Source organism: Ursus arctos, unplaced genomic scaffold, assembly GCF_023065955.2.
Source record: "Ursus arctos isolate Adak ecotype North America unplaced genomic scaffold, UrsArc2.0 scaffold_19, whole genome shotgun sequence".
Classification (NCBI taxonomy): Eukaryota; Metazoa; Chordata; class Mammalia; order Carnivora; family Ursidae; genus Ursus; species Ursus arctos.
This window is the reverse complement of record NW_026622863.1, coordinates 54,695,869-54,835,832: the sequence shown is the minus strand read 5'-3', so window position 1 is coordinate 54,835,832 and position 139,964 is coordinate 54,695,869. Positions and strand designations below refer to the sequence as shown.

The 139,964-nt window shown below is 51.9% G+C and overlaps 4 protein-coding genes and 1 long non-coding RNA gene across 9 annotated transcripts; 3 read left to right on the top strand and 2 right to left on the bottom strand.

Annotated features, from left to right (window-relative positions):
• Nucleotides 1-16,494: 16,494 nt before the first annotated feature.
• Nucleotides 16,495-43,593, bottom strand: NLRP12 (NLR family pyrin domain containing 12). Its single transcript, XM_026488385.4, has 10 exons — nt 43,125-43,593; nt 38,963-39,043; nt 34,952-36,653; nt 29,554-29,724; nt 27,572-27,742; nt 25,991-26,161; nt 23,192-23,362; nt 19,086-19,256; nt 17,158-17,328; nt 16,495-16,637 (listed from the first exon to the last, which is right to left on the bottom strand). The coding sequence occupies exons 1-10, from the start codon at nt 43,591-43,593 to the stop codon at nt 16,550-16,552; spliced, it is 3,366 nt and encodes a 1,121-aa protein (XP_026344170.2). The 3' UTR covers nt 16,495-16,549.
• A 21,422-nt stretch (nt 43,594-65,015) lies between these two features.
• Nucleotides 65,016-87,284, bottom strand: LOC113247447 (uncharacterized). The gene is made up of 6 exons (XR_008960076.1): nt 87,085-87,284; nt 86,384-86,500; nt 76,810-76,864; nt 68,879-68,974; nt 67,108-67,243; nt 65,016-66,545 (listed from the first exon to the last, which is right to left on the bottom strand). It is a non-coding gene; the product is annotated as an uncharacterized LOC113247447 (long non-coding RNA).
• MYADM (myeloid associated differentiation marker) lies at nt 83,587-91,345 on the top strand. Of its 5 annotated transcripts, none has more exons than XM_044380091.3 (3): nt 83,587-84,223; nt 87,393-87,458; nt 88,927-91,345. In XM_044380091.3, the coding sequence occupies exon 3, from the start codon at nt 88,929-88,931 to the stop codon at nt 89,895-89,897; it is 969 nt and encodes a 322-aa protein (XP_044236026.1). In that variant the 5' UTR covers nt 83,587-84,223; nt 87,393-87,458; nt 88,927-88,928; the 3' UTR covers nt 89,898-91,345. The 5 variants fall into 5 exon arrangements, with proteins under 5 accessions (XP_044236026.1, XP_044236025.1, XP_026344277.1 ...); XM_044380090.3 differs by having other exon boundaries at nt 83,980-84,223; nt 87,383-87,458; XM_026488492.4 differs by lacking the exon at nt 83,587-84,223 and adding an exon at nt 84,309-85,520.
• Nucleotides 91,346-94,083: 2,738 nt separating this feature from the next.
• PRKCG (protein kinase C gamma) lies at nt 94,084-111,887 on the top strand. The gene is made up of 18 exons (XM_026488414.4): nt 94,084-94,563; nt 95,091-95,122; nt 96,095-96,177; nt 99,653-99,764; nt 99,910-100,041; nt 101,203-101,359; nt 102,061-102,195; nt 102,509-102,596; nt 102,880-102,909; nt 104,587-104,739; nt 105,078-105,266; nt 106,031-106,122; nt 106,201-106,263; nt 106,479-106,617; nt 107,639-107,719; nt 109,114-109,221; nt 110,541-110,681; nt 110,920-111,887. Exons 1-18 carry the CDS (start codon nt 94,394-94,396, stop codon nt 111,106-111,108), a joined length of 2,094 nt encoding a protein of 697 aa, XP_026344199.3. The 5' UTR covers nt 94,084-94,393; the 3' UTR covers nt 111,109-111,887.
• Nucleotides 111,888-116,318: 4,431 nt separating this feature from the next.
• Nucleotides 116,319-132,276, top strand: CACNG7 (calcium voltage-gated channel auxiliary subunit gamma 7). Its single transcript, XM_026488488.4, has 5 exons — nt 116,319-116,537; nt 117,371-117,457; nt 117,819-117,959; nt 131,477-131,622; nt 131,920-132,276. Exons 1-5 carry the CDS (start codon nt 116,342-116,344, stop codon nt 132,175-132,177), a joined length of 828 nt encoding a protein of 275 aa, XP_026344273.1. The 5' UTR covers nt 116,319-116,341; the 3' UTR covers nt 132,178-132,276.
• Nucleotides 132,277-139,964: the final 7,688 nt, after the last annotated feature.

Below are 139,964 nucleotides of genomic sequence, written 5' to 3'. Positions count from 1 at the left end.
TTAATTGCCAGTTGGCCACCACAGGGTCCTGCCATTTTGCGCTAGGACCTCAGTGTCTGAGCAATTGTTTCTCCACTCCTCTTCCAACAGAAGGAGTTTAGTTCCAGACTATTTGTTCATATCCTTTGCCCACCGGGGACACAGAATTCCAAATGTCTGACCATCTGTTTTGGGGGGCAGTCCTGTCTGTTCCCGGACACTGATCTGAAAGCCCGACACCTGCTTATCTCATTTGACACTTGCTTATCTCACTTCACACCTACTGGCCCTGGAAGTGACACCATGAAATCACCATCTCTAGGCTCCCCATTCGGGAGATGTACAAAAGGAGGCTGTGCATGGGGGAAAGCGTCTCTGCGTAGCCTGCTTGGCATCTTGTCTTATTTGTAATAAGTTCTCGTTGACCGAGAGATGATACAGTATTACTAGACTGTCAGCGTTACTATTATTATAGCCGTAAGTATTACCATTATCACTGTTACAGTTAGCACTTACATGCCTAGTATTCATTAGAAGTGTTGCTATTTTTCTAGTAACACAGATTACTATTATCACCATTGCTTTTATTATTATGTAGAATAATGAGTATCACTATTATTTTCTGAATTGCAAGCTCACGGGCCTTGGAGAAAGAATCTGCCAGCCACTCTGCCCTGCTCGCCTTCTCCCGCCGAAGGCAAGTCCCCAGGGAGCCACTCCCGAGCCATCAGCTCTGAGCTGGGCGAGGACAAAGGTTTTCCTACACTTCTTGGACTACACCCTGAGGTACCAGGCATGCCATTGACCAAGAACTGTAGGAAGCCTCCATCCGCCATGACCTTGAGTAAATGGCTTGAGTTCTCTGGGTTCTCAAATACCTGGTCCCTTCCTCATGGTGGGGTGGGGGGACAAATACAGGAAAGAATGTGCCTCGGGCACTGGGCAGGCCGATGAGCAAACACTCCCTGCTCAGTAAATGGACCCCTCGTTAACTGAGCCGCCTAGCAGTCGTGGCCGATGGCTCCTCCCTGGGATCTGCCGAATCCGGGCTGCTAGACTCACTCATCAGTCTGTCCGTCCATCTGGCCCTATTCAGTCAGCTTTCTGCAGGCCAGTGCTGAAGCTAAATGACACCAGGGATGTGTCTGAGACACTCCCCAACTGAGGGGAAGGCAGCCACAGCCCAGGGTGGCCCGGGCAGTGGATTCCGTGGCGAGTCACAAATGACACTTCTAAACAGAAGTCTCACCCCAAAAGGAACTGTATTTGCAGATGTGCACCTTCCTGGGGGCTTATTCTAGTCTCCACCGGCCTCTTCTCCGTGTGCACCCAGATGGGCTCCCTCGTCCATTAGCCGAGATGGCAGCTGGGACCTCACGCCCTCCCGGCCGGGATCTCTGTGAGCCCATCTGCAAAATGGGGACAGCGACAGTCTAAATAGGAACATCGTTTATTGAACTCCAATTAACACATGATTAAAAAAAAAAAACTTAGGATCACATTCATCAGTGACTCATCAAATACTGATCAGAGATGCAGATGCACTGGAAAGACACGGATAATTCATTCGGGCCCGACCTCTGCTCTCACGGAGCTTGTTTCAGGGACCAGGTTCCTCTTCATGAAGCTCCAACCCTCCACTCGGGCCCCACTGCTCCATCCCCAGCCTCAGGAAGGCTCCAGAATCCGCGTCCAGCACCACACATCGTTGTCATGTTGTTTCCCTTGTGATGAAAACTTCCAGATACACAATCGAGTATTATTAACTAGTCCCTGTGCCGTGCATGACATCCCCATGACGTACGTCCTTTATAGCTGTGAGTTGGTACTTTTTACCCCCTTCTCTCGCACCCCCACCCTCCCACACACACCCCATAGCCTCAAATCTGTTCTCTGTATTGATGAGCTGGGTTGTTTCTATTTTTAAAAAAATTTTTTTTAGATTCCACATATAAGTGAGACCATATGGTATTTGTCTTTCTCTGTTGTACTTATTTTCCATTGCATAATGCCCGGAGAAAACACTCCGATCTTTCAGAACCAGCCCTTTATCCCGCGAATGCAAATGCTAGCAGCGTCTCCTGCAAACCACCCCCACGCCGTCTCACCAGGCTCGGGAGCGGGGACCCACGCAGACCCCAGAGCTGCCATGAGTTATCGTATCTTTGTCCCACAGAGAAAACCTCTGAGCTACCAAAGATGCCCAAGGAAATCTTAGACGAACTTCCCTCCCGGGGGCACAAAAAAACAGTTGCCCTCAACCCCCCCCCCCCGCCACCGCCCGAGGGAGTTCCGGCAAAGTCAGCTACCGGGACAGACTAGTCTGCGCATTTCCCTTCGCATCAAAAAGCCCCAAAGAATCCTCGATCCTCTCCCATTGAAGCCGTAACATCCCTCCTTTTGTTAAGTTGATACATATAAACTTTTCTTCACACCCTTCCTCCAGTTTACTGGGAGGTCCCTCGTACACGTGTAAATAAGCCTGTCTTTTCTCCTGTTAATCTGACCATTGTCAGTTAATTTCCAAGCCCCCAAGCCCTGGACTCGGGCTGGAAGAGGAAGGTTTTCCCTCCCCACATTTTCTCTGGAACACCTTCCGTAACTTCCCAACCTGCGGGGAGCCACCCCCCCACCTTTTCAGATTCTGAGCTCTGGACGATGGGCCCCAGGTGTGAAGGAATTCCACGTCCCCTCCTTACTGTTGCACCTGGAAAGTGGTACGTGTCAAGGGATACTTGTTGAAAACCAAGTGTGTCGCAGGAATCTTAAGAGTGGGCTCTGGAACCTTAAACACAGTCCCGCCTAGCAAACCCGCGAGACCGATTTCTGCCCTACCTCACTCCTCGCGAGGCTTCTGCACTAATCGGAAAGGAATCCCCCATGGTGAACAGAGCGAGCGCTGATCTGTGTCACTTCAAAAAACAAAAAAACAAACACCTTTTTGCATCAAACTCATCAGAACCTATTCTTTGAGAGAACCAGCACCTGAACTCTTTTGGCAGAAGCTGCAAATCGTGTGTGATTCACGCCTTGCAGTCTCGTCCCGTTTCCTAGACCCCCCCCCCCGCCCTCCCTCTAGGCTCTGTGCCCCCTGCCCTGTCCGTCCACATCTGCACGTCGGACGGTGCCCACACCAGCATTTTTGCACCTCCCTGCCCAGCCAGACCTCCGGCGAGGGTACAGATCAGCATCTGTGCTGTCCCGTCCGGGGCGCGAGCCTCCCTGGGGCTGCTGTGCCTGAGGAGGGCTGCCAGCTTTGGGGCGCACGAACGCAGGGCACCCAGTTAAATGTGCACATCAGACAGGTTGCTGTCCTTGGAACATCTGTGTACTAGAAATTCACACCCGGGGTGCCCAGTTGGCTCAGTCCGTGGAGCAGGCGACGCAATCTTGGGGTCGTGGGTTTGAGCCCCATGTTGGGCGTAGAGATTACTTTTTTTAAAAATGGGAAGAAAGAGTGTATTCAAGACAAATGACTAGGAATTGTCAGGAAGGGAAAAAAAATTCTCTAGGACCCTTTGAGGTTCTGGGCTGAGACATCCCCCAGCTGGACATAATAAAAGGATGAACGGGAACAACAGATTTGATTGTGTTTGTCCATAGGTACGTGTGGGAGGCCCACCGAGATGTAGACTCAGAGGTGACCAGAGCAGGGAGCTTTTAGACCTTTTAGAAAAAGAAACAAAGCTGTGAAGAATTGACAAGAGGAAGGGGTTTGGTCTCCGGGTAGTTAACAGGGTTGATTTACACAGCCCCCTTGGGCCTCGGGTCCCCCTCTCCGGTGAGGGAGGTGGCTGTCTACCTTCCTGCTGCTGGAAGGTGTCTTTCATCTGGGACATTTACGTCCTGCTTTCAGGGCGACAGAGGAAGCTCAAAAGGGCCTTCTTGCACCTGTGGTCTCTCTTGTACCTTTAATTCATTTTTTTTTTAAGATTTTATTTATTTATTCGACAGAGATAGAGACAGCCAGCGAGAGAGGGAACACAAGCAGGGGGAATGGGAGAGGAAGAAGCAGGCTCATAGTGGAGGAGCCTGATGTGGGGCTCGATCCCGGAACGCTGGGATCACGCCCTGAGCCGAAGGCAGACGCTTAACCGCTGTGCCACCCAGGCGCCCCTGTACCTTTAATTCAAAACAAGCAGTATGCCGAAGTGGCCAGTTTTAGGGTGATACATTCTGAACCCCTGCAGGGTCATGACGATTGCAGGAGGGGGGAGCTATGGGGCTCAACTCCATAAGGAAGGCAGGGAGGGAGTTATAGCCAAGGAGAAGAGTGAGGTGGTCCTTGGGTGGGAAATTACTGAGGGGGGACACGGGGAGGGCGATTCCTACTGGACTGGCCTCAGGCTTCTGGACAAGGACGTGGACGCCAAAGATGGAAGATGAGAAACGTGATCAGATATCGGGGTGGGAGGGGTGACAGCAGGATTCTTTGCTAAGACAGGTTGGGGCCAAAGTCAAGGTCTAGTTAGGAGGGCTGGGGAGCCTGACCACTGTTTGGTCATGGAGAGCATCTCAGTCAGGATGTCCCCTTGAAGCGTGATGAGAAAGGCATGCATGTTGATGGTCTTTCTCCCCAAAACCCACGTTGCCAGGCTAATCAGGACCAGAAAACATCAGACAAATCCCAATGAAAGTACTTTCTGAAAGTCTGACCATGAGGCCTCAACCCAGTCATTGTCATCAAAGAGAAGTGAAGTCTGAGGGGAGCCTGAAGAGACAAAATGTAATGTGGTCCCCTGGGTGGGAGCCAGGACCTTAGGGGAAGCAACAAAAAACAAAAGCCCTAAGGAATGGAAAAAACTACGGCCTGTGGCCAAGATTAATAATAATACTGGTTCTTGAATGGTAACAAATAGGAATGTATTTATAATAGCAGAAACTGGGCGTCCAGGGTGTAATGGGAACTCTGTGCTGTCTTTCCAGGTTTTCTATAAATCTAAACTTGTTCTAAAATTAAAAATTTTGTTTAAAAAAAAAAAAAGTCCGAGGACCGGCCTGGCTGGCTCGGTTGGTGGAGCGTGAGACTAGTGATTGCTGTAAGTTCGAGCCCCACGTTGGGTGTATGGATTACTGAAAGATAAAATCTCTAAATTAAAAAAAAAAAAAAAAGGTCTCTGGCTTGGCAAATTCTTAGAAATCCAGTGACTGGGAGTGTGTTCCATTCCCCACCCCCAACACCCCCACCCCCCCAGCCCCCAGGGTTTAGTAAACAGAACTGAATTTGCCATTGTTAACAGATGCATGTCTACCCTTTGTGTTCCCTGCTATTCAAAATATTCTCTAAACAGCCCATCAACTCTGATTCTTTGCACGGAATGAGGGTCCGACTGTCTTTCCTGAATCCTGGGGCAGGAGGAATTCCCGCCTCTGGTTCCCAGTCCCGTTTAGATCACCCCGCCCCCCATCACCCTGGGAGGTCCGTGGATTCCAGCGGCCCCACAGATGGGACTTTGTGGGTGAGGAGATGGCCGGTCACAGACGGTCCTCGAGGCTCGGCACCCACTCTGCTCCCAGTCCAAGCTCTCACATCTTTTCCTCCTTTGTGATTCACGTATTTTGAGCAGAAGGACTGGGTCCCTTCCCAAACTACAGCCTGTAGCCGGGCTCCCCTGACCTCGACCTTGGCGTGAGACCGTTTAGGCCTGCCCAGCCCAGCCCTGATAAAGAATCCTGCTGTCTCCCCCACCCTTGGTATCTGATGACTCTTGATATCTGATGGAGTTCCCATCCCCGCTCTTGGATGTTCCCGTCCTCTGCAAAAGCCTGTGAGGCCGGATCTGTCAGAATCCCCCTACCCGAGGTGGCCCTCTTACTAATTTCCATCCGCTGACTGCCTCCCCCTGTTCCTCGGCTGCAAATCCCCTTTCTCCCTGTTACGTTGGGCATTGAACTCAATCTGTCTCCCCTGCTGAGAGTCTGGACCCTGGAGTCCAGAACGTGCCACCCCAAACTATGCCGCTCTCCTCTGACATAGTGGCTATTCTGAGTGAAAAATGCCTGAAACACAGCAAATCCACCAAAAAAAAAAAAAACCACTCTTTTTTTTTTTTTTTTTTTTTTTTTTCTGAAAAGAGGGAGATGGAATTTCCGGATGAAAGACGTAGTCCCTCTCCGAAGGAAAGCCATAGGGTTGTCCAGGGTGAGAAGCTGGGACTGCCCCTATTTCATGGATGGGGAAGTGCAGGATGAAGGTCCCACAGGTGGTCAGTGCCAGAGCCCGGATTTAAAGCCCTCAGTCTCCCCCCAAGCCCCTGCCTACAGCCTCTCAAACCTTCAGGTTTCCCCAGCGCTGCCCTTCTAACAAGCTGCAGCCCCCAGGCCACGAGGCCACACCTGTGCTTGTGGAAACTTGACAAGACACAGCCCGGGGCTATCCCGTGGAAATAAATCATGCGGGCTGCATATAAAAAGCGAACATGTTCTAAAGATTTTTAATTTTTTTTGAAGTCATGTCTACACCCAACGTGGGGCTCGAACTCACAACCCCAAGATCAAGAGTCACGTGCTCTACCCACTGAGCCAGCCAGGCGCCCCAAAAGGTGAAAAATTTTAATAGGCATATGAAAAGAAAAGGTCGCAGGTGAAGTTAATTCTGTTAATCTACTTTCTCTCACCCAGTAAGTCCAAAATAGGATCATTTCTGATTGAGATCAGTATGACAACATGATTGAGACCATGTGACTGGTTTCTGTTTGCTTTTACTAAATCTTTGAAATCCTGGGTGAATTTGACCATTTGACCATTGGAGCACTTTCCAGTTTAAACCAGCTGTTATCAGATCAGCAGACATGGGGAGGTTCAAGGGAATCCTTTGGGAAAGTGAGTTTTCCTATTCTTTTAACAAAGCTGGAGAAGCTAACTGTCATCTCATTAAAAAATAATTTTTGATGATATATCATGTCATTTTTGGTACATAACTTCAAAGGGATTTGAAAACAACTCAAGTTGACAATCTGAGTGAATAAGGATTATGGGTTTTTTTTATTTTTAAAATGTTGTGTATTAGCTCACATCATTTAAAAAGAATTAAAAATTTTGAGGAGCATTTCACTATGCCAGAACTCTCCTGTTCTCATCTATTTACCTGAACAAACGTTCTGAGAACTGACATCACGACAATGAAAAATAAGAACGAAATATGGAACTCTCTTTTATTCTAGCTACACAATCTATTTGGGAGAGAAACTGTTCATCTCATTATCATGTCTTTCTGAAATTGGATTGTACTCTTCCCCCAAAGTGGAACATATGTGGCTTTGTCTGGTCAACTCTGAACCAACAGATTTCCAACGACGACCCAGGCCAGAAGTCTCCGATTTCACACTTAGAACAAGGATCACAGAAAAATAAAAAATTGTTACATAAATTGTGATGGATGAGCACTTCTCTTGCAGATGGTAATCATAGAGTGGGGTTTTTGTTGTTTTGTGTGTGTGTGTTTTCTTCAAGTAATCTCTATGCCCAACATGGACCTTGAACTCATGACCCCGAGAGTCACACGCTCCAACAGAGCCAGCCAGCTGCCCTTTCATACTGAAAAAAAGATAATTTTTTTAAAGACTTTATTTATTTATTTGACAGAAAGAGAGAGAGCAGGGGGGAGGGGCAGAGGGAGAGGGAGAAACAAACTCCCTGAGGAGCAGGGGGCCCGATGAGGGGTTCGATCCCAGGACCCTGGGATCATGACCTGAGCTGAAGGCAGGCGCTCAACCGACCGAGCCACCCAGGCGCCCCCATAATAGCCATTTTCTGAGGACTTTTTGGTTGTCGTTGGGGGAGAAAGTCAACAAAGTAATGATCGAGGGCAAGGGCCAAACACAGAAGGAAACGGTTGTATTTACGCTTTTGCAGCTGGGAGAACATTGCAGATGCGACCAATGATCAGAGCATCTGGGCAGAGCGGCTTTGCCGGGGAAGATTTTAGGAAGGCATGGGCCGGACAGTGTGATCACTGGTCTGAGGGGCCGCCCCGCCATTCCAGGGAGCATTTCCCTCTCTAGTTCCAGGATTTTCACTTCAGCTAAAGCATCTGGGGGACACAGAATTGGGAGCCCGGGGTCTGGGTCTGGCCTTGTCTGCAGGTGCAGACATAAAGGGCAGAGGTCAGTGTTTGGCCTCGTCTCGGGACAGGGGAGTCCCCTGGGCACATGGAGAAGGGCGGTGGTTTGCACAAAGTCTTTTCCCGGAGCACAGAAGTGTCCAGAAGGGACTTCTTCACCATCCCTGCTTACAGGACATTGGGACAGCCCAACACTGGCCAACTAAACCAAAAATGTAGAGTTCGTCCGACGATCACGAGGGTATTAAGGAGAAGTAAAGCAGTGTGAGGAGACGGGGTGGGGGCAGCAGGCTAGGATCCTGAGGTCATGGTTCTAATGACGGGTATTTCGGGCGAGGTTTGGAGGACTGGAGAGGCTGCAGCCCCATGAGTGGACAGACCCCAGGGGGGTCTCTGCAACAGGATTGCCTAGAAGACCCCCAGGCCACCTGCAGAGTATCATCGCCGGCTTCCTCAGATGACCGCAGAGGTCCAGGGACCTTGAGTGACCCTGGAGGCCAGGTCCTTGCTGGACCCAAACTGAGGACTTGGGCTGATGAACAAAGGGACTTGCTTTACCCAATTTCCTCAATCCAGAGGGCAGGACCACCACGAACCGCCCCCCCTTCTAGCACCAGAAACCCCGATTTCCTACCAAATCAACTATTTGGGGGATACCTCCACCGGCCTGGGAACGTTAACAGACTTAAAAGTTGTGGGTCATGTCTGCTTTTTTTTTTTTAAGATTTTATTTATTTGACAGACACACAGAGAGAGAAGGAACACAAGCAGGGGGAGTGGGAGAGGGAGAAGCAGGCTCCCCACTGAGCAGGGAGCCGGATGTGGGGCTCGATCTGATCCCAGGACCATGGGATCATGACCTGAGCCGAAGGCAGACGCTGAACGACTGAGCCGCCCAGGCGCCCTGGTCATGTCTGCTTTTTAACTTCAGTGTCTTTCAGTCTTTGAGGGCGAGCCTGGGGTCTGGAGGCCTGACATTACCGATGCTGAGTTTCCTTCCCTTAGCCCCTCTGCACATCTGGGAGAGGCAGAAACTCACCGTGCTCCCTGCATTTCCTAACCACACGAGGTACGCATGCTCCCTGAAGGAAATACAATATATCGAGGCGAAAACTAGCACAAAACTCATAAACATGCCTCAGGGTGGCTCCTGGATGGCTCGGTCGGTAGAGGATGCAACTCAGAGTCGTGAGTTCGAGCCCCCCGGCCCCACACGGGGCATGGGGCCTACCAAAAAAAAAAAAACTCAGAAAATGTTCCAAACTGGGGCTGTTTGACTCAACGCCCACCACACCTTACGCCCCGTGCTTGTGATGAGTGAACGTCTGGTGTCTCCCGAAGTCTTCTGCCAGGGGCTCAGCTGGTGTTCCTAAAAGTAGAGGTTTGCTTACGGTTTCACATACAAAATTTTCACAACACAGCACATTCACCTGGATTCCTCCGGTTTCTAAAGTGTTCCCCCCAGACTTGATCTTTTTTTTTTCTTTTCAATTGACAGATTCGTTTATCTGGTAAATATTTCTGAGCCTCTATGATGTCCCAGGCACAGGGGAATACAGCCCTGAACAACCATGAGAACGTTCTACCCTCAACAAGCTCGCGTTCTAGCTGTGGAGACAGACAATAAAGAAACAAGTGGGTTTATGACGCCAGTAACGTCCAGACACGTGGACCCTTCCGTGTTTGCTTGTGCAGTTCCAGGCCTCCCGGTCTCCATTCCATGGGGTGTGACGTCCTAATGTAACCTCATGCCTTGTGGGTTGATGACGCTCCTTGCCCACTCTCTTCCTGCTCGAATGCAAACTCCAGGCACGTCAGGACTTTGCTTTACTGTTTCTTAGGTACCATTGTATTGCCAGCACTCAGGCCTGAGGGCAGCACCCCTAGGTCTCAGGATATATTAAGGGACGTGTACCGAGTCTTGGCGGTGCCGGGCACACAGGCAAACAGGACAGAAATCAGTGACGTCCTATGTGCCCTTGAGAAGCGTCTCAGCTACTCAGGAAAGAAACTTCCCCCACATTTTCTCCCGAACCTTGTCCCAAAGCAGTGCATTTAGATAAAATGGCAGGATTCTCCTAATGTCGTAAATGGGATTATCGACCCTCCCCATCCCCCCACCCCTGGGGCTGCAGGTAACTGTTGACCGATTGAATATAGGGTTAGCAGGAACAATACCTACAAAAAAGGATTTCAAAAACTGTTGGGATCTTCACAAAAGAATCTCTTCTCATTGGTATGGAAACCAGCCAGATAATGCTGAGGACTGGGTGGGGAGGGTGTGTGTGTGGAGGGGGGGCCAGGCGGATTGTAATGACAACGAGGTCTAGTGACTTGCAAATGAAGATCTTGCAAATCTGCAGGAAGAATTCCTGATTAGGCAAAACTCTTTCTGTGTATTCCCAACCTCCCCTAACCACCTCCATAGCCTCAGGCTATCGAATCAAGTCTGGAGAATTTCTGATTCTATCCATCCGGAATCCAAAAAAAAAAAAAAAAAAAAAAACCAAACCCAAAAATCTTTAGAATATTAATTTGAGACTTTAAGTCAATAAAGCTGGAAAAAAAAAAGAAAGCAAACCACTTGGAGGGGGCAAATAGCTAACAATGATATTAACTTGAGACGTTCAACAGACATGTTAAATTGTCAAAATAGCAACGGTTAGACCGAGCTTGGAATTGGCGAATCAGAGGAAGGTGTGAGGGGCTCATTCTCTCGCACTGTCTCACCACAAACATCACAAATCACTGGGAAAATATCAAATTGGGTCTTTTACTATCAATTTACTTAAAATCATCTTTGAATATAGTCTTCGTTTAATGTTCCCTAAATTCAATTGCATTCACCACATTGATCACCCTGGGGCGGGGAAATGCTTGCTGCATTTTTACTGTGCGTCAGACCAAGGACTGATTTGGGGGGATAGAGGTTGGGGGGGCAGGTGAATAAGACAAGCAAGGGATTTGTTCCCCAGGAGCTAAGCACAAGAGGCAAGTTAAAAAACGGTGGCAAATAACCGGAACTGGTGAGCACTTCATATTAGAGAAACAGAACTGGTAAGCAGGTAAAACTAAGTCAAAAAGGGATACAGGAGGCTGTCTATGCAGCACTGAGGGGAGACCCCTAGACAAGGCAACTTTCAGCACGAGAAGAAAGGCATATGGGGGTCAAGGGCCGGAGGAGAAAGCTGCCACTGGCCCAGAAAGCTGCAAGGACAAGGTGAGGTGCTGGCAAAGAGCTTGCTGAGTTTGGAGAAACACCTGAAGGTCCAGGCAGATGTGTGTGTGGAGGGGTGTGTGGAGGGGTGCAGGTGTGTGTGGAGGGGTGCAGACCCGTTCAGATCTGAACCTGGAGCACGTACCAGATCGTACGCACAGCTCTCCAGCAACTTGACAAGGACCAAAAAGCAAGAATTCGGAGCCCGGACTTTCAAACCTTACTTCTTTCTGGCCCTTGTTTTCCCCGGGCAAATCACTGCATTCCGTGGTCACACCTGTCAACCGCCCACAGCCTTTGGAGGGGTCAACTCGGAATCCCAGACGACATCAGAGATGCCTGCACTCTTAGAGCTGCTCTCACAGACGTTTAGGATAACTTGTTAAATTATCCCAAAATTCTGAGATGCCTGGCTGGTCAGCAGGGCATCTGACTCTTGATCTCGGGGTCGGAGTTCAAGCCCCACGTGGGGCGAGGAGCCTACTTAAAAGAAAAAATTATCCTAAATTTTAAAAAATTGAACATGTGTAAGAATAGGGGATTCATGAAATTAAGATAAAGCGTTCTCTGTATTGCCCTTCAGCCTTTAAAACACATTTTATCTATTTTTCTGTTGTTTTACTCATATATTTTAATCCCCCTAACCTCCCCCAGCAGGTGCCGTGGGCTTCAGGTATATAAATCTCCAAAGTCTGCCACGGGGAGAATTCCAGTAAGGCCGCAGACCTCAGCAAGATGCACGTTTTAAGTAAAACCGTGCACATTTTGGAAAGGTACCAAGTTTATGGTTGTTAAAACACGTTTTAAGATTTAAAAAATTTCTGGGGGCGCCTGGGTGGCACAGCGGTTAAGCGTCTGCCTTCGGCTCGGGGCGTGATCCCGGCGTTATGGGATCGAGCCCCACATCAGGCTCCTCTGCTATGAGCCTGCTTCTTCCTCTCCCACTCCCCCTGCTTGTGTTCCCTCTCTTGCTGGCTGTCTCTATCTCTGTCGAATAAATAAATAAAATCTTTTTTTTTTTTTAATTTTCTGTTTGTAAGTCATCTCTCCATCCAACACAGGGCCCAGACTCACAACCCCGAGATCGGGAGTTTCCTGTTCCACCGATTGAGCCACCTAGGCGCCCCTAAAACAGGTCTTAAATACTTTGTAACAGACAGTTGAATTTACAAAACACAGAGGTGTGCTCCCAACACCAACATTTCTATAAATATGCTGCAACGTTGAGATGAAATCATTTGAATGGCAATTGTACGCATGTGTGCCTGTTGGGGGGGGCGCTATTTTCCCCCTGTTCATCAGCCTCGTACTGAATCAATTCCTCATCTTTGATGCTGCTCACAGTTGGGGCTGGGGACCCTTCTTCATCAAGAGGGGCTGCCTGGCCCCCCGGCACTAAATGCTGGAAGCACTCTACCCCCCACAACCCAGCTGTGACAACCAAAAATTCTGTAGACATTGCCCTTTGTCCCCAGGGGAGAAAGAGACCCACCCCTGGTTGGAAACCACTGTTCTGGATGATACAGCCCATGGTCTAAGTCATCCCTCCCCCCGATGGAGCTAGCAAAATGCCTGGTGAATCTCATAAATTCACTGATATAATTCAGATTATACTTAAATGTTTGCTGAATGAATAACTGACCCCACCCCAGGAGAAGGAATTACTTTCCTCGAATAAACTGTTTAACAGGTAAGGGAGTGTCTGACCCAGACCAGCTCCAATCAGAGGCACTCAGGTGGGTCTGGGCGGAGAAGGGGAGGAGGGAAGAGTCCACCCCAGAGTCTGGGAAGAGTGGGCCTGCAGCTTATATAAGAGCCCAGCAGCTCCTACGTTGCAACCGGCCCCAGAAGGCAGTCTGCCGGCGTCCTTTTTCTTTGTGAGTATGATCTGCCTCTTCCTCCCGTTTTCTCTTCCTGCCGCCCTGCATGTCTGAGGTTGCACTGGGTGGTGACTTAGTCCCACTCCCCACTCCTCGTTTCCTCTTGTCTCCCCCACCCCAGCCCCTCAAGCTTTCTCATGTTGTGGGGGCTCTCCCTGCAGACTCTTACTCAGAAGAGTGTTTCTGGGTGACTTACTAGTCAACGGTATCCTGAGTGGGAAGCCTTGATTCTTCGTGGCCTTTGGGTATCTCCCATGCTCAAGTGTTGAATCAAAAACTGTTAAAGTTTGAGACTGTTCACGCCATTCTGAGTCCTAACCTCACGTCACCAAACGTTCTTTTTAGGCCTTGAGCGATTCCGTGACTGTTTTCTCAATGGATGTTTAACGTTCTAAGTTGGGGGCTGGTGGGTGACCTTGTGTCTCCAGTTGGCGTCCCCTTCATCTCCCAGACCTTGGGGGCAAGGGGGGTTTCATCTCCGGTCCTGCAGGACTTCCCACCCAGTAAGTGGCTCCGTTGGTGGCTGGTGGCCAGCCATGGATACTCGACCTGTGCCACTCAAACTGTGGGGGCACTTTCTGTTCTAAGTAGGGAAGTGCCGCCATTTTTTGAGTGTCACCGGTTGAGGCGGTCTGCTGGGAGCCACGGAACCGGTCCTTGCCTGCTGAGCCACATGTCTTTCGGGGTCAAGTGGAGCCCGGTCCACGCCATGTCCCTGCAGAGGTCCCCCGTGGTACTCAAATGTGGAAGCACTCTTCGGACAACTGGGGGAAAAGTGCTACAATATTTGGGTGTTGCTGGTGGGCACTGTCGGAGGAACCCAGTCCTGCTCTGGTCCCAGCTGTCCTTGGGGCTCTTCCGTGTCAACGACTGAGACCTGTATCCGTGGGGAAACGATGTTGGGATTCAGGAAATGCCTGCAAATCTTCCAGTCGGCGGTGCTACTTGTGGCCTTTTCCGTGCATGTTACGTGTTAACCTTGTTTCTTTAAGGTTCTATTCACGGGACAGCCAGCGAGAGGGAACACAAGCAGGGGGAGTGGGAGAGGAAGAAGCAGGCTTCCAGCGGAGGAGCCCGATGTGGGGCTCGATCCCACAATGCCGGGATCACGCCCTGAGCTGAAGGCAGACGCTCAACGACTGAGTCACCCAGGCACCCCAACCTTTCTGTGTTAGGCCTCGCGGGGCTGCGTGTGGCCCAGCGCCCTTACCGCTGACTTCCGGAGCCGATCCCAACTGCTCACACTGGGGGACACAAAATGAGGGCACTTGCCGTTGTCTGTCTGGAAAGTGCTTCCATTTTTGTGTGTCCTTGTCTGAGGAAAGCAGCCGCATGCTCAAGGCCACCTGGGAAGGTCCGGGCTTTGGGTGAATGAATGCACTAACCTCTGCGTCTACACTTCCAGCCTCCTACCTCCAGGTCTGGAGCCAGACCCACGGCCTCCAGCCCAGCCGCCCCTCCTGCAGACCAGCTGTCCCCACAGCCCACGTCCTTCTGTCCTGCACATTTTCTCCTGCCTCGCGGGATTTAGGGCAGTTCTAAGTTTTTTCCATAAACCGACCCTTGTATTAGAAGAGCCTTAGGAGATGGGAGAGTTTTGTTAGAAACCTAGGACTTCAGCTTAGACAAGCTTTTCCCTATAGTTCCAAAAATTTCTAGTTCACTGAAACTTGGAGTTGGGGTTCCTCTTTGGTATTCCTGCATATTCTCAGCCCTGTGTTTCAGAAATGGTATTTCTCAATGCAATAAAATACGAAATAAGCAGTTTCCGTGTCATTCTGACTTCACCCGACTTAGAATCAGCCTCTGCTTCGCAGAGTAGTGCGGAGGGATGGGTGGGGCTGTGTCTTGGGCCTAAAGTATCCGCCCTGTGTCAGAGTTGCCCCCATAAGAGGACACGTGCCACATTTTCCCTACTCACCCATCAAGGAGTCACCCTGATGAATTTCCTGCACTTTATTCCCCACAATGAGGGGAATTCAGCTGTTGAATTGAGCTAATAATCCACAATCCCTAGTGTTCAGCTTGGCTACAGACCAAGCTCCCATGGCCTCATACGGAAAATGAGGGGTGTCAGGAATAACAAGGTTAACCCTCTATAGGGTATGCAGGGCCTCGGTTTCCGGTGGGAAAGCATCAGGCTGCTTGTGCTGGGGGGAAGCATCCTGCAGGGGGTTAAATTTTAGGCGCTGGCATGTAGGTAAAGGTGAAATCTTAGACCACGAACTTGGCTGCTGGCTTCCAAGGTTTTATTAGCAATGGCTGCTATTCACCATTTCGTAGAGCAGATCGGTCCTGGAGGGCTGGGACCCACGGGTCTCCCCGAACCACTGCAGTGTGGTCCCTGAAATGAGCAGTCGGGCCCAGGGAGCTGCCTTGGCCCTCGCAACTGGCTGCCATCTAACCAGAAGCCCGCTAACTCCACCTTAACCGTGTTGAGCCTTCGTCCTCCCAAGAGCTGCCCTCCAACTCCAGCAAAGGGCCTGAGTCGTGACCCGTCGGGCCGTGAGGGGCTCTTCCAGAAGCTGCTGATAGTCTCTTCCAGAGACTGCAGGGGCTCAGTAAGGGAGGGGATCTGTTTCCCTTCCCAGACTTCCATGGGTTACAAGTAGAGTTTTCTCTACAAATTCCCTCTGCTTCCTGGGAAGTTTTTCCCGACCCCTTCACCAACGGCCTCAGTGTGTCATGCTCAGGTCCTTGGGGGTTCCTGCCCATCATGGGCTGGGGCTGAGGTTCCCCACTTCCGGTGTTCAACTGGAAAATCCGGGTTGTCATCCAAGGCATGGTCCAGGTTATTGGCCAGCCTACAGTCCGGCCAACCCTGGCAGGGGGGCCAACCACAGGGCACCTGCCTCCAGCTAGGGGCCCGAACCATGTGCAGAACAAGGTTGCAAGGGCAGGGGTGGGGTGTTGGCATGAGCAGCGTCCTACGGCACACCGGCCTCCAAGATGGCCGGCACCCTCATTGCACCACTGGTCCCTGAATGAGGCTTCTCAACCTCGCCACAAATGTCCTTTCAGCTAAACACTTGGCCGTGAGGGGCTGTCTTGCCCTTTGTGGGGTGTTGGGGAGTATGCCTGGCCTCCCTCCACTACGTCCTCCAGGAGTTCCCAGCACCACCCCAACGCTTCCTGACATTGCCAGGTGTCCTCGGGAGGGAGAGGGTGCAAAACCTCCCTCTGCTGGGAATTACGGGGCCCCGTCCGAGGTTCCCTGCGTGACACCCGCACCCCCAGAACCAAGGCTCCACGCTGCACTGCACGTCCATGACATCGTCCCCAAGCTGAAGGGCTTCATGTCGCGTGGCAGTTTGCAGGAGATAAAAGCCTGATCACGATGACTGATGCGCTGGTCCTGGGATCACCGTCCTCCGTCCTGACTCCAAGAGAAGAGCCGGTGGCTAGAACCGTTCAGCAACCGATGTCCAGGTGAGGTTTCGTGAGCCGAAGGGCTGCCAGTCTTCTGTGGGCCGTTTTATTCAGGGGCATGCCAAATAGCCTTAGGACACAGAGCGGGACACGTTATTCCAGGCCACTGCCGTGGCATTCCGATCTACCTGGCCTCCTGCCTTATTCCCGTAATTTCATTATCTAGTACTTCGTCGGGAACCAGGCCGCACTCGGTCCCTGACCTGCGCCGACCCCTTCAATCTGGGGGATCCTGAGGCACCAAGAGGTCGCGCAAGTTGCATAAGCCCATCACAGAACTGGCAAGTGACCGAGTTAGAAGTGGAGGCCTGGCAGAGTCATTCCAGATTCTCTCTAAGCTACGACGGCCTCACTGGACAGAGGAGGAAGCCGGTCCTCAGTGCATTACCCAAAGTCACCCAGCTAGCGAGGACAGAAGGTACGACCTCCTCGGCGTTGCACGCTGATTGCACACATGGGGCACGAAGGAAATGTTTCCACGTTTTCTAGCTTATTTGTCCAGCCGCACCGTGGACCTCGATCACTGACCCTCACTCCCACCTCCGAGCCCCATGCCCTGCATCCTTCAGAACCAGAAACCCGTCTCTCACCAGAGGACTTGAAGTTTGCAGCCGGGATGACTCAGCCCCTTGCAGAGCAGCCTGACCCCGGAGTTCCCCAGGGCGTTGTTGGTCAGATAAAGCTCCCTCAGGGTCTGGCTGACCCCGAGGGCGGAAGAAAGATCCTCACAAGCTTTGGCTGTGAGGCCGCAGCTATCCAGCCTGCAGGAGACAAGGGGTGGTTGAAGAAACCTAAGGAGCTGTTTTGGAAAGTCTCTTGCAAGGGATTCGGGGTGATGTTTTGGGGGGACCAACTGAAGAGAAAGCAGAGTAGAACCCAACCGGTCCTGGTTAAGGCCAATGTGGTGACAGAAAACATTTAAGAGACGATTTAAGGATGCTTGTCAGTTCACAGCTCCACCTCTTCAGGATACCCACTGATTCTGCAGTCAAGTATCCACTTCCCGTCCTGGTAATTCTACCCCAGTTTCTCATTGAAACCCCAGTCTCAGCCCATCTGGGGTTCACACCATCCCTAAGCTCAGGACCCAGGCCTGAGTTGGTTAGTTTCCGTGTCTCCAGTTACCATGAATGGTTTCAGCTGAACAAAGGACCCACCCAAAACCGGTGAAGGAGAACCATACTCGATTCCTGGAGGTTTTCTTCCAGAACTTAGACCTGGTAAGTCCTCCGTAGAGCTGCAGGTGTTTTGCCACCAAGCAGGGTCAAGGCTAAACTTAGTCAATAGAGGAACCAATACAGCAGCAAGTATGGAAGAGAATAGAGATCAAGACTCCAAACACCTAGATCAAGCCATGCCTGAAGACAGTATCCGTTCACTAGTCAATAAGCCCTCCTTTTTTTTTTTTTTTTTTCCCCGCCCAGGAGCCAGTATGAATTGGGCTGCCACCTGCCCCAACAATATGCCATCTGATTCTCTCTGATTTCCAATCTGCCTCCCAGTGTGTTTCCTTCCTGCATTCTCTGCTGTTACAAGAAGACCAGGCAGCATTCACTGAGGGCCAACTGTGTGCTGAACACCTTGCTAAGGGCTTTGTGCTCCCTCATTTATTCCTCACAGCAATCCTTTGAAAAAAGTACTATCACAGCTGGGATGCGAAGCAGAAATATTTTAATCTTTGTTTGGCTGAAGCTGTGAGGCAAGAGATACCAGCTTCTAAAATGGGGTAGAAGACAGCAGCTCTGGACTTGCAGAGGAAGAAAAAAAACCCAGCTTGGTGATGCAGAACTGCCCACATCACAGGTGCAGAAGGGTCAGGAGAGGAAGGTTAGGGTGAGACCCGAAGGGGCGGGGGGAACTGTGCAAAAGGAGGTCGACCCAGATTCCACGTCAGGAGACTGGGCAGTCGGGGTACTTCCGGGGGGCTCCCGTAAGAACGCGCATGCGATCCCCATGACCGAGGTGGCGTTGGATGCCTGCCAGATGGGGGAGATACTGACATTCCGGGACCCTAGCAGCACCGATAAGGGTTAAGTGCTGTCCCTGAGCCCCTGTCTCCGATGCCCACCCACCCAGGGCCCCAGATAATCGAGAGACTCAGAAACCACCACGACAGAAACAGTCCCTCAGGGTGGGGGCCAGGCGGGTTCCGGGGAGAAAAAGGGAGGAGGAAGGGACAATTCACATTTGACTGGAATTCACACTGGAGCAGATTGAGTTTTTATTCTAAAAGATCACTGAGGAGCCACGCATCTGCGCAAGTAAATGTCAACAGAAAAGGGGGAATTTTACAGAAAATGTTTACAGGCCATGAGCGAAGGGAAAGCGAAGCATTTTATGTTTGCATCCTATAGAGAACGAATTCCACCACTGCGAGCTGTTCGCAGCTTTTCCTTCCACCTCTCCGGGCTCCTGGTGTCTTCCAGAGCCGTGGAGGGATGGCCCTTCCGTGAAGAGAGCACAAGGACAAGGACGCCCCACCACCACCACCCCACCCGTCCCGACGCCCGGGGCTCACCACAGTTTCTGCAGCCTGCAGGTGGGGTGTCGCAGCCCCTCGCACAGCGGCCACATGCCCGCGTCCCCCAGGTCATTGAAGCTCAGGTCCAGTGCCTGAAGGTGGGGGTTGACCCGGAGCACCGTGCAGATACCCTCGCAGGCGGCCGAGCTGAGCCTGCAAATGCCCAACCTGGAAGACAGGACGCCCCCAGCCCAGCTGCCTCAGTCCACAGACGTCCCCGGGGACGGCTCCCCGGCCAGGCGCCCCCAGACAGAAGAAGGGAGAAGCAAGGGGCAGGCGGGTGGACAGGCAGAAGGAAGAGAGAAATAAGGAAGAGGGGGGCAGGACGGAAGGAACACAGGACTGTTTGGGTTGGGTATCGGACGGGGGCCAGTGTAGGAGCGTCCCGGGGCTGCTGGAAGGAGAACCCACGCTGGCAGCTCACACGACAGAAACTGTCTCACGGTGCTGGAGGCTGGGAGCCTGGGTCCCTCCACGGCCCTGGAACCTGCTCCGGCCTCTGCCCCGGGGATCTCTGGAGTTCCCTGCCCTGTAGACGTGTCGCCCCGATCTCTGCCCCCATGCTCACACTGCATCCTCCTGCGTGTGCACTGTGTCCCAATGTCCCTTCTTCATCAGGACATCCCGCTCCAGCAGGGCCCTCGCCTGAGCTAATTTGTTTTTTTAAGATTCTATTTCTTTATTTGACAGGAGAAAGAGCACAAGCAGGGGGAGCGGCAGAGGGAGCAGGGAGCCTGATGTAGGACTCGATCCCAGGACCCTGAGATCACGACCTGAGCCGAAGGCAGATGCTTCACCGACTGAGCCCCCCAGGAGCCCCACCTGAACGAATGTTACCTGCAATGATCCTGTAACGGGCTGAGTCGTGCCCCTCCCCAGTTCCGACATTGGAGCCCTAGGCCCCAGTATTTCAGAACACGGCTGCATTGGGAGATGAGGCCTTACAAGAGGTGGTTAAGTGAAAACACTGTCCACCCGGACCCAACACGAGCTGTTGTCCGTACAAGAGTAACTCTGGACACACAGACAGACGGGTGTGCACACGGGAAAGATCGTAAGGACAGTGACGAGGGGACCGTTTGCAAGGCAAGCAGAGAAGTCTGACGACAAATGGAGCCTGCCGACATTGATCTCCCAGCTTCCAGCCTCCGGAATCCTATTTCCACAGGAGGTCACCTTCTGAGGGCCTGGAGGCAGGGCCTTCCACACATTTTCCAAACACATGGACCCGTAACAGCAAGTGATTTGCATGGGCCTCCCTTTTTATTTTATTTTATTTTATTTTATTTTATTTTATTTTATTTTATTTTATTATTTTTATTTTATTTTATTTTATTTTATTTTATTTTATTTATTTTAAGTATTCCCTACACCCAATGTGGGGCTCAAACTCGAGACCCCGAGCCTGGGGTCGGATGCTCTTCTGACTGAGCCGGCCAGGCGCCCTAGCAGCGAGTGATTGCAAGCATCACTTCCTTTGCTCCTGGCCATAGCCGCTGGGAGGAAAATGCTGTCATACCCGTTGTACGACACCTGTGAGCTCCTAGGCCTGACAGACAGACAGACACCAGGCACTGCTCAAGGTCACACACGTGGGGCCCCTTGGCCACTGTCCATGCCCTTGCAGTCCGAAGACTATGTGGGGTTTAAGAGAGTCCGAAGTGCTATATCTCATGGTATAGTATTTTTTTCCCTAATTTTCAGAGATTTCTGGCTGTGATAGAGCCCCCGTACGGTGAAACCCTGAGCTCTCCTTTCCTCGGAGGATCAGTGTGCATGCAAGCGTCTGGCGGGCCTGCCGAGTCCGAACAAGAGAAGGAGCCCAGCCTCAGTCAGTAAGAGCCACGCGGGGGTAACTGGACCGATGTGTTCTAAAAATAATTTTTTTTAATGCATCCTAAAATTTAACGGCAGAATAAATGTCTACAGATAACAGAAAATCTGCAAAAACAAAAAGCCAAAGACAGAATCTTCCTAACAGTGGGGCACGTGACAAACTATAGCAATTACAACGGCAGGAAATTAGATGAGGTGCACAGAGAGGGGGAGAGGATAGAATCAAATACAATATGGGGGAGGGGGCTCCTGACTGGCTCAGGCAGCTCTTGAGCTCAGGGTCTCAAGTTCAAGCCCCATGTTGGGTGGTAGAGATTCCTTAAATAAACTCACAAAACAAAAAACAAAACACCCCCCACAACTAGTATGGGAAAATAGCTTACAATAGGACGGGCATTTCAAATCAGCAAGGAGAGCATGGGTCCTTTATTAAATGGCATCGCCAAAATTAGAGAAAAAAAACTGAACCCTGCCTCACCACACATGTAAACACAAAGGAGAAACTGAATACACCTGTCATGTTGTACTAGCAAAGGATTTCCTTTTATCTTTTTTAAGTTTATTTTTTTTAGTAAACTCAACACTGAACGTGGAGCTTGAACTCAAAGGACCCCGAGACCAAGAGTCGCCAGCTCAACCCACTGAGCCAGCCAGGCGTCTGGCAAAGGATTTCTTAGACTTGTCAAAAGAATATAAATCATAGACATACATATGGATTTGACCTCAAAACATAAAAATTTCTGTTTGATGAAAGCATCCACAGACCATTTGACGGATCGGGGACCTGCTGAGGAGACATTTCCAAGGTAGGCAGTCCACGAAAGATTAATATCGGAAACAGGGAACATCTGCACATCGAGACAAATATAGGACACACACCAAATAAATAAATAAATTACACGAATAGGCAACTCACAGAATGGGGAAACCAAAAGAGCTGATAAGCACATGAAGAGATACTCAACACTGAAATGCCATCTAAGAACATTTCACACCCACCAGGGTTTTAAAGATAGAAAGTTGAATAACCCTAAAGATACCGGCAAAGCAGCTTTCCTACATTGTGGGTGGAAGCGTAAACTGCCGATCTTTCTGGAGAGCTATTCAGAAGGGTTGAGATACCGAGGATGCAAATTCAGGCTGAGTGTGCGACTCTGCCCCGGGATGGGATCTCACTGGGGTTCAGAAAGGGACCCAGCCGAGAAGGAACAGCGGGGGGCGGGGAGCATGGATCCAGAGCCTCTGGTGTGTGCAAATGGTGGCAGCCAGGTCCCCGCGAAGGAATGCCTGGATCGTCTACACCAGGCAAGCGCATCCTGAATGTTTAATGGTAAGTGGGGCGGAGGGGGTGGGGAGGGAGACACTGGTGAGATGTACCGGTTACATCAAATAGAGTCAGGAGTGCCTGCAGATGAGCTTTGGGGGCCAACGATGGAGAGAAAATTAAAGCAGAGGCGTGAATGGGTCCATAGTGATGTTGTGTACCAGACGCAGTGGAGAGAAGAATGTGAAGAAACAGGGCACTTCCCCAAACGTAACAAAAGCAATAGAAGGCACGCTATTCACAATGTCTGGAAAGGAAAAAAAAAACCTTCCAGCATGAACAACATCAGATAGTAGTTGAGGCTCTTGTAGGACAGACAGACAGACTCTCCTCTGGGACTACAGAGAAAAATTATTTTCTGAAAATTGACAGCCTTCTGCATTTTCTTTTTTATCTTTGGTGTGTTCTTGCATTCACTCACTTAAAAATATGTTAACTAACCTGGAATTAAAACAAAACATTAATAAAAAATAAAAATAAAATATATACATTTCCAAACACCCCTGAGCCAAGTCTTACACTGGCCACCAGAGTACAGAGCTGACACGGCTTCTAAACTTTTGGAAGATCACACACATGCACACAAATGACAACTTTTAACGAGTGATGCTGAGAAGCATAAGACTGAATTAAATCCCCAAACTAGGAATCAAGACCCTATTCAGGGGTTAGGGGAGGCACGCATGGGGAAGAAGCATTTGTTTTGTTTTGATCCTAACAGATAAAACAGATGTCATCAGGGCAAAAGGGGGATTAGCAAAGCAGAAGGGCATCCCAGGAAGAAAGACCTGCTTGTGCAAAGGCCCTGTGGCAGAAAAATCTTCGAGGCAGATGTAGCTAGAGGTTGGGAGCAGAGGGGAGTGAGCGTGACCCAGGGAGCCCAGACCCAAGAGCAAAGATTGTGGATTTGGACTCGGATGATGGTGAGCAAAGCAGGACTCACCGGACGGTCTGGAGGCTGCACTGCGGATGCCTGAGGCCCTCACACAGCAGCAGCGCCCCGGGGTCCCCCAGGTCATTCAGGCTTAGATCCAGCTCCATCAGGCTCCGGTTCACAGCGAGGGTGGAGGCGAGCTCCTCACAGGCAGCCGCGGTGAGGCGGCAAATCTTCAACCTGCAGGAAATCCAATTCAGCACGCGTCACAGAGTGTTTTCCACACCGTGCTGATGCTGCCCTCCCTACCCCCACCCGTACAAGCAATAGCTTCCAAACAAAACTCAGTTTTTTAAAAATGGGCAAAAGCTTTGAATAGACATTGCTCCACAGAAAAGAAACGAATGATCCAAAATCACGTGAAAAGATGCTCGGCACCCCTAATCGTGGGGAAAATGCAAATCAAGACCAGCACGAGATACCACGTCACAGCCATCCGGATAGCTATTATAAAAAATAATAATAAAAATTTTTCATAATTGAAAAAAAAGAAAGAACCCCCAAATCACAAGCGTTGGCAAGGACGTGAAGAAACCGGAAACTTTATGCACTGCTGGTAAGAATGAATAACGGTGCCGTGGCCGTGGGAAATGAGATGGTGGCTCCGTGAAAACTTAAAAGGAACCACATGGTCCATCCATTGCACTTCTGCTTACAGAGCCCAAAGAGTTGAGAGTAAGGGCTCAAAGAAATATGTGTACCCCAATGTTTCCAGCATTATTCAAAATAGCCAAAAGCTGGAAGCAACCCAGGTGTCCATCAGCGGATGATTGCACAGATAAACGAACGATGGCATATCCACGCAATGGAATGTTGCTGAGCCTAAGAGGGAAGGGACCTCTAACACACGCTGCCGTGGGGATGAACCTGGAAAAGAGACTGAGTAAAACAAGCCAGTCACACACACACACACACACACACACTTCGGGATTCTACTTATATGAAGTAAATGAAGTCTAATATGAAGTCAATTCATGAAGACAGATAGTAGAATGGAGGTTGTCAGGGGCCGGGGGAGGGAGACGGGGAGTCCGTGTTGAACGGACCGTCTCAGTCTTGCAAGATGAAAAGGTCAGGAGATGGATGGCGGTGACGGTTGCACAACAGTGTGAATGTGCTTGGTACCACGGAACTGTGTGCTTCAAAATGGGGAGATGGTAGGGGCGCCGGGCGGGCTCAGCTGGTAGAGCGTGTGACTCTTGATCTCTGGTTTGTGAGTTTGAGCCTTATGTTGGGTGCAGAGATTTTTTTTTTTTTAATTGTAAGACGGTAAATTTTATGATATGTGTATTTTATTTTATTTTATTTTTAGCACGATGCATTTTCTTGGCGAAAATAATCAAGAAAATAGAGAACAACATTTCTGTGCCCAGCATGTGTGATTCCTCAGCCTCTCTTTGAGGCTACCCCAGCAATCCGTAGTAGTGTGTCTGGGGTGCAGTTAGCACCTCAACTGATGGAAATATAGAGCAGAACACTACTGGCCCTCAAAGATGTCCTCTGTTGACATTTCACATAGTGTCTTCCTATATATAGAAAGGGAAGACAGAGACAGAGTCCTGATTTTACCACGTGAGTCCCTGGATTCAGCTCTGCTTGAAACCAGTATTTCCCTCCGGACTTCCTGGGCACGGAAGCCAACAAATTGACTTTTATCTTCAACCACACTGAGATGGGGAGTCTGTCTCCAGCGACCACAGGAGTTTTTGTGGAAGCCTTTCTTTTAGGGGGCTCTATGGCACTTGTCCCTGACGCTACGACCCCCTTGATATTTATTTATTTATGTTTTATTGTAGTAAAATATATACAACGTGGGGCACCTGGCTGGCTCAGTCGGTAGACCTGCAACTCTTTTTTTTTTTTTTTTTTAAGTTGCAGTCTTTTTTTTTTTTTTTAAAGATTTTATTTATTTATTCGATAGAGATAGAGACAGCCATCGAGAGAAGGAACACAAGCAGGGGGAATGGGAGAGGAAGAAGCAGGCTCATAGTGGAGGAGCCTGATGTGGGGCTCGATCCCATAACGCGGGATCACGCCCTTAGCCGAAGGCAGACGCTTAACCGCTGTGCCACCCAGGCGCCCCTAGACCTGCAACTCTTGATTGGGGTCTTGAGTTTGAGCCCCACGTTGAGTGTAAAGCTTACTTCAGAAAAGCGTATATAGATATAGATAAATATAGATATAAAGCATAAAATTTACCATTCTAACGTTTTCTTTTTATTTAGTAATCTCTGCACCCAACCCCACATGGGGCTCGAACTCACGCCCCCGAGATCAAGATTCACACGCTCTTCCAACTGAACCAGCCCCCGTTTTAACCATTTTTATGCGTGCGACTCAGTGGTGTTAAGTACCTTCACACGGCCGTGCAACCATCACCACCACCCACGTCCAGAACTTTACATGGTCCCAAACACAGACTCCGCACAGTTCCCCATTCCCTCCTGCCCTGGTCCCATGGCAACCACTGTTCTTTCGGTCTGCATTTGACTCTTCTAGGGACCTCATAAGTGGAATCATACCATCTTTGTCCTTTTGTGATTGACATTTCACTTCACATCATGTCTTCCAGGTTCATCCATGCTGGAGCACGTGTCAGAATTTCACGCTTTATTTAAAGATAGAATAATATCCGGTCTCACGTACATGCCATATTTTGTTTACCCATGCACCTGCAGATGAATATTTGGGCTGTCTCTGCCTCCGGGCTCTTGTGAATAAGGCTGCTACAAATCTGGGCATACAGATAGTGGCTGTGTTTTTATCCATCCCTCGATGCGTTTTAAGTTGGCGCCATGAAGAACTCACCACAGGATCTGCAGCCTACACCCTGGGTGCCTCAAGCCTTGACACAGGAGCCTCAGACCCAAATCCTCCAGCGCGTTTCCCGTCAGGTCCAACTCCACCAGATGTCGATTGGTGCTGAGCACGGAGGCGATCTCCCGGCAAGCCCCAGCCTCCAGCTGACACTTCCTCAACCTCGGGAGGAAAGGGACGTTGAAGAGGGCGCCATCTTGCTGTCCCCTACCCTGGCCCCTTGACTCACCCAACACAAACCTGCACACGTGTCACTACAGCTCAGAAATGAGCAAGACTTCATCATTTCCAGCAAGGAGCATCCCATCTCACGAGACAGAGGGGTAAGCAAGCATGCTCCAGCGAAGGTGGTGCCATTGAGGCACGAGTGCACCATAGCTCAGGTGGGGTCTCCAGAGCTCAAGACCTGCGTGTATCCATCTCTGCCCCCCACTCGCCCTGCGCCCTCCAGCAAGCTGTCAGCAAGTCTGTCCCATGTTTCAGGAGCTGCCTCTGTGTCTTAGGTTCACTGCCTCTAAAATAAGGAGATAATTGCACCTGCTTCAAAAGGATTGTATGTACTTTACTGAAGGCACACAGTAGGTGCTCAGACAGTGAGCTACGGTTTATTAAAACCATCACGGTGGAGGGGACGCCTCACTCAGGTTTGGCAAACTGTGCACAGTCAGGGAGGACTCTCTGGGGAGTTTGAGATGGTTCTGGAAGGCTGAGCTGGAGTTCACAGGCAGGAACAGGATGAGACAGGGTGGGAGATAGTAGAAAACCCGTGTGCTGGTCTCTGCGATCCCCCTCCCCACCCCCGCCCTGCCCCATTCCTGACACCCCTGAAACCCGCTCCTGAAACCCCTGCAGTTCCTATGTGACAAGGGCGCTAGGAGCGTCTCTGGTTCTAAGGGCCGAGCTTCCTCGTGGGGCTGGGCCCCAGAGAGACCACACCAGGATAAGGGGCTGGCAACGTTCAGGCCTGCCCCTACTCTCCTCCAGAGAGGGGAAGGGGCTGGAAATGGAGTTCACGATCTACGGGCCACAAGACGAAGGCTCCATAAAACCCCGAGAGCGTATGGCTCCGAGGTTCCAGGCTGGCGAACAGGTCCACGCCGGGAGGGTGACGCACCCCAGCTCCGTGGGCAGAAGCTCCTGATCAGGGACCCTCCCAGACCTCTCCCCACGGGGCTCTTCCTCTGCCATAGATCTCACCCTTTACCATATCCTTTAACAAACACCGAAGTGCTTCCCGGAGTTCTCTGAGCCTCCCTAGGACACTCATCAAACCGAGGCAGCTTCAGAAGCCAGGTGACAACCGGGGTGTGTAAGGGACTCTGCAGCAGGGGGGCCGAGAGGGGGCAGTCTCAAGGGACCAAGCCCTCACCTGTGGGGCGTGACCACCTCCAGAGAGATGGTGGCGGAACGGAACTGCAGGGGACTGTAGGACGCCCCACAGGTGGGGGGGTGGGGCAGAGTTGCCGCACGTGTCTGACCAGAAGTGTCAGAAGGGAGTGACGAGGCCCCGGGGGGACGCTGGAGGGGCTCCTCTACAGCCACGGCCTTGCAGCCAGAGGGGCGGAGACTCACTGGATCGCCTGCAGCCGGCAGCCGGGATGCTGGAGCCCCTCGCAGAGCAGCCTGACGCCGGGCAGGCCCAGCCCGTTGCAGCTGAGGTCCACCCTGGTCAGACTCCGGTTGGCCACCAGGGCGGCCGCCAGGTCCTGGCACGCGGAGCTGGGCACGCAGCACCTCTTCAGGCTGGGTGGGAGGGAGGGAGAAGGGCCAGGTCACTAAGGTGGTCGCTTGGTGGATTCTGCCCCTCGTCCTTTGTCTCCCTCCTTCCCAAAGTAAAAGAAAGGAGATCAGGGGGTGCCAGGGGCTGGGGGAGGGGGAAAGCCAAGTGCCTGCTGAGGGCTAGGGGTGTTTCTGCTGCGGGGAACATATTCTGGAGTTTGTGGTGACGTTTACACAAGCTTGCGCCTACACGGAAGAAAAACCGCCACTGAGTTTTCCAGTATGTCAATGATACGTTAAAACATAAAAGCAACAAGAATGACATAAGACGTCTTGTGCTTTGCAGGGAGGGCAATGCCGTCACAGAGGTGCCCTTAGAGGGGAAGTCAAGACCCCTCCTCCTGGCTCTGCTCAAGGCTTTCTTGGAGAAGGAGGTGCCCTGGGCCCTGTGGAAGCTTGCCCATCTCTGCATCTCTCCCTGAGCCACAGGAAAGCAAGGCTGATATCAGGCCTTGACCTGAGTGAGTTGGTGACATGTGTAATGTAAGTTCTTGGCATGGTTCCTCGTACACGGCACGGGTTCAAGGAAGTATGTATTATTTATCATTCTGTCTTTGGGATCAGGCGGTGTCCTGCTCACAAAATGCTGGGCGGGATCCCCGTGTCTGCCCTTCAGGGCGCGCACTCCGGGAGCAGGGCTGTGTTCTGGTCAGGATCCAGACACCCCCGGTTCCCTCAGCTGGCTGTCATCTCATTTCTCTAAGCCGCACCTTAATATCGCCACGTTTGGAAACAGCACAGTTGAATACGCAAAACGTAAATTTATCATCTTCACTGTTCTTTCTTTCTTTCCTTTTTTAAGTAATCTCTACCCCCAGCGTGGGGCTCGAACTCACGACCCTGAGATCAAGAGTCCCCTGCTCCTCCAACTGGGTCAGCCCAGCGCCCCTGGCACCGGACTGTTTTAATTACTATGGCTTCGTGCACCCCACTTGGAAATCAGGGAGTGTGATTTCAGGTAGCAAGCCTGGAAAGGAGGAGATGAAATAAGAGAAGCGGGAGATAGTGATGCTGGAATTTCTACTGACTGCTTCTAGTAGTTATGGGCGGAGTCGTGTCCCCCCCAATTCATACACTGAAATCCTAATCCCCCCAACCTCCAAGTGTGCCTGCATTTGGAAATAGGGTCTTTAAAGAGGTAATTAAAATGAGGTCACCGCTGTGACTGGTGTCCTTACAGAAAAAGGAAATGGACACACACACACACACACACACACACACACACGTGTGAACACACTGGGAGGAGTCGGCCCAGGGGAAAGCCGCCCCGCCCACACCTGGATCCTGAACCAGGCAGCCCCGCCCACACCTGGACCCGGAACCAAGCAGCCCCGCCCACACCTGGATCCTGGAACCAAGCAGCCCCGCCCGCACCTGGACCCGGAACCAAGCAGCCCCGCCCGCACCTGGACCCAGAACCAACAGCCTCGCCCACACCTGGATCCTGGAACCAAGCAGCCCCGCCTGCACCTGGACCCAGAACCAAGCAGCCCCGCCCGCACCTGGATCCTGGAACCAAGCAGCCCCGCCCGCACCTGGACCCTGGAACCAACAGCCCCGCCCACACCTGGATCCTGGAACCAAGCAGCCCCGCCCACACCTGGATCCTGGAACCAAGCAGCCCCGCCCGCACCTGGACCCCGAACGGTGAGAAAATGAGTTTCTGTTGTTTAAGCCCCCAAGTCTGGTGCTTCGTGAGGGCAGTGAGAGCGAGCACCACTACGTAGTCTCCGCGGAGCCCCCGGAAGGTGGGGTGCAGGTCCGCCTGCACTCACCTCAGGTTCTGAAGCTTGCAGCCAGGGTGTCTGAGCCCCTGACACAGCAGCTTCACCCCCCGGCTGCCCAGCGCGTTGCGGTACAAAACCAGCTCCGTCAGGTTCGGGTTGGTGCTCAGAGCAGCGGCAAGCTGTTTGCTGTAGGCCTCCGGCAAAACGTGCTTCTCGGGTCTGCAAGGAGGGGACACAGGACAAAGCCTCGCTGTGCCCGACGCCGCACAACCACTGTGTGGGGACTGTGTGTCACCTCGCAGTTTATGAAGCACTGTCATCTTTACTGGTTACTTTTTTCACGTGGGCTCCATGCCTCACTCAGGGCTTGAACTCCCAACCCTGAGATCAAGAGTCCCACACTCTACGGACAGAGTCCACCAGGCACCCCTCATGTATTTTAAATATTCCACTGTAATTATTATTACTTTTTTTTTTTTTTTTCAAAAGCATTAGCAGCCCACGCAGACAGGGCAGGAAATGTTCAGGCTTTGCTCCTTGTTGATTTAACACCAGGGAGCCCATGTCCACGCCCTCCCCTGCACTGGTCGGCTGAGTGCGGCCCCAGGCCCACGGCAGCAGTGCCTGGGAGCGTGGCAGAAACAGAAGCCCCACTTCACCAGAGATTCCGGGGACGTGGCCCGAAATCTGTTTCACAGACAGCCCCCTGGGGGTTCTGCTCAGGTTCCAGAAACACAGGTGAGCCTAGTGGTTTTCTGCAAGTTCTTCCCTTTCTTCCCAGCTAATGAAAGTGCAATGTTCTCTACCGGAGATCCAGAGCCAGAAATCACGAGTCTGTGGCCTGGGAGCTGAATTCCTCCAGTAATTTATAAATCAGGAGACCTCACACGAAAATAGGGGTTTCTACACTTTTTTGAAAAACCAAGTCCGGCTGCAAGGGGACCTTATGAGTAGGAGGCAGCCGCAGGGCGCCCTAACCATGTGCGTGACAACCCTGTTCCTGAAACCTGAATGCTCGGGGTGGCCGGCCTGCCGAGAGCTGACTCATTAACCCGAGCGTCGCAGCTTGAAACAGCACAGCTGGTTATCTTCTAGTTCTGGAGGTCAGAAGTCTGGAAGGAGTCTCGCGGGGCTAGCGTCAAGGTGGACTGTCTTCCTTCCAGAGGCCCCGCATCCCTTGGAGGGTGTCTCACCTGGATAATCCAGGTCAGTCTCCCCCATCTCAAGATCCTGAATTTAATCACACCTGCCAAGTCCCTTTTAACCTGGAGGTGACATATTCACCCATTCCAGGATTAGGGCACAGGGGTCTTTGGGGGACGGCGGCATTATTGTGCTCCCCACTCTGGCCTTGGCAAGCGTTTGCATTTATAATTCCTGCTTACGAGAGAATAGAAAGTGTCTCTATTGGTGTCTGTCCCTGGTTCCTGGCACAGAGCCCCTAAAACCGATGTGATTTCCTAAGTGGTAAGAGCACTAGGCCCATCTCTTGTTCCAATATGTGGTCTTTGACCCCGTCCCTGACCCAGGGCTCCTAAATCCTTTGGACTCTCTGGGTGAGAGGAGAGGCTTTTGTTCTCATGAGGTGACTCGGAGTGACTTCTGCTGACCAAGGCCAAGCTATAATTAGAAGCTTTGCACTTCCTATGGAATTTTGGGAGATATTGTAATTTTGGAACCTCTAAAATCTTTATGACAGTCTCTTCCTCTGAATCGGTCTGGGATTGAGAACAGGCAGACTCACATGGCACAGGGTATGACATGAGGCCGGTAAGGCTCCTGATTTACTTCTAGTTATACAGTCTGTCCTAAAACCTAGGTTTAGAGGCGCCCGGGTGGCTCAGTCGGTTAAGCGTGTCACTCTTGGTTTTGGCTCAGGTCATGATCTCAGGGTCGTGAGATCGAGCCCCATATTGGGGTTCACCCCCAGCATGGAGTCTGCTTGAGTTTCTCTCTCTCCCTCTGCCCCCCCAAATAAATAAATAAAATATTTAAAAAATACTTTAAAAAAATTTTACATAAAAACCCTACGTTTATAGTACATATATAATTATACATATAACTATATATAATAATTATATATAATAGATAATAATATATATAATTATGTGAGAGAGAGAGAGAGAGAGAGATAAATAAATAAATATGGGACCCCAAAGCCCCAGAGGCTTTAACCACAATGGAGCTGGTGGGTCTAACAAATCATTGTACTCAGAGTGTCTACACTGTTACGAAAATGTCATGATGAAAAGGTGACATCTAACATCTGTTGGCTTCTGACCCTGTATGCAACCCAGCGTTGAGCCTTTACAACAAACCTGAAAAGGTCGGAGTTTTAGTTTCATTTTCTGTCCAGAAACACCGAGGCTCGACCAGCAGAAGTAACAGCTCGTGAGCGGTGGAGTCGGGATGCTAACTGGTGTGCGTGTGATTCCAAACCCCGGGCCCCTGACCTCCACCCCCTCCTGCATCCTGGAGCGTGCTAACAGAAGTTCCGAGGCACGTGGCCCCACATTTAGGGCACATTTAGGGCATCTGGGTCAGGGAAGATCCTGCTTAGCAGAATTTTGCCTCCACGTGGGATGAAGAGTCGTGCAGAGCAGGGCAGAGTGCCAAGTGGAAGTAAGCCTCCAGTCAGAGTGGGATGTCCACACATTGATCCCTACCGCCTGTACCCCTGGCCCTAGGACACCTCTCCTTCCTAAATGTTCCCATGGCTGCCTCATCTCCTCACTGAGGTCAGTGGCGGACATTTGGTGAGCAGACTGGGAGATCCTGGGGGCTGACACCCCAACTTGACTGGGTACAGCTCAAGACCCCTGCTCCCCTGCCCGAGGAGGGGCTGAGGCATACCTCCAGGTCCGATTAGTGACCCGCCCAATCATGTTCCCTCTGTTGGCTGCCTCCCTTCCTTCTCTTCTCTACTGCCTGGGGTCACCTCCGAAAGAAAGTGCTCTGGGGGAACAGGATATGCCACCCCCAAATATGCCACTGTGGCATAAGGATTATTTTGAGTTTAAGGCAAACGAGATTCAGAAAGAAGCCTTCCCAGAACTTCCTTTACATGACACTTTTTTTTTTTAATTTTAATTTTTATTTTTTTTTACATGACACTTCTGAAAGTGAGGACTGCCATAAATCCCTTTCCTGGGGAGGTTTTATGGCCGAGAAGATGGACATGTGGTGCCACTGGGGTTCAGAACACACTACCCCAAGAGGGGGCACCTCAGATGTCTTGAGCTGAAGGAGTGTGAGAAAGAGGCAGAGGCAGGAGGGTCCCTGACCCCCTACCCCACCACCATCTGGCCCTTCTTCCCTGAGAGCAGATCAGTCTCGCACGTGAAGAGTGTCCTCCCTGTACCAGAAGGAAGGGAGGCAACCTGACCACTAGAGAGTGAATTCTGGGCCACAAAGCCTAGGTAAACAACCTTGTTACTTCACCATGTACTGCTCCCCAGCCCAAAGCCCTTTGTCTTGTCAATTCTTTTCTTTTCTTTTCTTTTTTTTAAAGTAAACTCTATGGGGACGCCTGGGTGGCACAGCGGTTAAGCGTCTGCCTTCGGCTCAGGGCGTGATCCCGGCGTTATGGGATCGAGCCCCACATCAGGCTCTTCCGCTATGAGCCTGCTTCTTCCTCTCCTACTCCCCCTGCTTGTGTTCCCTCTCTCGCTGGCTGTCTCTATCCTGTTGAATAAATAAATAAAATCTTAAAAAATAAATAAATAAATAAATAAATAAATAAATTAAACTCTATGCCCCATGTGGGGCTCAAACTCATGACCCCGAGGTCAAGAGTCACATGCTCCACTGACCGAGCCAGGTGCACCCCCAATTTCAGAGATCTTTCATTTTATTTATCCATTTATTTTTAAAGATGTTATTTATTTTAGAGAAAGCATGCGTGAGCAAATGCACATGAGGTGGAGGAGGGGCAGAGGAAGAGGGAGACAAGCAGATGCCCCACAGAGCGGGGAGCCCCACGCAGGACTCGATCCCAGGACCCTGAGATCAAGACCTGAGCCGACATTAAGAGTCGGACGCTTAACTGACTGATCAGCCGGGCGCCTAATTTCAGAGACCCTTTAACGTAGCTCTCTATGTAACGGCATGGTAAAGCTGATTTGGAATTGAGCCTGACGTGTCCTCAGATGGCCTGTCAGTTCTTTACAAGTTGATGGTCTTATAAGGCTCCCAGGCTCCCAGGCCCATGTGAAAATTCAATAAACTGTTTCCTTTTCTCCTGTGAATCTGTCACGTGTCAGTTTAATTCCTAGGCCCGCCAGAGACCCAAAGAGGGAAGAAAAGAATTTTCCTCCTCTAGAGATCCAAGTCAGACCTGCACAAACATGTCAGCCCATTAGCTTCCCGCATATTTCTGCCTTCCCACAGTTAACCTCCGGAGAAACTCAGTGTCCTTTTCCTTTGTCTTGCTACTTCTCTAAAAATGCATTGTTCTTGTGTTACAGATTCTAACCAGCCCCTTGAGTTACTCATCTCTGGGGATTCCCAGGTGTAAGTGAGGACGAACTAATAAACTTTTTTTTATGCCTAATGCGGGGCTTGAACTCATGACCCTAAGATCAAAAGTCACATGCTCTACTGACTGAGCCACCCAGGCGCCCCAGAACTCATAAACATCTAATAACGTCTTTGTTTTTCTCTGTTGATCTGTCTTTTGTCTGTTTAATTTGCAGGCCTCCGTACAAGACCTAAGAGGGTAGAAGGAAAAAGGACGATTTCCCTCCTCTATTTTACTTACATTCAGCTCTTCGTGCCTAAGATCACCTTTCGGGGAACCCAAACCAACACAAAGCCTTAGCCAAAAAGCCAAAAGAATCACTTCCTCCGAGCTTCCTTCCTCCATCCCCCCCTTCATACCACCCAGCCCTCCAAATCACTGTCTCTTATACAACCCTGTTTTATTTTCCTTATAATGCTTTTCTCTACTGAAACTACCCGAATGATCATTTTTTGTTTGTTTGCCTGTTTGTGTATTTACTGTTCTTTGTCTCTCTCCCTTCCCATTAGGATGTCTGGGCTGGCAGGGCACTGCTGGTCTGCTCACATTGTCTGCACCCTGTAGAAAAGCACCCTTGATAATATTTGTGGGCTGGATACGGTCTCCTTGACCGGGGCCCCGACTTAGTCCAGATGAGTTCTGTTTAAGAGCAGGACACTCATCCGGACACTGTGGACCTTTGGGGCCAGACCATCCTCTGTGGTGGGGGGCCATCCTGGGCACTCTGGGGTGTCTTTGCTGCATCCCTGGCCTCCACCCTCCAAATACCATAGCACCCCCCTCCCCACCTCCTCTAGTTGTGACGACCCAGCATTTGTCCAGATATTGCCACGTATGTCCTGGGGTGGCGGCAACACCAGCCCCAGCTGAGAACACCAACCTGGCCGAGAGCAGGAGCCCGGAGAGCGCGCCCCACCGAGTACTTACGACGGTGCCGGTAGCGTCTGGGGCCCCGGAGCCCGTGGCCCCCCATCGTCCTCGTCCGTGCTGTAGGCAGCCCCGTGCAAGTGCAGCCCCAGGGCGCGCCGGCAGCTCTGCACGCAGAAGGAGGCGATCACGTGCTCCATCTTGGTGGCCATGTTGCCGACCACGACCACCTGGAAGTGGCTCAGCGCCTGCCGGATGAAGCGCTCCTCCTGGATCTCGTACAGGCAGCTGAAGAGCTCCAGGGCGCCCTGCTGCAGAGTCGAGCCCTCGCTCTGGGCTTTGCCTTGGATGCAGCGCAGCAGCTCCGCCTTGACGTGAGGCGAGACCTTCCAGCCCAGACTCTTCTCCAGGTAGCTCCTCGTGTCCTCGTTCAGGAGTCCGAACAGGAAGCGGACGGTGAGCGCCGCGAAGCTCCGTTCCGAAAAGCCGTACTCGGCCAGCAGCCTCGTCACGTTCTGCTCCGGGCCGGACCCCCTCTCCCCGGGGTCCAGGAGGTAGTACATGGCCGCGAAGAACTCCTGGAAGCTCAGGTGGATGAAGCTGTAGAACTTGGCACGGTTGATGTCCTTCTGGAAGATGTTCATGTTGAGGAAGGAAGACACGTCCGCCCCGGCGAGGCCGTGCTTCCGGAGGTCCCGCTCCTCGAACAGCACCTTCCGATTCCAGAGGCCCTCGGCCGCCAGCGAGCACAGCCCTCTCTGGTTGGGCGGGGGCTGGGGGGCCGGGCTCCCCGGCTTGGGCTGCATCAGACTCAGGAGATAGAGCACATACACCGCGGTCGTGGTCCGGGATGTCTGTCTCAGAAGCCCCCCGTCCTCCAGCTGCTGCTTGAGGCAGGTGCAGACGACCCAGCACACCATGGGGACGAAGCACAGAGTGAAGAGGGGCTCGTTGTCCCTCACGAAGTGGAAGGCCTGCCCGGCCTGCTCCGCGTCGTGGAAGTACTTGTAGAAGTACTCCTTCCTTTCTGCCTCAGAGAAGCCCAGGATCTCCACGTGCCTGGGGTGCTCCAGCCAGCGGTGGAGCCTCTCCAAAGCCGTGGGCCTGGTGGTGATGAGCACCGACAGCTCGGGCAGCAGCTTCTTCCGAATCAGGCTGCAAAGGAGAAGCTCTGTGGGCCGTTTCTCCTCCCAGCAGAGGCACCAGGGGCCCTGAGGGTCGTGGAAAGAGGGTTTGAGCTCATCAAAGCCATCAATGATGAACAGGAGGCGCTCAGGGACTCGGACAAGCTCCTGGAGGGGCACGCCGGGCTCAGGCCAGCAGCTGGAGATGAGGTCTTGGGCGCTCTGCTCGGCGGTGGTCCGGTTCATCTCCCTGCAGTTGATGTAGAAGACGTAATCAAACCTGTCCTGGAAGAGCCTGCCGTCGGCCCAGTCCAGCATCACCTTGTGGGCCAGCATGGACTTGCCCATCCCCGCTGCTCCCTGCAGGACCACCGTGCGTGGCGGCTCAGGGCGCTCCTCGTCGGGCTCAAAGAGGGTCTCCATCTGGATGAAGCTGGCCTGGTGTCCCAGGGTTCTCTCCTGTCCCCAGCTTGTGTCCAAGAGCTTCTGCTGGGCCCACATGGGATTCGAGTGCTCCTTCACCAGGAGAAGGCGGGTGTACCTGCGGCTGAGGTTGACGCATTCCCCCAGGCGTGCATTGCGGTCTTCCATCAGCCGGAACTTCCTGCGGACATAGTCCCTGTAGGTTTCCTGGGGATCTAACGGAGAGGAAGGAGGGGTCCGAGGGAGACTCATCAGCCACCGTTCATGGATTCATAAGTTAAAGCCAACCACGGTCTGCTGCCTACTTGTTCCACGATATCCATGGGACGGTTTTCTGGATGGAGCCCAGGACCCTTGGTACTTCTCTATAAAGATCTCCCCTTTTCTTGGGAAGCAGAGGCACTAACGTGGAACTGTCTTTAGGCACAGTATTCTATCCTTGCTACTCAGACAGTGGTCCCCGCCCAGGAGCTGATGGAAGACCACAAGGGCACCTAAGGAACGTGTCAGTCTCAGCCACTGGTTCCCTCGGGCCTCCCGGTGAAGAGACACTGAAATCCCGCCCCTTGTGGGCTCACAAGGAGCTGGTGGGAAATGCAAACGTGAGTCCCACTCCCCACCTACTGAATCAGAAACTGCAATTCTAACAAGACCGCTGCATGATTTGCATGCATGTTTAACTTTGAGAAGGCAGTGCTGCCACGTGTCCCCTTTGAGAAAAGGCAGATAGGCACCTGCACCAGAGAACTTATCCGTTCCATAAGTCCTGTGCTTAAAGTCTCTTTGGGAAATCTACTTGGTGTAGAAGTGACTGCATAATCTAGAACAGCGGTGCTCAGCAGGGTGATGGTGTCCCCCCTGAGGGGCTTTCTGGAAAGGTCTGGAGATATTTTTGGCTGCCGCACCTGGGGGGTGGGGGCAGGCTACCACCGTCTAGTGGGTGGAGGCCAGGGATGCTGTTCAACATCTTACAGTGTCCAGGACGCCCCACAACGGAGAATGGTCCAGCCCAAACTGCCAGTGCTGCCCAGGTAGGGGGACCCTGGTCCAGACAAAAATATATCCTTTTATATTTGGATGTCACCAGAGCCCTCTAATGCTGCCCAAAGGAAGGTAAACAAGAGATCTAAATTTGATCCCAGGACTCTCTCAAAAGGAACGCATGTACTCTTTTATTTGTAATCGTAGTAAAATACACGTAACATAATATTTAGCATTTTAACCACTTTGAAGTGTCTGATGGACTCGGTGACATTACATGCATTCGCAAAGTTGTGCAATCATCACCACTAACCATTTCCAGAACTTTTCCATCCTGCTTAACGGAAACCCGTGCCTACGAAACGCTAACTCCTCATTCCTCCCCCTCCCCCAGCCCCTGGCGGCCACCGTCCCTTCCTGTCTCATGAGTGTGATTACTTTAGGGACCTCATGTACGGGAAATCACACAGGGTCTGACTTTTTGTGTCGGCTCTTTTGACTTAGCATAATGTTTTCAAAGTATATCCCGGCTGTAGCAAGTATCAATTTCATTCCTTTTTAAGTCTGAATAATATCCCATTATATGTATATATACCATATTTTGTTTATCCATTCATCTGTTGATAAAGCAGTTTTATTAGCTCCCTTAATGCATATTAATAAATATTAATACTTCTAGGTTCATAAATACACCAACCGTCCTTCTCTTTTGTCAACAGAGATTGTATTTCATGTAGAAAACATTTTTCAATTGAACAAAGATAATTGTGACAGTAATGTCTGGATTCTGTAAAAGTCTTAGTCTTTAGAGAAAGTGTTCTTATTTTGAGACACAGAGAACATTAGGAAAATAGAAAAGCTTAAAATAAGGACAAGAACAAAGACAGTGTTACAATATATTGGCCATGTGCTATGCCCGGTGCATTAAGGTGCCTTGAAAGGGTGTCCAAATCATGGGGGTTATTGCTGACGGTGGTGCTGTCTGTCCAGCAGCCTATACTCATTTCTTCCTTGCCAACAATCCTGATTCTATTAAGGTAATGGGTGCTGGTCCCTCAATCCCAGTGAATGCTGTCCCTTCACAAGCCCCAGGGGATGAATGTTGGCTAAACCAGTCATGAGCAATCTCATTCCCTGTTGCCAGTGGCTGGTCTGGGAATGTGCACCAGTCCCGACCAATGAGTGGGGGGATGACCACTGGGAAGGGGGAAGCTTATTGATTTTATTCCTGAATGAATCAGTACTCTCGAGGAAGAAATCCTTCTGTCTCTCTTTTCTCCCCTGCTTGGAATTCACTTGCATGGTTTGGCTGCCATCTTGCAACTGTGAGGTGACAAGTCTCAGGATAAATGAACCAGCAAGAAGTTGGGGCTTTGACGGTGTTGTTGACCTACATCAACTCTGCAACCACCCAGCCCAGGGGTTCCTGTTATAAGCAAACATGAAATAAACATCTTTTTTTTTTTTTGCTTGATCTACTCTGTTGGAGAGTCTGATGCGTGTAGCCTTGTGCGTTCTACAAGCTACAAGGCTCATAGCTCACCTCTTCTTGGAGCTCCAGGAAAGACTTCCAGAGAACATGCTGACAGGCTCCCCAGGGAGGACGGGCCACCAGGTGGAGTATCTGGAAGAGACATTGTAGGAGATCAGCGAGCATTTTTCTGGCTAGCTCACAATGATATTAGCTACTGTGCACACCTGAAACGGATATAACTTGTATGTCAATTTAAAAAATATTAGTTACTGTTATGTCAAACTGTCTACACGATGACTCTCTGCCCACCCATGGTCACCTCACACGCACTGCTGTTGAAAACACTGTCCTTCATAACCCGCTCTCCTTCCTGGGCACACATCATGGTAATTGGCACCTCCCTCCATCCAACAAATCCCCTCAGGCAGGAAGTTGTGTCAGCTTGGATTCCCTCCCTCTTCTTCAGTCCTCGGCTGTGTCTCATCCATCCATGCACCCACCCATCTACCCATCCACCCATCCATCCATCTACCCATCCATCCATCCATCCATCCATCCACCCATCCATCCATCCATCCACCCATCCATCCATCCACCCATCCACCCATCCATCCATCCATCCATCCATCCATCCATCCATCCATCCAACAAATATACTCGGCACCGGTGTTATCCAGGCAAATTTTGCTAGCATTGGATACACAGCAGTAAACAAGGGCTCTGTTCCACAGACCTTACATTCCAGTGGTGTGGGGAGTTGAGCACATAAGAAATAAACACTTCAGAGGCGCCTGGGTGGCTCAGGTGGTTAAGCGTCTGACTTTGGCTCAGGTCATGATCTAGGGCTCCTGGGATCCAGCCCCACGTCCGCTGCTCTGGGGTCAATGCAGAGTCTGCTTCTAGCTCTCCCTCTGCCCTCCACCCGCTCATGTAATGTCTTTCTTGCAAATGAATGGATAAAAATCTTTTAAAAATAAATAAATAAACACTTCATATAACTTCAGGTAATGATGAAAGTTGTATCTACAATTAAACAGGGGTACACAACAGAGTGCTTGAAAGTAGTATTTTAGTTTGGGTGGCCAGGAAAGGCTTTTCTGTGGATGTAAGAGCAAAAATTCCAAGTGCTTCCTGGGCCTCTTTGAGCCTCACAGGACCCCAAAGTGTGAGCCTACGTGTGAGTTCGGGTGTTCTGGCCAGGTATGACCCCACCTAGTGGGAGCCTGTCCCACTAGGTGCTAGTTTTCCTAGCAGAAGTAGACCAGCTGCCCCCCACCTCATCCCCATCTCCTAGACCTATTGCACCTCACCTGGTCCTCATTCTCATAAGTTCCAGTTCCCTGCTAGCCCATGAAATCATTCAAACAGTCAATCTCATCCTTTTTCAGGAGTCACAAAGCACTCCATGCTCCTGTGTCTACAAAGCCTGCCTCCCACAGCTCCTGCTGGTTCACTGTATTCCTGAGTGCAGCCCTGCGAGACCTGCGTGGTGCATGGGGTCTCCTCCCCTGGGCTGTGAGTACGTGAAACCGTTGTCAGTCTCATATGTCCTGTGTTTGGTGTCATGTGTTCAGCCATCTAAAATCATTTAGAGTGGGATAACCCTCCTTCCTCAATGGGTTGAATAGGGGGGGTAATCAGAACAGAGTATAAGACACTTAGTCTAAGATTTGAACAGCAAGGGGCCAGATACGTGAGCAAAGGCGTTCTAAGCCAGAAAAAAACACAGCAAGTGTAAAGGTCCTGGGGAAGAACACAATGACACAGAGAGGATTGAAGTCGGGAGTGGAATGAGCTTCAGGGTGAGTGCTGGGTGAGTTTGGAGAGACACGCTCAGCCAGATCTTGTGCGAGCAGGTTGGGGAGTTTGGATTACATTCTATTCTCAACAGGAGGCCCTTGGAGGATTCAAAACAACGGAGGGGAATGATTTAATCAACGGTTGTAAAGATTATTGTGCCTGCTGAGTGGGGAAAGCCTGTAAGGGGGGGTGATGGGAAGCAAAGCAGAGCTGGGGGCAGTTAGCCAAGTGCAAAGTGGGTGCCAGCAGTGGGAGACAATGCTTAGAGGGGGAAGTACTGGGATTTGCCAAAGACCGGATGTGTGAGGTTTTGGGAAACAAGGACTGAGGGGATGCCCGGGTAAAACTAATGACAAATGACAGCAATCAGACTTCACACTCATTAGGATGGCTGCTTTCAACAAATATAACAGAGGGGGCGCCCGGCTGGCTCAGTCGGTGGAGCGTGGGACTCCTGACCTCAGGGTGATGAGTTCGAGCCCCACGTTGGGCATAGAGATGACTTTTTTTAAAACTGAAAAAAAAAAAAAAAAGAAAGAAAAAAGGACACGAAAACCTAGAGATAGCAGGTGTTGGCGGGGATGTGGGAAAATTGGAACCTTTGTGCACCGTGGTGAGAATGTAAAACTGTGCAGGTACGATAGAAAACAATGTGTTCCTTATATATTAAAATAGAATTACTATTTGATCCAGCAATTTCATTTCTGAGTACATACTCAGAAGAATTGAAGGCAGAGCCTTGAAGAGAGAGTTGTGCACCCATTTTAACAACAGCATTACTTACAATAACCAAAAGGTGACAGCAACCCCAGGGCTCATCAAGAGATGAATGAATTAAAATGTAATGTGCACGTGTGTTTTCCACACGATGGAATATTATTCAGCCTTAAAAAGGAAGGAAACCCTGACACCTGCTACAACATGGATGAGTCCTGAAAACACTGTGCTCGGGAAATAAGCCAGTCACAGAAAGACACTCTGTGACTCCCCTTCTAGGCACTCAAGAATACGGTGAACCAGGCTCTTCATATCTAGAAGAGTCTGGTTCATTTATAATAATTTCGTTCTGTGAATTTTACCACGATTTTTTTTAAAAGGTGATCAGTGAATAGTACAACTGACAAAGACGTCAGAGATGTCCTACCTTGTGTTTTCTGAAGCGTGCCCTGAACACCACCCACATCCAAAGGCAGATTCCCGGTGCCCCAAATCTGCTGGTCTTGGATTCTACCTTCCCAGCAAGGTGTCTGGATGATTCCCACGCATTCAACATGCGAGAACCACTGAGCTAGTCCAAGCCCTTCTGTCTTGCTGATGAGGCAACAGAGGCCCAGAGACGTCCACTGATCGCCTAGCACCACACAGCTGAGGAAAAGTTGAGTTTCAGACCACGGGGCTGCCCTTTGATGAATTGGAAGGACGCAGTCTGGAGAAGGATGCTTGCCAAAGTCATCAGTTGTGACGCTGGGGAGAGGTTTAGGTGCAATGGGAGAAGTGGGGGGCACTTCATACTTGTGTATTATTTGAATTTCCTATAAGCAGTACGTAGAACTTCTATGAGTAAGACAATTATATGAGATCATAGATGGATACATTTATCCTTTTTTCTCTATTGCTGATAGCGCTTTGATTTCCATAGGTGTCCTTGAGTAAAGATGGGACGCAATCTCACACTGGCGCAGGCCGAGGCCCCCGCAGAGTTCTCCAAGGATGGAGACAAGGAGAGAAGGAGCCACCTGGGCCCGGATCTGCGGAGACCTCTTGTCATCGCGCCTCACCAGTTCAAGAGTCTGCCGCTGAATTTCTACGAATTACAAGCCAGTGGGCATCACGCTGGGAACTTCAGATCAGCCCTTGGGCGTGTTTACGCCCTGAAGGGTAGCAAATGCTACAAACCAGGGTCTCTGTTTTCTCCCCCACCCCGCGTCCAACAGCAGCTGGTACCGCTGCGCGGGGCCTGAACCACTCTGTGTGTGTTATCCGGGGAGCTCTGGTCTGGGGGCAAATCGTGTTTTTCTGAGCCTCCATGTCCTTTACCTCTGTAACAGGGGTGATCCGAATAATATCTCGCACACAGCACTAAAAGCACAGAGCGTGTCCTTGTGCCCCGTGGATACCGTGTTGCCAGCGTCGCGACTATCTCACAGGACAGCAGGTACAGTAAGAGAAATCGGGGCGCTGCAGAAGCCAGCCAGGGTGGCTGAGGGCGAGGGGCAGGCCGGGGGGGTGGGGGAGGAAAGAACTCGCACACAGGGTAGTGCTTCCAGGGTTCTGATGGTGAAGCAGGGATTTTCCAGACAAAGACGGCAGAGCGGGGGCACCGCGGGCAGAACGCAGCGCGAGCAAGGCCAAGGGCAGAAGCGAGACCCGGGTCTCGTGCGTGCGGCCACTGTCGCCAGCGGAAGGGCCCCCGCGGCTGCGGCCTCCTTACCCCTCAGCGGCTCCTCTCTCTGTCCTCTCTCCCACAGGTCCCGCCGGTTGATGCGCTGGAAGAGGCCCAGCGCCAGCCGCCACGCGGCGTCTGGCCCACAGTGCGCCACCAGCAGCCGCGCGGTGTCCAGGGGCCCGGCCGGCTCCAGCCGCCCCCAGGGGATCCTGCTCGCCTCCGCCTCCGTGCCCAGGTACAGCTTGAACTTCTTCAGCTCCACGGCCTCCAGCTCTTCCAGGTAGGCCGAGAGGCGACAGAGGCCGTCGCTGGCCGGGGCTCGGGTCATGGGGGCGTCGTGAACCGCGCAGGGCAGCAGCCGGAGCCCCGGGTGTGTCGGCCCGAGGGGAGCGATGCCAGCATGCCCACCGTCCACTCCTCCGCAGGCCGGGCTGCAGGAGCGAGAGAGGCAAGGCCTAGTGTTGAAATAGAGCTTCCTCCCGCGGCAGGTGACGCCTGCCCTGCCCCACGACATGCACTCGTGGGTGTTCCCCTCGAGTAAGAGGAAGTTGGTCAGGTTAGGAAATCCCAGGAGCCATTCCACCATGAGAAAGACTTTCACTTCTGCTCCCTCTTCCCGGCTCCCTCGGCCAAGAGCCGCACTCCTTCCTTAATCCTTCCTGCTGTTTCTCTTGGCGCTGGGGTGCCTGTGGTCCTTTGGATGATTATGGAACTAGGTACTGCCCCTTCTCATGGGATCGTCTCTGTTGGTATTGGACTTGGACCGGCAACCTGCAAAGGGAGGTGGACCCTGAGCCAGCGGGATGTGAAATGTGGGCAAATGTGGGCAAATGTGGGCAAATCTCCCTTCTGGTAGAAGTATTAAGAACCTTACTTGCAGGGGCCTGCTCTTTTCTCTTTTCTTGGCCACAAGACTGTTATACCTACCACTTTGTGGTGGACAGGATAACGGTCCCCCAAAGATGCGTGTCCCCATCCCCGAACCTCCGAAAGGCTACCTTCCATAGCAAAAGAGACTTTGCAGATGTGATTAAATGTAAGGCTCTTGAGATGGGGACATCGGCGTGGCCTGTCCAGGTGGGCTTGGTGTCCTCACAAGGAGGACCAGAGTCGGAGGCAAGAGAGATGAGAGCCGAGGAAGGAGTGATGGGATTGATGACTGGCTGGAAACGGCAAGGAAATGGATTCTCACCTGGAGCCTTCCAAGGAACAGCCTGCTGACACCCCGATGTTAGCCCCCTTTCGAGCTTCCGACCTCCAAAACTGTCAGGTAGTCAATATGTGCGGTGGGGATTTGTTACAGCAGCATAAGAAACTGGTACAGACTCCCAGGAATGAAAAGACTACAGACGTAGCCAGGGCTGGCAGGCCCACAGTGAACTGCTAGGGAAACAGTGTTGCTGTAAGTCACGAAGGTGAAGGACCCAGGCCTCACTGCAGCACACCTCAGCCGAGACTGACTGGCATGGGGGGTTAAGGATTTCGGGAGGGCAGTCAGAGCAGCATTGCTTCACTTAGGATGCCTTGGGCTGAACCTAGGAACCCTAATTTCAATGCTTTAAACAATAAGGAGAAACACACCATAACTACAAGAAATAATATGGATTAATCCCGTGGGCATAATGTTAAGCAAGAGAAGCCAGATATTAAAAAGTGTGTTCTATATCATTACGGTTGTATGGAATTCCAAAACAGGTAAAACCAATGAACAGTGTTAGGAGTTAAGATATCGGTTGCCCTGGGAAGGGGGTCCAGTTCAGCCCCAGCAGTTCTGATTGCCATTTTCTTCCCAGCAACTAGACTGGTACCCATTATATTTGCTGAGCTATATGATGAATGACTCACGTACACATATAACATTTTGTGTGACCCAAGATGGAGACATTACGTAAGGGAGGGCACAGTATTTTTTTTGGAGAAAAAAAATATTTGTATTTTGTTAAACTACTTGGAATGAAAATGAGACCGTAAACCTATGTCCAGCCTATGAACAGGGCAGGCTAGATCATCCTGGGTGAGAAAAGGGGGGGGAGAGGGAGAGAGAAAGTGGGGAGGGGCTTCTGTGAGATGATAATACCGTCCTCACTTGCATATGCAAATTGTGGAATGCTTGATGGGGGCGGGGAACTCTGGTGGAAAGTTGTGAAGGAATTTTTGTATTATTATTATTGGTCTGAATTGATTAGGAAGATAAAATGATTGACCCGAAACAGGAGACAGGGAATTAGAATGTTTTCCCACCAGGACTCGTAAAAGTGAGGGGCTCCCATAGGTAGCAGGGAGTCCGTGAGTGTTTCTGTGCGAGCCAACGTGAAGAAGGCGTTTGGGGGAGTTCCTGCTGACTTTCTGGGCACAGCAGTGCAACGTGGAGATCCCCCAGGTGTCTCTCTCCCCCACCCTGTACCCCACCACCTCACTAGCGGTGTGCCCCTGGAAGAGTCACTTTACCTTCACTCCACACCTGTGAAGGCTCAGCAAAGGAATGAAGAAATAGGACGCAGGACAAGTCCTTACATAACGTATGTAAAATGGGAATCTCAGAGGTGAGGTGTTGGGCTCTGACCCTCAAATGTGACCTACTTCTGTTTTCCTATTTTCACTAACTACTGTGGCCTCCACGAGTCTGCGTCCAACTGCATTGCTACTCGAGGCCGGGACGGGACGGGTACGCTCAAAGGGGAGGGGAGGGGTTGTGAGAGCCAGTAATGATTTCTGGACTCAGAATACAGCGGCACTCAGAATACACAAAGAATATAACTCTGAAGGATATTTAAGGGGTGGGATTGGGATTAGTGATCATTCCTGGGTACCATCTCAAAATCAGGAGCCCAGTGCTTCTCAAACTTTAATTGTACATGAATCCCCTGGGGACCTTATTAAAATAAGGATTCTGATTGAGTGGGTCTGAGACTCTGCGTTTCTTTCTTTTCTTTTCTTTTCTTTCTTCTTTTTCTTTTTTAAGATTTTATTTATTTGAGAGAGAGAGGGAGAGCAGGAGAAGGGAGGAGAGGCAGAGGCAGAGGGAGAAGCAGGCTCCCTGCTGAGCAGAGAGCCCAATTCAGGACTCGATCCCAGGACCCTGGAATCATGATCTGAGCTGAAGGCAGATGCTTAACTGACTGAGCCGCCCAGGTGCCCATCTATTTTTTTTTTTCTTTGTAGAGCTAGAGAGAGAGCATGAGTGTGCATGGTGGAGGGTGGGAGGGGCAGAAGGAGAAGGAGGGAGGGAATCTCAGGCAGACTCCAAGCTACTCGGCACAGAGCCAGATGTGGGGCTCAATCTCACCACCCTGAGATCATGACCTGAGCCAAAATCAAGCTCAGATGCTTAACTGACTGAGCACCCAGGCACCCCTAGATTCTGCGCTTCTAACAAGATCTTAGTTGATGTCAGCACTCCTGGACCCAGTCCACACTGGCAAGGAGCCAGACTTCTGTCAAGATTAAACCTCTGTCAAAATGTCTGCAGAAGGACTTGGTATAGAACAAATGTGAGGAAATAAATAAAAAGAATTTATATAAATGAGAAAAAAGATATGGGTTCACTTTGGATTCTGCAAAACCGTGGAGTTGAGAGTTTTAGATGCCAAAGGTGCCCCCAGATACTTTGTGGGTGACGTTGGTTAAAAAATCATTAAGCACCCAACTGTGTGGGGCTGTTCAAGGTGCCAGAGACAAGCCATGAAAGATGAGCAAATTCTCTGCCTTTATGGGACTTTCTCACGAATAGAGACAACAGACACAAATAAATAGATAAGCATTTGTATTTCAGATCGTGAAAAATGCTGCGAAGGGAAAAGATACAGGGAGGAGAGTTCAGGAAGCCTTGCTCAGGACCCGGTGTATGAGGTGAGTCTCGAAGGATGGGCACGTTCAGCCATGGAGGGGAAGCACACCTTTTCAGGCCTAGGGACTGGACTGTCGCAGGAGGAAGGTGGGAACGGGCTGAGCCATCAGATGGGTCTGGTATGTGGAGGGAGGGCAGGCACATATCAGACGAGGTAAGTGAGATAATACAAAGACAGGTCAGAAATACCTTGAATGAAGCTTGGACTTTATTCTGGGGGCAATGGGGAGCTATGGAGTATTCTTTTTTTTAATTGAGGTAAAATACACACTACATAACATTGGCCATTTGCACTGTTTTAAAATGTACAATTCAGACATTAAATACGTTGGCAGTCTTGTGCAGCCATCACCGCTAGAACGTTTTTCATCCCAAAAGGAAACCACAGACCCATTAAGCAAGTCGCTTCTCCTGTCCCCCTCCCCCAGACCCCGGTAACCACCCATCTACTTTCCCTGTCTATGAATTCTTCTCTTCTGGATATTTCATATAAATGAAATCATGTAATATGTGACCTTCGTCCACATCGAGCTCTTTGCACTTAGTATAATGTTTCAAAGTTCATCGATGTGGTAACACAAATCGGTACTCGTTCCTTTCTCTGGCTGAATAATGTTCCATTGTGGGGCATGGGGTGGTTTTGAGCAGGGGAGGGATGGAGTGGGATCCACGTTAAGGAAAATCCTCAGGGCCATTGTGGAGGAGGAACGAAGGAGGCAGTTTGGAGTCTGAGGCTCCTGTCTGGCTCCGTCCATAGAGCACGTTACTCTTGATCTCAGGGTCATGAGTTCGAGCCCCACATTGGTGTAGAGCCTACTTAAAAAAAAAAAAAAAAAAGGAGGAGGCTGGAGCCCTGGTTCAGGGGCCTGAGTGGGGGCAGTGGATACGTTTGAGGGATGTGGGGGGAAGCAGCAACATTCTAAGGCGGGGGGAGAGGGAAAAGATGCTGCTAATTTGGATCCTTTATGGGCTAGAGCAGAGCTTCTCTGAATGACTCACCAGCTGACACCTTCCTCCCCACCGCTGTCGCAGGAGGAAAAAGATTTCTAAGAATGCAGAGGGGAAGGCCGAGGAAAGCCGAATCTGTGACTGTTCCGTACATCCCCTTTCAAAAAGGCCCTGCTTTCTCAAGGGAAGGAAGAGGATGGGCAATTTCTGGGCACTTGGGTAGCTCAGCACTATTTCTACACAGGGATGAATTCATCCCAGGCCCCGACTTCAAGGGCCTCAGAGTTTAGAGACAAGGCAAGACAACCGTTTTATGACAGGCAATTCAGGAAACACTGAAAATGCTTCCTGAGACTTCTTTCTCACCGAGAAAATGTGGTTTTTCTGATTACAAAAATGCTAGGTCTTTACTGTAAAACATTCTAGTGTGTTAGTAAGTGGAAAGAAACATGAAGATGTTGAGAAATTTTTACTATTGTAATGACTGCACGGGATTTATGTTAAGGAGAATCTTTTTTTTTTTTTTAAGATTTCATTTATTTTTAGAGAAAGAGCACAAGCAGGGGAGCATCAGGCAGAGGGAGAAGCAGGCTCCCCGCTGAGCAGGGAGCCCCACTTAGGGCTCAATCCCAGGACACTGGGATCATGACCTGAGCTGAAGGCAGGTGCCCAACTGACTAAGCCACCCAGGTGCCCAAAGGAGAAGCTTGATGAGCAGCTTGGAAGAGAAAGATAAGCACTAAGAGTTAAAAGGAGTGGGGTGCCTGGCTGGCTCAGCTGGAAGAACATGTGACTCTTGATCTCGGGGTCATGAGTTTGAGCCCCATGTTGGGTGTGGAGCTTACTTAAAAAAAACCACACATGTCCACACAAAAACTTACACGTGAATGTTTATAGCAACATTATTCGTAGCAGCCAAAACATGGAAACAATTCAAATGTCCCTCAATGGATGAACAGATGAAGAAACTGCGGGATATCCCCGCAATGGAATATTATTCAACCCTAAGAATGAACAAAGTTGTGATGCATGCTACAACACGGACGAACCTTGAAACACATGCTGAGTGGAAGACAGGCACAAAAGGCCATGTGTGGTGTGATTCGACCTACAGGAACGTCCAGAACAGACAGATCTTTGGAGACAGAAAATAGATTCCTGTTTGTGGGGGGAGGGGAGGAAGGAGGAGTGAGCGCTAATGGATTTGGGGTCTCTCTCTGGGAATGGAAATGTTCTGGAATTAGACACTGGTGACGGTGCCACAACTTTGCAAATATACCACCCCCACCCCAAAAATCCACACTGAATTGTACACCTTAAGAGCGTAAATGTATGGCATGTGACTTGTAACTCAGAGGACTGTGTGAGAAAAAGTCAAGTCCAGGGACGGTCCTTGCTAGGGGCACAGCTGACCTAGGTAAACAACCTAGCCGCGGGGAACCTCTTTGCTCTGCCTTCTTCTGCATTCGTGTCCTCGCCTGCTGATCCCACATCCCAGGTCAGCGCACTGAGGAGCACCCCCCAGGTAAGGTGCCCCCGCTGAGTCCCGGAAGGGGAGCGCTCCTTCCCCACAGCTCTCATTGGCCAGATTCAGTCACATGGCCACCTCTGTGCTTCTGATTGGTCAGCCAAAGCCTGGCGCCAAAGGCTGTGCTCCACGTGGCCTGAAAGTAAGGGGGAGGTGGGTCTGCGGAGTGGGGGGGTGGAGGGGGTGGAGGAGAGAAGGGGGGGACACTTCTGTAACCAGAAGAGTGGGACCCAGATGCTGAGCAGGTGTCCATACGATGGGGAGAAGGGGAATGAAAGACAGAAGGAGAGGCTAGAACAAGTCGAGGTACCCACGAGAGCCCTTGAGAACACTTTATTTTTTATTTGATTGATTGATTATGTTCAGTTAGCCAGCATATAGTACATCATTAGCTTCTGATGTAGCGTTCAACGATTCCTTAGTTGCATACAACACCCAGTGCTCATCACCACACATGCCCTCCTTAATGCCCGTCACCTGGTGACCCCATCCCCCACCCCCCTTGCGAACACTTTTAACAGTGATGGGTGTTCTGCAAACTGTCATTTTTTAAAATTAATTTTTAAAATATCTCTGTCATTTCAGTGATATAAATCTCTCCTCTGTCCCTCCACGGAATCTTCAGTAAAGCCTGCCGTTCTCAGGAATGTCTTGTGTGAGTGGATTTCCCTTGAGTCTCATTTTGGGGGACTCAGAGAATGCATGGGCGAAATAATATCCCCAGTAGGCAAAGGAAGCCCTAGAACATTATAATCCTTCCACCGTTTGTAGACACTTTGCTAGAGAGCCATGTAATTGGCAGAGGTTCAAGAGAAGTTTCTTAGATCATAGGGTCAAGGAAGCTAACATTAAGGTTAAGAATATCACCCACTGTCCAGATAGGGCTGCTTCTACATATGACAAAAATAATGTATTTCATGATTGTTTGGGTGCAACATGAATTTTGATGATTTCTACAACTTAGTTTTGGTATTTACCTGTCAGTTCCACTGTGATTTAAGTAAGTAGGTTTTATTTTTCCCATAGGACAAAGCTGAAGGCCAGCTGCTCAGTGGCACACCAGCACTCTCAGGGACCCCGGCTCTCTGCATTGTGTATTCCGCTCCATCCCTGGCATCCACCTTCGTCATCATGCTTGACGCCTCATCCTAAGATGTCTGCCACAGCTTCCGGCATCCCAACCATGATCAGGGCAGACGTCAATGGGGAAAGGGTGCTGTCATTTTATCAGGAAGAGCAAATGCCTGCTCAGAAACTAGCCCACTTTGACTTGCATTTCACTGGCCAGAACCCGGCACCTGGCACCTGGTGTAAGTTCAACAGGTGAAAGAATGCTTGCTATGCCCTGCCACCTGGTCCATTTGCTCCTACCATGTTTCCAGACTAAGACTGACCCAGTCCCCAGTTCCTGAATCTAGCGTCAAGGGGGTCGTGATGACAAACTCTAAAATTCTTGTCACGAAAGTTCAAGCCTGCGGTGGTGTGATGCAGTGGAAAGACCACGGTCCTGGAGTCAGACAGACCCAGTGTGAATTTCGGCTCTCACCTGTGCTAGCCCTGGGACCTGGGGCAAACCACTCCCTTCTGCAAGTTTCGGTTTCCTCCCTGAAAAAATGAGCATAATAACATCACCTCCTTCATAGTATCAGTGTGAAGATCTAATGAACTATGTGACAGGTCGTCTGTAGAAGTCAGGTGTTCGTTTTTGCTGTGACTGACTCGTACGGGAGCCAGCAGGCAGTGGGCGAGGCTGGCCATGGGCTCAGGTGTGACGCAGACTCACCGTCTCCAGCATGAGAGCAGAGTGGTGTCTGCCCACGTTTACCACCGTGTTCCCAGCACCCTGCACACAGGAGATCCTCTCAGTGCTTGAATAAATGAGTTCTATAAATACATGAATGCAGGAGTGAGTGGATGAATGAATGAATGTGTGGGGCACAGAGCACATGACTATATTATTGCACAGAATCTGCACTACGGCCCTTAAGTGGGGACTATTGCTAACCCCTTGTATGTGTGAGAAAATAAATCCGTGGAAAAGACTTGATCAGCGTCACATGACCAATAGAGTAAAAGGCAGACCAAGTCTAAACCCGTTCAAAGCTGGTGTTCTCTTCCTCCTCTTGGTTCTCAGCTAGAGGTGAACATCATGACACCCAGGGGAAAGTTTTTTTTTTTAATTTGAGAGAGAGAAAGAGAGAGAGAGACAGCAGGGGGGAGGGGGAGAGGGAGAGAGAGAATCTCAAGCAGACTCCGAGCTCAGTGGGGAGCCCGATGCGGGGCTCAATCCCAGGATCCTGAGATCATGACCTTAACTGAAATCAAGAGTCTGACACTCAGCTGAGCCCCCCAGGTGCCCCCAGGGAAATTTTAAAAAATTATATATATTATATATGTGTATATATATGTGTGTGTGTATACACATAAATAAAGTTTTCAAATATACATATACAGTGTAAATATTTTGTATTTATATATGAAATTATAAGGATTTATAAATTATAATTTATAAATATAGGAACGTAATATGTATATTACATGGGCCCCTTCTTAGCCCTCCTGAGTCAGCATCTTTGTTGGGGGGTCCGGGGGTGGGATGTGAGGCCATCAGATACATGTTTTCAAAAAACTCCCCAAGTATTTCTGCTAGGAAGCACATTCTTATGTTAATACTGTAAAGGCACAGAGAAACCGTATTTTTTCTGGCAACAGAATTCCCTTGTCCCCGTTCTAGAAGAGACCTGTTTCTGTCGAGGGAACGTTCTGAAAAGTCACTTAGGTGCAAGACCTGCACACATGTTGAGGTGTGAGGCGTGTGTGTTCGCAGACGGCGCTAAACCACCCAGGGTGAAAAGGAGTTTTAGAAGCCAGGCTGGGAAAGCCAGAGGGAAAAGAAACAGGTGTCAGGTGCCTGGAGGGAACTGTCGGTGGGTTTATGGGGGTGACTCACGGGGACTTTGATTGCTTTGCTCTATGGTGAACGTTGAAAGCTCTCTCTGCCTCCACTCCCATCGGCAGCAGGATCCACGTTACGTCCCAACGTAAGCTGGATTTGCTTTTACAAGAGATGGGACAAAACACCAAGTCCGTAGGTGGCACTGGGTGAGACCAGAGACTGCCCTGTGAGAGGCCACGGTGGGGGTCAACCTTCACTGTTGCTGTCACATAGAGAGGACATCGAGTGTCCCCCCTTGGGGCACTCACCACGGCTGTCATCACCACCAGCATCACCAGCTCAGAGGCAGCTGGCCATAGGTGGAAATCATCCTCAGCCTACAGATGGGGAAACCAAGGCCCGGGGGGAGTCCCAAACAGTGTGCCTGTTTGGACACGACTTCCAAACTCCCATCCGTCTGGCTCCAAGGTCCACTGGAAGGACACTTACTGACCTACCAGGTGACTCCTCCAATTTGGGGTCCACTGGGGCCTGAGGAAGTGAAGTCACCTGCAGACCATCATTTAGCACCCCAAGCTGCCAAGTTCACCAGTCCCTGCTCCCACTGCCCAGGCCTCTCCGGCCGGCGGTCACAGACACACCTTCGCTGGGCCTGCGCACAAGGGTTGTGAAACTTCCTGCGTAGCTGTGTCCTCACCGCCTCTGACCGCAGACCCTGGAGGAAGTGCCCAGCCCGGCAGGCCCCTTCCCCACGGGGCTCGGGGGCAGTGTTCCGGAGCCCAGCCCTCCAGGATCCCACTGTTTCTGCCCTGACCGTCCAGGCAGAGCAGGCCACTTGCTGATGATCTTAAAACTCAGTAGTGGGAGGCACTCAGAGACAGTCTCTCCTGTCCCTAACACCTCCAACCAGGTCATGGTCTCCATTACAAGCTCTCTCCCCGAATGCAGGAGGAGGGCACTTGGCAGAAGTTAGCATGGTGTGGAATTCTCTACTGTCCTCACCCAGTTAGTCAACAACCACCAGGAGCCCACACATCGGCCAGCTAAGTCAGGTTTGTTCCAGGTGAACCGGAGGGAGGTCTGAGCTGGGACCACGCTCAGGGAGGGGAGAATGGATCCCTCCCACCAGCTCTAGGATTCCCAAACAGCTGTGGTCTTGGGAACACCCTCTCCATTCTGTCCCTTTATCCGGACTTCCCCACTCACGGCTCTGCTCTGGGAATCTACTTTTGGAGCCGGATGAGTAGGGAAAAGCTTGCCAAGCTGATGTCACGCAGAATCCCAGAATCCACGCAGTGAGCTAGGACAGGCCTTTCTCCCACAAGAGAAGTGCGTGCTGGTTCAAGGCCAGCAGGTGGCTCTGTTCCAGGCTCACGGCGGACCAGGCTGCTGGATGCCTCCACAACCCCGCCTAAGGCAGCCGCGCGGCTCTCCCCAGACCCCATGCAGCAGGAGGATGGAAGGGAAAAAATGGAGAGCAGGCAATTTTCTTAGGAAACCACAGTCCACACATACATTACACAGATCATCCCCCTTCTACTCCAATCTTCCAAAACCGTCACATGACCAAGGCAGCTGCAAGGCAGGGTGGCAAATGTCTTTAAGAGGCCATCAGGCGCTCAGATAAAATCAAAAGTGTTCTTTTGCTAAAGTAGGACCTGGAGAGGCAGGGTGACCAACAGCCTCCAGCATTATGCCAGAAGGTTATGGTTTCCGGAGCAAAAAAGCCATTTTTTTTTCCATCTTCCATTCTCCTGGAATGAACAACTGTAACCACAGTCAGCTCTTAAACTAACAATTTTTTTCCTCCCTGTTTAAGTGGGGGAAAAAATTGCCTTCGTTGGGAAAAAAAAAAAAAAAAGCAAGTAGCAAGCAGTCATCTGCAAAGCTTATGCCCTGAAGTTTTTAGAGGAAAACCTTCTCCCCCTGATCGGCAAATCCCTGCACCAGCTCGTTGCTAAGGCAGCAGACAGAGGAGCTCACGGGGCGGGGGCGGGGCGGCGTGTGGTATTGGAGAAAGCAGCCCCACTGTGGAGGTCTGCGTGGGGTTCGGAGACGTGGTGGGGCAGCTCCTGTAGCCCCGGGAGGCCACCGGGATGGGGGAAGGAGAAAGCCCACGAGGAGCCCCGATGAGGGCAGGTGGAGGCCGGTGCTGCGGACGCCGCCGTAGGACAGCTGGCTGCGGCCGCGTGGAAGGGCTCCAGCGGGGGAGCGCAGCCGCGGGAGTGGCGTCTGGTGGGTGGGTTTGCAGCGGGGGCACAGCCCCCTGCACTTGAGCCCCGCTCTCTGGCTTGGCCTGTGTCTTCACCGTTAGATATTCGTCGTATCTTACATTCACCACATGCAGGCTCATGATGGACTTCGTTCATTACAGACTATCTCCACGCCTGCCTGGGGCGGGGGGCTGGGCGGGGCGCTGGGGTGGCATCTGGGAGGGCAGCTCCTTCTGCTCATGGGTCGTGTCCCCGTGTTTTAATAAAACCACTTTTTTCGCACCAAAAAATAATAGTAATAAAATAAATAAGAAATCCAGGATATGTGTTCACACACACACACATGCATATGTATGTAATTTAAGAAAACACTCAGCACTGATGACATCTTACTAGTTCCCTCACTAATTAAATAATATCTTTGACACATTTCCTTTTTAAATACATATGGACACTATGATTTCACATTTCAGAAAAGATCATGCTCTAAGCCTTAAAAATATGAATTAGCCTTGGGACGCCTGGCTGGCTCAGTTGGTTAAGTGTCTGCCTTCTGCTCAGGTCATGATCCCGGGGTCCTGGGACTAAGCCCCCTCAGCAGGGAGTCTGTTTCTCCCTCTCCCTTTGCCCCTCCCCCAGGCTCCTGCACACGTGAGCGCTCTCTCTCTCTCTCAAATAAATACATAAAATCTTTTCTAAAACTTGGAATTAGGCTTGTTTAAAATGAACAGATACCCCACATCACACGGGGATGTGATGAGAAGCCTTGGAAGGAAGGTGTGTTTGTTGCTGGGGTTCTCGGAGGACAGGATTGCGGATACGGCCCTTCCTAGCTGGGTGAGCAGGTAAGTGCGTGCTTGTGGCCCAGTGTCGGGGAAGCCGTGACCGGGGATCTGTGATACTGTGATTTGTAATAAGAGGGGGCCCACACTCTAACTCCCTCAAAGTGGTTTAGCAAGAAAAAAAAACAAAAGGTCCGTATCAGTGGAGCCCAACAGACAGGAAAAAAACTAGTTGATTCTATGAATGCGTATTCCAGACCTTTTCAAAAGCATCAAGCCGCCTTATCCAACAGGTAGCGTGCTCTCTATTCGGGCCTCCAATAAAAAGTGCCCTGGTTTTGTTGCCCAGCGGAGATATGGTCTCCGCAGGAGTAACTCTTCCGTCCAGCTCATTTTAGGAGCAATTCTGGCCAAAGTTAGTGTGAAAACCTGCTCGGACCAGTGCTGGCCCCACACACTTGCGCACACTCAAGAGAGTTAATGGGCACCACGCAGGGCAGGTGGGAGTCAGCCTCCACAGCCGAGCGCAGTGAGGGGCGAGTCACATAGTTACCGGTCGCTGAAAATCCAACAACGTTATACATATTTTTAAGTTTATTTATTTAAGTCATCTCTACACCCAACAGGGGGCTGCAGCTCACAACCGTGAGAAGAGAGGCATGCTCTTCCGACTGAGCCGGCCAGGCTCCCCGTGCAGGATGTTATCTTCAGTGGAATTGCCCAGCAGTCAATCAGGGGAAAAAAAATCATAAAATAAAATAAAGATAAAAATATATAAAATATAAAATATTTTTTAAAAATTTAAATTAAAAATAAATTTAAAAAATAAAAGATAAAAATTTAAAAAATAATAAAATAAAATAAAATAAAATCGAAAACAAAAGCCTCTGAGCTCCGGAGGATAGTGGCCACCAAATTCGGGATTATGTCCCTAGAGGCCAAGGAGGCGAGGCCCCCGGCTGGGTTTTGCAGGCTGACCTCTGACCTCCGCCGCGGGGCCGGCCACGGCTGCCGAGGGCCCGCGCCGCCGGCAGAGGGCGCTCCGACACAGCAGGTGCCAACCCGGGCAGCCCGGCGGGGGGAGCGGAAGCCAGGTGAGCCGGCCCCGTCAACTTGCAAATGACTCACCGCTGAGTAACCGAGCCTCAGCTCCTGGAAATCATCTGCGAGCCACGCACTGGCTGCGGAGGAGCAAGGTAAGCAAAGTTCCTGTAACACGATAAAGCACTTAGGCATGCAAATGAGAGCCTGCCTTTGTTCTCTTACACAAAACTGACGGTGATCACATGTCTCAGGATGCTGGGCGGCGTGAGACACCTTTATTCGGCAAACCATTCGTGGAGGTGATTCTCCTCAAGGGTTCAGCTCTGAGTGAGGTAGCAGGTATTTCCAATGCCACCGGATAACAGGGTTATTTAAAGGCAGGGCAAACAATTAACTTCCTTAAAGAGTAAGGGAGGGAGGTTGGAAGGAGACAGACCCAAGGAGGGAAGGGGAAAGGGAGAGAGGGGAAGCGAGCACCAGCTGGGCAAGGGTCCCACATCTCCACCAGTCCGTGGCATGCCCCAAGTGGCACACCATGCCCTCTGGAGGAGACAGTGGGGGCAAAGGGATGAGGTTGCGTTCCCCTGGGTGGTTTTCCCCAGACACAATCTCATCTGGAGTCTGGAAGAAAGGAGCAGCAGTGTGTGCTGAGAGCCCCTCAAGGAAGCGAGATGAGATGTGTGCCCACTGTCCCCATGCCCCACCCCCACCCCCACCCCCAGTCCGTCTGGGCTTGCCCTAGTGGAGTTCTTGACACACTGCAGGTGGGCACAGAATTCCTGGCAAATGGTCGTGCTGGCTCATTTGCAACTGGATTCCTTTCACCTGTGGGGAAACCTGGGGGCAGACCCGAAAAATCAATATTTTCCCAAATGCTGACAGGTGGGTGGGAAGTCGTCCTCCCCGCCAGCACACAGCGGAAACCATGCTGTCCCCAGACAGTGGGGCTCTCGTCTTGGGCCTGACTTAGGTTTAGCTTCGGGTGTATTCTTTACGCGAATATTTATTCACTGAGATCCTGAATTCCGGGCGAAGCTATCTAATATTTTCAAGAACCATCACATTCTATCTCATGTGCCAACAAGAGGAGATATTGCATTTTGTCAAACGCCCCTTTAGCATGTCTGGGGATGATCATAGGATTTTTTTCTACTTATCTCTCTTAAGATGATAAATTACTGATTTCCTAATCTGGGTCATCCTTGCATCCCCCACTCACCAAGATGTATTTTTGTTCGTTTGTTTAAATATGCTGCTGGGTATCGTACAGAGACCAAACCACTCTCTCCTGGAACACAGCGCTGCGGTCAGAACCTCTGATGCTGATCGAATTTTCTTTCCCTTCTAAGTCAACTTGATCTATTGCTCAGATGTCTACGTAATTGTTTTCCTCTTAAAAAAAAAAAAGAAAAAAAGGCCAACCAGTACTTTCTCTAGAATGCGTCATGCTGAGGACTGGTTTTGGTCGACTTTTCTAGTTACAACCTAGGCCCTTTGGTTTGAAAGCCCAAATCTTGAATTTGGGAAAAGTTTTTTTTAGATTCTTGCTTTTATTCTTTGTTTCCCTGCCTTGCTTCGGTTTTTCTCCTTTAGCTCTTTCCTCGTCCCTCCTCTGTCCTCTCACTTTCTGGGGAATGGTTTGTATCCTCCTCATTTATATCTGGTTGGGGTTTTTTTTTTTTTTCTTCTTCTTCCCATCTTCCTTGTCACCTACCATGTGTTCTGTGGGTCTGTTCGTTCCTATTACAATTCAGCTGTCATTTTTAAAATATCTCCTTTTTTTTTTTTTACTTTTTAAAAAATTTACGTTTAAAATAACTTCTTAAAAATGTCTAGTCCTCCCCGACCCGCGTCAGCGCCTCTTCGCGTGCCTTCATAGATTCCCTGCATGACGCCGGGACTGCGACTAAGACGTCTGTATTTGGCTGAGCCCCTCTGCTAGCGTTTCGGGGTTCACCCAGACACTTGCCCACCTTGTTTTCCCGCAGAGGTGGTCCGTAGGTATTTTCCTCCGCCGTGTTATATTGTTAAGGAAGGCATGAGGGAGATTCAAAAACAAATCGTTCTTGCCTCTCTCTCTGCATGTATTCACTATGCCTTGAAGACGTACTTGGGATTTGCGGGCATGCATTCCTTCGCTCACTCATTCATTCACGGAGGACTCGTGCACCATGGAAGGGAGAGCCGGTCACTGGTGCGGGTGGGCCTGCCTCCCCGAGGACGCAAGGCCAGCAGGAGGTGCAGGGGGGGTAGGCCTTCCGCAGCAGATGCTCCCCTGCTCAGCCCAACAAAACAATTACTCATGTTTCTCACCAAATCCAAGACTCAGGGACAGGCATATAAGCGGTTGGCACAGGGAGCCCTTTGCTTCATTCCACTCTTTCCAGGGCTGTTGTCCAGGGCCTCCTGGACCTCGGGGTCTGCAGCCAGCCAGCGCCAGCAGGCCCCGGGTCGTTCTGCCACCTGCTCCAGCGCGAGGCCCAGAACACAGGAGGTCCCGGGGAAAGTCTCCCGAATTCGTGAATCATCTGTGGGAAAAATAAGCTCTTTCGGTCTGTTCTCGAGCAAGGTTTCTCAACCTCAGCAGGACTGGGATCAGGAGCGGAGTCGTTCTGTGGCGGGTTGTGGGGGGAGCCGTTCTGCGCTGCACAGGTCTGGCCTCTACCCCTGCGTGCCCGTAGCTGCCTCCCCCTCCCCTAACAGAGACAGCCCAAACTGTCTCGAGACATTGAAGTCGTTGGGGACAGCGGGTGTGTTAATCATCTTTTACTCTGTGGTTTTGGTGCTTTGACATGTTGGGGTCTGGCTGACTCTGGAGGGACGGCCCTTTTCAGGTCTAGCTCATTCCTAGAAACAGCAAACTGGCCTTTGAGTGTGCCTTTCCTCTGCAGACCCCCGCCCCTGCATGGCCCCCTCTTCTCTGCCCTAATCACCAGGGCCCAGACAACCAGGCACATCCCCTAATGGCCAAGAGCCCATCCTAAATCCGTTCACCCTGCCTCCCCCGTTCCTTCCCATAGTAACCCACCTCCCCCTGGGATCTGGGCATGTCCCTGTGCGGTTCTCCACAAACGTCGGGGGATTCCCACACCCACAGCCAGTTCTCCAACTTTCCAGACACCGAGTGTCCAGGGATTCAGGTCCCTTCTGACCCCGTGTACCTGGAGACTGCGTCAGACCCTGTGAGTTAAGGCTCACTCCCACCAGACTGCCCCCCACTTCAGACGCCAGCTCCAAGTCCCAATTCACCACCGTACTTCTGACCAAATGGCTGTGAACCGGGGGTTCCCACAACCCCCTCCTCGGGTTTGACAATTTGCTGGGATGGCCCGCAGGACTCAGGAGAGTGCTTTGATGGTAACTAGTTTATTATCAAAGATGCAGCTCAGGAATAGACAAGTAGAAGACGTGCACAGGGGCGCCTGGCTGGCTCAGCCCGTAGAGCGCGCAACTCTTGATCTCAGGGTGGTGAGTTCAAGCCCCACACTGGGCATAGGGTTTGCTTAAATAAATAAATAAAATACAGTCTCCTAGAAGGAGCCATGTGCCCAGACTCTAACAGCTCTATAAAAAAAGAGAGATGCATAGAGCGAGGGGTTGGGGGGTGGGGCAAACACAGAGCTTCATGCCCTCTGGGGGTACATCACCCTCCCCGCCTTGATGGGTTCGCCAACCGAGAAGCTCACCAAACTCCATCATTCAGGGGTTTTCTGGAGGTTTCATTATACAGGCACAATTGATTAAATTCTGGCTCTCAGTGATGGACTCAACCTCCAGCCCCCTCCCCTCCCTGGGGCTGGGGCTGAAGGCTCCAGTCCTCCAACCGGCCCGGGGGGGCTTGGTGGCAGCCAGCCCCCGTGCTGAAGCCGTGTGGGGGCCACCAGTCAGCTCCTTAGCACGCAGAAGACACCACTCTGGGGAGTCCAGGGCTGTCGGGAGCTCAGTGCCAGGAACTGCCCACAAAGGCCAAAAATTAAAACAAAAGATGCTCCTATCCCCCCCTACCGCTCAGGAAATTACAACAGTTTTAGAAGCTGAGTCAGGAACTGAGACAAAGACCAGTTATAAACCATGTTTTCTTTTTTTTTTTTTTTTTATTAATTTTATTTCCTTGAGAGAGCGAGAGCAGGAGAGAGATCATGAGCAGAGGGGAGGAGTAGAGGGAGAAGCAGGCTTCCGGCTGATCAGGGAGCCTGATGCGGGACTCGATCCGAGGACCCTGAGATCATGACCTCCGCCAAAGCAGACACTCAACCCACTGAGCCACCCAGGCACCCCTTAAACTACGTTTTCAATGGCAAACACTCGTCCGGATCTGTTGGCCTCACCATACCTGAAGATTAATAACACCTCTACTTTTTAAAAAGTTTTTCTTTAAACCCCAGTTAGTCAACAGTGTCATATTGGTTTCAGGTGCACAATATAGTGATTCAACCCTCGCATACAGCACCCGGGGCGCATCTCACGCGTGCCCTCCTCAGTCCCCATCACCTGGTCCCCTCCTGCCTCCCCCGCCTCCCCTCTGACGACCATCTGTGAGCATGCTCCCGGAACAGTCTGTTTCTTGGTTTGTCTCTCTTTTCCCTTTGCTCATTTGTTTTATGAGTGAAATCCTATGTAAAACCTCCATTTTATTTACTTGTTTATTTATTATTGTTTTTAAAGATTTTATTTATTTATTTGACAGAGGGAGAGGGAGAGAGAGAGAGCACAAGCAGGGGGAGCGGCAGGCAGAGGGAGAAGCAGGCTCCCTACTCAGCAGACAGCTGATGTGGGGCTCCATCCCAGCACCCCCGGGTCATGACCTGAGCCGAAGGCAGATGCTTAACCATCTGAGCCCCCGGGTGCCCCTATTTATTTATTTATTTATTTATTTATTTATTTATTTATTTGCGATGTTTCTTTTCCCTTTTTTTTTATGATTTATTTATTTATTTTGAAAAAGAGAGAGAGTGCAGCGGGAGGGGCAGAGGGAGACAGTCTCAAGCAGACCCTCCGCTGAGCACAGAGCCCACTGTCACCACCCTGAGATCACGACCTGGGCCGAAATCAAGTGTCAGATGCTTACCTGAGCCACCCAGGCGCCCCCAAACCTTTAAAACGGGGCAAACCTGCCTCCCGTTGAGTCCCATTGTTCTAAACTGCATCTGTTAAGATCATTTATTTATTTTATGCACAGTATAACTTTGCAAGTAGGAATAACATTGTTCCGAGTTCTAAAAATAATCTCTGCAATCTTTTTTTTTTTTTAAGTTTTATTTATTCAAGTAATCTCTACGCCCAATGTGGAGCTTGAACTCACGACCCAGAGAGATCGAGTCGTGTGATGCCCTTCAGACCGAGCCAGCCAGGAGCCCCGAGGCTAGTTTAAGTTTGTTAGCTTTTTAAAAAAGCAATCTCCATGCTGAACGTGGGGCTCAAAGTCATGACCCTGAGATCTCCCGCGAGCCAGCGGGAAACCCCTGTCTGTACCTTCCTGAGGGGCTTCAGAACAGTCTCCCCAAAATGTGCCACTTTGGCATGTGGGTTATTCTGAGCTGAAGGCAATCGAGAGACCCTGCAGGCTAACAAGAAACTTCTGCCCCTCCATTCACTACCTAGAAGACTCTAAATTGGGGGTCTTTCCAGAATTAGAGCTATTCCCAGAGAGAAGTTTTATCTGAGTGGCCATCTGTAAGGCAGGGCAAACATCTACTCACCAAACCTGTGTTCTTACTGTCCTGCTCCCCTTTGGAGCCCCAGCCCCAGCCCACTCCTTAGCTCAGGACGCACGGATTCCTCATCCTGCCTCCCTGTCTTGGACCCTCACACCTACAAAAGCAAATGTGATTTTCTCCTGCTAATCTGTCTCACGTGGGTTTAATTCTCAGACCAGCCTTGGAAGGATAGAGGAGAAGTTTTCCTCCCCAATATTATCTATGGGTTAAGATATTTAAAAACTGTATCAGCAAGGTCATAGCCAGTGGTTAATTATCCCAAGTTTCTGTGGGTTTGTTTGTTTTTTCATTTTTTAAAAATTGAAGTATACTTTTTATTTGGGCTTTTTTTTTTAGGAGAGAGAGGGTGGGGATGGGGCTGGGGGAGGGGCAGAAGGAGAGAGAATCCTCAAGCAGAGGATTCCCAGAGCCCAGAGCCTATGCGGGGCTCAATCTCATGACCCTGAGATCATGACCTCATGACCTGAGCGGAAATGAAGAGTCAGGTGCTTAACGGACTGCCATCCGGGGGGGCCCCTGAACAGAAGTGTAGTTACACAACGTTACTGTAGTTTCAGGAGTTCAACAGTGAGTCCACAAGCGTATCCAGTACGCTGCGCCCACCGCAAATGTAGCCGCCATCTGTAATCATCACAAGTGCGTCAAGCAAACTCCCTTTTATAAACTTGGTTCACAGCTTCAGATCGGCAGAATATTTCACAACAAACGTTTCAACAAATGTAACTGTCCATCACCAACAGTCACAGTTTCGAGGTTTCAAGGTGATGACCTTCAGGACTATTTTTAAAAACCTATGAATGTTATTCAAGTACTGTCTTTTATGATGGCGAGCTATGGAATAAATATAATTTGGACTCTAATTTTAAGACATTTGGTATGTCAATGTTTGCTCACTTTTTTCTGAGCCATTTACACAAAGGTTAATGACTAACCCAGTTATGTGGGCTCGCTCACTTCTGTCAACCACTTCTTTTTTCTTTTCTTTTCTTTTTTTTTTAAGATTTTATTTATTTGACAGAGAGAGAGGCAGCGAGAGAGGGAACACAAGAGGGGGGAGTGGGAGAGGGGGAAGCAGACGCCCCGCTGAGGAGGGAGCCCGATGCGGGGCTCGATTCCAGGACCACGACCCGAGCTGAAGGTAGACCCTTAACAACTGAGCCACCCAGGAGCCCCTGTCAACCGCTTCTTAAAGATTGTCTGAGGGAGCCTGGCTGACTCAGTCCGAGGAGCACGTGACTCTCGATCTCAGGGTTGTGAGTGTGAGCCCCACGTTGGGAGTAGAGATTACATAAAGAAGTAAAATCTTAAAAAGGGGGGGTGGCTCCTGGGTGGCTCAGTTGGTGAAGCATCTGCCCTTGGCTCGGGTCATGATCCCAGCGTCCTGGGATCAAGCCCCGCATGGGGCTCCTTGCTCATGAGGGAGCCTGCTTCTCCCTCTCCCCCCCACCCCCGTTTATGTGTGCTCTCTCCCTCTTGTTCTCAAATAAATAAATAAAATCTTTAAAAAAAATTTTTTTAATTAAAATTGTCTGATGGTTTTTCTCAGTAACTGCGTGTTGAGACTCAGGGCCTCTGGTTTCCATGATAATTTTGATAAAGGATAGGGCTTATCATCCGTATTTCTTATTTGCAGAGAATTAATAAGCCCCAAGGGGCCAGCCAGAAACATGCTTCTGATAGAGACTGTCCTTGCCTGGCATGTCTCCTGTTCATCAAGCTTGAGTAACCATAAGGGGTAACATTTATTGAGCACTGACTGTTAGGAGTTGATCCAAATCCTTTCCACGCATTAAATAATTTAATCTGAGGTATGTGTTATCACAGAGAGCTGAAGTAATCTGCTAGTCATCTGTTGCTGTGCAACAGACTTCTCAAAATTGGAATAGCTTAAAACAATAATGATTTCTTACTTCCCACGGTTGCCGGGGTGGGCTGGGCTCTCGGCTGCCTGGTTCTTGGGCTCGGTGTGGTGCCCACTAGAGGCCCTTGTGAAGCTGCGTGCAGTTGGTGGCTAAGCTGAGCTGGAGAATCCAAGATGGCGTCACTCGAATGCCTGGAGCCTTGGTGGGAACGACGGGAGCACCGGGGTCCTTCTCCAGCACGCTCATCCTAGTCTAGCCCAGGGCTTCTTACCTGGTGACTGGCTTCCAACACACCGAAGTCAGAAGTTGCAAAGTCTCGTGCTGTCTAGGCTGAGAAGGCACCCACTGCCACTCCCAGCATGTTCTGTCGGCCCAGGCAAGTCATCGGGCCACATCCCGCCTCCCAATGGACGAGCCACAGGCTCCCACAGATCTGGGAGGAATTGTCTGCAACCATCTTTGTAAGAAGGTATATAACAGGCATTTCACCTTTAAATGGTGGAGCCAGGGTTGGAAGCTTGGCGGTCTCACCAGTGCCCTCGCTCCTAAACATGACGCTCTTCAGCCTCTCCCTGCACACTTCCAAAGACGTGTGTCGCGGACCCCTCAGAAGCAGAACTACCTCCTCTGAGGTTCCCAATAACGTCTTGTAGGTTAACGTTACCTTTATGTGTCAGCCTGACTGGACCACGAGGTTCCCAGGTGTTTGGTCAAGCATGATTCCAGGCATGTCTGCGAGGGTGATCCTGGAGGAGATTAACCTCGGAATCAGTACACTGAGTTAAGCAGATGGCCCTCTGTAATGTGGGTGGGCCGCCTCTAATCAGTCGAAGACTTGACTAGAACAAAAAAATTCTTTCTGCCTGACTGCTTTGGGACTGGGAAATTCATTTTTCTTTCTTGCCTTTGGCTCTTTCTGGGTCTCGAGCCTGTCAACCTTCAGACCAGCACCACCTCAGCGGCTCTCCTGGGCCTCCAGTTTGCTGGATGTAGATATTGGGACTTACCAGCCTCCATAATTTTATATATAAGTTATATATATGTAAATGCATACATAATTTAATATATATATATAAAAGCACAAATAACCATGCTTGTCATCATCCTATCAGCTATGACTACTGGAGGAGCAACTCTTCCAAGCCAGGGAGGCCAACTCCCATGTGCATTCATCTGCTTCCCATAGAACTGTAGCCCAGATCCCCTGGATGGATTCATTTGCTTCCCAGAATATCCCCAGATGAGCCCTGCCTCCTCTTAAACTGTGTGTCTGTCGTGCCTTCATAACAACCGTTTAATAATTCCAAGAATAGCTCCTTTCTCTTAACCTTTTTACTATGTTCCAGGCATTCTTCCAAATCCTTTAAGAGACTGAGCGCCTAACTCTGAATGGGAAGCATGACCACAGCCCCATCTGAGCCCACCTCCCCCCTGGGGAGCCTCGGAGACTGGAGGGATTGGCAGTTGGTTCCTCAAGGACGTGTTTGTCAAGGTCTGCGATTTTGTAATCCTTCCACACTCATGCGTTATCTTGTCCCTGTTTCAAGGATGCTGGCAGAACACTTGTGCTCCTGACTCATACACGGTTTCTTCTCACCACACAGCAGGCAGTAGGAGCCCCACATTTGTGCCGGCTCTCCGGGTCCCCCATATCCCGTCTGGGCCGCAGAGGGGCTCTGCACTTGCAGGGATATGCATCGAAGCTGCAGAAAGCTAGCTTGGGGGCCCGCCTCTCGTAGAGCAGTCCTCTGCTCTTTGTCCCCTGAGGAGACGGCCCCCCACCTGCCAAGGCTGCTTGTGGCAAACTCAGCCCCTGAGAAATGGCCGATGAACAGGGGAGGGCCATGCATTTTGGCGTGCACAGCCTCTCCCAGCGACGTGGCCCTGTGTGCCCGGCTGGATGACTGGGCTACCTTGTCGTGAATGGATGCCTCGCGGTCATCAAAACACTGAGTCAGCATTACCTGCAGCTAGGGGGTCCCCCTGATTATCTCACCCACAATCTCTGGGTGGGTGTGTCCTTATGGAGTGAATCTTTAATCCTAATACTCACTCCCTCTGATAAGACTATCTGTCCTTGAGTGTGTGTGTGTGTCTCTCCCCACAGACAGCCCCCCCAAAACTCCCTGAGGACCTGTCTTTCAGCTGTATCTCCCTCAAACTCTGCTCATTCTCAGACCCCACTCTCCCCTGACCACACCATTCATTTTACTTTCTTAAAGATTTTATTTATTGATTTGAGACAGAGACAGAGACAGCACAAGCAGGGGGAGCAGCAGAGGGAGAGGGAGAAGCAGACTCCCCTGCTGAGCAGGGAGCCAAGGTGGGGCTTGATTCCAGGACCCTGAGATCATGACCTGAACCGAAGGCAGACGCTTCACCTGCTGAGCCAGCCAGGCGCCCCGTTTTGACGCATTTTAGAACAAGCAAACCCCTCCCCCCACACTTGAGCGTGCTCTTCCCACTCCCAGGAATGCTCTGCTCCGAGGCATTCAGGCCCCAGGCACAGAGGCCTTCCCTGATCACCTAACCGGGAGCCGAGCCGCACCTGCTCCCTCCTATCAGGTGCTGTTGTCTGTTTCTCCGTAGTGTCCGACCAGTGAGGACCTCACAGCCTCACCTGCAGGGCCTGCAATGGGGCACAGTGCTCTCTGTTAATACTGTGGGGGCGGGGGGGGGGCGTGGCCCCTGCGGCCACGCAGCGACCACGCTGGCACCTTTCCCCGGGCGCCTGCCTGCTCTGGCCTCCTCACTTCACTTCTTGTCTCTACTGCAGCCGCTTTGCTGGCTTTTCTCACCCAGCAAGATGGTTTTAAGCACAGAAATCAGATTATGTCATTTGCAGCTTTAAAAGCCTCTAATTGCTTCCTTTTGCACTTTGAACAAAAGCCAGAGTCCCTATCATGGCCTAAAACACCTTCCACGACCGGCTCCCGCTCACCTCCGTGGCTTCATTTCCTGCCTCCTGGTGGCCATCTCCATCCCGCACTGCAGTAGCCTAAAGGCGATCACACCCCGTTTATGCAGGGTCTTGAAGCTGATGCCTCCCCGTGCCCGAAATGTCCAGGCTCCCTCTCTTCCCCTCCCTACCTGGCTGGCTTCTCCTAATCCCTCAGTTCCAGCTCACAGGTCGCCAGCTCTGAGTGGCATTTCACACTGGGTCAGGACCCCTGTGCACCCTCACACTGCACCTTTTGTGTTTGAAAGGATCCGATCCACGTCTCTGCCGTCTGTATGGTCTGCCTCTCTCCCCGGTATATGTGCCCTGGATGGGCCACGTCTGTCTCATCCACGGCCATCTGCCCCGTCCTACGCGGCCAACCGATTCTTGCAGAAGGAAAGAATAAAAGAACCTTTGTCATGTTCGTCAATATCTCAGATAAATGCACTTCCGCATCACGGTTCCTAGAGCAAGATCTCAGCAAGCAGGAGCCCTCACGGGACCCAGATTCACACAGTCGCTTTTCTGAAACGCCCCACCCCAGACTCCTGTCTAAGGATAGAGCGGGAGATCTCAGGAGGCGAGAGAGCCCCCAGAGCCAGCCCGGTCTCTCACTCTCCAGGCCTAAGTTTATCTGCGAAATGAGGCATGGTTCTGGAAACCTCCTTGGACCCTCGTGCCAGCCCTGGAAGAGCTCCCAGTCTGCTGGGGCGGCCACAGCCTGACTCACAGAACACAGGGTACCAGCAATAGATTCCCGGGGCGGAGCCCCAGGCTGGAGATCATGGACCCTTGGGGTCAACATCTGGCCTTGCTTCCAGCCGCCTGTCTGGAGACAGATCAGCTGCTACTATTTCTCAGTCTCTTTGCCTTTGCCGTGAGCCAGGTGTCTTCTCCCCAGCTGCAAGCCCACTGTAGCCTCCTTCCAGAAGCACTCCTTCTCCAGCATAAGGCTCCCTGTTGGCCAGATTCTATTCCGTGCCCAGCTTTGACTCAGTAATCCTTTGCATGGTAAACTGCAAAGTACTTTTGTACAAAGGACAAGATGGTCAACATGTGAGAACAGAAGATTGCAACAACATGCATGGACCTGGAGGGCATTACGCAAGGTGAGATAAGCCAGAGAAAAGACAAATACCGTATGATATCACTTACGTGTGGCATCTAAAAAAGCTGTCCTCCTAGAAACTCAGAGTAGAATGGCGGTTACTAGGGGTGGGAAAAGTGGGGAGATGTTGGCCAAAGGGTACAAACTTGCAACTAGTAGATAAGTCCTGGAGATATAACCCACAGCATTGTGATTATAGTTCCTGATCACATATGAACTTCAGAGTTGCTAAGAGACTAGATCTTAATTATTCTCACTATAGTGAAATGGTAAGTGTATGAGATGATGGAGATGCTAGCTAATACTACAGTGACAATATCGCAATATATAAATGTATCAAATCAGGTGATAATATTGCAATATATAAATGTATCGAGTCAGGTGATAATATTGCAATATATAAATGTATCGAGTCAGGTGATAATATTGCAATATATAAATGTATCAGGGGCGCCTGGGTGACTCAGTGGGTTAAGCATCAGACTCTTGACCTCAGCTTAGGTCTTGATCTCAGGATCATGAGTTCAAGCTCATGTTGTACTTAAAACAAAAACAAAAATTGACCAATCAAATCAACAGGGTGCACACCTTAAACTTACACAATGTTCTACGTCAGTTATATCTCAATAAAAATAAATTTTTAAGTCAAATAAGTTCCCCACCTATCCCCATTTTCCAGTTTCTCAATCCCCCTCCCCTCTTACCACTTCGTTATCCTCTCCAGAAATTCACTGCATATACAAGAATGTATTTAATGCTTAGCAAGTAGCAAGATGTCCCAATGTGGAGGCACCGTTCTAAATGCTCTCCTTGATTTGAGCTTCATAATTAATACTTAAGTGTGAAATGGGAAACACGTTTATGGGTTTAAGAAATCCCGATAATGCAAAAGGTACACATCAAAAGGTCTTACCCGTGCTGTCACAGCGAAACACTTGTCAGGCGTCCTTCCCTTACAGGCCAGCACGTTGATGAGTTTCTTATGCAACCCTCCAGTATTTATGCAAAACTCGGAAGATAGGAAAATATATTCCCATTTTTAAACCTTTCCTCACACAACTGATGACGTAATCCTAGTCTGTCCTTGCTTATCTTACTAGAAAATAGATCCTGGAGATTTTCCTATGCTCTATCCAGTTAAATAACATTCGCTCAACTGAGTAGGGTCAGCTGGCTGGCGCAGTTGGTAGAACATATCTCTTGATCTCAGGGTCATGAGTTCAAACCCCATGGTGGATGTAGAGATTACTTAAAAAAGAATTTAAGAAATAGAAACAAAAGTTCAACTGAGTAAATTTGCTATTTTTTAAAGATTTTCTTTATTTATTTGACAGAGCGAGAGAGCGCGAGCAGGGGGAGCAGGAGAGGGAAAGGGAGAAGCAGGCTCCCCGCAGAGCGGGGAACCCAATGCAAGGCTCCATCCCGGGACCCCAGGCCCAAGGTGAAGGCAGATGCTTCACCGGCTGAGCCACCTAGGTGCCCCAGAAAAGGATAGGTTTTTAAAGGCAGAAAAAAGTAAATTATTAGCAAAGAATGCATTGTTTTAAGCAAGGTCACCCTCCTGAGGGAAACTGAGGGACCCATCCCGTCTACACAGGTGCCTACCAGATAATTCCAAGTTGACTGATCAACAGTCACCTTCTCAGGGGCTGGAAGTGCATTTAGGTTTGGTGTTAAGTCTTGGTTCGCTGATGTGGGGTTTTAGCACGAGTGACTCCATTTGGGGCCTGCTGCCTCCACTTCCACACCCCCACACCTTTGCCTGTTGTTAAATTCTCCTCCAGTTACGCGATAGAGTTTTGTGGTTCCTGACTCCAAAGGTGCCCGGTACGGGGACATATCTGAAAACCGCTCGAGTGTGGACGGGCGATGTGGGGGTGCGGGACACTCTGGGGGCCAGACCCTAATCAAAGGGAGCTTTTCTTTCTCTTTTTTAAGGATTTTATTTATTTATTTGAGAGAGAGAGAGATCCTGAGCAAGGGAGCCGGGTAGAGGGAGAAGCAGACTCCCCGCTACTCCCCGATGATCAGAGAGCCCGATGTGGACTCGATCCCGGGATCCTGGGGTCATGACCTGAGCTGAAGACACTTAACCGACTGAGCCACCCAGGCGCCTGTCAAAGGTAGCTTTTGATGAGTGGGTGTCTTAGTCCATTCAGGCCCCTGTAACAAAATACCATGGACCAGGTGGCTTACGAACAGCCTACATTTACTTGTCACACTTTTGGGGGTGAGAAGCCGGAGATCAAGGTGCTGGCCGATTCTGCATCTGGCGAGGCTCGCTTCCTGGCTCGCAGAGGGCTGTCTGTCTTTTCCCTGTGTCCTCACACGGAGGAAGGGGCGAGGGGATCTCTGGGGTTTCTCTTATAAGGGCATCAGTCCCATTCTCGAGGGCTCCAACCTCATGATCTAAACTTCCCCAAACCATCACATGGGGGATTTTGGTATATGGGGGTGGGGGTGGGGAGTCCAGACGTTCAGTCTACAGCAACAAAAGTTCTGTTTTACGATAGTTCAAACGTCCTGTGTGTACACAATGCCCTGTATCCCATTAAGAAATCTCTGTCAGGGGCGCCTGGGTGGCACAGCGGTTAAGCGTCTGCCTTCAGCTCAGGGTGTGATCCTGGCGTTATGGGATCGAGCCCCACATCAGGCTCTTCCGCTATGAGCCTGCTTCTTCCTCTCCCACTCCCCCTGCTTGTGTTCCCTCTCTCGCTGGCTGTCTCTCTCTCTGTTGAATAAATAAAATAAAATCTTAAAAAAAAAAAAAAAAAGAAATCTCTGTCAATCCCAATATCCCAAAGATCCTGTCTGATGTCTTAATCTTTTTTTTTTTTAAGTTTATTTATTTATCTCCACACCCAAGAAGGGGCTCGAATTCACACCCCTGAGATCAGGAGTTGCATGCTCCTCTGACTGAGCCAGCCAGGAGCCCCTCTGATGTCTTATTCTTGAATACTTACTATTTTATAGTTCACAGTTAGCTCAGAACCATCTGGAAATTTATTCGAGGGTATGGTGTGGGTGGGGGTTGTTTGGGAGGGTAAATTCTCCTCTACCCTTCGAAGGTTTCTCTGGCTGGTCTAAGAATTAAACTGACACAAGACAGATTCAAAGGGTAAAATCGAATTTAATTTTGCACATACAGGCTCCCCGCATGCACGAGAGGGTCCAAGACAGGGAGGCAGGATGAGGAATCCGTGCGTCCTGAGCTAAGGATAGGGCTGGGGGCTGGGGCTCCAAAGGGGAGCAGGACAGTGAGAACACAGGTTTGGTGAGTGGATGTTTGCCCTGCCGTACAGATGGCCACTCAGATAAACCTTATCTCTGGGAATAGCTCTAATTCTGGAAAGACCCCCAATTTAGAATCTTCTAGGTAGTGAAGGGAAAGGCAGAATTTCTCTTGAGCTTGCAGGGTCTCTCGATTGCCGTCAGCTCAGAATAACCCACAAGCCAAAGTGGCACATTTTTGGGGAGACTTGGTCTGAACCTGTTCAAGGGCATTGGTTCAGCAAGACTCAAAAAAAAAAAAAAAAAAAAAGAAAGAAAAGAAAAAACCCCTCCTTTTTGCAGCGCACATGTATGTTTGTTCGTAAGTCAAGTGGCTTTCTTTTTTTCCCCTAAGATTTTATTTATTCATTTGTACAAGAAAGAGCACAAGCAGGGGGAGTGGCAGGCAGAGGGAGAAGCAGGCTCCCCGCCGAGCAGGGAGCCCCACGCGGGGCTCGATCCCAGGACCCCAGGATCATGACCTGAGCTGAAGGCTCATGCTTCAACGACTGAGCCGCCCAGGTGCCCCAAGTGACTTTCCATGTGTGTCTCTGTTTCATCCATGCGTGCGTCTGTCTTCGTGAGAATACCACATTAGCGGCCTGCCTCCCACCCGCCCCTCCCGGCTCTGGACTCAGCCACCACACCTTCCCGCTCTTCCCTCCCCCTCAGGGCATCTGCACCTGCTCTGGAATGTGCCTCCTTCCTCCGACTCCTTGGGAGGCAGCTTCTCCCGGTCCTGCAGCCCTGAGCTCCCGTGTCACCCCCTCACGAGGCCCTTCTCTGACCACTCTTTCTAAAACGGAGCCCGATATCCTCCACATACTTTATGTCGTTGATTCGCAGAAGCGACCTGCGTCTGTGTTTCATATGCACGGTCTCTCCCTCGACTGTGCACAGAGCAGTGCGGAGCTCGTGTCTTGTTCATTTACCCTGGGCCTTGTGCTCCACAGGGCGGTGCCTTCATTTGGAAGGAGCGAGAAGGAAAAGGTGACTCTTCCAAACCCAGGATGAACGCATTCCACCCTCACAGTCCCCTAGAGGGCGGCCAGCCACAACGCGCCCGCAGCACCCGGCCCTGCAGGCCATCTGGAGTTGTTTTTGTGAGTTTTCACTGAACTGCGCCTTTTAACTACAGAATTAGAAAGAGAGACCACTAAGGGGGGAAGCCAAGGTTCAGCCCTAGGTGACCGAGATGAGTAATTTTTACTGACTCCGGGCCCCATGCTCCCCTCCCCCGAGGGCATGCAGAGCTTAATGGGGCCAGGTGGCCGTCTTGGTGGGGGTGACCCCAGCCTCTCGGCCACAGCTTGACTCACAGAGCCCTGGGACCCCACAGCAGGTGTGGGGTGTGTCTCATGCCTGCAGATCACAGACACTGGGATAAATCCGCCTTGGCCTCCAAGCCTTCCAACTGCGGTTTGATCCCCACTATTTTAATCGGAGAAAGGGAGCTCAATAAGGAAAAGGCATCTGTATTCATTTATCATCATAAGGCGCCTTGCCTGGCAGATTAAAAATAGCCCGTTAAAATGCATGCATGCGTACTTACACGTTTTTGACTTGGTAATGTATTTACCCCGGCAGGGAATTCAGATAATACAGAAAAGGGGTGGAGAGTGAAAAACAAGTCTCTCGCCCGTGCCCGCCTGCCGGTTGCCCTGTTCTCCTGTCCCTCTGGTCCGACCTGATTTCTTTTGTATCCTTCCAGAACTTTCCACAGCGTATTTTATACAATATTAGGATATGTTCTGTATTGCACCATAATTAGCGTCTACCAATGGGAGCCATCCTTCTAAGCATTTCATGTGCATTGAGTCATATAATCTACGCTTCGATATAACCGGAAATAATCGGTTAATATGTTTAAAATTTAAAATGTATCCATACACACAAGGAAGTTCCATTTCCAACTCCGTACCCCACAACTCACTTTCTGCCCGCCCTTGCAGGCCACCACTTTTAGGGGTCTCTTGTGTATCCTCGCAGTGTTTAAACAAACATCAGCAAATAGGGGTGCCTGGGTGGCTCAGTTGGTTAAGCATCTGCCTTCAGCTCAGGTCATGATCCCAGGGTCCTGGGATCAAGCCCCGCATCCGGTTCCCTGCTCAGCAGGAAGCCTGCTTCTCCCTCTGCCACTCCTCCTACTTGTGCGTGCTCACTCTCTCTCTGTCAAATAAATAAATAAAATCTTTAAAAAAAATCAGCAAATAGACCTAGTCTAATTTTAAATATTCTCACACAAAAGGTTAAATCATGTTATATCATTCTGCATCTTGCCTTCTTCATTAAGTCCATACCGCGGAAAATTTTCCATTTAGGTAAACAGAGCTCTTCTAATTCCTTGATTGATTTATTTTTCTAAAGATATGCACGTTGTTGCATTACCTGGAGGTACCACGGTTTGCTTATCCAGTCCCCTAGAGCTGGGGACTTGATTTGTTTCCCATCCGATAAGAACATTTAGCAGGGGAGTTTTACAAATCAACTAGATTTCCTTCCTCACCTCCCCCCACCCCGCCCCAAATGCAGCCTACGTCTTCAAAACAGAAGACTCCAGTCTGTTTTACTTAAGGAGGATGAAAGTCACCATCTGTTAATCCAATCTGCATTATGGAGGAAAAGGAAAATCGTCTCATGGACATGACATCTCCTTTCAGATCCCACAAAGGGGAATTCCTGGGGGTCTCCTCCAGGGTAGCAGTGGCATCGAGAGCTCCTACCTACTGAGGTCCTGGTTTGCAAATGACATTTCTCCTGGACCTGAGAAGCAGAGGAGGCATATATGGGAGGGACCCCGAGTAATTCACATTATGCATGGGAAGGCTAGACAACCCAGCTTGGGAATTTGGTGGCAAGCCAAGAACAGACCAGCAGAGTGTCCCTAAAGTCATGTGAAGCCACAGCCAGCTGGGAAGCTGCCACGGCCACAACTGGCTCCACGGGACACTCCCTCCTGTCCACGCTTGACCAATGAACGAAGCCTTCGCCCTTCCCCCTGCACTCTGAATTTCCCCACGTCCTAGCCTCCTTCCTGCCTAATCAGAGTCCCAGGAGGAAGCATTCCATTACCCCTACTTCCCAGGGATAGGAGGAAGGCAGGTCTGGCTCCAGCCCCCACCACAGTACCCACAGTGAGGAACTACCTCCAAAATAAGAAGAAGGGAGTCTAGATACCGGGAAGCCCCCAAAATAGCTGGCGCTGTCTACAGCGTTTATACATGCTGACGTCCTGCAAAGAGCACTGTGAGAAGTAGGGGCCGTAGACACCCTCCCTGACACCAGGGACCCTGGAAACCCCTTCACAGAGCAGCAGCCTTGGAGGGCCACTGGAGTCCAGCAGCTCTGGCAACAATAATGTCCTATTTATTCAGTGTTGTTGTTGTTTTAAGCACTAACGGATATTCCATTTTGCCAAATGCTCTTTTCGCATATATGGGATCGTCATATGACTTTCTTCCTACCTGGCTCTGCGATCTCATCAACGGTTTCTGAACATGAGCCATTTCCATACGTAGCCATTATCTATTGCATTTTGAGAGTAAACTCAGCTGGGTCACAAAATATTATTTTTTAAAAATACTGCCGCGATCCGTTTGCTGGTTTAGGCTGGCACACTGCGAAATCACGGAGAGTTCCCCTCTGAGCGTAAGGAAGTAACACTTTAAGGACGAGCTATCCAATATGGTAGCCACGCCGAGCGTCTGGACCTGCGGCCGGTGGGACTAAAGGACAGGACTGAGCATTTTACTGATGTTTAATTTAATCTAAAAGCTGATACTTGATTCAGTTAGATAACTTGTAAGTGTGTTTGGACAACTGGGGCGTAGGGATTTACTTTTTCAGCTACTATATGAATTCTACCTACAGATGAAGCATTTTCCCTTGAAAATTTAGCGTCCAGATTGAGATGCACTCTAAATGCAAAATAGCGGGGCACCTGGGGGGTTCTGCTCAGTCATGATCCCAGGGTCCTGGGATCGAGCCCCACATCAGGCTCCCTGCTCGGCGAGGAGTTTGCTTCTCCCTCCTCCCCACTGCTCATGCTCTCTCTCTCTCAAATAAATAAATAATCTTTTTAAAAAATGCAAAATAGGCTCTGAATTTTGAAGGGAGTACAGGCCAGCTTCCTTACCATGGCCAACAGCTAGGTCTTATTGAGAAATCTTTTCAAAAAAGTGATGTAGGAGCGCCTGGCTGGCTCAGTCGGTGAAGTGTGAGACTCTTATCTCGGGGTTGTGAGTTCGAGCCCCATATTGGGTATAGAGATTACTTAAGAAAAAAAGAAAGATATGAAACATCTCACCAATAATTTGGGTTATATATAATATGTTATTAAAGTTAACTTGCCTGTCTCTTTTTATTTTTTAAGATGTAAGAGTAAAGATTACGTTCGTGGTTCACATTATATTTCTATTGGACGGTGCTGTTCTTGAGGAAAGCAGAAATTCCTTTGTAGGCTTTGGTGCTAGATGGTCTAAGGACTAGAGATACTGAGATCTCTGGAGAGGTACTTCTGAGGGTGGTTTTCCTGGTCATCGTGAGGCCTGGAGAACATTAGGGACTGAGTCACTCTTGAGGATTGCTGCAGGCCAGTCCAGTCCAGCAAGTGGGGACCTTGCAAAAATCCATTCTACTGATATTTGGGTAATCCTATTTACCATCCTTCCACTGACACCAACCCTTTTAGGGTTCCTGGAGACCCATTCCAACATGGGAGGGGTTCCCCCTACCCCACAACAAGTATTTCCTGGACACCAGCTAGTGTCCAAGAATTCAAATCAATTCTACATTATGTACCCAGAGATAGCACCAAACCCCCCAGATTAAAGGTTCAGTTCTACCAAGACTGCCCCACCCCCACATCGGATGCCAGCCGCAACCGGCCAACCTGTGGTCTGTGCTTCTGGCCAATGGCTATGGATTGGAGGGTCTAACAACCTTCTCTTCAGGTTCATTTATTTATTTTTTATAGATTTTATTTATTTATTTATTTGACAGACAGCACAAGTGGGCAGAGCGGCAGGCAGAGGGAGAAGCAGGCTCCCCACTGAGCGGGGAGCCCCGTGCAGCACTTGATCCCAGGACCCTGGGATCATGACCAGAGCCGAAAGCAGACGCTTAAGGACTGAGCCACCCAGGTGCCCCCCTTAGGTTCTTTTAAATTGCTAGAGCAGCTCACAGCACTCAGGGGAACACTTAGGTTTAAAGGGTATGAAAAAGGATATTTCTCAATAGCTAGATGGAAGAAATGCATAGGGTGAGGTGTGGGGAAAGGGCGTGGGACTTCTGTGCCACTGTCCGGATGGCCACTCTCCCAGGACCCGCCCCACCTTCACCAAGCCAGAAGCTCTCTGAATCCAGCCAGTCCTCTCGGGGCTCACGGAGGCTTCGTTACATAGGCACGATGGACTGACTCATTGGCCCCTGGCTGATTCCACCTGCAGCCTCTCCCCACCCAGAGGTCAGGGGGAGTGAAAGTTCCAACCCTCTAACCACGTGGCTGGTCCTCCCCGCCACCAGCCCCCGCCCTTGGGTAGAGTCCAAAAATCACCTTAACACCACAAAAGATACATTTATCATCCTTATCACAGGGAATCCCAAGGGCTTCAGGAGCGGTGATCAGGAACTGTGGATGATAGGAGAAATATATATTTGGTCATCGGAGAGACTAAATATAGATTTCTTACAAATCTGCAATACTCAAGCATTCCTTTTAAAAAAAAAAAAAGGAGGTTCAGAGTGCTTCCTTTTTTTCCATTTTCTTCTGTTCTATTCTGGACGTTCCAGTCTGTTCCATTGTCTTATTCATCTAGCTTTGTGCCAACACCACACTCACTCAAGTATTTGGCTTCATAAGTAAGTTTTTTTTTTAAGTTAATTTAAGTAATTTCTACACCCAGCACGGGGCTCAAACTCACAACCCTGAGATCAAGAGTCAAATGCTCTTCCAGCTGAGCCCGCCCGGTGCCCTGAATTCTCACGGTTGTACAATGCAACCTTCACCACTACACATTTCCAGAACTTTTCAACATCCCAGACTAAAACTCTGGATCCTTAAACACTAATTCCCATGCCTCCCCGCCTCTAGCCCGTGGTAATTACCACTCTGCTTTCTGTACCCATGCGTTTGACTACCGGAGGCCTCTCATATGTAAGTGGAATCACACAGTATCTGTGCTTTTGTGTCTGGCTTAGTTCAAGCAGCATAAGGGCCTCCAGGCTCATGTGTGCTATAGCAGGCATCTGAATTTCCTTCCTTTAAAACACTGAGTTTTGGGGCGCCTGGGTGGCTCAGTCGGTGAAGATCTAACTCTTGACTTTGGCTCAGGTCATGATCTCAGGGTCCTGGGATGGAGCCCCAAGTCGGGCTCCACGCTGGGCATGGAATCTGTTTAAGATTCTCTCTCTCCTCTCCCTCTGCCCCTCCCCTGCTTTCTCTCTCCAGAAAAAAAAAAAAAAGACTAAAACAAAACACTGGGTTCTGGGGAAATGCATTATCCAGCAATACGTGACGAGTACAGACATGTACAGAACTCGATGAATCTGAGGGGAGATACAGGAAGCAAACACAACAGGACTTGGGGGTGCCCTGGATGTAGGAGAGGAGATGCTCGGCGATGACTCAGGATTCTGGCTTTTGCAACTGCATGAGGGCTGGCGATGCTCACGGGTGGTATGTGCTGCACTGGGAGTGACAAGGTTTTGAAGGAAAGGTCTTCTGATCATTGTAGATGTGTAGAGTTTGGACTTTTGTGTCATTCGAGTGGAGGCACAGCGGGCCCCTGGAGACACATCTCTGGAGCGCAGCGGAGAGATCTGGGTTGCGGTCTACTCCTGGGAGCTGTAGTCTGTTCCTATCCAGTAGTTTCCCCCAGTTGCTTTCCTCTGTACTAGAAGGTTTATCTGGACATACGTGTCCGCAGCTGAAGACGAGATCCCCCAGTCTCCCTTACAGCTCTGCGTGGTCATGCAGCTAAGTTCTGGACAATGGGATGTGTGCAATTTCAGGATTACACCCTCGAAAAGAGAGAAGGATGCCAACCTCTCCCCCTTCCCCTCTTCCTGCTGGAGGCAATGCCAACAGAGTGGTATGATCTGGATCCCAGACCGAAGCCCTTGTTGAGATGACAGAGTAACAAAGGAGAATGGTTCCTTGAGACGGTGGAGGTATCATATCAAACTTGGGTTGCTAACTCTTGGACTGCTACAAGAGAGGAATGTGTCACTGTCTTGCCTAGGGCTGCATTGTCTGATATGGCAGCCATTGGCCACAGGGGGCCATTGAACATTGGAAATGTGGCTAGTGTCATACATTGAAATTTTTGATGTATCGGATTAAATAAAATCTGTTGGTAAAATTAACCCTTCCCTTCTACTTCATTTTAATGTGGCTACTAGAAAATTTACAATTGCACACATGGCTCATGTTATCATTTTTATTGGTCAGCCCTGGTTTCAGCCACTGACATTTTGCTTTTGCAGAACTAGCATCTTCACTAGTACGTGGGTTGTTTACCCAATGGTGCCACCCAAAGTCACGTGAACGCCTAGCAAGAGTGGGTCATGAGAAGAGCAGGGGCTCCGGAAGAGTTTTGAGGAACTCCAGTTTTCAAAGGAGCATGAACTTGCAAAGGAGTCAGAAAAGGAGCCCAGGGGCGCCTGGGTGGCGCAGTCATTAAGCGTCTGCCTTCGGCTCAGGGCGTGATCCCGGCGTTCCGGGATCGAGCCCCATATCAGGCTTCTCTGCTGGAAGCCTGCTTCTTCCTCTCCCACTCCCCCTGTTTGTGTTCCCTCCCTCACTGGCTGTCTCTCTCTGTCAAATAAATAAATAAAATCTTTAAAAAAAAAAAAAAAAAGAAAGAAAGAAAAGAAGCCCAAAGAAGCAAAAGGAAAACCAGGAGAATGGTGTGCCACGTAATCCTAGAGCACAGTGTTTCAGGCTGGAAGGAGATACCAACAGCATGAGTTACTTGAGAGATCAGAAAGGTAAAAACTGAAAAACAAACAAACAAACAAAATTGTTCAAAGTGGTAGGAAACTGTATTCGTTTGCTAGGGGGTTCCATAAGAAAGCACCACGGACTGCGTGACACAGAAATTTACAGAATTTACAGAAATAAACAGAAATTTATTTTCTTGCAGTTGTGCAAGTTAGAAACCCCAGATCAATGTGTCGTCAGGGTTGGTTTTTTCTGAGGTTCCTCTCCTTGGCTTGTAGACCACCATCTATTCCTGTGTCTTCACACGGTCACAGCGTGGCTATACCCAGTACCATTGAACTGTGCGCTTAAAGATGGTCTAAAAGGTGAATTTTATGTTATGTGTCTTTTTACCACAATTAAGAAGAACTGTCATTTCTTGAAAAGTCAGTGAAAGATTCTTTGAGTGGGAGATACTGACTATCCAAAAAGAGGAAGAACAGTTCATAGCAATCGCAAGAGTATGAGAAGGATGTGTTTAGAAACCACAGAGCTAAGAAGGATTGGCATGAGGTAAAAAGAACAACTGTGTACTTGTTAGAGGAAGGCAGTCCTGGAAATAGAATCAGGTCTATGGTTTTAGGAGATTGAGGGACTTCCCAGCCGGTTTTCTATCATCTCTCAAATAATGGAGGCAGGTCATAGGCGGAGAGTGGGGGTGGGGGACTGGAGGCAGAAAGTGTGTGGGAGATTGAAGAGGATAAAAATAGTGCACTTGTCACCATGGAAACGAGAATGAGTTGACCAGGTGATAGCAGTGGGACTGTGGGCAATGTTGAAAGCCCGTGGAGTTCCGCCATCACGTAGTCACGGTGGAACCATTCTGCCCTCCCTGTAAGGTGACTTTCTTCAGTAACGCTCAATTGCTTAGGGACAAGCTCGGAAAAACAAAACAAAATCTGATCGATGGGCTATTTCTTCTCCAAGACTGGGGCCTTGCAAAGCCAGAAGGGCAGGGGCACCTGGGTGGCTCAGTCCGTTAAGCATCCAGCTCAGGTCATGGTCTCAGGGTCGTGGGATCAAGCCTGGTGTGGGGCTCTGAACTCAGTGGGGAGTCTGCTTGAGATTCTCTCTCCCTCTCCGTCTGCCCCTCCCCACCTCTCTAAAATAAATAAATAAATAAACCAACAAAACAAAGACTGAACAGCAAAGGAATGTTAGATGCCTACCATGGCGAGAGTATTATGGAAATGATGGACCCTGGAATCATACCCAAAGGAAAGAGAGGGTGGGTGGATGAGGGTTCCTAGCAAGTTAAGAAAAGGTCATGGTGGGGGCTGCTGAGAAAGCAAGTGGAAGAAGGAGTGGTTGAGGTCAGGGGGGCGTGGAAAACCGAGCAGATGGTTGGAGGGGACAGCACCATCAAGGCCACATCTCCTCTAAGTGCCTCCCAAACGCCTTCCCATCATGGGGCAGATAGAAACACGATGATGTTTTTACAGCTCACTGAGGTAAACAGAAAAGCCGGCCACAGACAGAGGCAACCAGCCCACTCTGAGGGCCGAGGAAATCAATGTCCCCCAGCCCACCTGTGACCTGCTCATGGCACATCAGTTGGGAAGCTCTTTAGAGATCATGACCTGAGCCGAAGGCAGATGCTTAACAGACTGACCACCCAGGAGCCCCAGGGGTGTATTTGTTTCATTAAAGGCAAGAGAAGAAGACTTAAAGAAGTTGCTTTGGGGTGCCTGACTGCCTCATGTGACTCTCGATCTCAAGGTTGTGAGTTCAAGAACCACATTGGGCATAGAGCCTACGTTAAAAAAAAAAGAAGAAGAAGAAGCTGCTTTGATAGAGAAATTGGACTTGCTGATTGTGGAACCCGTCCAAAGGACATAAAGCAAGGGTTTCTGAGGACTTGAGCAAGGAGCTGGAGCAGGGTGGTAGTGACTGGGAGAGCCAGGATCTAGGAGTTTCCCTCCTGTATGGTGCTAGAGTCGTGGGTTTCCATCAGCTCAAGAAACCCAGCCTTCGTGGGGAACACGGAGACCTGGACACACAGGACCCGAAAGCTCTTCGTTCTTCAGCACGTCCGTGAGGTTCACTGCCGGACATACGGGACACCAGCAGGTGATTTCGACTGCAGCTAGTATTCCTGCTGCAACCTCCCTGCTGGATGAAATCAACGCAGCCCTTGGCATCTGGGACGGCCAATCCATTTATCTTCATCACAACAGACAGAGGAACTAGGTGCAGTTTGCTTTATTAGGGATGCTGTCATGGCTAAATAGTAGTCCCGGAGATATGCCCACACCCAAATCTCTAGAACTTACAAATGCTGCCTTACTTGGGAGAAGAGTCTGTGCTGACATGATGAACGTAGGGGTCTTGTAGAGAGGAGGTCATCCTGGGTTATCCAGGCGGGCCCTAAATCCAATGGTCAATGTCCTAATATCCTAATAAGATGGGGTTGGAATGTCTGAGACAGACCCAAGAGGAGAAGAGAAGGTGCATAACAACAGGGGGTAGACCCTGGAGTGCTGAGGCCGTAGGACAAGGAACCCACAGTTACAAGAAGCTGGAAGAAGCACAGAGCCCTTAGAGCCTTCAGAGCAAGTGAGGCCCTGCTGATAACTCGATTTCAGACTTCTGGCCTCCAGGACTTCGAGAGAATACACGTCTGTGTTCTGAGTCACTAGGACCATGAGGATCGTTACCGCAGCCCTAGGAAACTAACACCGCTGAGTCACAAGACCATCACACCTTCGCCTGGGGCTACACTAATTCTCTGACTGTTCTTTAAGATACTTGGACCTCATATATGACATAATGCTGGTAAGACCTGAGAAGCAGGACGGAGCACATAGATACACCGACACACACATGCCAGCGCGTGGGAGATAAACACCATACAAACCAGGGAGTCTGGGGCGCCTGGGTGGCACAGCGGTTAAGCGTCTGCCTTCGGCTCAGGGCGTGATCCCGGCGTTATGGGATCGGGCCCCACATCAGGCTCCTCCGCTAGGAGCCTGCTTCTTCCTCTCCCACTCCCCCTGCTTGTGTTCCCTCTCTCGCTGGCTGTCTCTCTCTCTGTCGAATAAATAAATAAAATCTTAAAAAAAAAAAAAAAACAGGGAGTCTGTCGCCTCAAGGAAGTTACTGAGTCAGGGGGTCTGAGGACAGTGAGAATATCCCATCCGGATGAAGTTACCACATCTCGAACCTTTGCCGCTAACCAATGAGATAAAATCTCCATGGCAGGAGGTGTTCCTTTTTTGTGCTCACATAGGAGGCACTCGTAAATATTTGTGGATGAATGAATGCAAGTTCCAGACGGACGTGGAGTAAGTATGGAAAGACCCGTACGATATCGATATAACAGAGCTCCCTAAAACCCTTGTAATGCCTGAGTAGTAGGGGTGAGAGGAGCATCTTTTATTCAATATAAGCCCCTTTCAGCCGTACCTGAGTTGATGCTAATGAGCCGAGTCTTGGTGAGCCCCTAAGTGGCTCAGGATGGGGGCTGACTGCCAGAGCAACCAATCCTGCAATTGGAAGGTTGGAATTTTCCTCCTCCCTGGAGGAGACTGAGCTTGACTGGATAGCCAATGATTTAATCAACCATCCCATGTAACGGAACTTCCATAAAATTCCTAAACAACAGGGCTCAGAGACCTTCCAGGTTGGTAAATGCATCAGGGTGCTGGGAGGTGGCATTTCCACACGGAAGCTCGGCATTTCTCCTTCCATATTTGCCCTATGTGTCTCTTCTGTTTGGCTATTCTGGAGTTGTATCCTTTGTAAGAAATCAGTAATACTAAGTAAAGTGCTTTCTTGAGCAGTGCTGAGCCCCCGGCATGGTAGGGTTCCTAGGGAGACCAGCCAAATACCTGGCCACCTGAGAATTATGTTGGGCTCCCTCCATCATGAATTGAGCCATGACTTTTTCCTCCCTGGGATAATTAAATCTGGGTTGTTATTTGCTTCCCTTGCCTTACCCACTCCCGCCAACAGCAGCATCTGTGTACCCGCTGAATGGCCCTATTCACTGTCATGTTGACCCACACAATATTGCTTCTGATCAAGGAATTCCATTTATTAGGAAGTCGGGGGGCAGGCCCATGTACCCCATCACCCCAAAGCAGCAAGCTTCATAAAACAAAAGTATAGCCTGTTTGAGATTTGAGATGACAGTGTCAGGTTGGAGACAACATCCTCAGTGTGGGGTGCTGTCCTACAGGGGGGGCAGACTCCCTGAACCAGGGGCACATGCACCGTGCCAGATTACACACACCCAGGAACCCTAAGGTATCACTTGCCAACACCGCACCCGGTGACTCATTCTTTCAATGTTTGCTTCCTCTTCCTGTTACCCTGAACTCTGCTGTTTGGGGGTTTTCATGCCTAAAGGAAAACACTTCCACCAGAGAGCACAACATAGTAAATTGTGTGAGTGGAGGCCACCCCTGGACTCTTTGGGGTATCTCAGGAGTGCCACTATGGGGTCAGGCTAAGAGGGTGCCTGATTGGGGCAGAAAGCAGGAGAGAGATGCCTCTGCCCTGGGGGCCAAGGAGGTGTGTGAGTGGAACCTGGGGACCACGCTGGAGAACCTCCAGCTTGCACCATGTCCTGACTCCTTCAGCAGGGCCGGATGCCCGGCTCATGGAGACCCCTGCCCTACGCAGAGCACAGAATGACAGAAAGGGTCTGTGCCTATCCCCTTTGCGGGGGCACAAAAGTGGGCAGGCACGCTCATCCCTCCCCCCATCCCAACCCCCCCCATACTGCCGCGCTCACTGCTCCTAGGCCCCCAGCCCCTCCCACCTCCGTAGGGCACGCAGCCTGCTAGACAGGCTCCCCGACCTCTTCCGACCACCCTACCTCGCCGCGGCTCGCGCGGCTCCCACCCTAGGGCCGGGTCTCAAAGCCTCCTTAGTCGTCCTGGAAGGCACCCAGCGGCACGAGCGCCCCGTTAGCCCCGTGTCGTGGAGCGTCCGCAGCCGCCACCAGGCCCCGCCCAGAGGCAGCCGCGAGCAAGGCCGCGCCAGGGACGACTGCAGAGCGCGGTGAGTGAGCAGGGCCAGCAGGGAGGGACCCAGGCGTCCCGGTCCCCGCCCCTACCCCGGGCAGGCATCCCGACCTTCCCCTTGCTTCTTGATTCCGTCACTCGGTTTCGGGGCCCCAGAGCTGCCCTAAGAAAGGACCCCGCAGCCCCTCCCTGTTCTGGGCCTCGGGCAGACCAGCTCTTCGGGCCCCTCCCTTTTTGCAGAAACCAGGAATCTGACGCCCCCTGCCCCCCAGCCCGGTCCTCATGGAGCTCCTGAGCCCTTCCCTCTATCCGGGAGCCAGGAATGCAGGCCAAAAATATCTCTCCGTTCCAGACCTAGGAGTCTCGGCTTGCAACCACATCTGAGCAGATGAAAACCCAGGAGTCTGAGCTTTGATTGCTTTTTGCGCCAAGAATCTGGGCCCCCAGCCTAGGCGTCATTTGGAACCTGGGAGTCCGTGCCTCCGACTCCCACCGCCCTAGATCCAGGCGTTTTGCTATCAACAGCCCCTCCCCCGCCCGCATCGACTGTGACATCTGGGACCCAGGAGTCCCGCCCACCAATCCATAACACCGGGAGTCCCAGTATAAATGAGGATTTGGGGACCCAGGAGTCGGGGACCTCAGCCCAGAAACCCCTTAAAGCCTAGGGATCGGCAGCCTCAACTATTTCCCCTTTCGAAGACCCAGGAGACAGAGACCCGAGCCCACAGATCCCATTATACTGAGAGGCCTGGTGTCCGAACCCGCCGCCACCCAGATGGTCAAGATTTCATCCGTTCTGGAAGAGCGGGGCTGGAGCAGGCGGGGAGGGGAGGGGGCCGGAAGGGAGAGAGAGAATTGAGTGAGGTGAGACTGGGGTAGGGACCCCGGCTGGGGGCTCCGTCCTAAACAGACGCTAAACAGACGGGTTGCCATGGCAACGGCCTTCCCGGGCCTCGCCTGGAGACTGCGCTAGGGCCCAGTCGGGGGGGCAGCCCCCAGGAGCCCCCACACCGCCAGCTGTTGTGTCTTCCTGTTTTGTCACCACGGCAACAGTGACCTCAGCCCTCCACCCCCACCACTGGCCTGGCCGGGGAGTCTAGGTCCATTTTCCCCGGGGAGGGGCGTGGTCTCTTGGCCCCGCCTAGGGGGTGCGGCTGGGATACCCCGGCCCGGGGAGTCCCTTTCTCAGCCAGAAACCCGCGCTCCCGCCGGGTCCCCGACCCCGCCCTCGGCCCCGCCCCCGCCCCAGCCGGCCAACCCCACCCAGTAAGCAAACCCTTACAGTCTGCAGCTGCCGCCTCTGCTCAGCAGCAGCCGCCACTGCGGGAGAGGTGAGGCTGCGGGGACCCCCCGGCGCGGAAGCTGCGGTCGGGATTCCTGGGTGCACAGGGAGGAAGGGGCTGGGGTCCCGAATGTCTGAGTCTCTAGAAAGACTGGGGCATGGATCAGGACTTGGGTTCTGGAGAGGACAGGGCTCGAGACCTGCACTCATACAGGTCATCCATTTAAAAGAGGAGGGGCACGGGGGTGACTTCTGGGTCTGAGGGAGGAGGGGCACGGGGGTGACCCCTGGGTCTGAGGGAGGAGGGTCTGGGGGCCTGGGCTCCTGGGTCTGAGGGAGGAGGGGCGGGGAACCTGGGCTCCTGGGTCTGAGGGAGGAGGGGGCTGGGGGCCCGGGCTCCTGGGTCTGAGAGGGATGGGGACCCCTATGTGCCCTGGTTGAAGGGTGCTGATATCTACTACAAGGAGGTCTTCAGGAGGGGAGGAGCTTGGAGTTGGGAGTTTGGGTTTGGTAAGGAGAGTGGCCTTCCCCGCTCCCCACCCCTCCATTCTGGGGACAGAATTCGAATTTTGGTCCCCAAAGGCCAAAAAGCGAGGACTGGGAAGCTGGTGTTCTGGGCCGAGAGAAGCCAAGGCTGAGGCCAGCGTCCTTGGGTTACTGAGAGTGGAGGCTGGGGTTTAGGGACGCGATTCTCAGTCTGAGTGATGGGGTGTGGTGTTTGGCGTGGAGGTGGCGAGAGGGGATGGGCGTGGCCGGGGGAGTCCTGAAGCTGCGCGGAGAAGCCGAAGGGGTGTTTCCTCTCTCTCCGACCGTCTTCGGCGGTGCATTCCTGAGTTCTGACCTCAGGCGGCGGCTGGAAGCCGGGCGGAAGGGGATGGACCCCTCCCCTCCGTGTGGTCCTGAGCTACCCACCTCCGTCCTTACGGCACTTCTGGAGTTGGTGGCTCGCACTCTTCCTCTTTCCCTGCTTGGGTCCCGGCAGTACCCGCTTTCTAGAACTCCAGAGTGTAGGCCGGTCCTGACTTCCTCCTAACGGGTTTTCGAAGGGCGTGTGGGGGGAGCAGGAGGCGGCCGAGTCCCGCGGAGCACCTCCCAAGTGGCCCGGGAGGCCCAGCCCTCGCCCAAAGACCTGCCTTCCGAGGGGCGGTGGGAGGTGTGGCTACTAACACCTCAGTTTCCGGCTTCCAGGGGGTGGAGGGGGTTCCGCTAGGCAAACCCAGGAGTCCGGTTTCCCAGCCACTCGTCTCTCAGAGACCCTCCTGGGGTCGAGGCTCCCAGCCCCTGCTCCAGGGACGCAGAACTCACATTTTGAAGGACCCCCGAAATTCAGGCTTCAGGCCTCTCTTCCTGGGTGGACCCTCCTCCCCCCGAAACCCACGAGTGGGGCGGGCCCTCCCGGAGGCCGGCGCAGGGCGGAGGTCCCAGCACCGCCCCCGCGCCCCCCCCTCCCCGGTCCCCGCCACATTCCAGATGGCTGGGATGACTTGAAGCCCTTATAAGGCCCGGAGACGCTGCGCGCGGCCTGGCCGTCCGCCCCCGCAGCCACCGCCCAGGGCCCTCCCGCCCGCGGCCCCGCGGCTTTCTTGGGCTGGGGCAGGGTTAAGATCACTTACACCCACGCCGGCCTGCGGGGCGTGCACTTTCACCGGTGTCCTCCGTTCCTGCCCCCGCAGTTTGGGGACTGGGCAGGAAGAAGGGGCGGGGCTTCCCTGGAGTCACCTCCGGGACCTCTCCCCGCCCGCGGCCAAATCCCCGCCCTGGCTGGGAGGGCGCCGGGACTGCCGGGCCTGGTGGCGCGCTCTGGACGAGCCCCCGCGGCGCGCGCGCGCCGGCTGGTCGCCTGGGTCCCGGCAGGGCGGAGCCGGGGCTGAGGGGGACGCCGACTCTCCCTCCCTCCTGTGTTCTGACTAGCCTTTTCCAGGTGTCGCACTTCACCCACCTCCACACCCGGATCTTTCTCCGTCGGGGTGCTCGGCAAAGACCGCTGGTGAGTGAGCCTGGACTCCCGGGTCTGAGGGAGGAGGGGCTGGGGGGCTGGGGGGCCGGACTCCTGGGTCTGAGGGAGGAGGGGGCTTCTCACCTGGACATTTGTGTCAGAGGGAAGAGCATCTGGGGGCCTGGACTCCTAGATCCTGAGAGAAGGACCTTGGAGCTTGCTCTCCGAGGAAAGAGACCCAGACACCTGTGTACCAGAGAAAGAAGTGTGTCCGGGACCTGGGCCCCTGGGTCCTCTGGGCCTCTTGCAGGGACAGCTGGGCCGGGTTAGAGCCTGTTCTACTGCCCTCTAGGCCCCCCTATGCCTGACCCTGGAAAGAGGAAGTTTTATTTCCCTGCGGCTGAGAGAGGCCTTCTGAGCTTTTTAGGGGTGGCCGCTGAGAGATTAGATGTCCTAGGGCCTGTGGGAGGATTTGGACACCTGGTCCCCGAGAGGCTGGGCTCTCTATCCCTGAGGGTCTTTAGGACAAGGAGGTAGAAATCGTAGGTTCTAGAGGGATGGAAGAAGGAAGCTGATTTCCCAGACTACAGGTGTCTGGTGAACTTAAAGCCGAGGGCCCGGAGTCCTAAGGTCTGAAACTATGTAACTGGACGTGAGAGGCCTGGAGATTTCAGTGGAAGGGGCTGGGGCACTGGACAGCTAAGCATCTGGGGCGCTTGTTTCTTGGAAGTTGGGGAACTGGAGTTTGGACTCCATGTGGGGGAGGGGCATAGGCAGGAGAAAGCTCAGTGTCCTTGGGGACAGTACTCCAGACCCAAATCCCAGGAGGCATTCAGACGGAGGGCCCAGACCCTTGATCTCTGAGGTGAGGGGTGGGCATGAGAGGAAGCATTCTCGAGAGCTCAGACTCGGTTCCAGAGATAGGCTGGGAGGTTGGAAGCTCTGATCACATGTGGGTCCCTGAGAACGTTTCCACGTGGAGGTTGGACTCTTGAATGTCTGGAGGCTGGAATTGCCTGTTCAGTGAAAGAAATCAGGTGGGTGCAGGAGCAGGGGTGCAGAGCCCTGGGTACCCAGAGGGAGGAGGTAGAGCTCACCAAGCAGGGCCTCTTGTTCTGACCCGTGGTCCGGGAGGTTTTAGAGCAGAATCTGGGGTGGCTGGGTGGCTGAGTCCCTGGGGGAATGAGGGCACCTTTGAGTGTCTGGGATGGGAAGAAAGATAGATGGTTTTACAATAGTTGGGTTGCAGAGAGAGGGAAGGAGAGAGGCAGCCTAGACTCCTGGGTTTTGACACGGGAGGTGGGAAACCCGAGTCCAGAGGGAGGAGGGGGCTGGGACCTGGGTGACCAAGTCATCGCCCTAGGCCCGCAACTGTCCCACTTTGAAAACTGAAAAGCCTGCACCCTGGGTGCCCCCCAGCTAGAGTCCAGGTTACTTTGTCCCCAGGGGAGGAAGGGCTGAGAGCCTGGATTCCCACATTTAGAACCTTCTTAGGACACTTCCTTTCTCTTCTTCCCAGCCATGCCGGTGACAGTGACCCGCACGACCATCACGACCACCACGTCGTCATCCTCAGGCCTGGGCTCCCCAACCATCGTGGGGTCCCCTCGGGCACTGACCCAGCCCCTGGGCCTCCTCCGCCTGCTGCAGCTGCTGTCCACCTGTGTGGCCTTCTCACTGGTGGCCAGTGTGGGTGCTTGGACCGGGGCCATGGGTAACTGGTCCATGTTCACTTGGTGCTTCTGCTTCTCTGTGACCCTCATCATCCTCATAGTCGAGTTATGCGGGCTCCAGGCCCGCTTCCCCCTGTCCTGGAGAAACTTCCCCATCACCTATGCCTGCTACGCTGCCCTCTTCTGCCTGTCGGCCTCGATCATCTACCCCACCACCTACGTCCAGTTCCTGTCTCACGGCCGCTCCCGGGACCACGCCATCGCCGCCACCGCCTTCTCCTGCATCGCCTGCGTGGCGTATGCCACCGAAGTGGCCTGGACCCGCGCCCGCCCCGGGGAGATCACTGGCTACATGGCCACCGTGCCAGGCCTGCTCAAGGTGCTGGAGACCTTTGTGGCCTGCGTCATCTTCGCCTTCATCAGCAACCCCTCCCTGTACCAGCACCAGCCGGCCCTGGAGTGGTGTGTGGCCGTGTACTCCATCTGCTTCATCCTGGCGGCCGTGGCCATCCTGCTGAACCTGGGCGACTGCACCAACATGCTGCCCATCTCCTTCCCCAGTTTCCTGTCGGGCCTGGCCCTGCTGTCCGTCCTTCTGTACGCCACCGCTATTGTTCTCTGGCCGCTCTACCAGTTCAGCGAGAGGCACGGTGGCTGGCCCCACCGGTCACAGGATGTGAGCTGCAGCCGCAGTCACACCTACTACGTGTGCCCCTGGGACCGCCGACTGGCCGTGGCCATCCTGACGGCCATCAACCTGCTGGCTTACTTGGCTGACCTGGTGTACTCGGCCCGCCTGGTGTTCGTGAGGGTCTGAGGCTCCGACGACGACGAAGGGAGCTCTCAATTCCCTCTTGTCGGCAGAGGTTTCTTTCCCAAGCCCGAATTTCCTCTTCCTGGCTCCCTCTCGCCTACCTTTCTCATTTCCTTCCTGACTCATCCTGCTCTCTTCCGTTCCTTTAGCTCCTGCCTCCTCTCTCCTGGTGCTCTCGCCTTTCCTTCCTGTTGTTGGGTTGCCCACATCCTGTTTGGCCTGTTTGCCTCTTTCTGTTTTCACCTCTTCTTTCGTACCTATTCTGTTTCTCGGCTCTTTTCTGGTCCTCTTGTTTGGTTTCTCACCTGCCCGTATCCTGGCCACCTCTGTCCCAGTTTCTTTCTTCCGATTTCCTTGGGAGCTCTGAGACTTCTTTCTTCTCTGCCGCCATTCCACTGCCCCCCACCTACAAAGGTGCTGAGCTCCACGTCCCACTCCCCTTTGCAGCTGTTCATACCCTGGGCCTCCCGGAGAGGGGCCTCATTGCCAAAGCATGCCTGCCCGCCCTGGCTGTGCCTTAGTTGGTGTGTACGTGTGCGTTTGTGGGGGTGGGGTGGGTAGCTAAGGGTGGGACTCCCTTTCCCCCAGTGGTGGGGGGATGTACAGTACATGTTCCCTTTAATCTCTGGAGGCCAATGATCTGCAGTGGGCATGAGGCTTAAAGCACGGGCTGCGGGTCCCTGGGCCCTGCCTGGCCCCTGCCTGGCCCCCCGCCTTGCCTGAGATTGGCTCCAGAATTTTTGCCAGGCTTATTAAAATTCCGCTGCCTGGAGGCCATCTTAAAGGAAGTAAAGGGTGGATGCTTTCCATCCCAACTGCTCTCTGGGTTATTGAAAAAGTGGCTGGCAAAGAACCGTACAGTCTTAAAGACAACTGTCCGAGTATTTGTGGGGGGCAGGGATGTTGCCCTCCTGCCTCAGTGTTAGAAACAGCATGTAGTGCCTTTGCTGGGAGGAGAGGTTGGCCACTGCTGGCCTTCAAGGCAATGTGAGCCTGGGTTTTTTTGTTTTTTGTTTTTTCCTTTTCCTGGTCACGAGGGCAAAACATATGGGGTGGCCCTCTTCTAAAAGGAAAGTTTCTTTTCAATGTCTTTTTCTTTGCGGGGGGTGGGGGGGTTGGGTAGGTGGGGATCACTGTTGCCATAGTCAGAGGAATTGCGTTGCTCGAGTGTGGTACGCACACACACACGCACACACACACGTGTGTTTCTGCATGCTAGTTGCTTCCTGTAGCTGCTTCCTGCTTCTCTGGGACTCACACATAATGTCATATATATAAATGTATAAATATATATTTTATTTTTTTTTAAATTCCCTGGAGCTTCTGGTTCCCATCAGTCCCTGCTGTCAACCACAGAGGGAAGACTTGTCCGTTCCCTCACTCCCACATCCATAATGGTTTTTTGTTTTGTTTTGTTTTGTTTTTTACATCAATACAAAGATAAAAGAAAAGCTGTGCTTGCTTTATTGCTGGGGAGGGCTCCAGGAGAGAGGGCAAGGTCCAGATTCTTGGGTCTGGTGGGATAGGGGGCCTGGGGCCAAGACAACCTTGGCCTTTGGATCTCCCAATTTACTCTCCCAAACCAGGAGAACTAGTTAGGATTGAAATGAGTAAGATCTGTCCCTCGTTGGAGTCCCGTGAGCATTTCAGAACTAGTGTCCCCATCTGAGTGCAACATTTCTTGCCAAAATCAGCTCTTCGGGTTCCCCATCTCAGTAATAGGCTCCCGAGCCTGCCAACCCGGGTACTGGCTCTTCCCATCTGCTGTCAGTCGCTCACCAGACACTGTTGGTCCTTCCTCAACTGTCCCCTCCTCCAGGCTCCTGACCCAGCTCAGGTATCATCTTGTTTGTCCTGAGCTAGTACCCCAGCCCACCTCTTGTGCACCCTGGCCCCAGGGGGATGCTTCTAACATCTGACGCTGCTCTCCCCTGCTCAAATCCTTCCGTATCTGCCTACAGGTAATACCAAAGCTCCTCCGACCAGGCCTCCAGGACCTGACCCTGCCTACATTCCCCACCCTCAGCTCCGTCTTACCCTCAGTTCTGAGCTCCCTGACACAACCTGTCCATAGAAGACCTTGATAAAGAGCAAACAAATTACTCCTACAATGAATCTCTGTCCCACAGAAGATCCTGTTGCCCGTTTCTCCAGCCTGAGGAGAATCACAAATACATAAACATAAATCCGCAAAACTCGCAGGATCATGCAGCCCATTTTCTGCACTTAACACCCGCAAAAGCCATTGGCAAGAGATATGTCGAGGGACGGGGTGGGGGAGGAACCCCCGGAAGAGAAGGAAGGGCTAACTGGAATAGATACACTCCTTTTCGGCGAGGAGACGCCTCCTTTCGATCTTTGCAGTGTCCACCCCGGAATTCCGATCCACACCAATGCCTGCCTCCTCCAAGGCCTTCTCGCCCCCACCCCCATGTTTAAACCCCTTCTGGAAGGGACCAAAGAAAACAGTTCTAGAACCCGGGGGTGATGGGCTGGTTGTTGATGCGGGGAAAGCAGCCAAGCAGAGCAAAGGTGGGATTCCCAGGTCAGTTTCCAGGGCCACCCTCACCCTATATCCTTGCTCTTGGGCGGGCCGGACGCCTGGAGGTGGCTGGCAGGCAAGAGCACCCCACTCTGAAGGGTTTGGAGAAGAGTTGGATTCCCTCACCTCCCCTTCGGCTTCGGGAAGCGGGCCCCGGACCCCCAAAATTCCCAGAGAAGCCGTGGTGAGCCGGGACCCCAGGCGCCTCCGCGGCGCCCCGCCCCGTCTCGCGGGGCACGCCGGGAGAGGAAGTTCTCGGCCGCGTCGCCGCAACAGGTGGTCGGCAGGCTCAGACTCCAAGTCCCAGGATGCATCGCACCCCGCAGCCCGGGGCGGGCCGTGGTTGCCCTTGGCAACAGAGCGGCTCTCTGGGAGCCGGGAACCGTCCGCGCTCGGGAGTTGGGGGAGGGCCGGGGCGCGACTCGAGAGGGGCAGGGACGCGGGCGGAGTGACAGAGGGGAGCCCGGAGCCCGGCAGGGCCGACGTTCGGAGGGACGGAGATGCACAGGGTTTTCCAGGGCCAGAGAGGGACGTGGAGGGACGGGGAGACCCCCGGGCACGGAGAGAGAGGTTCCTAGCCGGAGAGGGTGAGAAAGGGATAAAGATGGGGGGCGGGGTAAGGGTGGGGGGGACAGACGAGCTCAAACATTCAGAGAGACCCCCAGCGACAGGGGGAGACGCTGGCAGAGCCAGAGAGTGGGTCAGAGAGAGGGACGGGCATAGGGAAGTTCGCAGACACAGAGACACGGGGAAAAGGAGGGCTGAGGAGTGGAAGAGACAGAGACTGGCTCTCAAAGAGAAAGACACAGAGGAACGGAGACACGGAGGCCCAGAGAGACTCACAGCCCGATGGAGAGCGGCTGAGAGACAGCCACAGAGACAAATAGAGGCAGGAAGAGGGAGAGTTTCAGGGAGACAGAAACAGGAATGTAGGAGACATCTGGCAAGAGGCCAAGGGACACGGATTCACAGTGAGACAGACATCATAGAAATAGGGGCATCAAGACCCAGAGAGGGTCACAGGATGGCCACAGGCACAGACAGACACAGAGCAAAGAAAACAGAGAAACAGAGGCAAGGAACAGGGACAGAGTCACAGAGATAGGGAGCCAGGAACACTTGGACAGGGACAGAGACACACAGACAGGGAGCCAGGAACACTGGGACAGGGACAGAGACACACAGACAGGGAGCCAGGAACACTGGGACAGGGATAGAGACTGAGAGCAAGAGACAGTCCCAGAGGGAGACACAGACATACAGATTCACCTAGGCCATGAGAGAAATCAAGACTTGAAGAGGCAGAGTGAGACCAGGCCTCCCCGTTCACCACTGTGTCCCCAGCACTGAATACAAAGTTTGTGTAATGAAGCAGGGTGACACACTCAGAAACCCAGGGAACCGAGTGGAGTCTCAGCGGGCTAACGGGACCCACCCAGGCACCTAGTGGGGAGGAAACCCGGACCCGGCGACAGAAGGAGGTGGGGGCAGGGCTCCGCTCAGAGGATGCCCCCTCCCTCCAGCCAGCCCCCGGAGTGGGTGTGCGCACGTGTGTCGGGGGGAGGGCCTTTGTCCCGAGCCTCAGGGAGGGGGGACGCCTTTAAGCTGAAACCCCGCCCCTCGGTCGTCATGGCAACGCCTCCCCCCAGCCGGGGCTCCCACATTTCAGCAGGTGCCTGAGCTGGAGCTCCCGCCGCCGCCGCCGCCCTTGCCTCCGGCTCCTCTGCGCCCTTGCCCTCGGCTCTCCGCCCTGCCCGCCCGCTCCCCCTGGCGGAGCCGGCGCGCCCCGGGGAGCCGCTCCCTGCCCTGCGCTCCGCGCCTGGAGGTGCCTCGCCCCTCTCCTTCCCTCCTCGCAATTTCCCCGTGGCTCAGTGCTCTCCCGAGTCTCCGGCTCCTCGCCCTTCCACCTGTTTCCCCAGAAAGGCAGGATCCTGGTCCCTGCTACGTTCCTGGGGCCATGGCAGGCCTGGGCCCCGGCGGAGGCGATTCAGAGGGGGGACCCCGGCCCCTGTTTTGCAGAAAGGGGGCTCTGAGGCAGAAGGTGGTCCACGAAGTCAAGAGCCACAAGTTCACCGCCCGCTTCTTCAAGCAGCCAACCTTCTGCAGCCACTGCACCGACTTCATCTGGTGAGGGAAGGGGCTGGGGGCCTGAGGGACGAGGGAACGAGGGATGGAGACTCCTGTCACCCCAGACCCCTGACGGTTGGGAAAGGAGAGGGCTGCAGCCCTGGCTCGTGGTCCTAGGGTAGGAAGGGGCTGGGGGCCCGGATTCCTGCGTCTGAGGGAGGAGGGAACTAGGGGTCTGAACTCCTGAGTCTGAGTGGGGGGCTGGGTGCCCAGACCCCTGGGTCTGAGGGAGGAGGGGGCTGGAGGCCTGGACTCCTGGGTCTGAGGGAGGAGGGGCTGAGGGAGTCTGGACTCGGTCTGAGGGAGGAGGGGGCTGTGGGATGGACTCCTGGGTCTGAGGGAGGAGGGGCCGGGAGTCTGGGCTCCTGGGTCTGAGAAAAGAAGGGCTGAGGGCCAGAATTTCTGGGTTCTAGAACAAGAAGCAGCTGGGGTCCTGCTCAAGGAGGGAGCAAGGCGCAGTAAGGCTGGCAGAGGTGGGAGGCCCGAGTACCCTTTTCTGCGCTGACCTCTGATCCTTGCTTTTGCAGGGGAATTGGAAAACAGGGCCTGCAATGTCAAGGTAAGAGCTGGGGTCTCGGACTCCTGGGACCCTCAGGAGGGTGGAGGCTGGGGCCCCACAGCCCAGGAGGCTTGACACACGTGTTCTTTGGTCCCCAGAGAGGCGCGGGGGAGCCCGGGGCGGGGGGTGTGGCAGAAACACAGCCTGCAGTGGGGGGGGAGCTCTGATGGCGGGGCCACCGCGGAGGTGGTGCTGGGGGCCCCTCCCTCGGCCGGCTCCAGGTGGGGACAGATATTTGGAGAATCTGTTGCCATGGGAACAGGGAGATTTGGAAAAGGGGAGCTGAAAGGGGGGGCTGGAGATGCGAAGTCAGAGCCCCCCCCCCCAAGCTGCTGTCGCCATGACAACACCAACAGTCCTAGGCAGGGGCAGGCCGGGTGGGGTCACCAATGGGCGGGTGGGGGCCGGGCGGGGCTGGCAGTTATGGGGGGCGGGAGAGGGGGGCGAGTCCTAAAGCACCAGCTGCTACTGCTGAGAACAGAGTGAGTCAGGGAGGGGGAGGCCTGCAGCGGCCCCCAGACTCACTTCTGCCCAAGTCGCTGCTCTCTCTGTTCTGTCGGAGGACATTTCTCTGTTTTCTCTCCTCCTCAACCTGCCTCTTTTCTTGCTTTCTTGCCTCGGTGGGCTTGTGGCTGTCTATGGGATCCTATTTTCTCTGTGTCCCTGTGTCTCTGTCTTTCTCGGTCTGTCTCTGCGTCTGTGTCTCCCTTGGGCTGTGTGTAGGCACTGGGGTCTCTCTGCTTTGTGATGCTCTGTGTCTCTGTTTCTGTCTGTCTTTGGGCCCATCTCCTGAATTTCTGTCTCCTGGTTTCCCCTCCCTACTCCGTGTTGGGGTCCTCCTTTGATTTTCTATTAAACTCTCTTGATTTTGGGCCCCCCCTCTCTGGTTTTCTTTCTGTAGGGGTTTCTCTCTGATTTTCTGTCCATTGGGCTCTCTCTCTGTCCCTGTGTCTCTGTGATTCTCATCTTCAGTCTGCAGCTTTGTGGTTCATCGACGATGCCACGAATTTGTGACCTTCGAGTGTCCAGGCGCTGGGAAGGGCCCCCAGACGGATGTGAGTGCCCGGACACCTGAATCTTCCTCCTTGGGCCGCGCCCCCGCCCTCACCCCCTCGGCGTCCGTCCCAATTTCTCCTGCTATTTTTAAGGCTGGGAGGGGAGGGGGGCTGGAGAGATAGGGGGAGCTAGTCTGGCCCAGATTCCCTGCCCTTGGCCTGGAAAGGGGAAATGAGAGGGGGCTGAGACAGGCTGGGGACACAAGTGGGGGACAGAGAAGATGCAGGGGTGAGGGGACATAAGATGAGAGTTGGAAGGGGTGGGCTGTCATCCAGGGGTCAAGAGATTTAAAAAAACGGAGAGTTGAGGGACAGAGAGAGAGACAACTATTAATGCAGGCACTGAGATCAGACAGAGAGAGAATCTCAGAAATGCAGAAAAAGATGGAGACCCAGAGAGAGAGAGAGAGAGAGAGAGAGAGAGAGGCATGGAACAGAGACAGCAGCCCAGGCGGAGGAGAAGGTGAGCCACAGGAGCTGAGAGAGACAGACGGAGACAAGAAACCCAGGGAAGCAGGGCTGCAGATACCCAGAGAGACAAGCTAGAATAGAAAATGGTAGATAAGGAGAAGGATTTCTGAGACGCCAAGAGGGACGCCCAGGGAGACCCTTCAGTGCACACACATGAGCACACACACACACAGGTGCACGTGTACACACATATCCCCATGAGCACACACACGTGCATATACAGATCCCTCATGCACGCACACATACACACACAGCCTCTCCCCCCCCCCCCCCCCCCCCGTCCGCTTCCCATGACTTACAAGAACAGTCGGCCTGGGGCCCCTTCCTGACCCCTCCTTCACTTTCTGTCTGGCTGTGGGGCTCTTCTCTCGGGGCCTCTATCTACGCTGTTCAGGATGGCAGCCACCGGCCACACCTCGATAGCTAGAGGTGCACTTGGGGGGGCTACCATGACTGGCCAACGGAAATCTAAACCCCATTTAATCTGAACTGATTTAAATTTAAACAGCCACGTGTGATTAGTGACTACTGGGTGGGACAGCATATAAATCCCGACCTCCCCCCGCTTGTTTTGGTAGTTCAATGAAGCCAGGGGGCTTGAGAGTCTAGCCCAGGTTTTGACGTAGGCTTGGAGCCAGTTTTACGATTAGCAGATGAAGAGACGGAATGAGAACCTGAGACAGAGAGAGAGAGAGGGACAGAGAGAGCCCCAGAAGTCCATGGGACATTTTGCCAGCTGCTTAGGGGAAGAAAATTGAAGTTTGCATAGAGGGTGTGATTTCATAGAACATATATTGAGCTCCACTGTCTACTAGCACCCATATATGTCGTTGATGAGCCGCCTTGCCTGCCCACCTGCACCCCCAACACCATTTCTGATTTATCCAGCGCTCACTGCACGCGCTCAGCAGCTATCTTGCAGACAGCACAGGAGAGTGTCTGCGCAACGTACAAGGTGAGGTGTGGTTCCTGTCCCCATCGGAGCAGAGGCTCCGGAGCCGAACACCTGGGCTTGAATCCCAGTTCCCCCACGGAGAGGCTCTGTGACCCCCCAAAAGTTAAAGTACTTCTCTGCACCTCTTGAGCTCCTCATCTGCAAATGGGGGTGACGACCATGCCTACCTTACAGGATCGTTTTGAGCACTAAGTGAGTCAAACGCTTGGGATGGTACCTGGTACGTGGCAAGAGACAACATACCGATTATTGTCCTCGTACGGTTGTTGCTATTACCGATGAAGGGACAGATGGGAAAACCAAGGCAGGGGTCTTCCTCTACCTCACTCTGACTTTCTTTTCTCTTCTTCTTAATGCTTTTGATCTTGTTGTAAAGTCACATGGAGCAAGGGCTAAAGAAGGGGGAAGGGCTTGGCAAGCATGATTTCCATGAGACCCCTTTCAGGGAGGCCTCGTCGCCCCATTTTATAGGAAGGAAGGCTGAGTCTCCACAAAGGGCAGTGTGGGGGGAAGCCGCAGAGCTGGGTAGTGGGCAGAGTCAAAATGTGGACGCTGATCTCTCGAACTGGAGCTGCTGGACTGTCTCCTTTTTAATAGTCATTTCACCTTGAGGATAAGAACAGCTTCTGTCTGTGGTGTGGTGGAGCCTGTGAGGCAGGCATCCTGCAGAGAGCTTCACACAGTGTGTCACTTAAAGCAGCGGGCACCCTTTGAGCTAGGGTCAGCTGAAGATCTTTAGAGGCCCAGAGCATTGAAAGAGATCATCACGCCCTACCCGCCCCCCAAGTGTCATTCAAAATAGAATCCCCGCTCAACTGCAAAAATAAATAAAAGCCCAAGAATATCCTGAATTTTCACCCTAGTAATAGCTCTCGCAATGCATTCCTAGAAAAAGGCAAATACCAAATTATTTAACACTCAGACATTGCCAGGGGTGGGGAAGGAATGCTTTACTGGTGTCCTAAGTTCACGCTTAATTGGAATCTGGACATTCAGCATTGCTTCAAGGTACAGACTATTGATTTCCACTGGGCGGAAGCAGACACTGAGGCTCAAAACTGGACACTAACTTGCCCCAAATCACACAGCTGGTAAATGGCCCAGCTCTTATTTAAACCCAGGGCTATGTGGAGACTACAATAAAATCATGAATAGTAACCACGGCAGCACAAATAACAGTACTGAGCACATTTGGCATGCCAGGCCCTGCTATGCAGTCTACACTTAGTCTTTTTTTCTTTCTTTTCTTTTCTTTTCTTTTCTTTTCTTTTCTTTTCTTTTCTTTCTTTCTTTCTTTTCTTTCTTCTTTCTTTCTTTCTTTCTTTCTTTCTTTCTTTCTTTCTTTCTTTCTTTCTTTCTTTGTCTTTTCTTTCTTTAAGTAATCTCTACACCCAATATGGGACTTGAACTCATGCCCCCAAGATCAAGAGTCCATGGAGCCAGCCAGGCACCCCTACCCTTGGTCTTTCATTAACTGAGAGGTCTTGTTCTCCATCTCACAAGGGGCTCAGAGAAGGCATCATCAGTGGGCAGACATTGACAGAGGCTGACAGTGAATGATCTGGAGTTCATCGTGGCCCACAAGTCCTCAGAGAACAGCTTTTGGGAGGTGGGGGGAGCATAGGGACTATAGAACACTAGGAGCCCCCACCTCCTTCAGGTTCTGCCCAAATGCCACCTTGTTAGCGAAGCCTTCTGTAATCAGTCTCTGCAAATTTCAATCCCCACCCCTGGCGATGCCCTTTCCTGCTTCATTTTTCTCCAAAGCACCTGCGACCATCCATCATACTATTTTATTTATTGACAGTGTTTATTTTCTGTCTCCCTCCACTAGAAAGTAAACTGCATGGGGACAAGAGTTTTTATTTGTTTGTTCACGGCTGCTCCTGGCACACAGTAGGCACTCAATAAATACTGTAGAGTGAATGAGTGAGGTGGAGCAGCAGACTGGGAGAGCAAGGTAGAGGAGGCAGAGTTCAAAGGGCTTCTCTCCCAGGGGGCTAGGGCTCCCCGCTCCTGGCCCCCCTGACGTCTCCTCTCTGCCTGCAGGACCCCCGGAACAAGCACAAGTTCCGTCTGCACAGCTACAGCAGCCCCACCTTTTGCGACCACTGCGGCTCCCTCCTCTACGGGCTGGTGCACCAGGGCATGAAATGCTCCTGTGAGTCTCCGCTGGCTGCTCCTGCCAGAGCCTGGCGCTCCGGGGCCCCTTTCAAAGCGCACTGTCTGGGTTCCGGGTAGTGCTGGAGGATGGAGTCTGGAGTGGGGGGCGGCCGGACCCGCTACCTCCGGTTTCGTCCCCGCAGGCTGCGAGATGAACGTGCACCGACGCTGTGTGCGCAGCGTGCCCTCTCTGTGCGGGGTGGACCACACCGAGCGCCGTGGGCGCCTGCAGCTGGAAATCCGGGCACCGACGGCAGATGAGATACACGTCACAGGTGAAGCCCCGCTCCTTTGTCTGGTCCCGCCCTTTTACCCCAGGGCAAGGGCCCGAGGTATTCACCGGCGCGGCGCGCCCCACCCTGCAGGGAAGGCACGCCCCCTGCGGGTCACGCCCACCCGCCTGACCCCGCCTGTAAAGGCTGAGCACCATCCCGCCACGCCCCTTCCAACTTCTAGCGGCGTCTCCAGCCTTGACTCTTGCAACTTTCAGCGCCTTTTTTTTTTTTTTTTAAAGATTTTGTCTATTGGGGCGCCTGGGTGGCTCAGTCGGCTAAGCGGCTAAGCGTCTGCCTTCGGCTCAGGTCATGATTTCAGGGTCCTGGCATCGAGTCCCGCATGGGGCTCCCTGCTCTGCCGGGAGTCGGCTTCTCCCTCTCTCTCAAACAAATAAATAAAATCTTGTTTTTAATTATTTTTTAAAAGATTTTATTTTATTCATTTGAGAGAGAGAGAGAGGGCTCAAGCAGGGGGAGAGACAGAGGGAGAGGGAGAAGCAGACTCCTCACTGAGCTGGGAACCTGATGCGGGGCTCTATCCCAAGACCTGGAGATCAGGACCTGAGCCAAAGGCAGACGCTTAACTATCCGAGCCACCCAGGCGCCCCTCAAATAAATAAATAAAATCTTTAAAAAATTATCTATTTATTTGAGAGGGAGTGAGAAAGAGAGCACACAAGCAGGGAGAAGGGCAAAGAGAGAGGGAGAAGCAGACTCCCTACTGAGCAGGGAGCTGGATGTGGAGCTCGATCCCAGCACCCAGGGATCATGACCTGAGCCAAAGGCAGATGCCCAACAGACTGAACCACTCAGGTGCCCCATTTCAGCCCCTCTTACTGGCCATTCTAAATCAAGTTCCTTGAGAGAGAAGGAGGAGAGAAAACCTAATTGGGAGGGAGGCTAGGGATTACTGTTGGTGATATGGCCTGGGTTCTTACTCCGGGGTCCTCAGTGGGGAGAGGGCTCTGGGTCTGATTTCTGGGTCACTGGCTGGAGAAAGGGCTTTAGGTCCTGTCTTCCAGGTGCTGGAGAGGTAAGAGACCAAAGACACCTGGGTAGTGAGAAAGGCTGAGAGCTTGGGTTTTTGATTGCCCACTGGGGGAGACTTAGGGGCTTCTTCCTGGATCTCTAACCCGGTATACCCTCCTTCACTCCTCTCAGTTGGCGAGGCCCGTAACCTCATCCCGATGGATCCCAATGGTCTGTCTGATCCCTATGTGAAGCTGAAGCTCATCCCAGACCCTCGGAACTTGACGAAACAGAAGACCCGAACAGTGAAAGCCACACTAAACCCTGTGTGGAACGAGACCTTTGTGTTGTGAGCCTCGGTGCAGGGGACGCTGTGATGGCTGTCAGAGAATGATCTGAGGGTCTCTGTGGCCCACAAGACCCCGGAGAGCAGACGGTGGGAGGTGTTAGAATAGAGGGAACCAAAGAAAAGGGCAGAGAAAGGCAGTGGGAGAGGGAATGGAATGACTGAGGGAGAAGGTTGGAATTACAGAAGCCAAGGGAAAAATATCTGTGCATTTAATCTCCATCAAAGCCCACTACTTTAAAGTGAGACAGAGATGGAGGGTGTTCAGAAGAGACACAAACCCAAAGAGACACACAGACAGAATGAAGGGAGGTGGGGTGTAAGCAGAGGGGTGGTGGGTGGGTGGCAGGAAGAGAAAGAGAAGCCAATTAACTGAAAGACAGAAGGACAGAGACCCAGAGGAAGGAGCGGGCAAAGAGATTCAGATAAGAGAGAGAGCTGGAGAGAAAGGACAGGACACGGGGATGGGAAGGAGCCAAGAATGTGAGAGGAAGGGAGAGAGACTGCGAGCTGTCTAGATGTACTCAAGGTCCCGATATTGGGGAAGACCCCCTTCGGGAGGATCAGAGATGACAAGACACTTTAGGGAGCAGGAACAGACCCCAGCTCACCTCAGAAGGGCTTGCCTCTTCCTCCAGCACCAAGGATGGGGAAGCCGGGCAAGTGGGGAGCTTGACCCTCACTCCTCCCCACCCTTCCCGCAGCAACCTGAAGCCGGGGGACGTGGAGCGCCGGCTCAGCGTGGAGGTGTGGGACTGGGACCGGACTTCCCGCAATGATTTCATGGGTGCCATGTCCTTCGGTGTCTCGGAGCTGCTCAAGGCGCCAGTGGACGGCTGGTGAGGGCCGGGCAGGGGTGGAGGGTGTGCCTTGGCCTCTCCGTCTCCGTCTGTGTGTGGTCTCGCTCCTCCGGACCACCAGCATCCTGCCTCCCTGCGCTTCTCTCGCCCCCGTCCCCCGGCCCTCTCTCCCTGTGTTCCCCCAACCCTTCCCTCTCTCCTTATCTCACTCCTTCTCTCTCCATCTCTGTGTCTTTCTTTCTGTGTCTCTTTCCCGCCTCTGATCCCTCTGCCTCTCCCTCGGGGCACCCCCCACCCTCCACCCACCCCCACCCCGCCTCCTGCTCCGCCCTGGTCTCCGTCTGCATGTCAGGTACAAGTTACTGAACCAGGAGGAGGGCGAGTATTACAATGTGCCGGTGGCTGACGCTGACAACTGCAGCCTCCTCCAGAAGTTTGAGGTACTCAGGCCCCGCTTCCCCGGGGGGGGGGGGGGGGGGGGGAGTCCAACCCTGCGGCTCACCGTTCAGAGCGGCTGGTTGCCCACGGGTCCTGGGACTACAATTCCCAGAAGACCCTGGGGCTCCTTCCCCTGCTTTTCTAGGGGACTCCTGCCCCAGGGTGTGATGGGAATTAGAGTTCCTATCCATTCTCATGGCTTGGGGATTTGAAGCCCTCACCCTCTGCTCTAGGGCAACGTCCTCCCTCCCTGGGGGCTCTGACTCTGGCTTTCTTCTCCCCTAGGCCTGTAACTACCCCCTGGAACTGTATGAGGTGAGTAGAGCTCAGGCCTGGAATGGAGACAGTTTCAGTCCTGTGGTCTTCATGTCTCTCCCCACGTCTCCCTCCCCTGATACCTGTTTTCATTTCCACACACATGGGCTGCACACAGACTTGGCAGCCGGGCTCGTGCTTGCTGATTAAACCTAGCACCCCAGAGGTGAATCTGACCCTTAAGTCCCCCAGGTCAGGACACAGTGACGGATACTTAAATTCCACCATGACGTACTACATCAGAGGTAGCCCAGGGCACCGAGAAGCCTAGAGGAGGCACTAAGCCAGCCCTGGGGGAGGGGGCAGGGCGGAGGGGGCCAGAGAGAGACTCCCCGAAGGAGGTGACACCTGAACGGATCCTTGAGTTTTTCTATTTATCACTGTGGCCTTCTCTCCTCCATTCGTTTTCTCGCTCACTCAACACCTATTTCCTGAGGTGTCACATACACCAGCCCCTGTTCTGGGAGTAGAATCAGTCCATTCCCTGGGGAGCTTCAATTTCAAAGTAGGAGACAGTTACAGATAGAGACATCCACCCAGAAGGAATGTGTTTGAAAATGGAGGTAGTAGCCTCAGGCACTGGGGGTACTGGAAGCTGGCACAGCCCGGGAGAGCCAGGGAAAGCTCCTGGGGGGCGGGGGGTGAGTCCAGGAGGAAGTGCAGGATTCTCCAGGTGCAGGAGAGGGAGACCAGATTTCCAGGCTGAAGGATAGAAAACCTTCCAGGCAGAGGGGAGAGCAGGTGCAAAGGCCCTGTGGTGGGAGCAGGCCTGGAGTGTCTGTAGCACAGCAAGGAGGACAGTGGGGCTGAAGCGGGGAGAGGGTTGGGAAAAGGTAGGAAATTAAGTCAGCGAGGGAAGAGGTGTGACTTGGCATTCACTGGAAGGATTTTAGCTTTTAAACTGGGTGAGATGGGGCGGGGACGTGGGCACATCAAAGGTGGCCTGAAGTGGTTTAGGTCAGAACGGGACAAGTGCTCTGTGTAGAGAATAAGACGGAGGCAGAGGGGAAGAGGGGAGGAGGCCCTGTGGAGACTCAGGTGGGAGGAGCAGGAAGCAATGGTGGTAAAGGTGTTCAGACTCTGGGTGTGCTCTGAAGGTTGAACAGCAGGAAATGCGCTCAGCACTCACGTCCTGAGAGACCTTCCTCCGTTCAACACCCTCCGTGCTGGGCGACGCTGAAGACACAAAAAAGGAGGGAGACACAGTCTCTGGCTTTAATGGGTTTTGATTTCTGGCTCTGCTTTTTAGTCTGCTGTGTGACTTTGGGCAAGTTATTTAATGTCTCTGTGCCAATTTCCTCTTCTCGAAAATGGGAGTGGGGTGGGGGCACCCAGCTGGCTCAGTCGGTGGAGCATCAGACTCTTGATCTTGGGGTCATGAGTTCGAGCCTCACATTGGGTGTAGAGATTACTTAAGAATAAAAAATAAAATGGAGGGGTGATAACAGGGTTATCTAATGGCATATAGTAATCTGAGTGTTAGTTAAATGATCAGCCCTCGAGGCTGTGGAAAATCAGTGTAAGTTCTTAAGCCAAGAGGTGGGGGGACAGAGGCAACTTTCTTTTTCTCTCTGTCTCTCCCCATCCCTTTCATTCTTGGATGCTGTCTCTCTTGGGGGCATCTCCTTATCCCAGTCTGGGGTCTGACTGCCTCTGGGTCTCTCCCCTTTCTCACAGCGGGTGCGGATGGGTCCCTCTTCCTCTCCCATCCCTTCCCCATCTCCCAGTCCCACCGACTCCAAGCGCTGTTTCTTTGGGACGAGCCCTGGACGTCTGCACATCTCTGACTTCAGCTTCCTCATGGTTCTAGGAAAAGGCAGTTTTGGGAAGGTTGGATTCCTGGGGGTCTGGGGGGGAAAGGGGAGGATGTCTGGGGGGAGATCAGATTCCTGGTCTTTAGGGAAGACATACATGGGGAGGGACATTAGGCAACTGAGTCCCCAAAGAGGTCTCTAGGGGACCCCTGAGTGCCCCTGAGAGGACAGGCATAAAGATTCAGGTGCTTTCCCTGAGGGAGTGCTCAGCAAAATCAGGGCACCTGGTCCCCTGAGAGAGAGAGGGAGGACCTGGGATTCCCATTCTCCGTGTCCCTGAAGGGGAGGGGCAGGGACCTGCATCTCTGGGTTCCTTCCCAAGATGGACTGGGCCTTTTGGGCCTCTGTCCCTAGGTGATGCTGGCTGAGCGCAGGGGCTCCGATGAGCTCTACGCCATCAAGATCCTGAAGAAAGACGTGATTGTTCAGGATGACGACGTGGACTGCACCCTGGTGGAGAAGCGAGTGCTGGCCCTGGGGGGCCGAGGCCCGGGCGGCCGGCCCCACTTTCTCACCCAGCTGCATTCGACCTTCCAGACCCCGGTAAGGAAGGGGGTGCAGAGGCTGACTCAGGTCAGGCATCTGCTCTGGGATGCTGCGATTATGGCGACGGAAAAGAACCTTCCGCGCGGACTGGGAGTGGCCGGCGGGATGGGAGCCTGTTGGGCGTGGCCTGAGCCGGCGTGGTCTTGAGTGCGGTGTGTTCTGAGCGAAGGAGTTTTGAGTAAAGGGAGTGCGGGGAGGAGAACCGCTTCCGAGTGGCCTGCCCACCGCTGGGCTCCAAGCAACGAAGCCGTCACTCTTGGATTCTGAGAGAAGGTCTGGTCAGACACGGAGCGTGTCTCCCAGATCGTGGGACGGGACAAGGCGTGAGGACCGCCAGGGGTCTGAGAGAGCATGACTCCTTCCAAAAGCTCTGGATAAACGTAGCCAGCTTCCTGGACTTAAGGCAAAGTTATTGCCCATTGCCAGTGAGGCCCGAAACACCTCTGGTTCTTAACAGGTGGTCAGGGTTGCGTTTGCGTGAGGAGGTGCGGGAAGAGGTGGCGGTGTCCCTGGGGTTTCCAGGGAATGGTGGGCCTCAGTCATCCATTCGCAGAGGGCGGACCAGTTCGGAGCAGCAGGGGGCAGGGCGGGTGGAGATTCTGTGGCGGCTGGCTTAGAGTCCTCGGGACCTCCTCGCTGCTCTGGGTTTCTGATTGTGGATCGGGAACCTTCCAAGTTTGTCTGGAGTCGCGGGAATGGACGCGTCCTGCCCTCTGGTCAGCGTGTCCCCTCTTCTAAGTCCCCCCCCCCGGCCCCTCCAGGATCGCCTGTATTTTGTGATGGAGTATGTCACGGGGGGCGACCTGATGTACCACATCCAGCAGCTGGGCAAGTTTAAGGAGCCCCATGCAGCGTGAGTCTCGCCGAGAGAGGAGGGGTCGGGGGAGGGGGCCCCAGCCTTTGACCTCTGACGCCCCGCCCCCTTCTCTAGGTTCTACGCAGCGGAAATCGCCATCGGCCTCTTCTTCCTTCACAATCAGGGCATCATATATCGGTGAGAGGTCTGGGCCTTTCACTGGAGGCCGTCAGGCCCCTGGAGGGAAAGGGATCAAACCCGCGGCTCCAGGGGCACCTGGCTGGCCCAGCGGGTAGAGCGAGCGACTGGTGATCTCGGGGTCGTGAGTTCCAGCCCCACGTGGGGTGTAGAGCTTACTTTAAAAGAAAACAAACAAACAAAAAACTAAACCTTGCCTCCCCGCCCACCCCCAGGGACCTGAAACTAGACAACGTGATGCTGGACGCCGAAGGACACATCAAAATCACGGACTTCGGCATGTGTAAGGAGAACGTCTTCCCCGGGACCACGACCCGCACTTTCTGCGGGACCCCAGACTACATAGCCCCTGAGGTAAGCTTCCCTGTGCTGCTCTTGGTGCCCCGCAACTTCGCGGGGGGGGGGGGGCTGGGGGCTCTTTGTCTAACATTCAGAGTGTGGGGGGTCCTGACCCTGGGGTCTTTGCGCGAGTCGTGGGCGGTCCAGCAGCAAGCGGCGCGGAGAGGCCTGCGCTCTGCAGTCCGCGTGGATGGGGCGGGGTCTGAGCCGGCGAAGCAGGCGGAGGTGCGGGGAGTTCTAAAGGAGTGACACTGCTCGGCTCCCAAGGATTCTGAGAGCAGGACCTGTTGCAGGACTATTCTAGAAGGCGGAGACAACTTCCAGTGTACTGAGTGGGTGGGGCCCGTGCCCCCGGAACACTGGGCGTGTGGAGGCTGTCTCCTGAATATTTTAGGAAGGGGGCGGATACTCTGAGTTTGTTAAGGAGGTGGAGCTAATGATCTGACTGTATATAAGTAGATGGAGGGTCCTGACCTTTCTCAGTTAAGTCGGAGGTGGTGGTGTTGGTGCGCTTCTTAGTGTTTCAGGGTGATTCAGTGCTAATGCCCAGGAAATCAGTGTCGTGGTTTCAAAACATGGCTGGGATCAGACTCACCCGGGGAGATTTTGAAAAACACACACATGTTGCTGACTCTGACTCTGACTCTTGAGGCCGGAATTCTAAGTGCTAGAACAGCCCCCTAGATGAATCTTAAATGCATCCAGGTTTAAGACTCTCTGGTCTCTGAAATTTAGCACCTATGCACCCTCTCCTTAAGCAGAGGGTCCGGTTGCCTAAATATTCTAGCTGGGTGGAACTTCTGACTTGGTCCTTAGGTAGTCTTTATTTTGGGGACCAAAGGAATGTTCTACGTAGGTAAATTTTGTTTCTGAATTTTCCAAAAATGTGGAGCTCTGGCCTAAGTGGTATGAGTGGGAAGAGTTTGTATTGAAAACACTTAAAGTGGGTTGGGTTCCCAGAGGGTGAGGTCAGAAGGGGACTTAGGCTTCTTAAAGCACAAACCATGATTCTTTGACTTCCGTCCTTTCTCACCAGATCATTGCCTACCAGCCCTATGGGAAGTCTGTGGATTGGTGGTCCTTTGGGGTTCTGCTGTATGAGATGCTGGCAGGACAGGTAAGGGAAGCTGGGGAGAGGCTGGCTTGGCTAAAGGCAACACGGCATGGGATGCCACCTGTTCCATGGCCTTTATCTCAAAGGAGCAGGTTAGGAAGGGATGTCTGCCACCTAAGGAGGGGTGTTAAGCAGGTGGGGACGTCCTGCCTGGATAGTGCTGTCCTTGGTCCTGAAGCACTATTTTCCCATAGGCCAGAGGTTCTTAAAACTTTTTGGTGCCAAGGACCCCATCTCAGAACAATGTGTTTAAATGCATGAAATAAAATAATGGGATTACAAAGGAAACCAATCACATTGAAATGGCTATCAAAAGTTTAAAATTTTAATTTAACTTTGTTCAGCTAACTAAATAAATTTAATTTAAAAGTATACAGTTAAGTAAATATTAACCACTGGGATGTGGACATATATGTGATTTCCTATTAATGAATTAAATAGTAATATCTCACAGTGATGGGAAATAAATAGGAAGGTCTACCAGTAATCTTGAAGTTGAGATGACTAACATTTTGAGGTATCTGCAAATCTAATGTGCTGTGATTTCTGTTGGTGATGAAATCACAGCTACTGCTATTGTGGTTTTTGCCTACATTTATAAGGGAATGCTAAATTTCAGTTAGAATTTTCAAAAAATAAAGAGGTACTTTTTCCCCTGTTTAAGCTCATGGACCCCCTCAATTGTTTAAACAGACTTCCTAGACCCCACATTAAGAATCCTTCCCTTGGGAGGCACTGGGTGGTTCAGTCAGTTAAGCATCTGACTCTTGATTTCCGCTCAGGTCATGGTCGCAGGGTGATGAGATCAAGTCCTGTGTTGGGCCCCACACTGGGCATGGAGCCTGCTTGGGATTCTCTCTCTCTCTCTCTCTGCTCCTCACTCCTTCCCTCCCTGGCTCCTGCACGCTCTCCAAAAAATAAAAAAAAGGAAGGAGGGAAGGAAGGAAGGAGGTAAAGAAGTAAAGAGGGAGGGGGAGGGAGGGAGGGAGGGAGGGAGGGAGGAAGGAAAAGAAAGAGATGAATCCTTGCCTTGGAATTGCTTTTCCTAACCCCAGAAGAGCTTGGAAGCCACTCATCCAACCAAGAGGATGCTTTTACAGTTTTTCCTGCATTTTTCGTCTCTCTTCTATTTAAGTGACATATTGTCTAATTAACGCCCTGCTGATTTGCCCAGCAGGGAAAGACAGAACAGCAAGGAGGTGCAGAGAGCTGGTGCTTCTGAGAGAGGAAACCAGAGAGCCTGAGAGGGAGAGAGAGAAAGCTTTGGTGGCTCGGTCCAATTTTTCCCTAAGATGTCGGGGGGGGGGGGTGTTCGTGTTCATGGTGGGTGATGAGGGTGTGGAAGGTGGGGAGAGGCAGTGTGTCAAGTCTCTGACTCTGTCCCTCTATTTACTCAGCCCCCTTTTGACGGGGAGGATGAGGAAGAGCTCTTTCAGGCCATCATGGAACAAACTGTCACTTACCCCAAGTCACTTTCCCGGGAAGCCGTGGCGATCTGCAAGGGGGTGAGAGCCCCCTGACCCCCAGTCTCCAAACAACACCTGTGCCCCCCCCCCCATCCTGAGCTTCCCATGCAGTGGCTCTGTGTGTGTTAGAAAAAGGCTCCCACCCTCTAGTTACTTCCCTCCCATCTGCTGGAAAAGTTTGTGTAATACAGAGATGTCGTTAGAACGCTAATCGACTGCCCTGCTCTCTCCTCTGGTCCAAGGATGGCCTCTAGTCTCCTGCCCTCTGCTGCACCCCCTCCCCAGCTCCCTGCAGGGAGTGCTGGAAGGCCAGGGCGCGCCTCTCCAGAACTGGGGGGGTCAGGTGAACCTAACTCCTGCCACTTCTCTTCCTGTGGGATCTTGGGCAAGCCACCGAACCCCCAGGAGGCTGCCTCTTCTATGGGGTTGTGGAGTTAGTGCAGGAGAAAGAGCCTAGCCCGTGGCAGCATTTCAACAAGCATTAGCACCCTTCTGCTTCTGGCTCCTGTCTCCATTCTCTCTGACTGTCGCTCTCTGGCTTCTGTCTCCTACCTCTGCCTCCATCTACGTTCAATGGGGCTTCCTGTGTCTCCACCTTTTCTCTGTGTCCCTGGGGATCTCTGTCCACCTCTTGCATCTTTGTCCCCCTCTCTCTGGGTGTCTGTTCCCCTCTTACCCCCAACTCGCATACACACATACTCTGGGTCTTTGTCCTCTTTCTGGAACTCTCCTCCTCTCTTTCTGAGTCTCTGCCTTCATATCATGTCTTTCCTTTACCCGTCTCTCTGGGGGTTTGTCTTCTGAATGTCTAACCTCTCTTTCTGCATCTCTGCTTCCCCCCAACATTTGCTCTATCTCCCACCTTCTCTGGGTCTCTGCCCTTCCCCTGGGTCTCTAACCCCCCCTCTCGGATCTCATTCCCCCTTTGCTCTGGGTCTCCAACCACTCTCTCTCTCTCACCCTTTGCCTCTCTCTCTCTCTTCCTTCATCCCTCCCTTTTCCCCTCCTTCTCTCTTTTTCTCTCTTCCCTCTCCCCCATCCCTTTTGGGGATTCTTCAAATGTCCGCTTCCTCTTTCTGGGTTTCTTGTCCCTCGTACCCTGATGCCCTGATTTTTCTCTCTTTCTCTGTCTGTCCCGGGGTCTCTGGGTTTGGAGTTCATCTATCGCATTCTCATTTATTCTCCCCCATTCCTCTTTCTCCCTGCCTCCCCCACCTCTGTTCCCCCCTGCTATTCTTCTCTCTCTGGGTCTCTATGCTCTGTCTCTGTTCCTCTGTTTTTGTCTTTCTCTCTTGCTTGTTCTCTGTGCCTCCCTGTCCGGGACTCTGTCTGTCTGTCTGTCTCTGTGTTTTCCACAGTTCCTAACTAAGCACCCAGCGAAGCGCCTGGGCTCAGGGCCAGACGGGGAGCCCGCCATCCGTGCTCATGGCTTTTTCCGCTGGATGGACTGGGAGCGCCTGGAACGACTGGAGATCGCGCCTCCGTTCAGACCCCGTCCGGTCAGCCACCTTGCAGGAACAAATCTTGGTCCCTCAGGGTGGGGGTACCCAGGAGCTCCAGTTCCTATATGTGGAGGTGGGGTGGGGCTCCCTCTGTGGAGATGCCCTAACGGGAGCTGCAGAGGCCATGAAGAATGTGCAGAGATTCCAAAGGAGACAGGAGATGGACAGAGGGGACACAGAGGGACACCCAAGGAGCAAGGAGAATTTCATCTTTCCCTCCCTGCTCTTCCCACAGTGTGGACGCAGCGGTGAGAACTTCGACAAATTCTTCACGCGGGCGGCGCCAGCGCTGACCCCGCCAGACCGCCTAGTGTTGGCCAGCATCGACCAGGCCGATTTCCAAGGCTTCACCTACGTGAACCCGGATTTCGTGCACCCGGACGCCCGCAGCCCCATCAGCCCACCGCCTGTGCCAGTCATGTAATCTCTCCTGCCGCCACTAGGTGTCCCCATTGCTCCCTCCCCGCTCCAGCCTTAGCCCCCTCTTCACCCCCTTTCCAATTTAGATCTTGCTCCCCAGCATTCTAGCCTCTGCCCTGTGGGTGCTAGGTGCCCTTCCCCAGCGTTCCTGGCATTCTAAACTCCACACAGTCTCTAGAGCCTTACCATGTTCTAGATTCTGCTGTGCTGAGCCCTGGATTCTCCCCCACCTCAGTGTTCTGGACTCTGCTCTACCGGGTTCCAGAACCACCACCATTATCCCAATTCCATGGGGTTCTAGACTCCATTATGGTAGAATCCGTGCCTCTCTCTCTCTCTCTCTCTCTCTTTTTTTTTTTTTTTTTTTCTTTCCTTTCTGGGAAATAGTCTCATGGGGTGGGCTGTTCCAGACTTGGATTCCAGAACAAACCCCCACTTCCGACCCCCCCTCCACTCCATTCTGGAGTAAGTGGGAGGCTGTGCCCCCATGCTCCAGCGCTCCTCTTCTACACTCTAGGGATTCCTGGGATGTATGAAGGATTCTTACCCCAGCTGTTCTCAATCAGCTTTTGTTCTAGCCGCCCCCACCCTAAACCCATCAGTGCTCGCCTGCCAGGTGCATGGCTCCAGTCCTGCTCGGAACCCCTCCTCCCTCCTGCTCCCCCCGCCCCACCTCGTGCCTGCCACTCTCCGGGACTCTCTCCTCCTCCCCGCGCCCACTCTTCTCTTTGGCTGTCCCACCCGGCCACAGCTGCTGGAGAATAAATTTGGGATGCTGATGCTGAAGTGTTTGGATGTTTTCTTCTAAGCTTGCAGAATGAAGGGGGTGTGGAGGTGGGACAGTGTACACGGAAACACACACACACAGGCTGGGGGCGGGGCGGCAGAGAGAGAGGGAAAGCACAGAGACCCATAAAGTGGGGAGAAGGTACCCACAGCGCCAGAGGAAAAGAGCAGAGACCGGGTGTGTGGGAAGGCACGAGTGCCGCTGAGAGGACCGAAGTGGGCACGTGCACAAGGAGGTAGCGATGGACACGCAGACCACTGTCAGGTAGAGACCCCCCGGCACAGAGACACAGGCATGCACCTACTCACCCGGAGCCATGCGCAAGCTCACAGACCCACACTGAGACCCAGAGACTGGGGCGGGGGTGGGGGCAGTCCTGAGAGGGGAGATGAAAGGCAAGCCTCCTATTGAGAGACCTGGAGAGACCCCTGGGAGACCCCACGCCAGAGAAACCAAACAAGCGAGCCTGTGAACCTAAGAGTCGGCTAGCGAAGCAGAAGACAGGCTGACGCTCCCTCCGGGCCTCTTTGCCTTGACCCACTTGCGGGGGCGGGGGGGGGGGGTGCGTGTGTGGAAAGAACAATCCCAATAGACTACAGTTCCCAGCAGACACCGCGGCGGACCCTCCCCCCCCAAGTGCGGCCCCTCGCCGCCAGGGCTGATGGAAAACGTAGTCCCGGACCCGGGCAGGCCAGTTGAATGGTGTGCCTATGTCTGTGTGTTCGGAGGGGAATGAGCCCCAAAGCTTCGCAGGCTCCCTCGGGGAGCCCCGGTGTCTCTTCGTCCCTGCAGCTTTCGGGTTTCCGGGACTCGTTCCAGTTGGATGCTGGGGCTCTCCTTGGCTTCCCCAGCACCGTGGCAGTACCCCCATACTCTGCCCGCGGCCCCCAGCCCCCGCTCCGACCCTCGGCGGGCGGCCTGCCCCTTTAAGAGTGGCCCCGCTGACATCACGGCGGGGGGGGGGGCGCTGGCCCGGCTCCCGGCTCCGCGGCGGCTGCAGGACCCGGCTTCGCTCTGCGCCCGCCTGCTGCTCTGGGGACCCCGGCCCGGGACGCCCCCTCCCGCCTCCTCCAGACGCCCAGACCCCAGGCTCCGCCCCAGGCCTGGCCAGAGCCCCAGTCCTTATCAGGGGAGCCCCAGGATTGCCCCTGCTCTCTCTCCTTCTCAGGGTCTCTCTCTCCCCCTGTCTCTCTCTCTCTCTGTCTCTTTCCCTAGCTCAAGGTGTCTGGGTCTCATCATCTCTCAGCCTAGGGCCTGTGAGCGTCTCCCTGTCTCTCTGTCTCTCTGACCTGTTCACTTCCAGAGCCCCAGAATCTCTGAGCCCGAAGACAGCGGGGGTCTTAGACCTGATCTCTGCCTCTCTTTTTCTCGCTCTGTCTCTTTTAGGCCACCTCTGTGTTTCCCCCAGTCCCCAGACCTGCGAGTCTCAGAATTTCTCAGCCTCGAGGTTTCGGTGGGACTCCAGATTCTCGGCTCTGTGTCTCTGCCTCTCTGTGTGCCCCTGCCCCTCTCGGGCTCTCTGCCTCTGTTTCTATTCTCCTTCCCTCTCTGCCTCCCCCATTCTCAAGGCCCATCTCCCTCCCTCCCTGCAGCCTCCCCCTTCCTTCCCGCCCCTCCCCTCCTCCGCAGTAGCCAATGAGCGGCCGCCGGTCCCAGCTCCCGGCGCCGTCCGCCGAGTGAGGCCGCGGGCGCGGGGGGTGGGGGGTGGGAGGCCGGGAGGGGGCCGGGACGCCGGGCTCCGGGGCGGGGGCGGGGGGCGCGGGCACCGGCGACCCCGGTGGCGGCGGCGGCGGCCGGGGGAAGCCGCGGGGCCGGTCATGCGGCTGCGGGGCCCGCGGCCCGGAGCGTGCGCCCAGCCCTGAGCGAGGTGAGCGCGAGGGGAGGGTCCTGGAAGGAGTGGGGGCTCCCCTTGAGGTGGCCGGGAGTCGGGGGTTGGGGCTGAAAGGGGCCCGAGTGGCCCCGGGGTGTGGGATTCTGGCGGTTCGGACGCCCGAGTTCGGGAGGCAATGGGGGGTGGGGGACATTGGGCCTAGGGAATCCGGGAGGACGGGGTCCTAGGGTCCTGGAGTGGGGCAACTATACATTTAATGTCCGAGGCTTAGAGACCGTGGGCCCTGAGGAGGGTGCAGGCCAGGTCATGGAGGGAGGCGGTCCTGGAGGAAGGGGGGAGGGCCCGGGCCCGGTAAGAGCAGGACGTGTCTGAGAATGGGGTCCCCAGAAACGGGGAATGCCTTCCTGAAGAGATTGGAGGGAGACGGAGTTTGGACTTGGAGCTTGGAGAATGGGACCCCTGGGATCCGAATGCCTGAATCCAGGAGAGGCGGCGATAGATAAAAGATAAGAAGGTGGCTCCAGGCCTGGGGGAGGGTCCCAAAGGAGGAAGGGCTGGAGGAGAATGAGGAGATCTGGGCGGGCCATTTGGTGTGAGGCGAAATCGGAGCGAAGAAGGAGGGGGCTTCAAAGGGGAACCGAGAAAGGTGTCAATGGGCAAGGTCCCAGCTGGGAGTCCAGGGAGCCTTGGGGGGTGGGGGGAGCTGAGGTCAGCTACCTGGGACTCAGGCAATCGGGGTGACTGGGTTTTTGATGCTTGTTTCCGAGCTGAGCGGGCTGGAACCGGAGCAGGCAGCTGGCGGTCAAGCCTTGGGACGGGGGATGGGAGGTTTGAAAAGCTGGTCCGAGCTCTGCCGGACTCGGATCCGTGACTCCTCCAGGAGGCTGGGTGTGGGGCCTGGTGGGATGGGGGCTCTGGATGATGAGATGGTGGGGGGGCGGTGAAAGTTGTCTGGCTCCCAGATCCTTGCTGGCATGGGGCAGACTTTCAAGGCTCCGGGAATTCCGATTAGAGAAAGCTGGGTCTCAATTCTTGGCTACATTGTTGGGGAGTGTTTAGGGGGTCTTAAACTTCATAGTTTAAAAAGATGATGGGGATCGCTGCTATTCAGGGATGTAGAGGTCTTCGGCTGAGATAGGATGGGGATCCCAAGTTGAGTACCCCAAATCATAGGATTGTGTAGTTTAGGGAAAAGTTGGGGGGGGGGGCAAGGGTGGTAGATAAGAGATTAGGAGTGCCTTAGTTAGAATCTCTAGATTCCTGACTGAAATCTGGAAGACAACAGCTATGAACTGGGGATCTCTTATTTTGAGGACCCGGTGTTGGAGGGGTCCGAGTTCCAGGCTAGATGTGGAAGAGGGTCTGTAATTGGGAGTCCTAGCATGGAAGCTGGAGCCCAGAATCTCTGGTAGGGAATTTGGGGATCTTGTGGTGGTGCATGAGGGGATGGGGCTCCTGGGCTTCCTGATTTGGGGTTTTAGGGTTCAGAGCACTGATCCCTAGTTTCAAGGATAGTCTAGGGTACTCTGGTTAGGGTGCTGAGTTGGAGGGGAAGGGGATCCCAGACCATGGTTTTGACATTCGGGAGTCTCTAGCCAAAATTCAGGCTCCAGGTCTCGGGGTCCCAGTGTTCTGGGATCCAGCAGTCTGAGATGGAGTCCCAGCATCCCAGGTTCAGGACCCTGCCTGGATCTGTGATGGGGGGAATTAGGGTTTTGGAATCTTAAATCTGAGTTGTGAGCTGTGATCACAGATTGGGGTACCAAATTGAGGTCAAGGCACAGGATCCAAGTTAAAAGGTCATGGGTCACGGTATTGGTGTTAGAATTGGGTATTAAAGGTCAAGATAAGAGTCCAAAGGCTTAAGCTTAGGTTTATAGACCTCTCTGCTCAGGTCTTGGTTAGTGGGTCCTTGGTTAGTAGGACCCTTAGTTAGGGTTCTGGTTAGTGACCTACTTGGGAGATTTCTGGTAATTTTTTAGCAGAGTCCAAAAGAAAGGCGTCAGGGTGCCAGGAGTCAGGCTTGGGGGACTTTGCCTGGTGCCAGTGTTGAGAGGCCCTGTCGGTGCAATAGTTTCTGAGCCCAGGCTCAAGGTTAGTGATTCTGGTGAGGGCCGGCGTGTAGGGTTAAGGTCTCCGGTCAGGGCATAAGGTTAGGATTGGACGGCCTGGTTCTGGCATTGAGAATATGGAAGGTGAATTTCTAGTCAGAGTTACAATATTTGGGCTCCAGGTCCAGACACACGCTTGGAGCTAAGATTCAGTCTCTGGATCTGGGCTGAAGGTTATGGTTGGAAATCTCTCCTGGGGGCAGGGGTCTGCTGTGGCATCTCTCATCAGTATCCAGAGCCAGAACAGAAGTGTCAGGTCTGGGAAGACCAGTCCCGGGGCTGACGGTCAACAGTCGGCGTCGCCGGTTCAAATCCAGAAATGGGGTCACGGGTTAGGGCACAGAGGTCAGATTTGAGACGTTTCGGCGCAAGAAATGGTGCCTCTGGCTTGGGATCCGTGTCCCAGGTGGCTGCGCGGGGCTGGGGACTCTAGTTAGTCCCATCGGGGCTCTCCAAGGCCGCGGCTTCCCGTGTCTCAGGCCCCGCAGGGCGCCCCCCGCCGCTGAGGATGGGTCACTGCAGCAGCCGCGCCCTGACCCTGCTGAGCAGCGTGTTCGGCGCGTGCGGCCTGCTGCTGGTGGGCATCGCGGTCAGCACTGACTACTGGCTGTACATGGAGGAGGGCACGGTGCTGCCGCAGAACCAGACCACGGAGGTCAAGATGGCCCTGCACGCCGGCCTCTGGCGAGTCTGCTTCTTCGCAGGTACAGACCCCACGAGTCCGCCTTGCCTGGGACCCAGGGTCCTTATCCGCCCTTCCATCCCTGGGGTTCCAGAAACCCAGAAACGGATCCTGTTTCTCTCCTGGGGAGGCGCATTTCCACCTGGAGACCCGGTTTCCAGCCCTTAATTTCCTGGATCTAAGAGCCCCCACGCCAAGTCTCTGATCCCTGGGGATTTACTGCCTAGAAGCAATAGTTAAGAAGCAGAGCTTGTCCCCTGCACAGTTCCAGGGCTGAATGGGCAGAATAAAAAAATCCACGCCTCCCAGCGACCACTGAGACCCTCCGCCTCGGAATCCCAGCCCCCATCCTCTTTTTTTTTTTTTTTTAAGATTTTATTTATTTATTTGGCACACAGAGAGAGACAGCAAGAGAGGGAACACAAGCAGGGGGAGTGGGAGAGGGAGAAGCAGGCTTCCCACCGAGCGGGGAGCCCTATGCGGGGCTCGATCCCAGGAACCTGGGACCATGACCTGAGCCGAAGGCAGACACTCAACACTGAGCCACCCAGGCGCCCCCCCCCCCCATCTTCTTTAGGGATTCAGGAGTTCTGGCCCACAGCCCCTCCTCATCGGGACCCAGGGTTCCAGCCTTGTCCTCCGTCCCTGGATCTCCAGGGAAGCTCGAAGGAGGAGCTACCAGACCTCCTGTGCACCCCCTTCTGTGACCCCCCCTAAGAACAGTATAGACAGTCACCCCCGGATTAAGCCTCACATACCCATCCCAGAGTCTCCACACTGTGCCACCTGCCCCTCACTGCCCCTCCAGAGCTCAGGAGCCTCTCATCTAGCTTTGCCTTCGTATCTTACCCCCAGGCCGGGAGAAGGGTCGCTGTGTGGCCTCGGAGTATTTCCTCGAACCGGAGATCAACTTGGTGACGGAAAACACGGAGAATATTCTGAGTGAGGAGAAGCAGGGAGCCTAGACAAGGGGTGGGGGCGAGTCCTGGGAAAAAGGGCAGCAGCAGGAAAGGGGTGGGGTGGAGGGGAAGGAGTGGAGGCTTGAAAGAAGGCAGTGGTTGGGTGAAGAGGAGGAGCCAGATCGATGGGGCGGGGCCTGGGTGGGTGGAGCCCACTGGAACGGGGTGCGGTCAAACTGAGGGGGTGTGGCCTGGGTGAAGGGGTGGGATCAGCAATGGAAGTATCAGAAAGGGGAGGAGCCACCTAGAGGGGCGGAGCGGTGGAAGAGGGGCCAGGGGAATGGGGAGGTGTCACCCCCCCACGTCACTCCTCACCCCTGTCTCTCCCTGTCCCCTTCCCTCAGAGACGGTGCGCACGGCCACCCCGTTCCCCATGGTCAGTCTCTTCCTAGTGTTCACGGCCTTCGTCATCAGTAACATCGGCCACATCCGCCCACAGAGGACCATTCTGGCCTTCGTTTCTGGCATCTTCTTCATCCTGTCGGGTGAGCCCAAGGAAGGGACTTAGGGCCTGGGGACTATTTTCAGTTCCAGGAACCTGTGGTCCCTCCTTCACTCAGAAAGCTGCTTCCTTGCTGTGTGATCCTCGAGGGGTTGCACAAACCTCTCTGAGCCCCACTTTCCTTCTCTGTGAAGTGGAGATCGCAGCACCCATTTCACAGCGTGTGGGGGAGCCCCAGTCATAGCGCGTGTTTCAGGTGCTGATCAGGTACGGGGCTCTGTCCCGATACTCACCACAACCCTGGGAGGGAACCGCTATTAATAGCCGCATTGTGCGGATACGGAAACAGACGCTCAGAGAGCTGAAGTCATCTGCTCAGGTCCGCGCAGCCAGGGAGACACGGAGCTGGGACCAGACACTTGCCCTTCACCTCCACAGGCTGAGTTTTTTCACCCCTCCTGATATTTTAGCAGTTAACATATTTCAAAGCGCTTTATTTCTTGTGCACCATTTTATTTGAAAATTTTTCAAACAGAAAAGTGGAAAGAATTTTGGAGCGAGCACCCATGTACCCACCACTTAGAGTCAACCCTTACCCTATGACAAGACTGGCTTTGTCCTGGATCTGTCCATCTGTCTGTCCACCGTATTATGATCTCTGTATGCATTTCAGTGGGAGTTGTGGGTGGCCGTACACCTCACCCTGGATACGCCACCTTGCATGTCGTCAGCTGCATTTCAGTATTTGTCTTTGTTATTTTTTCTTTCGAGATACGAGGCTCTTGTGCGTGAGGGATCTCACACCCTTCCCATAACATCTCTGCCGTGGAGTTATTATTAGCACTCACTTGATAAAACGGGGGCACCGAGGCCCACAGTTGTGCAGGGAGTTGCCCAAGACACCAGCTTGAGCTGGAGCCGGGGGACCGAGTGTCCTGAGCTCCGGAGCAGGGTTCTTGCTCAGGAGTCACCTACCCCCAATGTCAGCACTGTCTGGTCCAATTCAGTCCCTCTGGGCTCAGGTCAGGCCAGGTCAACCCAGCCCTAATGCATTTAACTCACCCATCCGGGCCAACTCAGCCCAGTCCATTCTGACTCCATTCGAATTGATTCAGCATCATTTCATCAAACTCCGTTCGGGTCCTTTTCATTCAGTTGATATTTCATGAACAAACCCCACTTACGGCTCATTTCCGTTCTGTCCCCTGGGGCCTGCACTGGGATCCCTGTTTAGAGTTGGCCAAGAGTTGAAGACGATCGTTGCCTATCCCCAGTCTCATCCCGCTCCTCACCCAGCTAAACCTCCCCCATGCCTCCCACCTAACCTGATGAGACTTTTTCCCGAGAAACCAGGGTGCGACCTCCCTGTAAACTTGAATTGTGGCGTGTGGAGCCAGACACGGAGCTAAAATAAGACATGTACAATATCACCATCCCAGAGCGTCAGAGCAGAAAGGTCTCATCATTTTTCATATGGAAAAACAGTGGCCTAGAGAGAGAGAAAGTGGGACAAGGGTAGGAAGCATGGAGATTCTAATTCAATCCACCCAAAACACTGGAAGGGAGTTCCCATTGTTTGCTGTTCACAGAAGGGCAACATAGCTCTCCGGCAGAGGGACGGCTGGCACAGAGGGTGTTCTCATCCCCAAACCCACACTCACGCTCCTGCAATGCCCCAGGACCTGACTTCCCAGGGTCAGAATGACGATCAATGGTGCTGTCAGGGCTGGAGGTCAGGCCTCCGATGTAACGATAGAGTAATTTGGGGGGATTGAACCCCACTTCCTGAAGCCCTTCCTCGAGTTCCTGTCATAGACTACGTCCTGTGCACCCCACTTCAAGGAGTCCGTCATGCGCTTTCAAGGTTGTGGGATGTAGTGGCTGACGGTCCGTGCTGCTGTGACCCTACAAAGACCTGGGTGTGAATTCTCTACCTTAACTGTATGGGCTTTCCGTGGTCCTGAAAGCCTATTGTTCTAAGGCCGGGTTGTTTCTATTCGGCCTGGAATGTAGGTGATTCTTGCCTGCTGTACAATCCTGAAAGAGAGGAGGGGTGAGGGGGGAGACAGGGGGTGGGAGTTGGATTACAGAGAAAAGAAGGGGGAAAGGAGCCTTCCTTTGTGGAGTTGTCGAGAGGACAAATCCTGGTCAAGGGTTGGCAAAACCTGTGTAGGGCCGAATAGTAAATATTTCAGGCTTTGTGAGCCATAGGATGGTCATGGCAAAGCAAGCAGAGGGGAAGTGGTGGGCCTGGCTGTGTCGCAGTGGACCCCAAAATTTGAATTCCGTGTAATTTTCATGAGCCATGAAATATTCTTCTTCTTTCGTTTTGTCCCCCACTCCAACCCCTGGCAACTTTTATAAATGTGAAACCATGCTTAGTTCGAAAACCATGCAAAAACAGGTGCAGGGACATGTGGTCGTTTGCTGAGACCCCTGGTCTCCGTCATAGATGTGAAGGGCCGACCCAGTGCCCGGTAAACATGAACATATGCACATTCATAGTAGTAATGACAGCAACGGCACTTGATTGAGTGCCGTGCTTGGGGGAAGCTCTAAGTGCTTTGTGCAAATCAAGTGATCTCTTTTCCTTGACCTTGTAAGGCAGATGGCCTTGTTATTGTCATTCTCCAGCTGAGGAATCGGAGGTGCGCAGAGGTTCAGTTGCTCCGCAGCGGAAGCAGGATTCCCACCCAGGCCTTCACCGTGGCGCTATACCGCCCTCCACAATTAATAACCACCAAAAACGGGGCACTTGGCTGGCTCAGTCGGTAGAGCGTGCCACTCTTGATCTCAGGGTCACGAGTTCGACCCCCATATTGGGCATAGAGATTACTTTAAAAAATAGGGTAATAAAAAAAAATTAAAAGTTTTTAAAAAAATCATAAAAATGGGTGGCTCAGTCAGTTGAGCATCCGACTCTTGACTTCAGCTCAGGTCTTGATCTCAGGGTCATGAGTTCAAGCCCTGCCATTGGGCTCCACGCTGGGCTTGGGGCCTACTTTAAAAAAAAATCATAAAAATTAAGGAGATTTAAAAGGAGAGGGAAGGATGATAGTACCAGCATCTTAGATCTGGAAACAGAATCATCTAGTCCAACTAGTTCATGTTCCCAGGACTTGGAGAGACAGGAGTTGCCTAAGGGCTGGTAGATAGTGGCATTGGCATTTAATTCTGGAGAAAGCGGTGGGAGCGTCGGGCAGAGGAGGGACAGGGTCACCCCTGGGTGTTAAGCATGCTTCAGGGATAGACTAGCAGGAAAGAGATGGGAAATGGGCAAACCAAGGAGGAAGCTTATGCAGTGGTCCTGCAAGAGCAGCTGGGGCTTGAGCTGGGGCTGGGGGTGGAAAGATAAAGGCAAGTGGGTGGCTTTGACAGAGAAAGATATCGACAGAGGAATCAATGGAACCAGATGACTGGCTGGATCTGGTTGGTGAGAGAAGCAGGGAGGAGGCTGAAATGACATTGACTCTTTTTCCAGGTCATAAGAAGCAGGTTTCCCATGCAAAGCTCATACTGACCCCTGACCTTCAACATGTTCTGTGCACGTGCTCTTTCATTTGCTCATCAAACATTTACACACGTGCCCTAGATGGCCAGGCCCTGCACTGAGCACGGAAGGTGTGGCTGAATCCTGGAGAGCTCACATCCAGTCAATTACAAAACAGCCCCAATTACCTGTCCATCAAAACCACACACCTGCTTCAACCCCTTCCGTGCTCAGTGGATTCCCATCGCACGTAGAGTCCATCCAAACTCTCCATGCTGGCTTACAAGGTTTTCGAGGATTTAGCTAATGCCCAGATCTCTGACCTCATTTCCTAACCCACTAACACTCTCTCCATTGCTTACAACCTCAGCCACACTAGCCTCCTTCTATTCCTTGAAAATGTTCATCTCAGCCCCGCATGAAGACTTTACACTCATGAGCCCTCCGCGCTTGGAAGTCTCTTCCTCCTGATATTCAAAGGGCTCGAACTTTCTCTCTTCAGAGTTTCTTTCTCTGACAACAGTATGTAATGTTGCCTTGCCCCCACTATGCCATCACTTTGCATGCTTTCTGTTTGATTCGTAGCTATTGTCGCCGTACGTGTTTTCCCTCTCCTACTAGAATGTAAACTCCAAAATACATGGACCTTTATAATCATGCTCTCATTTGTGTCTGCAGAGCCTAGATGGGTTTGCTGGTACGAAGTACACACTGAAATATTTGCATAAGAGAGGGATGATAAGGACCACTAGGGCATTCTGGGAAAGGGGAGGATGCATTAACTTGGCACAGTAGGGTGGTGGGGAGGGGGGAATGACCTGGGAGGGCTTCCAAGAGGAGGTGACATCTGAGTAGATGAAGCTGAAAGGGTGAGGCAGAATTTTCCAAGTGAAGAAAGAATAGCACCTTGTATGGAGGTGCAAGTCACAGCATGTGTTAATGCCCTAGAAAGCCTGGAAGACAGGTAGACGCGTGTGCAGCCCTCCATGATCCTAAAGCCTATTGTTCTAAGGCCAGGTTGTTTCTATTCAGCCTGCAGTGTAGGTGATTCTTGCCTACTGTGCAATCCTGAAACAGAGGTGGGGTGAGGGGGGAGAGGGAGTGGGAGTTGGATTACAGAGAAAGGAAGGGGGAAAGGAGGGAGGAAAAGGGGGAAAGGAGATTATTTTTAGAGAACCAGAGCCACTATAAAATGTCCAGGAAGTAGAAAGAATGACAAGAATAACTTACCGTTTGCAATTGTTTTCACGTGATTTTCAATTACTAAAAACAAAAACAAAAGCAAAAAAGAACAGCAAAAGATTCTTTCTCTTTGGAAATATCTGTTTCCTTATCAACCCTTGCTCCTGACTCGCCTTACAGAGAATGTTTGTTACTTAGAACCATGATGTGAAACATGGAACTTAGGGTGAGGTTGGGTGGTTAGCAGGAATCAGATCATAGTCTGGAATGGTCAGGCTGCAGAATGAAAACCTTCTCCTCTGGACAGTAGGGAGCCAAGGAAGAATTTCTTTTCTTTTCTTTTCTTTTCTTTTCTTTTCTTTTCTTTTCTTTTCTTTTCTTTTCTTTTCTTTTCTATCTTTTCTCTTCTCTTCTCTTCTCTTCTCTTCTCTTCTTTTACAGAGAGAGAGCAAGAGAGCACAAGCAGGGGGAGCAGCAGAGAGAGAGTGAGAACCAGACTCCCCACTGAGTGGGGAGCCTGATATGGGGCTCAGTCTCAGGACCCTGGGATCATGACCTGAGCCAAAGGTGGATGCCTAATGGACTGAGCCACCCAGGTGCCCCCCAAGGAAGAGTTTTGATGAGAGAAGGATAGAGTTCGTGTGGGTTTTAGAAAGAACCAGAATCTGGGGCGCCTGGGTGGCTCAGTCGTTAAGTGTCTGCCTTCGGCTCAGGTCATGATCCCAGGGTCCTGGGATCGAGCCCCACACCAGGCTCCCTGCTCAGAGGGGAGCGTGCTTCTCCCTCTCCCGCTCCCCCTGCTGTGTTCCCTCTCTCGCTGTCTCTCTCGCTGTCAAATAAATAAATAAAATCTTAAAAAAAAAAAAGAAAGAGAGAAAGAAAGAAAGAAAGAAAAGAAAGAAAGAAGGAAAGAAAGAAAGAAAGAAAGAAAGAAAGAAAGAAAGAAAGAAAGAAAGAAAGAAGAAAGAAAGAAAGAACCAGGATCTAAAGCAGGAGATAAGGGATTTAGGGGAAATGGTAAAGCATGGACAATAAGCCTTAACTGGGTCAGAGGACTTGTGGTTGCAAGAAGGGGGTGTGATTTATGAGAGAAGCAGGAAGCAAAATGAACTTGACCTAAGGACTTTGCTGGCTGAGAGAGAGTAAAATCAGGATGACTCCCCTGCATGGGACTAGGGTACCCAAGTGAGTGTGAATTGTGGGTTTCCCCTGCTATCTCTTTTCTTTAAACCTGCTCATCTTCTAGACCTATCTCAGATGCTTTTCCACCACGTAACACGTTATGGGCCCTCTCTTCTTGAATATCAATATTATGGAATACTAGAAATTGAAAGTGCTTTGGAAGGTCAGAGCAAGGAAAGGTTTAATTCTTAGAGGACATGGAGGAATGGTGGGATTTAGCGTGGGTTCAAAGATGGGAAGCAACTCATGAGCTTTTCTAGAAGCTCCAGTTGCTTGGCAAGTACACTTATCCATTCAACTGGTGTTTACTATGTGCTGGATCTTGCGTTAGATGGTAGGGGTACAAGAGGAAACAAGGTAGGCTAGTCCCAAGTATCCTGGTGGGGAGAGTGCTTGGGGGGGGGCGTTATTTTATCACAATCACTCCAATTTTTTATGAAGATTTTATTTATTCATTTGCAAGAGAGAGAGACAGAGAGAGAGAGAGCACAAGTGGGCGAGAGGCAGAGGGCAGAGGGAGAAGCAGACTCCCCGCTGAGCCAGGAGCCCAACCTGGGGCTCCATCCCGGGACCTGGAGATCACGACCTAAGCTGGAGGCAGACCCTCAACCATCTGAGCCACCCAGGCGCCCCTCAATCACTCCCATTTTCTAATGAAAACTTTGACATTGATAGACGAGTGCAATGAGCACTGTAATACCTCCCTCCACCTACATCCTGCATTTTGCTGATGTTTTTGCCATATTCTCTCTCTCTCTCTCTCTCTCTCTCGACACTTTTTTGGGCCTTAACCATTTCAGAGTAAGTCCCAGGTGTCACGATAGTTCAGCTGTAGGCACTGCAGTATGAGTCTCTGAAGAGGAAGGACATTCTCCTCCTGCACCACCATTCTCACACCAAGAAACTTTGCAGTAATTCCATAGTACAGTTTACCCCATTTGCAGACTGCCCCATTGTTTCAAGAATGCCTTTTATAGCTTTTCCCCCAAAACTGGGACTCGGTCTTGGTTCACACACAGCATTTAGTTCATGTCTCTTTTACTCTAGACTAGTTCCCCCACTATTTTTTTTTTACACTACTGACTTCTAAAATGAATCCCATTATAAAAATATAGAAGGAATAGTATAAATAAATGAAATCCCATGTATCCTTCCCTCCGTTTCAGTAGTTATCAACATATGGCGAATCTTTTTTTAGTCGTACTGCCGTATCTCCCTTCTGCATTTCAGCACATTATTTTAAGGCGGACTCAGCCATTAAATCATGTTATGCACAAATATTTCAGCGTATCCCTGAGAAATAAGTACTTTGTTATTTAACATAGCCATCGTGCCCAAACAATTAGGAATAGCTACTTAATATCGTTTAATGTCTAGTCAGTGTTCAACCTCCCCGCTTGTCCCATAAATAAACGCTTTTTTACAGTTAGTTTGTTGCGAATCAGGATTCAGGTTCCGCTTGTGTATTTAGCTGATAGATCTCAGAAGCCTCTTTTAATTTGTAATAGTCTCTCTCCTATGTTTGCCTTGCCATTTGTCTGTTGAGGAAATCTGGTCATCTGTCTCGTAGAAAGCCCACAGCCCTGAGCTTTCTCCCTGTGCTCTCGTGTTGTGGTTCCAGGCCCTCATTCACCCCAGTGTTTTCCTATTAAACTGTTGTTGATCTGTTGACCTGGTCCAGATTTGTGGGGTTTTGTTTTTTGGTTTTGGTTTTTTGTGTTTTGTTGTTGTTGTTGTTGTTTGGCAAAAAATACTTCATAGATAGGGGGTGCTGTTTCCATCCGACCACACTGCATCCAGAGACGTAACGCCCGGTGGTCTCTCCTCGAGATGTTAAGGATGATCACTGGTTCGAGCGTTACCAGCTCGGCCCACGTCACTGTCCTTTTGGAGACCGCAGACCAGGGTGTCGCGCAGAATGCCCCACAGCCTAGATTGATTTGACTGTCTTCCCATGGCATCATTCGATTTGCTCCTGTTTCCTCGTGTTCTCTGTAACCTGGAAGTTCTGTCTAGACTAGAGGCCTTATTAGATTCGGGTTAAACAGGTTTGGCACGCAGGTGCAGACCTGGTGCCTGTTCCTTATCTGCCAGCCCTTCGGTGGTGAATACTGTCAGGTTGCTCGCGGGGAGGGGGACAAAGTTTGAACCCTTGATAAAGGCGGTGATCATCAGGGCTGTTCACTGAAAAGGTACATTTTCCTCTTTCCAATTAATAAGTGGTTTGCAGGGTGATACTTTGGTACCTTGGGGAGGTAAAATCCTCCCCTATTTTGTTGAAATTTGGTGGGGGGAATTTAAACCTACAGAAAAAGTTGCAAAAATAATATAGTGAGCTCTCATATACCCCTTATCTGGACCAAATTTTAACATTTTGCCACATTTGCTTTCTCTGTGTGTGTGTGTGTGTGTGTGTGTGTGTATTTTATCTGAGATCTTTCTTTCTTTATTTTTGTATCTGAGATATTTATAAACACAAATATACGAACCATTTGAACATAAGTTGCAAACACTTCACCTCTAAATACTTCAGCAAGTATCTCCTAAAAACGTGCATTCCCTTTTCTGGCCACAGCACAATAATCAAATTCAGGAAGTTTAGCATTTATACAGTATTCTAGCTAAAGCACTGTCCGTGTTCAAATGTCACCGATTGCCCCAATATTGTCTTGTATAGTCATTTCCCCCCCAATTCAGTATGCAATCTAGGATCATGCTTTGTATGTCCTTGTCCCGTCTCTTTTGTCGTCTTTTATCTTTTGTATAGTTCCTGTGCCTTTTTAAAAAAGAAATATCTTTCATGTTGACTTTTTTTTGAAGAGAGCAGCCGGGCGTCTAGCAGGATGCCCACGGTTTTCTTCGGAGTGGATTCAGGTTACACATTTTCAGCAGGAACCCTACGTAAGTGGAGTAGTGGCAGGCTCGCATCAGGGGGTAACGCTGTCCGCCCGCCCCGCCGTTGGTAGTGTTAGTTTTGGTCACTTGCTTGAGATGGTATGTTAGGTTCGTTTCCGATTAAGGAAGTTTTTAAAAAAAATCTCTTTGTAATTACTAGATATTCCAGGGGTAGGTTGTGTAGGGCAGTGATTTCATGGCCACTGATGATGCTGGCCGGAATCCTGATATTACTCATAGGGCTGCAAAGTGGGGCTTTTAAATCTGCTGTTCCCATCTATGTGTATACCACTGAAAAGAAGAATTTTCTCTTTTCTTTTATTATGTTTATTTTATTTTACTTATTTATTTTTGAAGATTTTATTTATTTATTTATTTGACAGCGGGAGCCGGCATGAGCTGGGGGAGCAGCAGAGCGAGAGGGAGAAGCAGGCTCCCTGCTGAGCAGAGAACCCCCATGCGATGCGATGCAGGGCTTGATCCCAGGACCCTGAGATCATGACCTGAGCCGAAATCAAGACTCAGCCGCCTACCTGACTGAGCCTCCCAGCTGCCCCAATATATGCCATTACTTCTGTTATTCGTTTTGCTGTTCAAATTGTCCCTAGTTGGACCATCAGGAACCCCCTTCAAACCAGTCCCTGCATCCTCTTCTGATGTGTCCTCCTTGTTTTTTGAGTTGTTCCTTCCTTTGTGGCATAAGTACACTTTTCCTGCCTCTCCCCGAGGCTTCAAATGAGCTATTTCTTCCGGAAGTGCTGGCTTCTTATTTAGTGGGGGATGATATTAGAGACCAAACCTCGCTGCTAGGCGGGCTCATTGCTGCTGGGACGTCACACCGTCTCTAGGACGTCTCAGGACACAAACTGCAGAATTACGTGCTTGTAGAACAGGCTGTTTAGTGGCAGCCCAGGTCTTCTTCATCTTACCCCATTCTGATCTGTGCCTTCCCTTTTTCGGAACCAGAATCCAGCTCCTAAATATCACTATATTTGCAAATGTGCTCTGTCCTATACTGCTTAAGGGCTGCTATCTCTAAGCCACTCCCCCGGAAATGTACTAAGTAAGGTTCAGGATTTCTTTGCAGATCTTTTGTCTTTGGCGTGAAATAGATAATCCAAGTACTGTACTCGAAGTTTACTCAGAACACGACTTTCAGCCCCTCCTGTGGTTGTACCATTCATTTGATATAAAGTTAGCTTCGTTTATTTTTGTTTGTATCCAATTTTCGGTTCTTTCCCCATCCTTGTTGATTTTAGCTTTTGAATATATAAAATATTAGCATTCTTCCAAAGGTCCAAATCATGCAAAAACATGTGCTGAGAGGAGTGTCGCTTCCTGCCTGTTCTCACTTACCTCCTGCAGGTAATCAGCCTCCTTTGTTTGTTTTCCTTACTGTGTCTCTTTTTGCAAAAATGGGCAGATGTACATATGTATTTCACTTATTTTTTTGCTTGAAAGCTAGCATCCTGTGTACTCTTTTGTGCGTTACTTTTTTTTTTTAAGTGAGTGATAGAGTCTGGAACTCTCATTGAACTCCACTCCAGTTCCCAGAGACCTCCCTCATTCTCATTTCACAGTGGCACGGCACTCTGCTCCGTGATGCTTTACGGTTTATCCCACTAATCCTCTGTGTACATTCACGTAGGTCGTTTCCAGTATTTTCAGTTCCGGGTAATGAGGTGAATTAACATGCGTCTGTGTGCTTTTGTATGGATGGCCAGATAGCTTCAGGGTAAATTCTTACGAGTGCGATTGCCGAGTTAAAAGACAGATACACGTGTGGTTTTGTTAGACATGGCCAGATTCCCCTCCGCTGGGGCTGGGCTGTTCTGCAGTCCCACCAGCAACACATAAGAGCTTCTGCTTCCCTGGCCTCACCAAAAGCGTATGTTGTGAAGCTTTTTAACTTTTTTTTTTTTTAAGATTTTATTTATTTATTTGACAGAGAGAGAGACAGCCAGGGAGAGAGGGAACACAAGCAGGGGGAGTGGGAGAGGAAGAAGCAGGCTCCCAGTGGAGCAGGGAGCCTGATGTGGGGCTCGATCCCAGGACCCTGGCATTATGACATGAGCCGAAGGCAGATGCTCAATGACTGAGCCACCCAGGCGTCCTGCTTTTTAATTTTCGATGACCTGATGGATGATGAATGGCATCTTTTCACAGTTTCCATCAGCATTTTTTAATTCTAAGTAAAGGAGCAGTTTTTGAAAAGATGTTGGGGGAAGGGAGCAAGGGGAGGGGCAGAGGGAGAGAGAGAGGGAGAGAGAGAGAGAGAATCCTCAAGCGGACTCCCTGCTGAGCATGGAGCCCTACACGGAGCTCGATCCTAAGATCCTGAGATCACGACCTGAGCCAAACTCAAGAGTTGGCCATTTAACTGACTGAGCCACCCAGGTGTCCCCACGTTTTTCTTTTTAAACAAGGAGCTCAAAGAAGTCCTTTCTAAAGAAGTGACAAGGGAGGAGAGATGTAAATGAAGTGAAAGAGAGACGTGGAGAAATCTGGAGGAAGAGTATTTCAGTTGGAGGTAACAGCAAGAGCAAAGGCCCTGAGGCAGAAATAAACTTGATGTGTTCAAGGAAGGGTGAGGAAGTCGTGTGATCTAAGTAGAAGGACCAAGGAGAAACAGACCAGGGATGAGGCTGGTGGGGCTCAGACCACATAACGCATTGCAGTCCAGGGGTCATGGAAGTTTTTCTGTAAAAGGCTGGATAGTGAACATTTTCAGCTTTACTGGCTGTACAGTTTCTCCACAACTGTTTAACCTTGCCACTGCAGGCGTAGGCTACACGGAAGCAAAGGGGTGTGGCTGGGTGCCAGTAACGTTTTATTTATAGACCCTGACATGAGGAATCCGTATACTTTCTAAACCGAGATATTACAATTCACAAAATACAAAGTTCACATAATTCGGTGGTTTTAGTATATTTGCAAGGTTGTGCGACGATCCCCGTTACCTGGTTTCGCAACATTTTCATCACCCCAGCAAGAAACCTCATACCCTTTAAAGACAGCCAGTGGGAATCTCCCCTCCACCCCGCTCCTTGGCAACCACGAATCCACTTTCTCTCTCTATGGATTTGCCTATTTTCGACATGGCATATAAATGGGACCATACAGTACGCATCTGCCTTCTTTCTTTTAGCTTATTTTCCAAGTTCATCCATGTGGCAGTATAAATCAGGGCTTCATTCCTTTTTTTGGCTGAATAATATTCCTTTATAGGGCTAGACCACATTTTGTTTATTCATTTAGTTGATAGACACTTGGGTTGTTTCCACTTTTCGGCTATTATGAAGAATCCTGCTGCAAACATTCATGCGAAGTTTTTGTGCGAACATATGTTTCCCATTCTCTTGGGTAGAGATACCTAGCAGTGGAATCACTGGGTCATGTGGTAATTCTATCTTTACCACTTTGAGGAACTGCCAAATGAAATTCATGTACTTTTTACATGCCACAAAATATCATTCTTCTTTTGATTTTTTTTCAACAATTTAATCGTGTAAAAGCCATTCTTAGCTAGTAGGTCATACAAAAACAGGAGGTGGGCTGGATGGAGCCCATGGGCCGTCATTGGCGGACCTCTGTTGGAGGCAATGGAAGGAATTTAGATTTATTCTGGGTGTGATGGGCACACAAATGTTTATTTGTAGGATTCTGGGGGAAGATGCTGATGCGCTGACTTGGAGTGGCTTAGGGCAGGAGACCTTATGACCTCCTTAAGCCACACGTGGCATGGCTGTTGTTTAAAAGAGGTTCGACTTGAGGAAGTGATATTTGCCTCTTAAGACTTCTCGACCCAGACACCTCCTCTCCACTTTCTCCATGTGCCTCTGTTCCCTCAACTGTCAGTGTTGATAAAAATGATACTTTTGAGGAAGGACCGTTGGAAGGTTTGAATAAGTTAATACATATACAACACTGAGAACAGTGCCTGGCACAGGGCAAGACCTATATAAGTAGCTGCTATTATTTTATTAATATTATCATTGATGTCGTTGCTATTATTATTATTCACAGTGTCAACTCTGGCCTCGTCCTCTTCGCCCCTGGAATGTCACAACTAGTCTCTCCCTCCAGTCTCTTCCCAGAACCAACTATCCCCCAAGGGTTCTTCTAACACTCCAATCTGACCCTGTCCTTCCTCTGCTCCAGACCTTCCATGGCTCCCTAGTGCCCTTAGCATCGATGCCAAGCTCCTCAGCTTGGCATTTGAGACGCATCATGGCCATGTCTGTGCCCCTTTCTCTGGCCTCATATTTTGTGGCTGTGGTCCATGTTTTGGCTATACGGAGGGATCAGTTTGGTGCTTCCTCTCCAACCCTTTGGCCCTGCTGTTCCCTCTGTCTGCAGTGGTATAACTGTGTACTCTTCTCCCCGGGCCTCATCCTTTAGGATTTGGACAAAGGCCCTTCTTCCAGAAAGCTTTCCTTGACTTCCCCTGCCCCTCCCCTAGGTGGGTTGGTGCCTCTTCTGGACCCACAGAACTCTGTGCTACTTCCCTTACTGCGCATGTCACCGTGTATGTGACTATCGACCAATGTCCATATTTGCCTTCCCCAATTGCGCTGTGAACTCCTGGACTTGGACGGGAGATTAGGGGAGGGGGGAAAGAAGAAATTCATTCATCTCTGGGATCCCTGCAGCCAGCCTAGGCCCAGCACACAAGGGGCTTCAAAAAATGGAATTTAGTTCAGGACGGAGCAGGGAGGAAAGGGGAGGGGATGGCAGTGAGATGGGGGAGGGGGTGGGGCCGGGGAGAGGGATCCACTGCTAAGGGACCAAGGGCACCCTCTGCTCCCCAGGCCTCTCCTTGGTGGTGGGCTTGGTTCTCTACATTTCCAGCATCAATGACGAGGTCATGAACAGGCCCAGCAGCTCTGAGCAGTATTTCCACTATCGCTATGGGTGGTCTTTTGCCTTCGCTGCTTCCTCCTTCCTACTCAAAGAGGTGATGTCTGTGGGGCCCAGATGGAGAGGGGTCTGGGGGGGGGGCTCTTTCCTGGGTCCAGGAGGAAGAGGAAACTGGGGGTGTAGACTCTGGATTTAAAAGGGAGGTGGCTGAGGGCCTCACCCCTGGTCCTGAAGGAGAAGCCTGGCAGCTCCCAGCTTGTGGGGTCCTGGTGGGGGGAGGGGCTGGAGGCCTGGGCTCCTGGGTCTGAGCGAGGAGGGGCTGGGAGGTCTGGAGTCTTGGGGTCCTTGGGAGCTCAGGGCCAGCCTCTGGGACCCTGACCATGCGTTGCCACAGGGGGCTGGCGTGATGTCCGTGTACTTGTTCACCAAGCGCTACGCGGAGGAGGAGATGTACCGTCCCCACCCGGCCTTCTACCGTCCGCGACTCAGCGACTGCTCCGACTACTCGGGCCAGTTTCTGCAGCCCGAGGCGTGGCGCCGCGGCCGCAGCCCCTCCGACATCTCCAGCGACGTCTCCATCCAGATGACGCAGAACTACCCTCCCGCCATCAAGTACCCGGACCACCTGCACATCTCCACCTCGCCCTGCTGAGGCCCGCCCCTCGGCGCTCCCTCCTCCTCCTCCTCTTCTTACTCCTCCTCCTCCTCCTCCTCCTCCTCCTCGGAGGTCTCCGGGCCCCACAGCTCCGCTCCCTCCCTCGGGACTTCTCTTTCCCTCTGGAGGAAGCTGCGCACGCTTTAGCCCCGCCCTCTTCCCGGTGGCCCCGCCCCCTCGTCCTAGCCCCTCCTACTTTCCAAGGGCTCCTCCCCCTTCGGGGCCTCACGACCTCCTCGGTCCGATCCACTCGCAGACGGCCCCGCCCCTTCTCCCCTGGGGCCCGCCCCTTTCCTCTGGCCCCGCCCCTCCCCTCCCATTTCCGGGCCGCGGATTTTCCTGCTGCGCGCGCTAAGCGCCCGCGGCCCCCGGCGCGCTGGGCAGGCGCCCACCCACCCTGAGCCCACAGCCGGCCGCCTCGCCGCAGGGGCCCTGGGCAGGAGAGCGGGTTCGGCAGCCGCCAGGAATGCCAACCGTCCTCTTCTCGCCCCGGCCCCAACTTCTGTCTTTCCCCGCCCAATCTCATCTCCGGACCTTCCGGGCCCGCGGGTGCAGCGCGCGGTCTTCTTGCTGCGCCCGCAGCTGCGAGGTAGAGTGGGGAGCAGGAGGCCGGGGCGTGCTTAACCTAGTGTCCCCCCTCCCGGTTCTCTGCTCTCCTCGGAGGCCTCGTTCTTCCTCACCGGCTGGGCTCTTCTCGGCCTCCTGAAGGTCACCTGCCTTTTAAGGGGGCGCCGTCGGAAGGATCTCCTTGCTTTCTCAGTTGCCCTTGGCTTCTTTTTCTTCCTCTTCTTCCAGCTCTGTCTCCCTTCCTCCTTTCTACCCGCTCATCCAAAGCCCCTAGGTGCATCTAGCCGCGCACGCCACACGACAGGGATGGAGACCCTAGGGAGGAGGGAATTCCTCCGTGCCATTTCCACACCTGTGCCCGCCTCTTCCCCCTCGAGGCCCCGTCGGGGGAGGGAGAGGCAGTAGCGGGGGTCGAAACCCCCCAAACCTCGAAGTCTTCCATTTTCTGGCACTCCCCCTCATTGAAGTCCCCCTTCCCATCTCAGACCCCCCAACTCTGGCCTCTTTCGAGGGTCCGTCCGCCCCCTTGGACAGATTTGGGGGGAAGGTCACCAGAAACTCGCCCTCCCCCCTTATTAGAGGAGAGGGGGCGAGGTAGCACAGTGTTGTACACGGAACCAGAAAGGCCCCCGGGGTGGGGGGAGGGGGGTAGGGGAGGGACGGGGGCTTTTAGTTTGCATCTTAGGGGGGAGGGGGGAGGGGGGACCGCAGCAGTTAACCTGTCTTTACGCAGCGATTTTTAACGAGGCTGGGGGGAGGGGGGCTTGGGGGTGGGGAAGGGGTGGGTGGGGGGGCCTGGCTCTGTTATTTGCCGTGTATCATATGTAAATACCGACAGAAACTTCAATAAACTTTATTTCAAACACGTCTCCGCCTGCCCGAAGGAGGGGGGAAGGATACAGGGTCTGGGTCCTGGTCTCTGCCCCCAGGGTGGGGGCCTCGAGTCCTGCAGAACAAGGTTAGACTGGTCTTTGTTAAGTTGCTTAATCGTCATAATTATTGACAGCAGCACTTGATAATTCAGCCAGTGTAAAGCATGTAGGACAGCAAATGACACCCGGTCAGGATCAATAAAAATGAACTCTTGGTGTTACCATGACCACTTAGAGTACTGTCGCTATCGCTTGCCTTCCTTCTACATTTACTGCTTCACTGGATTTTCTCCCCAGGCCCACGTGTTGAATTCACTGAAGTCATTTTGCAGATAGGGTCATGGAGGTGAAATGACTCACCCAGGGTCACACAGGCACAAAGTGGCAGAGGCAGAGCTGAAAGTAGGTTCAGCTGTGCCAAAACCTCAGCTTCCTTCCCCTCTCCCTGGGGAGCAGCGGATTCTCCTAAAGCTCTGTTGAGAAATCATTGCTGCGTTTATTGTGCACCTACTATGAGATGCACACTTTCCTCCAGAAAGTGATCTCAGGTGTTCCCCGCGGTCCCGTATCAGAGGCTTCCAAGTGGGCCCTAAGATCTGTGATCTCACCTACTCCACTGAGGGACTGAAAACAGCCTGAATGTTAACTAGCTGCTTCTTGAAGTGTGTTGGGAAGGAAGCAGTGCTAGCCCTTTGGCTCTTTGCCTTATTGGGACTTAGGCTCTTGGGGGCAATCAGGACAGCTCCCAAATCACGACCACACTCACCAAACTGTTACTAGGTGTCTGACACCATGCTGAACACTTTCCATGTGTTCGCTCATTGGATTCTCCCAAACCTCCGGGAACTAGGCATTGCAAACAGCCCCTTCCGTAGATGAAGAAACCAGCACTCAGGGAGATAAGATCACCCCGCTGGTAAGATCCAGAGGAGAATTTCCTGTCTGATCCCAGAACCTCCTCTCTCAAGCCACTCTATTTCACTACCATGACTTTGATGCAAACTCATCCTGTGACCTTGAGAAGTCTTTTAATCTCTGGGGCTTCAGTTTCTTTTTCTGTAAGAAGGAGGGGGGATGGGCTACAAGGACTCCAAATCCCTCTGGCACAGGGAAAGTGGTGGGGGCAGGTTAGCAGACTTCCTGAGGGAAATATTCTGAGTCATTTCCAATGGTTTCAGGAATTTCTGGAGGTCATGCTTGAGATCTGGGATGGCAAATATGTTCCAGCTTCTTTGTCAAGACGAATCGATTCCTACTGGCTGCATGGAGCATGGTGTTGGGAAGGATTTTGAATATGTATCTATCTGCTCAGTGGGAAAGGATGTCCCCGTTGATCGGGTTGATTGGTGCTGTCTGTCGTTCTGATCAATTGGTGCTGTCTGTCTTGCCTGCAGAAAGGGCTGTTTGGGTGCAAGTGCTGGACCTTTGCTGGACATTTGCTCATTTTGTCCCGAACTTAACAACCTCATTCCCTAAAGTTTATGTTCTTTTTAAAAAAGAACCAAGTTTTTTTTTTTTTTTTTTGGTTGTTGTTTTGTCTTTTTACATTTTGAAAATGGAATGGGATCTTAAAGATTTATCTTTAAAAAAAATGCTGTGAAAAGTCAGTCTTACTTCGGACCTCTTGACATCCAGAAGTCCCCCTAGCCCTGAGGTATTATCATCATACCACATGCAATTTCAAAACCTATTTGCATACTGAAGTGTATACACACGTGTTTCAATCCACACACAGGTGAGTATGTAGCTCATACACGTTTATCGGACACAGCATTTATCATCGTATACACACAACTGCACCTGGCCGTGTTTTATGACAGTGTTTCGTGTCAGTTATATAACTCTACCTTATTGTTTTTCAAGGATGCTTAATAACGACCGTTTGCATAAATTAATTGCATAATTTATCGACTGCTTCCCATGTGCCAGCCACTTTGCATTCAATAACCCAGGGAAGCTGGTGCTTTTCTTTTCATCCCCATTTTATAAAGGAGATCCTGGAGGTGCAGAGAGGTAAATTAACCTTTTCCTGGTCACACAGCTCGTAAGTGGTCAAGCTAAGAGTCGAATCCTGGGGGGGTCTCCTGAACTGACCGCACTTAACCGCGAAGCTGTATGCCTCCGAGTACACTGAAGCCGCGTAGTTCCTTCTAGTCACCTGTCATTGTTTTGTTTATTTTAAGAAGGCTCCGGCTTGAACTCAAGACCCTGAGATTGAGAGTCGCACGCTCTATGGACTGAGCCAACCAGGTACCCCATCTATCATCATTCTTATACTGTGTTACCCAGTCACTTAATTCACAGAATAATACCACATATGTTAGTGGTCCTCGAAGTGTGGCCCCGGGACCCTGGGGCATCCTTGAGACCTGGTGACGGGGTCCACGAGGTCAAAACCACTTTGACAAGAATCCTAAGCTATGGTTTGCCTTTTTCACTTTCAGTCTGTCATGAATGTGTAGGGTCCAGAGTCTTTCTGTGGCTTCACAACGGGTGGGACCACAATAGAGTGAATGCAGAAGCAGATATGAGAACCCCACTTCCTTCCAGTAGCCCAAACATTGAGTAGATTCTCAAAAATATAAGCCAACACCACTATGTTTGGGAAAATACAATATTTTTCACTAAAATAAGTTGTCTATGTAAACAGCCAGTGAGTTTATGATTTTACTGAAGTTAATACAGATTGTTATGTCTCTTCTGTTCGAATTTTGAATATGTTACATGTCAATAGACACAGTCCACAGAAACAAATGCTTTTGGGGTCCCCTGCAATTTTTAAGCATATAGAGGGGTCCCGAGACCAAACGTGCTAAGCATTGCTGCTTTTTGTCGTGGAGGCAAAGCACGTCAGATACAGAGATTCACCTCATTTCTTTCCACGGCTGTGTGTGTGTGTGTGTGTCCCTTGAATGGAGGTAACTTATTTTAGCAACAAACTCATTTTTATTATAAGTTTAATACCTAGTCATGAATTTCAAATTTAAGCAGCAGAGAAGGACGGAAAGAAAAAAGTGCCTTTCATCTTCTCATGGATGCCAACCCCAGCCTCATTTCCCGAAGGGAATGATTGCTATCACTTCTGATTATGCCCCTGGGGGGACATTTCTGGGTGTCACCGTTGGGGGGGTGCTGTTGGCCTCTGGTGGGTAGAGGCCAGGGATGCTACGGAATGCCCTGAAGCCCAGGATTATGCCCACTAGAAAGCACGATCGGGTCCAAGATGTGCTCAGCTTGAGGAAATCTGCCCTGGAGGACAGCTATGCATCCTCGTGCTTTCCCTTGCTTTTTTTTTTTTTGTTTGTTTTTATTGACCCAAATGAGATTTTGTTAAATCTGTCAATAGGCATGAGTCTTAACTCATATGGGGGTTAGGGGTCCCTTCAAGAACAGGAGAAAAGCTATCGACCTCCAGAAAAGAATACCCACATTCACAAAATTTCACAGACAATTTTCAGAGCTCCACAGACACCCCCAAACCCTGCCAGAATTCCTCGGATGTGTGACTTTGAATCATAGTCCCCGGACATCCCATCCGGCGCGAGATCACTACCCACACCCCCTCCCCATCCCCTCTAGACAAGAGGACAAAGTGCCCAGAGCACGAGAGTTAGGTTCTGGGGTCCCTTGGGAGGCAAGGAAAAGCAAGGACTGGAACCCAGGCCACCTGATTCCTCAGCGCTGGAATATTTCCACTTCACCCTAAATGAGGACATTTTAGAAACGCTGATCTTCTCTTCCTGGTACAGCGGGAAAACACGCCACCACCACTCTGTTCCTCTTGAGAAAACACAAAGGCCCCAGCTGTTGTTGACGAGATACACTCAAGCACCTGGGAGAATGCACACTCAGGATATGAGGCGGGAGAGGGGTTGGGCAGGGATGGGAGGCTGTAATTGGCTGCCAGAGGACCCTAGACTATGTATCCCTTGTCTTCCACTCCTTCCTCCGTCCATCTCTCCGTCCATCCGTTCAGCACCTGCGGACCGAGGCTTCCTATTTACCAAAACGGGGCACTGGGGGATAGCGAAGTGAACCAGCCCTGTGCCTGTCTCGAACAGCCCCCACTCTGCTGGGGGGACAGATGGACAGGCCAGTCACAATGCAGGGTAGTCACCCTGCCCTAAGGGGGGCACGACAGGGCATGGGGGAAGGGCAGCTCTATCCTCTGATGCAGCCTTGGGGGGTCAGGGAAGGCTTCCCGGAGGAAGGAGCATTTCCGTGCAGACTTCAGGTGGGAGATGGAAGAAGATTCCAAGAGATGGAAGAGGTGGAAGGGGGTTCCAGGCAAGGGGGCCACACTCAGGAACCTCAGGAGTGTGAAGGAGCTGAGCAGAGTGGGGAAACCACCCCAGTCTGTGGAAGGCCACCATGGGAATGGCATAAGACAAGACTGGCGTTCTTGACAAAGGACATGGGTGAAGAGCTTCTATTTTCTCCTGAGGGCAATAGGGAGCCATAGGAGAATTTTGAGCAGAGGAGGGAAAAGTTCCGCTCTGAGTGTTAGAGAGTCTTTAGGGGCCGAGTGAAAATCGGGCTGGAGGGAGACCAGGGGCATTGGCTGGTGGGGCAGTCCAGACTAGAGCAGGACAGAGAGAAGGGGATGGATAGGAAAGGGATCCAGGAGGGAGAGGGGCCCGCACACAGGGACTGACTGGTTGTGGGAGTGAGGGAGAGGGAGATACGGAGAGGGGGCACTAAGGCACCATTGGCTGAGCTGCCCGTGTGACCTTCACGGTGCAATGTGACTTACAGAGTCTATTAGTTACGGGCTGCCACGTAACAAGTGACCACAAATGGCGTGGCTTCAAGCAACATGTGTTTATTACCTCATACCCTCCTTGGCTCAGGAAGCCAGTACAGTGCACGGCGTCCTCTGCTTGGGGTTTCCCACGGCTGCAATCAGGATGCCGGCTGGCCGCATCCTCATCTGGAAGTTCGATAAGGGAGAAGCCCATCCCCAACCTCGCTCAGGAGATAGAGATCACTTCCCTGGGATTGCAGGGCTGACGTTGTTCCCTTGTTCTTGCTAGCAGATGGCATCCTCAGCTCTTCACCACGTGGCCCTCTCTGTAACGGGACAGCAGGAGAATCGCTTGCTCTGAATCTCTGCCACTTCTGGACCCTTTGCAAAGAGATCACCTGATTAGGTAAGGCCCACCCAGGATCACTTCCCCTTGGATTAACTACAAGTCAGTTGATTAGGGACCTTAATTACATGTGCAAAATCCCTTCATCTTGCCATATAATGTAATCTACTCGTGAGAATGACACCTCACCCTATTACAAGCTTGCCCATACCCAAGGGGAGGCAATTCTACAGTGTATGTATGCCGGGGGGTGGGTGGGAATATTGGGGGTCATTTTAGAGTTCTGCTGACCACGTGGGATCAGGGGAAGTAAGGGTGGAGGACCTTCTCGAACCTAGGGGCTTAGCAAACTTATCTCTGATTCTACAGCCTCTAGACCTCTAGATCAAACCCATGGGAGACCTTGGGTAATGGGACATGAATTCATGAGCAAATATAGGAATGAGATCTGAAAGCGGCCTAACCTGTACCTTCTGTGACACCCCTTCTGAAGGGTCCTTCCATGAACTGAAGGGTTGATCCGTGGGTCTAACATTTCTATCTTACAAAACAAAGTCCAGAGATGTACCTCGTTTCTCAAAAGGATAAGCATAGGATCCAGAAATGCGACTTCTAGGTATATGCCCAAGAGATGTGAAAGCTATGTCTGGGGCGCCTGGCTGGCCCAGTTGGTAGAACACACGACTCTTGATCTCAGGGTTGTGAGTTTGAGCCCCACATTGGGTGTAGAGATTACTTTTAGAAAATAAAATCTTTGGGAGCGACTGAGTGGCTCAGTCGGTTAGGCGTCTGCTTTAGGCTCAGGTCATGGTCCCAGGGTCCTGGGATGGAGCCCCGCCTTGGACTCCCTGCTCAGCGGGAGGGAATCTGCTTCTCCCTCTCCCTCTGCCCCCCACACCCCCGTGCTTTCTCTCTCAAATAAATAAATACAATCTTAAAAAATAGTAATAAAAATAAATCCTTTAAAAAAATAAAATCTTTTAAAAACCCCCAAACATAGGCCCATGCAAAAACTCGAACATAGCTGTTCACAGCAGCATTACGTACAATAGCCAAAATGGGGAAATGACCCGAATACCCAATGGATAAGTAGGAGGTAACATAGCCATACAATGGGATGACATTCGTCCGTACAAGGAAAGGAAGTACTGATACATATTACAACATAGATGACCCTTGAAAACGTTGTGCTCAGTAAAAGGAGCTAGACACAAATAAACATACAGTATGAGTCCATATCTATGGAATGGCAGGA

What these genes read in the sequence shown, in the direction of transcription:
- NLRP12 (XM_026488385.4), bottom strand. Translation starts at nt 43,593, where the DNA reads ATGTCGTGGGGCAGGGCAGGCGTCACCTGCCGCGGGAGGAAGCTCTAT. An exon ending in TGTAGGCTGCAGATCCTGTG is followed by an intron (nt 23,363 to 25,990) that starts GTGAGTTCTTCA and finishes GATTTCCTGCAG; the next exon opens with GTTGAAGATTTGCCGCCTCA. An exon ending in TGCAGGCTGCAGAAACTGTG is followed by an intron (nt 17,329 to 19,085) that starts GTGAGCCCCGGG and finishes TGTCTCCTGCAG; the next exon opens with GCTGGATAGCTGCGGCCTCA.
- MYADM (XM_044380091.3), top strand. Translation starts at nt 88,929, where the DNA reads ATGCCGGTGACAGTGACCCGCACGACCATCACGACCACCACGTCGTCA.
- PRKCG (XM_026488414.4), top strand. Translation starts at nt 94,394, where the DNA reads ATGGCAGGCCTGGGCCCCGGCGGAGGCGATTCAGAGGGGGGACCCCGG. An exon ending in ACCCCCTGGAACTGTATGAG is followed by an intron (nt 102,910 to 104,586) that starts GTGAGTAGAGCT and finishes CCTTTCTCACAG; the next exon opens with CGGGTGCGGATGGGTCCCTC. An exon ending in AATCAGGGCATCATATATCG is followed by an intron (nt 106,264 to 106,478) that starts GTGAGAGGTCTG and finishes GCCCACCCCCAG; the next exon opens with GGACCTGAAACTAGACAACG.
- CACNG7 (XM_026488488.4), top strand. Translation starts at nt 116,342, where the DNA reads ATGGGTCACTGCAGCAGCCGCGCCCTGACCCTGCTGAGCAGCGTGTTC. An exon ending in AAACACGGAGAATATTCTGA is followed by an intron (nt 117,458 to 117,818) that starts GTGAGGAGAAGC and finishes CCCTTCCCTCAG; the next exon opens with AGACGGTGCGCACGGCCACC. An exon ending in CATCTTCTTCATCCTGTCGG is followed by an intron (nt 117,960 to 131,476) that starts GTGAGCCCAAGG and finishes TCTGCTCCCCAG; the next exon opens with GCCTCTCCTTGGTGGTGGGC.